A 116,403-nucleotide genomic window follows, 5' to 3' on the forward strand; every position below is an offset into this window, starting at 1 on the left:
CTGGTGTGGCTCAATGGATTGAGCACCAGCCTACAAACCAGAACGTCACTGGTTCATTTCCCAGTCAGGGTGCATGCCTGGGTTGCAGGCCAGGTTCCCAGTTTGGGGCATGTGAGAGGCAACAGATCAATGTTCAGTTCTCTTCCTCTCTTTCTCCCTTCTCTTCTGTCTTCCCAGTCAGGGAACATACCTAGGTTGCAGGTGCAATCCCCAGTCAGGGTGCATACAGGAAGCAACAAATCAATGTTTCTCTCTCACATCAATGTATCTCTCTCTCCAAAATCAATAAACATATCCTTGGGTGAGAATTAAACAAAAAGAACCCAACTCTGCCATTTCCTGACCATGTGACCTTGGGCAAATGTCTCTGAATCCAAAGCCTCATGGGAAAATGAGAGCAATGGTACATCTCTGGCTGGGGTGTTGTGAGGAGTAAGTGAGAGACTGCAGATGAGTCTCAGATTTGTTTTAGCACTAACTCAGCTCACTCCTCTTCCCAGTTCCCCTACACCCAGACAGACATTTTCCTGGAGTCTGGGGGTAGAGAAAGCATAAGCAGCCAAGCCTGAGGTGGGAGCCTGCGGCTGTTGACATAATTTCCTCTGAACCCCCAAGGAGAAGGCTGAGAGCAGAAGTGCCAGGGTAGATGTTCTTACCTCCAAAAGCCCCACGTCCCTGAAGCTCCTGGCCAGTTCCAATTCTGTCCCCTTGGGGCCCTAATCCAAGACCTGCTGCCTCCACTAGCCCTTCCCCACCCCCAGCCTCCTCAGACCCCTCTACTCCCTGCCCCCAGAGCCCAGGCGCAGAATCAAAAAACCACCCACACAAGCATCGTGAGGGTAGCATCGCTGTTATTATTACTACTGTTAATAAGATCCAGCAGAGGCATCATTTCCATTTCAAAACCCTTTTAATGGGACACAGCAGTTTCCATCATCCATGAAGTCTTTACATTGTTGGGGGAGATGCCACAATCCCTCCCCCACCAGATATTCACTTTGACTCTGCAGGGGAGGGGGTCTTGGGCTGGAATGGAGGGGACACGGTGGCAGCCCAGCTGTCTGGCTTTATCTTGACCCAGAATCCTCCAACCATTAGAAGAAAAAAAAGGCTCAGAACCACCTCCCCAAATCCCCCAGCCTTATTAAGGAATAGACAGCTACAGAATTCTATAAAAATATAAAACTTAATCTGCCTGCCTAGCTGACAAAACTAGGAATTTTATACAGTTTTTCTTAAAAAAAAAAAAAAAAAAAAGGTTGTTTTTACATACAAGCACCATCCCCTCTCCCCACCCAGGCAGGACAGAGAAAAAAGAATCTGATGTTACTACAGGTGTTTGGATCAAACCTCAGGGGGCTCAAACCAGGTGTTTGCTGTGAGGGGTGGTACCATTCCTGTCCACGTTAGGAAGCACGAGGTCGGAAACATGAGGTTGAAAAAAGCCTCCAGGTTCAATGCCTAGCGGTCTGGCACCCTCCCCCCACCCCAAGTCTCACCCTCACCCCTCTGGTCCCAGGTTCAGACAGTGGTGGCTGTGAGGGAGGGCTGTCAGCTGCTGTTGAGGTTTCAAGAATCCTGGGGTTTGAAGGTGCTGGGCATGTCCAGGGGAGTGTGTTTGGGGTGGGTGTTTGTGGGGGGCTGGCAGGGAACATGCTGGCTGAGCCTGTGGCACTGCCTTTTGGCACTAGGGTTTCGGAGAAGAGAATACTGCCCGTGATAGCACCAGAAAGGAGATTCTGGGCCATGCTGCCAGCCCCGCCACCTCTCCCCTTTTTCCTTTCCCACAGGGCCCTGTAAATACCTTTCAGGTACTTATTCATCACCCCAAAGGGGCCAACTCCTTATTCAGCAGCCTGGCTTCCTGACCCTACCAGTTCCACTGGGAGGTCAGTTCTGGATACCTGGCCCTGGCCCCCTCGATCTGGGAGGGTGGGGGTTGGGGGCAGGCAGCAGCCTGCTGTTTATACAGTTTAATCCCATTGCCTGCCCTCACGGGGCCAGTGACAGCAGTGCTGGTCAGCACCGCACTCCCTGCCCCCAAAGGGGGAGGCTGGAGTCCAGACCACTCAGGTCACTCCTGCTGAAGCCTGGGAAAAGAAAACCCAGAAGCACACCAGCCCACAGCTCTGATTTCAGCAGCCGAAGCTGCTTCTCCCAGCCTCAGTTGGCCCATTAACCAAAACAGCTTCATTATGCCGATTTCTAGCTTTCAATGTGCGGCTGATAGCTGTCAGCAGAAATAAGAGTTAATCTGGAATTACATTCACAGAGCTGCCTGGCTCAGAGGAAGCGATAAAGCTTTGACACAAGCCAAAGTAGATCCTATCTGCCCAGGCTTCCCCTGGAAGGGGGGCTTCTCCCCTCCTCCCAGGCTCCAGGGCAGGGGGTGGGGGACTGAAAGGTTGCAGCAGCCCTTGGGAAGAGGCACGTGGCTTCTCTCTCCCTCAGACATGGACACACACACACACACACACACACACACACACTCATGCACTAACACACACACTCATATACCCATTTATACACACTTATACACGCACACAGATCCATTTGGACACACATGTGCACCCATTCATGCACACACATCCACTCATACACACACATCCACACGCATCCATTCACCCACACACCCATACACCTCCAAACTTACAAGCTCACACACCTACATGCAGAGGCAGCTGGGACCCCTTCCCTCCCCACCACCCACACCCCACCTCCAGGAACCCCTCTCCAATGCCGTCTGGAAATGCCTAACTGTCCCTTGTGCTTTTACTCTGCACCGTGATTAACTTTTTATTTTGGAAAATTACTTTATTATATAGATATAGATATGTATGTATGTATATATAAAAAGGTTCCATTTCATTTGTAAAATCTTATTTTTTTCTTTTTCTCTTTTTTTTTTTTTTCCTACAGAAAATGATGACGAGGTTCAAGGAGAAAATAAGTTACATTGCAGTTTCCAAAATGGCTCTCGCTCTCCGCGAAGATGGGCCACCGTCAGGGCTGTGATGCACTCGCGGTCCCAGCTTGTGCTTTGCAAGAAGAGGGAATATAACTAGACTGGTGATTTTAGGTTAAAATAGCCAAGAGACAGACGCCTTCGCCTCAAAAATATTCTGAGACACATAAAAGTAGAAGGAAACAAGTCTCTTCAGTCACAAAATGTCGTACATCCCGCATATACTAGATTCAATTAATTTAATAAAATAGAATATACATAGAGATTCTGCACAAACGTATTGCTTTCTCCCAACAGCTCCTGGTGTCGGGAACCTCAGCTGCACTGGGCCTCTCTCCTTCCGCCGGGAGCCAGGGTGGTCGGGCCACGCTTCCAGCTCTCTGGGAATCCTGCTTTTGCCAGTGCCCAGTGCCACTGAGGCAGGGAGGAGCCCCTCCTCGGTCTCCACATGGGACTTTTGTCAGGAATATAGCCCAGGAGGAGGAGCTAGGATTTGGCACCCAGTGGAGAAAGGTGAGTGGGAGAGTGGGGCAGGACTCAGGGGTCCAGGTCTGCCGGGTCAGAGGGTAAACCGGAGACACCCAGCATGTCTTTCTTTGGGGAGGGCGAGGCAGCCATGCTGTCAGGGGGGCCAGAGGCCGAGAGATCCTTGGAGTCGCTGGACGGAGCCCGCCGCCGGAGGCAGATGCCAGGGCTGGGTGGGGGCCGAGCGCCCTGGCTCTCTGGGGGGTCTATAGAGATACTGGGCGGACTGAGTTTTTTCTTGGGCCGGCTCCCTGGCCCCCCAAGGCTAGAAGGGCTGGGGCCCAGGTGGGCTTGGGAGCCGCTGTCCAGGCAGCTGACAGCAATGGAGTGCCTCCTCTGTTCCTCCAGCCACGACGTGGGCCGGCGCCGGCAGCTCTGGGCCTCCACGCTGTAGCACTTCTTCAGGTCCCGCGAGGACGGGGGCTCCTCCTGGCTGCCGACCGCCAGGAGGTCTCCTGAAATCCAGCTCAGCTCCGTGTCCAGCTCTAAGCTGCTCCTGGCCTCTGGTGGGCTTTTGCCCCAGGTGGACTCTGGGCCCAGGCAGGGGACTGGTGGGTGCGTGTGCTTCGAGATCTTGCTCTGGCTGCGGGAATGCTGCTGCACCTGGGTGCTCAGCCGGCCCCAGAAGGAGGCGGTCCGGGCCAGAGGTGGGGACGGCCCGCTCGCCTCTGACAGCAGATCCTCCCTGCTGCCCAGGCCCTGAACATCCAGGGAATCAGTCCTTATTGCTGCCTGTATAGGGTGGGGGGAAGGCTCAGCTTGGGGGCTTCCTCTCCCCCATGAAGTGTCCCACCACTCAAGCCAGATAGCCCTCTCCTCCCCCTCCAGGGAGCTGCAGGACCACCCCAAACAGGGCTACCACGCCAAGCAGGACTACCAGTATTTGCTCTTATTAGGAGATGGGGGCCATGTGCATCCTGTCCTCAGCCTCCCCCCAGCCCCAAGCCTGCAATTCTCAGTCCTGGGGACACAAGAAAGCACCAGGCCAGCTCTGCTCCCCAGCTAGCTCCTTCAGGCCTCCCTGCCTCCGCCTAGGCTCTTGGGCCTTAAGCACCCCTCAACTTTATGGGCTCGGGTCCTGTGTGATGTAGTGCCTGGGAATCTCTACCCTCAAATGCATGGACCTCTTCCTCTTCTTTGTGCCCTGCCGCCCCAGGCACACGAACATCCCAGTGCCGTGACTTTAAAGATCTGAAGGGTGTATGTCTCTGCTATTAGACCCTGAGCTCTGGAGGGCAGGGCTGTCTCATTTGTCTGTGTTCCCAGGGCCTGGCACACGCAGGCTGCTCAGGGCACATTTGCAGGATGGATGAGGGTAGAGTTGAGCAGATCCCCATATGGCCATGTGCTCACGTAAAGGCACACACAGCGTGGGCTGTGGGCTTGTTGCTGGGGGACAGACAAGCCTCACCTGGCTCCAGGAGCCTCTGCTCTGTGCCCCTGGAGTGTGGGCTCTGGAACGAGGGCACCTACAGTGTGCCTCGGGCCTCTTAGCTACAGAGAATAGGGAGGCAGCTCTGAGTCGAGGAAAGGGAGTCAGAGGCCTGTATAGGGTGGCTCTATCCTATAGAGCTCTATCCTGGGCTCTGTCTCCAACTTCTCAAGTGTTCCTGGGCAAACTTAGCCCCCTCTGGCCTCCAGGCCTCCTCACTGAAACAAGAGAGGGGTGCAAACTCCAAGAGGGCACAGCCCACTTCTGCTTTGTTTGGCACTGTGTCCCTGGTACCTAGTGTGGCATGTCACTGGCTCATAGTAAATGTTTGCTGGGAGAATGAAAAGTGGCAACTAGGATTTGCAGCAGAGAAGCTAGCCCCCAGGCCCACGCCCACCTCTCCACAGCTGCTCACCTGGCGCCTAAGTGGCCTCTGAGCCAAAGGGGAGCGGCCCGGAGGGGGCAGCTTGGGGATGGTGCTCCAGGTGGGGGCGCTGTGGGGCTGGAGCAGATGGGGTGCATCTTTGGGAAGCTGCAGGATATAGTTGGTGTCTGCTGGTTGGGAGTGAACAGACAAGACAGAGCCTGTGGGGGGCGGGGGGCCAGGGAAGGAGGAAAGAGAAGAGCTGAAAGGTCAACCAATCTGGCTCCCACCTGAGTCCCCTCCCTTTTCCTCTCCCTCCCCCACTAGGGTCTCTACCCTTATCACAGAACCCTCACCCTGGTTTGAAAGCCCCCCCCCCCCTCAAGCTGGGTGCCTCCTTTCAGGTTGGGGGCTCCTCAGAAGTAAGAGACAACCTCTTTTGCTGCCTCATTTCCCCCCCAGGTCAAGGAAGGGGTCCCCAGTGTGAGCCCAGCTGACCTGCCCGCAGTTCCAGTACCTGACTGAGCTTTGGGGAGCCCCCAGCTCCTGTGTCCCAGGGACCCCTCAGCAGCACTTCCATCCCGGCACATGTAGCTGTCGTTGGGCAGAGAGTGCGTCCGGCTGACCCCAGACTTCCGCACAGTTAGCAGGTCTGGTCCCAGCGCGACTGGCACCTCCTCCGGGTGGGGCACCATCTGCAAAAGAAACAGGGGAGGGAGGTGGGAGGAAGAGGGGGCATCCAGATTGGGTAACTGAGGCAGAGCTGGACAACAAAATGCAACAGCCTCCCTCCACCATCGCCCCAGGCCCTGGCCCCATCCCCTTCTCGGACAAGGTGGTGAAGGGGTGAGTGCGGCGGGGCAGAAGGGGCAGACACAGGGAGGAGGCCTCCACACGGGGAGGAAGGACGTGGGAGGGGGCCCTGCCCCCAGAAAACCATCCACACTGCAAACCTTGGAGCCTCCCGGTGGGGATGGCGGAGGGGTGAGGAAGTGTCCAGGGGAGGGAGAGCAGCCCCCAGCCCCCAGCCCTGCAGGTGGTTCAAGAGCTCATTCTCAGGGGCCTGTGTAGAGGGCGGAAGAACCGCACTGGGGGATTGAAAGCTAACAGCATCCCCCTAACCCCCCCCCACCCCCCGAAGCCGGGGCTGTGGGGGAGGGGGGACTGGGGAGTGAGGGAGGTCCCTCCCAGTGAGCCCTAGACTTGGCAGCTGGGAACTGCCTGCAGAGAAGAGGCTATGTCACCATCCAGTTCTTTAAGGCAGCCTCAGCACACAGTCCCGGGCCTGGGCTGAGTTAACATGGGCTGAATGACAGGTGAACACCAGGGGATGTCACAGCGGGCTTCCTTCCCCACCTGTCTCCCCACTTCCCTTTTACTTACACAGTGGGGGAGGGCCGGCTAGTACAGGTGGGGGTGAGGTGGGGGACAAGGCCTGGGAACTGTGGACTCAGGCCCTCCCTTTGTGGACAGACTGGGGGCTAAGGATTTTTTTAAAAATCTATTTCAAAGAAAGGCAGTCATCAGCCTTTGACCCCAGCCCAAGGGAGACAACATTTGCTCCCATAAGATTTCTCCATCCCCCCATCTGTTCCTAGTTCTCAGGGAGGCTATAGGGTCCTCACATGGGCCCAGCCAATTGAGCACCCCACCAGGCCTGAGAATGGCTGTGTTGAGACAGTCTGGATCCTTTGCTTCCCGCCCCCCCCCCCAAAGCCCAGGTCCCATTTCTGCACCCACCCCAAGACCCCTAGGGACCCCAGCCCTGCTGTGAGGAAGGGGGCCCCAGTTTCCTCTTTAAGTCCCAAGAGAAGGGAGAAGGACGGGAGGAGGGGGCTGCTCACAGTCAGAAGGGACCAGGAGTCAGGCAAGGGTGGAGATGCTGTCAAAACACAGAAGCCCCCCAGGACGCAGGGACACACAGGGACAGTGACAGAGGAGACAGAGACAGGCCCCCAGGTGGAGACGGGCAAGGTGGTGGCAGCAGAGATGTGGCTCTCCCCCACTACAGGGTGGCGGGTGGCGGAGGGTGGGGGCGGTGGGAAGGAGGGGTGCAGGGAGGGGGAGGGCTGGCTTGCACAGGGCTCCAAACTCAAAGACTGATTCTGCAACTTGGCAGGCCCCTTGGTCCACTGCCTGATGCCACCTCTGTTTTGGGCTGGGCCACTCTGGGTGTCTGCGTTAACCCTTTCACACTGCTGTGGCTGGGCCCTTCTCGGGCAGGCCCCACTTTAATTTCATCTAATTTCTTTGTCCACAGTGGGGGACTTGAAAGACCTAAGAACGGCCGGAGCACCGGGTGCCTGCTGGGGTGCCTGCTGCTCGTGCCCCTGCGTGGGGGCCTGGGGGCAGAGTGAGGGGGGTGGGCCTGGAGCCCTGCAGCCAGCCCAGCCCCTGGGGAGGCCGGGGGGCAGTGAGGGGCTGTGCATGTACATTGCTCTCCGGGGCACTAAGTAAGAGTGTATGAGTGTCATCAGGCAAAGAGTCATCCGTCAGAGCTACAGAGCAGGACGGTTCAGACACAATCTCTGACGTCAGAGACAGAGCCTCCATCTCAGCTAGAGGGATCTAGACAGGGAGAGAGATGATCAGGCATAAGAAACCAGGACAGCGCGCACCCTCGCGTGTGCACGCACACACATGCAACACACACGCACACACGCTCGCACACAAAGCCCCTCTTTCCCCCCTTTCACAAAGCACAGGGAGAAAAGGCCTCCCTTCGCTCTCCCCCCACCCGTTTCCCAAGTAAACGGAGAGCTCCTCCCCTCCCCCCACTTCAAACCCACTCTGATCAGAGAGGCTGCGGCAGGCACCAAAGAGCCAGAGCAAACACTGACAAAGCGGGAGACGCAGAAACATATTCTAAAGATACCCCAGGAGCCTAACAGCCCCCTCCCACACCACCACCACCCAGGGCGGCGCGGGATGGGGGAGGGCTTTCGACTCATAAAGATACCAGGAAAAATAAAATAAAATAAAAGGAGAAAGGCCAGCAAAGCGCCTCTCTGCTCTCAGCACAGACAGAGTGGCGTAGGGGGTGCTGGGGACAACGCCGCCAATCTGACGACTGTTTTCTGCCTAGTCTCTCTGCTTCCAAAAGCCTGGCAGAACTTGGCCTGCCCCCAGATTCTGGCTTCTCCCCTCCTGGGCCCTCCTCCGCACAGCACCCACTCTCTCCAGCTTGGGTTCTGGGAGATGCTCTCCTCCAGCCAGCCTGAATTGGACACACCTGGGTGGGCCGCCACACCATCTGGCTGTCTCACCTGGGATCTGCAGAACTACAGGACCCTGGGGGACCTACAGGACCCTGGTGGGGAAGACTGGGGTCATCCTTTCCAGGTGAGCTGGCAGCTCTGACCATTTCTCACCACATCCTCTCCTCTCCCAGCACCTTTGTCCGTGAGCCTACTTCAGGATAGGAGGCCTCAGGAAGGACTTGCTCTCCCTCTTATCACTCTGGGTCAGGGGCATCAAACTCATTTTCACCGGAGGCCACGTCAGCCTCCTGGTTGCCTTCAAAGGGCGCAATGTAACCTTTAGGACTGTATAAATGTAACTACTCCTTAACAGTTAAGTGAGAGCTCGGCACTGCCGCTGGGGAGAAACAAGGTGCCGGGCCAGATAAAACACGGTGGAGGGCCGGACTCAGTCCACCGCCCTTGTGTTTGCCACCTGTGCTCTAGGTCATAGCCAGGTTCAGGTCCCTGTGGCCTGTCTGAGACTGAATCCTACCTAGAGTCAGGAATCCCGGAGGCAAGGCCCCTTCCCCTGTGAGGATCAGATGCCTGTCACCTGCCTGCCTGCCCCTTCACCCATCAGGGCCTGTGGAACTCTAGGCTTTTCTGTCTCCAGTTGGTGCCTGTTTCCTTGCCTACACTGGAGGCCTACCACAGCCTCCGACCTAGGAGAGGGATGGTGGGGTGCTCCAGCATGTGGAGGGGGTCAAGGGCAGCCAGACAGGTCGCAAGGAGAGAGGAGGAGGACCCCAGAAAGCAGAAGATCCATGTTTAGATGGGGCTGGGGGAGAAAGTCACATGGCATTGTGGGAAGGGGCCGGGCTTAGGGAGGAAGCCGAGTCTTATGTCACATCGGAGGCCCCAGGACCTGCTCCCAGCTGGGGCCTTCCGTTCCTTCTCAGGACCTGGCCAGATCCACTGGCTCTGACAGCACCCATCACACCCGTACAGAGGACTGGGCGTGGTTGCTGGTTTCGGAGAAGAAGCAGACTGTGGCCTAAGACATGTCCCTCAATGGGTCCCCTTGCCACCTGCACTGTCCCTAGAGGCCTTTCTCCCCTGGATCTGGCACCTCACTTCCTCCACTCCCTAAGGTCACAATGCCAACTGGTCTTCTGCTCCACCCTCCTCTTCTCTTTCAGGTTCTTCATAACCAGGGCTCTCTGCAAACCCGGACCCCATCCACCCTCTCACTGAGAAGTGTACTCTCAGCATCCCTATCTCCCAGCCACATGTCCCAGAGACCCATCTCAGGCTGAGCTACACCTGGGTGCCTCCTGCCAAGCCCAAAGCTCAACGGAGGCCCTGAGGCTGCTCTTTCTCCAGATACCCAGTGAGCAGGATACACCCCACCTCCCCAGAAGCAGGCACAGCATGGCACAGCTCGGCAGGGTCAGGGGAGGGGGCACAGCACGGGCACAGTAACCTGTGGGTCGGAGCCGCCCGCGCTGCTGGCTGGAGGGAAGGCAGAGGGCTGGCCCCATGGGCCTGCCAGCTCGTCCATCAGCTTCAGCTCCCCCTCCAGGGAGCCCTGGATCAGCAGGGATATGGTGTCAAACAGCTGTCTGTCCTGGGAAGGACCAGCCCGTAGGGGGAGCCGGAGAGTCAGGGAACAGGGGTCAGAGGGGCAGTGACGGGAAGTGTCGTGGCGGGGGATTGACCAGGGACACAGAGGGAGAAAGAGGACACACACACACACACATACACGTGCACACACAACAACAGAGACAGGAAAAAGGAGGGATGGGGATGGTGGGGAAGAAGGAGGGATGGGAGGAGGAAGGAGAGATGGGAGATGGAAGATAGAGCCCACGGAGAGAGGGCAAAGGGAAGAGATCAGGGAGAAGGATTGAGATGGAATCAGGCAGGTGGAGGGTGGAAAGGGAAGGGGTTTGGTAATTGGGCAAGGGTAAGAAAGAAACAGGAAGGAAACAGAAAACTTAGCCTTGAACCTAAGAGCCAGGAAGGGGAGGCCAGGTCTGGCTGGAGGCTCAGGATGGACAAGCCAGCATGTATGTGGCTCTGGGCAGTAGGTGTGGGCTGCCATCTCTGGGGATGGGCGGGGGACGGCAAGCCCCTCCATATCCAGGCACGTGCAGCAGGAAGACCCAGGAGACGCCCTTGGGTCTGTCGGGCTGCCCGCTCCCTATACACGCCACCCCCCACTGAGCCGCTGGCCATCCGTCCCACCTGTCTCCCTCCCCACACCCCTTACAGCAGGTGTGGGTATGTGCTCACCGTGGGGTGCTCCAGGGAGTAGCAAGAGGCTGCACCGGCGTGGGTCCCAGCATGCGGGGCCCCAGGCTTGGGGCTGTCAGGGCCCTCAACCCCTGGCCAGAGGAAGGGGCTGCCCAGTGGCGAGTGGGGCTGTGGGCTGAGCGTCTTCATCTCTAGCTCCAGCTCCGCCTCCAGCTCGGCCTCCTCCTTGGCCTCCTTGTTGCTCTCCTCCAGGTGCTTCATCAGCACGGCGATCACCACATTGACCAGCACAAACTGGGCCGTCAGCACGAAGGAGACGAAGTAGATGGGGGAGATGACGGTGTTGTAGCAGGTGGACTCCTGGTCGCAGTCCCGGAGGGTATCCTGGGGGAGGTGGGTGAGAGGGGTGAGGCTGGGGGGGACAGTGAACGGACCTGTCATGGGAAATCAGGCCACCACAGCATTGGAAGCTGCATGTCTTGGGGGAAGGGGGGCATTGGACACTGGCTTGGGAAGGGGGAGGCAGAGCACGTCCCGGGGAGAGGGAGGCCCGCAGTGCTCTGGCATATGGGGACTAGAAGGGCATGTGCTTTTATCCACCTCTTGCCAAGGAATCTTGGCTCAAGGAGTAGGGCTGTCTCCTTGGAGCCTGAGCCAGCCCTGGGGGTACCCCACTGCAGGGGGCTCTCACCTTCATAATGCCATTCCAGTTGTCACCTGTGGAGACTCGGAAGAGGGTCAGGAAGGCCATGCCGAAGTTGCGGAAGGTGGCATGCCGGCCCAGGCCCTCACAGGGGTGCGTCTCGTCGCACTCTGGAAGAGGGGAGGGGAGAGAGACCTGAGTTAGGCCGGGAGGCCCTAAGTCCCCAGCTGTGGCTCCTCCACCTTCCCCTCCTCGACTCACCCAGGTCTCCAAAGAGCTCCACGCCCAGAGCTGCAAAGATGAAAAACAATAACATGAAGAGGAGTCCCAGGTTCCCCACCTGGAAAAGAGGAAAGGAATGGAAACGGCGCCGCTGGGTCTCCTGGCCAGCTTCCCTGAGCCCCCACCCCTTTGGAGAGCACCCCCTCCCTGAGAGGACCCCTCCCGCCCCCACCTCCCAGCTACCTGGGGCAGGGCCTGCATCACTGTGTCCAGCAGCGCCCGCATGCCCACAGCCATCTTCAGCAGCTTTAGCACTGCAGAAAGGACAAAGTCGTGAGCTGGCCCCTCTGGGTCTCAGGTCACATAGCTGGTGGGGCCAGGGCCAGGGCCGGGGCAGGAGGATGGTCAGCCCTGGCCGGCAAGGCTTCCACGGCTCCACTGCCACCCTCAGCCCAGCCCCCAATATTCCCCTTTGGCAGAGGCTGAGAGAAAGACCCACAGAAACCCACAGCCGCCCAGTCCCTGACCAGCCACCAAACTGACCCCTGCTCTCTGACCCGGGGCTAGCCACCCCGGGAAGGCAAGTGTGGTGGGCAGGCAGCTAGGCACTGACCTCGGGCGATGCGCAGCACCCGCATGATGCGGATGATGGTGGGGTTGATGGGCAGGGAGGCGTTGACCTCGATCTCCTCCAGCGTGATGCCCATGATGGAGAGCAGTACAATGGCCAGGTCCAGTTGGTTCCACCTGCAAAGCCCAGGACACAGACCCCTGAGTGTGGGGTGGGGGCACTGAGGAGGAGGAAGTGGTTTAGGCTACAGAAAGGAAGGTGGAGGCTGGCCGGTCCAGCCGCCCCACCCCGCAGAGAAGGCTTGACGTGTCTCTGCCCACCTAGCCAGTCAGTGGCACAGGCAGAGCTACGACTTCAGCTTGAGGGCCTCTGCTTTTCACTGTTATTCATTTGCCTTTTCATTTAGCACTCATACGGTGTTTGCTATATGCCAAGCACTGTTTTAAGGGCTTACAAATAGGAGCTCTTTACAACTCCGGGATGTGCACTCTATTATCTCCCATTTTACAGATGAGGAAACTGAGGCACAGGGCCATTAAGTAACTTACCCAGGGTCACCAGTTTCTAAGTGGTGGAGGATTCAAGTCTGGTTCAGGTGGTCTGGCTCCAACCTCTTCACTTTTATGCCCCAGTCTAGGCCACACTGATTTCCAGCTGCCAGTGTCCCCAGGCCCTGTCTGGTCAAGTTCCCTTCCTTCTCTCCCATCTCCCAGGCCCTGGATGTCACACATCCCACCCCGCCATCACCCCTGGGTAGGTTCTAGAGTAGAGGTAAAACTCAGGAGTCAAGATAGGTCTTCAGGCATTAGATCCTTCCCTAGTCCCACACACGCCTCTTCTGTTACCTGTCCTGGAAGAACCGGCGGAAGCCAAAGGCCACGAGTTTGAAAACTGACTCCAAGACGAAGATCACGGTGAAGATGTAGTTGCAGATCTTCAGAGCCTCATCCAGGATCTGGCAGGGGTGGGGCATGTCGGGTAAGGCCAGGGACGACACCTGTCTCCTGCATCATACCTCCCAGATCTGGGAGACAGGGTGAGCCTAAGAGGACCTTTCCTCTCTGTTCTCACCCTGATGGCTGGTCACTAGTTACTGCTCTAGGAGAGAGCAGACCCTCACTCACACACACATTGCAAGCTTTGTGCTGAAGAGTCTCTGTCCTGGAGGGATGCTGACACCACAGGACAAATGTGCTGGCAGGCACAGAGCGCAAGAACTGGGAGGGGCCTGGTGCGGTACCAGGTCAACACCCCCATTTTACAGATGGGAAAACTGAGGTCTGGAGGGTGGCTGAGGGAGGCTGACCTGAGAAGTGGCAAGATCAGTGGTGTTTTGGAGCTGGACATTCATAAGAACCTATGCTCCGGAAGGGCTAGCCCCAGTCTGCCTTCTTTACCCTCGAAGGTCCAGAGCCCAACGCAGGGTAGGCACTCAATAAGAATATGCTGGGGGAAGAAATCAGGTACTCTACTTCCAAGCTATGTGACTTGGATCAAGTCATCTAACCTCTCTGAGGCTCTGTGTCCTCATCTGTGAAACCGAGACCTACCTCCAAGGGTAGTCAAAAGGGGTACAAGAGGAACCCACACAGAGCGCCCAGCTCACACGGGGCTGGCCTCACCCCTGAGGTCCCGCAGCTGTTAGGGTCCATGTGGCTCCTACCTGGGGCTGCTGGTAGTGCTCCATGGCCATGGTGACCACGTTCAGCCCAATGACACCCGTGATGAAGAGATCCAGGTAGTGGCTGGTACACAAGTGGTGGACAAGCAGCCGGAAGCGGGAGTAGTCTGAGTAGTAGGGTTTGCACTGGGCTTCTGGTGGGGTGGGGAGAAGAACAGCAGAGCCATCGGGCCCTGACCCCTGTGCCCCCTCCACCCACAGTCCCTCACAGCCACCAGCCTCTAACACTCAGCTGAAACATTCCAGTATCATTAGCACCCTCACCCCCCATTTACTTCCTTCTCAGGCGCCTAGGGGAGCTCTCTCGGCATTGCCCCTCCAAGCATCTGTTCTACTGGCTACAGTTGGGTGCAGAAGGGGTCAGGACATGCAGAGCTCCCCACCCACATTAGACACCAGGTGAGCCCCCACCCTGAGGCAGCCTCCAAAATCCATCAGCCCCTCATAACACCCTTGACTCGGTGTTCCGCAGCCAGGCCAGATCAATAAGATGAAAAACAACCGGTCTTATCAGGCTCAGAGGCAACTCCATTGACAGAGAGCGGAAGGCTCTTGCTCCTTTGCCAGGGGGAGCGGAGGAGATTACACAGAGCTGGGATTTGGAGATAAAACCGGAGATTGGAAATTGGACATCTTGGCAGCCTGCACTGATCCCTCTGAGGGCCTCTGGGAGGAGGGGTGGGGGGTGCAGAGCCTACTTCTCCTGCATCCTCAGGTGAGGCGGGGCAGAGGGGAGGCCACAGGGCTCTGCTCTGTCTCAGGCTCACCCGGGAGGGCCCCACCTGAAGGGCTCACCCAGTTTCTAATGAGGCGCTGCCCAGCCTGCTCCTGGGTGTCAGGACGCGGTAGACCGCAGGCTGGGCTGAAAGCACTGTCTGAGATCTGGCAAGGCATGGCGTTTCTCTTGCAATCACTGAGTCGCTTAGTTACAAAAACCGTGGTGCCAGAAAGTTGGCCTGCCAAGCAGGGAGAATACATCTGAGGGCAAGAGATTGCAGGGGGCCCCTCCTCCAAGTGCTGAGGAAAGGCCAGGCCAAGTTGGGGATACATGTCGTCCAGGGGTGGTTGACAGATTGGTCTCCCAGGCAGCCATAGAGAAAAAAAGAGGCCCCCCCACGGGAGACTTGGGCAGCCTCAGGTCCCAGACAGCCCTTCCCCCTCAGGAAGTCTAGGGCGAAAGCCAGCCGGCACACGCCGCAGCCTCTGAGGCCTGTGCCGGGGTGGCTGGCTCGGGCAGCAGGAAGCTATGGGCCCAGGCCAGCTCAAATGTAATTGTCCTTTCCCATGCAGAGGACTATGGACCAGAGAAGTAAACTGAGGCAGAGAGCGGCCTGGGTGGGCCCCCACCAAAGGCCGAAGGAAGAAGAGTACCCAAGAGCCACATGTTCAGCCTCGCCGATGCCACCCTCCAGCATCAGCCTTTGGGTGAGGACAACCAGGGGGCGACAGGTCCAGAACATTCTGGCACACCATAGGGTGTGTTAGTCCATCTATTCACTTTTAGACGTGAGCCAGACAACTGTAGCTCTGTTTGCTCAGGTGGCCCTCCTGACCCTCAGGAGGGTAGGAGGGCACAGGCTTGGAACAGGGGACAACATGAGGTCACGGGTCCTCCACAGTGCGATCATGGAGGGTGGACCAGGCGAGGGGGCCTCTTCCTTCCTTCCTTCAGTACCCACAAGAACCAGAGGGCGCTAGTCGCCTGTGTTGCCTTAGCAGCTGGAACTCTCTCTGCATTAATCTCCATAAGTGCCGAGAGCACCCGATCCCATTATGCTAAAATATGAATGGAGAATTAACTAAAATGTTTGAATACAATTAGGTTAGAAAAAGCAGCTCCTTATTATCCCCATTATCAGATGAGACAATGCAGAGGAGAGGTTGGGAGCGTGCCCCCTCTCCCCTCTTGCTCTAGTCTGACTGTACAGGCAGCCCCAGGCCCAAGCAGGCCTCTGCCACCACCTCTGGCTTCTGGCCAGGGACCCCTCCTCCAAGTGGCCCAGAGAGAAAGTGGGGGCAGGACGCCTGAGGCAGGGCATCTGCTCACAGGGACCGACCCAGTCCCAGGCCCCGAGGTCTGTACAAATGCCCTCCCAACCCGCCCCCTGCCCCCCCCCCCCGCCCCCGCCCCCCACCCAGCAGGTGCTCAGGCCGCTGGAAACCCCCTGTGAGGGCCCACATCCCGAGTGCACCAGGGCCAGTAGGATTCGCACCTCTTCGGCCAACCCTTCTCTTTTAAAACACCAAGGGCGAGAATAAGGCCAGCAAAAGGCGAGTTGTCCATACGCTGCAAGGCAGTGACAGAGCCAGGACCTAACTCCCAGCTCGAGCCCCTCACCAGCTGCCAGGTCGGTTCAGATACAGAGCCTTGGGGCTTTGGCCCAGAGGGTGCCCTTGAAGCATCTGCCCAAAGGCCCTTGCTGTTGGGCTCTGGAGGACGCTGGCCCCTTGACCTTGGTTTTATCAACAGCACCTGGGCTCACAGCAGAACTTGAGGTCACTGCCCACTCCACCCCCACCCCCACCCAGAGGGAGGAGCCTTGGGCAGACTGAACCAGTCGTCACTGGCATGTTGGCAGCCCTGACCCCATCTCCCTCCCTCCCAATGAACCACTTAAGGAAGAGAAAATCCCAGAGTCAGACAGTGGGGAGAAGGGCACCCCAGGACCGCCCAGTCCCCCACCAGGGGCAAGGACACAGGAGAGGTGCAGGCATGGTGTGAGGCTGTGAGTGAGGGCAGCAGGCACAGTGTGTTAGTAGAGGTCACTGGGAGCCCAAGGCACAGCCAGGGAGGGCAGAGGGGTTGCAAAGGAGAGTGCCTGGGTGCAGGCGGAAGGCAGGGACACAGGCCCGCACGGCAGAGGCTGCACCATCCACTGCTGTGGCCGAGCCTGATCACTGGATTCCAGTGGAAAAAGAGAGGGTGAGTGGAGGCAGGTGTCACACACAGGTGGCAGTGGGAGTGGAGCTGGTGCTGAAGGCCGAGAGGTCACTTGGGCTAACCTGACTGCTTGCGCTGGACCCAGGTGTCCAGACAGGCACATTCCCCTGATAACCAAAGCCTTTTCCCTTCCGCCTCTCCCTGGGGTCTGGCTAACTATCCCCCCAGCCCCCCAACACTGGGCACAGCACTGGGTAGGCATGGTCCTAGCAGGGAGGTTGTGGGCGTGTCTGATTCCTGTAGCCGCAGACTAGAGGGTGTGAATTCATCCCCATGACACAGCTGGACAGGCCAGTGCAGCAGCATCGCCAGCCCCTGGGGACCGATTGGAAATGCAGGTGCTCGCCTCCTGCCCCAGTGCACGCCAGGAGAATGTGTGGGTGGGGCTCAGCAATCTGTGTGAGAACACATCCCCTGGGTAATTCTCACGCACGCAGAGGTTTGAAAAACCCTGGCATAGACCACAAAGGACACCAGGTCCGGGAAAGAGGGATAGGGGACCATCTGAGCCCTTCTTTGGGGTCTCCACGGGCTCACTACCAGCTGGAAAGGGAATACACACAGTGTGTAAGCGGTGCACATGCCTGCATGTGCCAACGGGAGCACAGCAGAATGTCCCCCGAGAGGGGTACAGTGCAAGAGCGACAAGTGTGTTTAGCATCGAGTAGGTGTGTCAGGAGTTCTTAGGAGCCATGAAGCTTCCGAGGCCCAGCCCTGTGCTGGGTGGCATTTTGTGGTGAGTGTGGACGTGTGGATACTTCAGTCTACAGGCCAGGTGAACCCACAGGGAAAGAGCGGCAGGCCACTTCCTCCCACCTTCTCCTCACCCCCTAACACATCAGGAGTCTGCAGTACAAGCTGGTAGAGACGTGGGACCCAGGCAGTTCAGACACAAACTGGCTGGAGATGCCTGAGCCCCAGAGAGACAGTCTCTCGATGCAAAATGCCAGAGCTCTCCCCATGGGGACAGCAGACATTGATCTGTCTAGGGCCTCAGAGATGACCACCCAAATGGTGGCTCTGGGGATCCCCCTTGGGTGGGTCCCTGAGCCCCCATAGATCAGATAGCCCAATGTTCACAGGACTTCTGGCTTCTGGGGGAGGCAGAGTCTGGCTTCCGGGGGAGGTGGAATAGCGAAGGAAGGTATAGCCCAGTGGTCCCCAGCCTGAAGCCCCACGCCCCCGGCAGCTGAGAAGACAGCCACATGGGGGTTCTTACATTCTTTTCAATATTTCCAAAAGCTTAAAAGAAATTGTACATGTGCCTGTGTTAAGATCCCACAGACGAATTTAATGGTAATTTTTTTGTTGTTGTTATCATTCAGTGTGAAACCTTCTGCAGCTCAGAAGCTCTGATTAGCAATTACATGTGCCTTTGATTAGCAAAGACAGTGAAACAAAGTTATTATTGAAGTGCTCTTAACTTCAAAGACAGTCTTTTAAAACGTGGGGTTTGTTGGAGAGGATAAGGGGGGCCTTTGGGGATGAATAGGTTGGGAACCACAATGTGGAGACATCAGAGGTTGTGACAAGGTCCCCCAGCCCGGTCCCAGATTCTCATGATCTCAGAACCTCCGTCCGGGGGCCGTGTTGGGAGGAGCAGGGGCCTGAGGACCAAGGGAGGGCAGGACCAGGAAGGCCTTCCCAGAGACACGGCTCTCGAAGACAAGGACCCAACGCACTCCCAAATCTTTGGTCTTCAGGAGAAGCTTATGGCTAACTCAGGCCTTTGAGTCCCAGGTCCTGCTGTGCGTAGCGATGACGTGCCACGGCGGTTACTGGACTATTAATGAGTCTGTTCAATTATTCACTGTTACATTTTTAAAACAAATCCTTCCCCTCTCTGCTCCGCTCATCCTGCTCTCTTGATCAAAGTCTCCCCTTCAGACAAAAGGAGATGGGAGAGATCTGCAGCTCTAATATCAGACAGTGTGACCTGGGAGAAGGAGCAGGAGTGGGAAGAGGCAGCAGGGGGCTGGGGAGCTCAGGCTTGGAAGCCTTGGACGAGGAGAAGGTGGGTCCTTTAAGAGGTGTCTAAGGGAGGAGGGAGCTGAGACCCTCACCTCCCATCCAGCGCAGCACAGGTCTATGGGATGACACAGAGCCCGGCTCCCCAGGGGCCCTCACCCCCTTGGGAGAGGATAGAATCAATGAGCTGTGGAGAGGGAGCAAAGAGGACATCCCGCACGCAGGAGGCGGGTCTGGGGGCATGCAGGGCCTGACCACCCCAGGGCCACGCCCTGGGACCCACAACCCCAGACGCAGTACCTGGCGCCGCGCTGGCCGAGCTGCCGGAAGCAATTACATCGTCCAGCATTAGATCTAAAAGAACGAAACACGACATTGGTCACTGCGCAGGGCCCTCGCCCGGGCTCCGACCCTCACTCTGTCTATGAGTGGGGCGTGCTGAGCACAGGTGGCTGAGTGGGCAGCCCCAGGCTCGGAGCACAGAGCACTTGAGGAAGACGGTTTAGCCAACTCGTCAGGATCACAGGGACAGGGAATCAGAGGCACAGGGTGGGGCAGGCAGCCTGTCATCAGAACACATGTCCCCTCCCACCCGTGCCTTGGCCACAGTAGCACCTGAGAGGGCTACAGACCCCAGAAGGGGAGCCAGCTGGTCAGGCAGAGCCACAAGTGCCTCCTGCCGAAAGAATTCCATCCACAGACGCCCTGCGGAGACAGCAGACTGCGAGGAGGGGCGGGTGGATGGGATGGAGCGATGATGGGAGCATGGCTGCTACAGGTGAGGTGCCTGCTTGGCTTCAGGTATCCACAGGGAGAGCCAAGAGGGACCCCTACCCCCGGGCTGAGCAGGACGACTGGGGCGCAGGTATCGAGGATGTGGGACGTGGACAACCGCGCCACCTGCTGCTGCCTAGAGCGGTATCCCCTCAGCACCTGCCTGGAGCAGCCCCGGCCTCTCCCAGGGTGCACTGGCTCTGTCCCACCCTCCCCCTCGCCAGCATTCTCTCCCCTCACTCCAGGTGGCCTTCCCAGGCAGCAGGAGCTACAGCCAGGGGCAGAGGGGAGGGAGGGCACTGCAGCCCCTCACCCATTTGGTGGTACTCACATGTCAATAAACCAAAGAGAACTCAGGGCACTGCATACATCAGCGGCGTAAAGAAGACAGTTTGTGAAAAGGTGGAGAGAGGAAGGGAAACCCGCAGAGCAAACAGAGAGACACACAAAGGCTTAGAGAAACCCACACATAAAGACACTTAGAGAAACGTGGGCAGTGACAGAAAGAATCATGAAGATTGTTGAGTACCAGACAGACAGGCGGGAGCCCTGAAGACAGGGAGACAGGAGCAGACACACCTGGAGACACCAAGGAACAAAGGGGCTCCTACACCTGTCACATCTCCTCCAACCTTCCTGTAACCTGTGTGTCTTTTCGCTTGGTCTCAGCCCACCCATGGCCGAAGAGTGTGGGGAGGGATGAGGAGGGGGGCCTCCCCCAGCAAATGCCAAGAAATGTTGGGAATCACAGGTGAGGGTCCTGAGGGTTCTAAGGCCAGAGAGTCATGTGCTTAGAGTCCCCGTGACCTCAGACCTTCTCTGAGCCAAGGGGAGATTTTTTTTTTAATAGCTTGGCCAAAAAAATGACAGTCAGGAAGTGAGGGAGTTCTGCTGGAGACAGGGAGGGAGAGTGGATCTGGGGTCCTCTCGTGCTGCTGCACATTTGCAGCCTCTGCCGAGATCTTGCTCAGCAGCTACAGACACTAGGCAGGCTCAGGTTCAAGATGTGTCCTTGCCAGCCCGGGGCCGGGCAAGGCTGGCACCTGGGCCAGTCCCTGCGTCTCTGGACACTGGCCCCGGACAATGGAGCATGATTCTCATCCCATGAGGCTCTTCAGAGAGTCGAGCTGGGAGAGGCTATGCATAACTCCTCTGGGGAGTGTGATGCTGAGACCCAGGGAGCCCCGAGGGTGGGGGTAGCTCCCTCTCCACCACGGGGCTGAACTGGTCTGCTTCATGCAGTCTCTAAAGGCTGACATGCTCTTGGGAGGGAGGAGGTGAAGAGGGGGGTGGGAGCATCTTCTCCCTGCCCCCAGCTCCAGCCCCTGGCCCCCAACAGTCAGTCGCAAGGCCAAGGTCAAGCACGACTCAGAGAGATGTGGAAAGACTACCGACCAGCCATCTGCTTCTCCTTACTCCTTCTCTTTTTCTCCAGTCTCCGCAGACGTTTCTCCTCCCGCCGCCGGGCCTCCTCCTCCTCCTGGTGCTGCCGACACTTGTGGAAGTTCTCCACCACCACGCCCACAAACATGTTCAGGACAAAGAAGGCCACAATGAGCAGGAACGAGATGAAGTACAGCAGCATCCAGGGGTTGTGGTTCATGATGGGCTGGCAGGGGGCAGGAAGGACAGGAGGAGCCATCAGCACCATGGGTACTGTTCTCAGGTGCTGCCCCACAGCCATGTGGGTTTGGTGTTATACAGTAGGGAGGGGTGGGGACTATGGCAAAGTGGAGAGTGGCTCTATCTAAAAGGGGTAGCTGCTTCTTTGTTCCTGCTGACTCCTGCCCTGAGGGAAGGCAAGTCCAGTGTTCCCAGATTTTTAGATTTCTCCTGAGCAGGCAGGCCCAAGTCTGGGTTTTCATGGGACATTCATCAATTTTTAAATGTTCACCACTAATTCAAACAATTTAAACATTTTGCAAAGCAAATAAAACATGTCTGGATTTGGCCTTCCAACTACCACTTACAGCCCCTGCTGTAAGAGCTAATGCCTCTTAGATGGCATTTTCCCAACCTGCCTTGCCCTCTTTCTGCCTAGCGTCTGCACCTGTCGTGCCTGGAGTTGGTCCATGCTGACTTCAAAAGATGAGGAGCCCAAAGATGAGTCCTCCCCACCTCGGCCCTACCTGCTGGTCCACGCCCACGGCATCCAGCCCGTCGTACATGATGTCCACCCAGCCGTCCTTGGAGGCCAGCACGAACAGTGACATCAGGGCCTAGGGAGAGGCAGAGAGGGCGAGGAGACCATCTGAAATCCAGATGTGTGGCCAAGCCACTCCCCACCTGTCCTCAAAGCACCTCCAGGCGGCAGCTTGGGAGACCCCAGCCTTTCAGAGGGCAGGCTGGAGTCATACTCCAGACCCCTGAGGGCTCCATAGCTGGTATGAAACCAGAGGAGCTGGCGGAAAGGACCACACCCTCTGAAATTCAGGAACCCGCACCAGGGTGGGTCAGGGAGACACGCCAGCAAAACTGAGTGAAGTGTTTCCTTTTGTACACCTCCCTATCTCTGCAAGCGTGGAGTGAGAAAAGGGATGGTCTTGCCATCCGCCTGCACTCTGCACCACGCCAAGCACACACACGTGGTCTCACTGCATGCTCGCTGTGAGCCTCCAGGGAGACACCACGAGGACCCCTTTGCCAGCTGATGACACTGAAGCCCGGTCAAGCCAAATGCCCTGCAGGCATCATTAAGCACTGACCTGTATCCTCTCTAGACTCCCTGTACTACTTGCACCTCCAGCTCGGAGCCTGGGGCTCACCTGGCCGAGGTTGTCGAAGTTGTACTTGTGTCGGACCCACCGGTAACTGGCTTCGGCACAGTCAGACTTGTTGGTGATGTTCCTGGTGTCCTCACCCTGGCACACGAAGAACTTCCCTTTGAAGAGCTGGACACACATGGACCCGGAGATGGGGAGACGTGAGCTTTGACCACGGGAAGCCCAGGACTCCCTAGCCCCACCTCCCCGCAGCCAGCCTGGGGCCTAAGAGCTCCGTGCACATCCTGAGTGAGGGTGGGGGTGCTCAGCCCTGGGCTCAGTCAAGTTAGGGAACCTCCCCTGCAGGCACCCCTTCCTCTGGGTTCCTCGGAGCAGAGCTCCAGCGAGAGGAGGAGAGGTCACGGGGCAGGTACTGACAAAGGATGGACGGAAGGGAATGGTCATTCGTTCTCTACAAAGGGCTGGGCCACTGGTTCTCCAAGTGGGGTCCCGGGACCAGCATCAGCGTCATCTGGGAATGTGCTAGAAATACCATTAGGGGTCCCACCCTGGACCCACTGAATGAGACAGTCTGGGAGAGGGGCCAGGTAATGTGGTTGAATGGGGGGAGGGGGCTAAGTGGTTTCATCCCACTCTACAGATGAGGAAAAGCGAGGCTCAGAGAAGTAAATTCACTCACTGAGGCTGTGTAACTAGTAGAAAGCAGAAAGGGGCTGGACCTCAGGTCTGTCTGACTGGAAAGCTCACTTTCACTCCACCACAGACCAGGCCACGACTGTGACTGGGAAAGGGATTTGTGGAACCAAAGGACCAGGGGCCCTGGGCAGCAGCTCCAGACAGACCTAAACCCACTGGAAGAGCCCTGGACTGAGCTCGACATGGTTTCCTCTCCTCATCCAAGCAGGCAGGGAAGAGAAGGAAGGGAAGGGGCACTGGGCGTGCAGGGGAACACCACACAGCCTTGGCAACTGCACCCCAGCTGGGTCCCTGGAGCTAGAGAATTCCAGGAAAGCAGGGATAGCCCCCACCCCCTCCCCAGAGCAGAGAGGACATCCCAGGAAGTCAAAGGAAAGGAGGGGGACAGGGGTAGCCACCCAGGAGCTCCCCTGCTGCCCCAATAGCCAGCTGTCTGCCCTGCAGCTGGAACAGCTGGAGCCAGGGGCTCAGGAAGACAGGGTGGAGGGGCTCCCAGAAGCGCCTGCTGAATACTGCAGGCAACAGCTCCCACTCTTTTTCCTCCAAAGCCAAGTTCCCTCCCTGGGCCAGAGGCCAAATTTCCCCTGCAGCCCCCACTTCCTGCCTCGTCTGGGGTCTGCACCCGCCGGCCTGCCAGCACGCTGCTAACCTGGCCCAGCTGTCTGGGCCCTGGATCCCCAGGCCTGGCCTGCAGCCCACCCCACTCAAGCAGGGGAGGCAGGGAGGGGATCCCGGAGCAGACTGTGGGCTGGTGCCAGCGTCTGCGCTCCAGAGCTTGGTGCATCGAGGGGGTGGAACAGCAGCCTGCAGCTGTCACAGGTCAGAAGCCTCTCGGAGGCCCTCTTCCCCTTAGGGGCCCTCTTCCAGGCTTCCAGTTTTCTGAAAAGTGCCCAGGAAGCAAAGAGGCCGAGGCCCTAGGCCTCGAGGGAAGTGTCCCTGTTTATTCCTTTCTGGAATAAAGGTGGCAGCAGATCAGGCGTCACCGTCTGAAGACTAAAAGGAAAGCCACTCCTCAGGCTTTTGCTGACAGCTGGCCCCCAGACTCCTACAAACCTGCACCCCCAGGATGCCAAAAATGATGAAGAAGGCACAACAGATGACCACGATGTTGCCAATGGGCTTCAGCGAAGACATTAGCGTTTCTACCACCAGCTTCAGGCCCTGTGCCCGACTGATTACCCTGGGGAGGGAAACGGGAAAGAGGGGTTCCCCACCACTCAGACACTCCCCTGTCCCTTGCCCTGCCACTCCGCTTCCCAGTCTTGGCTCAGTGGTCCCCTGGGCTCTGGTTGAGGGAAGAGGCTGGGGTTCCGGGTACAGAGCAGATCTCTTTTTTCTGGGACCCCTGCTGTAAGGGTTCCTACCCATGGTCTCTCCAAACAGGAAGCACATCCCCCCCCAACCCCAGGATGTCAAAGGATTACCTGGTGGAGCTAGGGAGGGACTCAGCTCCAGAAAGGTGTTCCCCAGGACGCCGTGTGGTGTGAGGACAGGGACAGACACTTGTAGGGGGCATGTAGGGGGCAGGCAGGGCGGGAAAGGGGCGTGGATTGTCATAGCTAGGGAAGCACCACTAGAGTCCCCATCTGTGTCCCCCTCCTCTGGCAGTTCTGACTCAGGGAAGGGGATGGGAGGTGACTGCCTCACGGGGGAGTTATTTCCTGAGAGGGGGGATCCCCTTCTAGATCTGCAGGGTGGCCCCGGGGAGGGGAAAGAGGGGAAAGGAGTCTAGGAGTCTGTCACTTCACCAGGGAGGGCAGAGTGTCACCCCTGAGGGTGCCACCCCAGGCAGCGAGGCCCTGCCTGGGGCCCCTTGTACTGTGCCCTGCACAAGGCCAGGGCCGCAGTAGCCCTGAGCAGAATGTCACATGGGGAGTGTTACGGAGGGAGGGTGACCGAGGACAGAAACTCCTCAGCCCACAGTTGACGCCAAATGATGACAGGTTCGTTGTGGGGGTCACAAGCAGGAAGCAGGGGCGGGTGGTGCTTTTGCTCCACTGTCGGGGGGCTGGTTGCGGGGGACGTCCCTGAGGAGGACGCCTGGCAGGGGCTCACCTGAGTGGGCGCAGGGTCCGCAGCAGCCGCAGCACCCGCAGCATGCCAAGGATCTTGGTGCCGCTGTCGGAGACCATGGACACCAGGATGTCGATGATGGAGATGAGCACCAGCAGCCCATCCAGCACATTCCAGCTGCTGCGCAGGTATGCCTGCTCCCCGAAGCACCAGCCCAGCGCCACCACCTGGGGAGGCCCGCCATGTCACTGTTACCACTACCTCCCTGCAGTCCGCAGCCCTGCGCTCCACTCGTGGCCTATCCTCTCCACCCCGACCAGAAACCAGACAGCCCCAAACCAATGGGACTGCCCCCCATCACCTTCACGGTCATCTCCGCCAGGAAGACTGCGGTGAAGACGTAATTGGAGAGGGTCAGGAAGATGCGTTCCTGCAAGAGAGAGCAGGCAGGTGTTGCCCACCAGGGCCCCCCTCCTTGGGCCAGGTCTGCTCTGCATACAGAAGCCAGGGGCTGCTTTCAATGTTTGACTCAGAACAGCAACCCCTCCCCTCCCCAATAAGGCAGACAGTGTCCTCCCCCGACCCGACACACACACACATACACACACAGTCCCGGCCCGCGACTCACTAGCTCCCCAGCCCTGAACAGAGCTGCTCGCCTCCCCAGAGCGGCCTGGAGGGGGAATGATCCCACCACAGAGCTTCACCCGAGCCCCTTATCCCCGGGCCTATCTCGATTTCTTCTTTCTTAAAACTGGGGCACAGTTTAACTTGATCTCCGACGCCCCCTGTGTTCTACTCTCCTCCCTGCTCCGCAGACTTGCTTTCCTGCTGTGTGCCCCAGAAATGGAGCCACAGAGAAAGCTGGGGGCCTGAGGACAGGCTGTGCACCCGCAGGGGCAGCACTTATGCTGGGCACAGGCTGGGGCAGGAAGGGAGAGAAGGCGGCCCAGCCCCCTGACGTTTGTGGGCTGATTCCATTGCTGGGTGGCCCAGAGAGGGGTGTGGAGAGCTGGAGAGGCGCGGTGAGAACAGCATGTCAGAGAGTGAGCCAGGGAGAGCAGGCAGAGAGAAGCAGGCACATGACGGCTAGAGATGAAGCAGCTGAGTGGAGAAACCTGGTAACAGTGGCAGAGAGCTCTGCAGCAAGGCCTGGGCAGGAGGCACATGGGCCAGTAGGACCAGCTGCCCTTGTTCCCCCCCACATAGGCTCAGGGTGGGGGACCCCAATGCTGTGCTCCCTTATCCACCTCTTCCTGGGCTGGCCCCTCCACCCCTCAGGGCTCCCTCCACCCCTACCCTAGCCTGGCTAGAGCCCACCCTAATGGAAACCAGAAGCCCTAGCAGCATTGAAATCTGAACAATGGTGTGGAGGCAGTGAGGTGGGGGCACGAGGGGCCACCTCCAAACAAGTGGTACAAGATGCCACCAGAGGCAACAGAGCCACCCCCGCCACCCACGGCTACGCTTCTTGGACCAGAATCATCGCCAGGGGAGCGGCTATGATGCCAGGCTGGGGGAGACAACTCCCAGAGCAGCTGGGCCCATCCCAAAGAGGCTAGCCCCCTGGGACAGTGTCCAGCTATTCGGGCCTCTGGCCTCTGCTTCTGAGAAGGACTGACTGATTCACAGCCAAGCAGAAGTGACCGATGTCTCCCCTAACATCCCTGAAAACTACTGGTTTGGGACCTGGCAGGACCAGAGGAGCTGGGGCAACTTCTCTCTCCCGCTCTGCAACCCCCATCACCAGTGAACCTGAGATCCTTTGCCAGAGCAGGGAAAGCAAGACGGCTGCACACAGCCAGGGCCAGTCTCGCTGCTCGCACCATTCAACACTCACTGACTCACATAGGGACCTCACAATCACAGGGCTCTGGCTCATGAGAATACACCGTCCGCAAACAGCCGGGGTGTGATGGAGCTCACTTTTCACTCAGGTAAGGAGCAGAGCTCATTCCTCTGGTTGGGCTGGTGTATCACCGAAGGGAGACAGAGCCAGGAGAGGGACACAGGAGGTGTCTCGGGGTGTCAGTTCCAAGGGTGGGAATCAGGGGGACCTGTGGCAGAGCCCTGGCTCCCTCCTGCTGTGTTTTTCTGGGCCTCCTTGTCCACCCTGCTCACTAACCCAGGCCCCAGCAGGCACTCAATAGCCGCTGCGGGCTGTCCCAGGGACTCACAGCGCTGTGCGGGTCGATCTTGGGGCGCTCCATGGCGATGGTGATGCAGTTGAGGAAGATGATGACGAGGACCACGTGGTCGAACATCTTGTGTGTGATGATCCGGTGACACAGGAGACGGAACCTGCTCCAGGACAGAGGCCAAGGCTGAGCGGGAGGCAGGGCAGGGTAGCAGTGAGAGGCATTGCTCGAGGCCCCTACCCCTCCTGGGCCCTCCCAGCCTGAGGCCCCTCTGTCACACACTCCCACGTCTGGGGACACTTCTAGCATTGCCAGGGTGATGTCGCGGGATAATTTCCCATGAAGAGGAGAGGTCGGGGTGCAGGTCAGAGCCCCCTGCTTACCGTGACTGAGGAGGGAAGATGTAGGCAGACCAAGAGTCTCGCTCCCGGCAGCAGGCGGGCAGCCGGGCTCGGATCCACGCCCTCAGCCGTTCCCCTTTGCTCTGCAGGTGGATCACCAGGGTGGTGAGCCGGGCCGGGCCTCCAAGCCCCAGCCCCGCACTTTTTCACAGCAGCTCCACGGGCCCCAGTCCTGTCTACCTTCTCCCAGCCCTCTGCCTTTTCTGTGGTCCTAAAACCCTCTCCACATCCCCCTCAAAGCCTCCTCTTGTCCTTCATCTTCCCCCCTCTTCCCTTGCACTCTCTTCCTGCTCACCCAAGCTCTCCCCTCTTCCCATCTCAGTCTCTAGCCCAGCCCCCACCTGCCCTCCCTGCTGGGCTAAGAAGTGCATCAATTATGGAACATGGTAGCAGCACAGCTGTCTGTTGAAAGGCACACCTGGGATGAGGAGACACAGGCCCCTTCTCCTCATGTGCTAATCGCTAGCTGGGAGGTCCCGGATCCCTGTGACCTACCCCAGGGTTAAAGGTGGTGGCTGAGGGCTGGGGGTGGGGGAATGGGAAAGACGGGTGTGAAGTTGAGGCTGTGATGAGGTCCAGATGAGAGAGGGGGACAGGAAAGGGCATCAGTTTGGAGAGATGAGTGATGGGTCTTTCTGAGTCACAGGGGGAGGGCCATGAAAGATTCATACACATCTGTCCGAAACCATTCATATCCACCAAGGGCCTCGGAGCCACAGCCCCAGGCATGATGAGGATCTGGGACTCGGCAGGGCCAATAAAGGGAATAAAGGGGGTGCTTGAAGCTCAGCCTCCAGGGCCGGCACCCCTGATACCCTTTGGGTGTGATGGTGACTTCCTGAATGCCATTGAGCTCAGAGGGGCTGTCCACCCCTGTGCCAGGCGAGGCATAGCTCCCCTCACTCAAGGCTGGGGGCGAGGGGGCCACTGTGCCCACAGGGGCCTCACCAGGTTGCCCTCGTCATCGCCATCGTCTCCATCCAGTGGGGGCTCGTCGGGCAGCGGGACCCGGGCCAGGCGCCCCGAGGCTGACTTGCCATTGCAGCCCTGGTGCTCGGAGGCTGCGCTGCGGCCACTGGCTGTACGGTGCAGCCCAGGTACCTGCAGCGTGTCTGGCAGGTCGAAGGAGCTCTTAGCCTCCCGCTCCAGGGAGCCCCTGTGGCGACGGTCACTGCCAGCCGGGCTGGCCTGCTCTTCTTCAGAGCTCTCCTCCTCATCCTGGCTCTCCCGGCCCTCGCCTGACAGCAGGGACCTCCGCTCCCCGCTCGGGCTCCTCCGCTTCAGGCTGGGCGCACGGCCTAGGCTGTTGCGGCTGGAGCGCCTGCTGGTCCAGCTGCTTGCTGCACTCCAGGGGCTGTGCGGAGAGCTACGGACACTCGGCTGGGGGATGAACAGAGAGGGTGCTCTCAGCCAGGACCACACGCCCCCCTGCCTCCCCCACATGCACCCCATCTCCTGGAGCCTCCTCCGCATCACGCTAGGTGTAGAGACATGATAAGCAGGAGCCTGGTGCCAGGTGCCTGGATTCAGGTCCTGGCTTACGCTGACCTGCTGTGTGACCTTGGCCACGTTACTGAACCTCTCTGTACCTCAGTTCCTCATCTATAAAATAGATATGACGCTAGCACTGATTCCTCATTTACTTGGTGATAAGAGAGGTCTTATCACCAGCTGGTGGCAGTATAAAATAATGGCCAGAGCTGGGGCCCTGACGCCAGCCTCCTGAATGAAAATGCTGGCTCTGTCATTTGCTTGCTTTGGAGCTTCCCACAAGTCACTTGGGCGACCTGAGAGGCAGGTCCCAAAACGGGGATAGTAACAGTACCTATCTCCTAGGGTTGCTATGAGGATTAAATGCATCTAGAACACTTACAAGCAGTGTCTGGATGGTGTCTGGCCCAGAATCAGTGACTGGATGGGGTTTGCTATTATTATAATAAGGTATTAAGGAGGTAGGGACGACCCCCTGCCCCAACACTTTACAAGGAGGCTCAGAGGTTGAGCCTCCCTCCATTAGGGAACCGAGGCGGCAGGATTAGGACCCAGGCCACGGCTCCTCCACATGCCTGCATTAGCAGACCTGACTGACCTCCCAGGGCTTGTGCAGCCCATAGCTCTGCCCGCCCACCTCCATCCTCACTCCCCCCCCCCCCCCCCCCCCCCGACGTCCTCACATCTCCCGCCATTGGGCAGGGACCCACGGCATCCCTACCGGTGACTTCATCTCATGGGCTGCCCCTGGCTCTGCCGACCCGCTGCTGCTGGTGCGGCGGGAGGAAGGGCCCAGCGCCTCGGCCAGGCCAGTGCTGGAGCTCTTGGGCAGCGACATGGGCGTGGCAGCTGTGTGGATGATGAGAGGTGGCAACAGGCTTCTCTGAAGCTCCGGGTGCTCTCCCAGGGACACCACTGCAGGGGAGAGATGGGGAGACCCTGAGCCCACTGGCCCAAGGCCAGGGGCTGCTCCCCCAGAGTAGATACTCACAGGCCAAACGCTTCTTCCTGTTGCCATCGCCATCCAGGCTGGGCGAGAAGAAATCGGGTTCCGACTCGGACTTGGTGGCATCTCCCTAGGGTTGGGGAGCAGCGGGCTATTAGGGGCCTGGCTGGGCAGGGGTCAGTGGGCTAGACGAAGGTCTCCCTGTCTTCACACACACACACACACACACTACATAGAGGACACAAGAACCAGCAACCACGGCATGAGACATGCACTGGCGTAAACCAGACCACCCAGGCTTGGGGCCCAGGGCTCCCCAGGGCCCCCAACATCCCTGCCTCCCACCAACCACACCTCAGAGAAGGCCACTGTTAACCCCAGAGCCTGCAGCACAACCAGGCTGGCTAGGACTGGCTCCAAGAGTCAGTGAGGGGAGAGAGGATAGCTGGGTGGGTGGGTGGCATAGGCCGGAGGGAGCCGGGGACCTGAGGGAAGTGGTCACTAGAGTCTCAGTTCCAAAGGCCATGTGTGGCCTTTGCTTTTCCTCCATGGCTGCCCTCCCTGAGCCTCAGACCTAAGGACCCCAGAAGGAAATGGAAAGACCCCAGACAGAGCAGCTCAGCCCAAGGATGCCACTTCAGTCCCTCTGCTTCTCCCTCCATCCTACCCAAGCTCCCACCCCGTCCCCTGGCCCCATTTTTACCTCGCTCCCTGTCTCTGGGACAGTTTTTTCTTCCTTCTTAGCAGGTCAGTAGGTTCCCCAGTAATTACACACTTCTCCTTAAGAAGTTATTAAAAAATACTTGATTGCTACTTTTGATCAGGACATAAATATTGCATAATTGGCATCTCAGGGGATCATTTTCATTAACTCAGTTTACGTCCATAACGAGGCCTTTAATTATCAAGTGGGATCTCCAGGGGGCTGCTCGGGATGTGCAGCACCGTGGGGCCCTGTGGGAATCCCGACTTTGCCCTGAATTCTGGTGCCAGTGCAGGAAGTAGCAGGGCCCAGGCTCAGCGTAGGGGCCAGAGGAGGAGTGCCCCCAAACACCTGCCGGACTTTCCAGGTGGCCAAGGGGCCAGACACTGGGAAGGGGGTTGAAAATTCTGGCATATTCTGGCAAGAGCCATCCCTACCCCCACATCCTCCAAAGACTGGTCCTGAGCTGAGGCAGCTTGTGGGGTCTCCAACAGGGGCTCAGGGCAAGGGGAAAGGGAGAGAGATGGGGGAGCACGGTCTGGGCCATGGATCGAACTCCAGCTAGGCCTGGCAGCTGGGACCCCCGGGGGCCCTCTGCACAGGCACGCGCCACGGCGTACCACACACGTGCACACAGAGGATTCTAAGTCCCTTCCTTCTCCCTCCATCCACCGGTCTGTCGGGGACGGAATATGCCCTTGGCAGGTTGATGGGGGCAGAGGCAAGGAGGCTCCTCTCCTCGATGTCCTCAAGGGGGAAGGGACTTAAAATCGAAGCCAGCCTCACAACACCAATGACCACCACGGCGACCACAGGTTGCACAGGAGCTGAGCGTGAACACGAGCACAGAGACACGGAGGCAGAGTGGAGGGGGCTCGGGGCATGGGGTAGGGGCATGCCGACTCATGATCGCGTACCTACCCCCTGGGAGTCGACAGGCAGCTGAATACAGCTTAACTGTCCACTCGCATCTTCCCGTTTGCTGATTTCCTACAGGGAGAGGGGGAGGCAGGGGACGGGTGCTGGTCACAGGCTTTCAAAGAGCAGCAGTGTCCAAAGAGGATGAAGGGGAGAGATGCAAACCCGACAGCAGGGAAACAAGACATGGGGCGGGAGAGGGGAGGGAGAGAACGGCCTTCCAGGATTCAACCACAGGCTCTGGGGCCAGAATGAATCTGAAGGGTGAGGAAGGAGGCCACAGAGATGGGGACAAGGGCGGGAAAGGAGATCAAGCACCCACATAACCCTAATGACAGCCACCATTCCCTGGGGTGTGCGAGGCACCGCAGAACCGCTTCATTAACACTAGCTTGCTTCCTTGCAAGGTGGGAAGCAGGTACTGCCAGCACAATCTTAGAGGAGGCGCCTGAGGTTTGGAGAAGTTAAGAACACTATGCAAGTCACACAGAGAGTAAGAGGTGCATCGGGGCCTCCAACCTAAGGCTCCAGCTCCGCCTTCCTGGCTGGGAGGTGGCAGGCTTGTGGAATGGGCAGGGAGGCGGGGAGGAGGAGTAGATGGGAATCAGAGGCTGGGGAGGAGACCAGCTCAGGACGAAGAATAGGCCTCCTAACTCCCATCCACTCTGCCTGCATCGCTCCCAATCAGTAACGGGTCTGGCCACCCCCACTGGGATGGAAGTGACAGGTAACACTGGGATGACAGACAGCCTTGACGTTGTTTAATATCAATTAATGGCCTCACACAGGGCCTGCTGCCTGTTCATTTAATTAAGTGTGTGGATGATAAATATACAGGGATTCAGGGCGCTGCCCCCTACAAGTCAGGAAATCAACAGCCAGCCGGCTCCGTCCTCTGGGCCTCCTCCTATCTCTCGGCAGGGTGGCAAGGGGCCACTCTGGGGGCCTGCAGCTGATGACATCTAACAAAATGGAGGTAGCCACTTCCTCCACCGAGGTGGGTGGCCTCATGCCACTACAGCGGCAGGAACCAGTCTCCCCCCGCCAGTTCAAGGGGCTCCCTCAGAGCCAGAGGTGTGGTCCCCTGAAACTCGGTACAGGAGAGGGCAGGTGCCTCTGGAGGTACCCAGGTCACTGGCACTGATTGACCACGCCCGACCCAGGTGTTGGCTCACCACATGCAGGACTGGGAGCAGCTGGTCCAGCCCCTCCTCCGGCACTTCAGGGCCAGGCCGCTGCCACCCCCATGGAGGGGATGTGGATCCCAAAATCCTTCCTCCATCCCTCCCCAGATCGGAGGCATCGTGCCCGGAGTGAGACCCTCCCAGCAGTCACTTGCACTCTGAAGGCTGAGGGGGGTGTGGCCTCAGGTCCTGGCTGATCCCTTAGGCTGAGGTGGCCACAGGCCCCCAGCAGGGCCTGAGTGACCAGGCCAGGCCCTGGGGCCAGCTGCTCTCTTCCCACACATAGACATTGCTGCTGCCTAGCAACCAGGCCAGCTCAGTGGCACTCCACAAGGTGCTTGCTGAGAAAGGCAGCAGTGGGGAGGGGGTTACCTGTGTTGGGCACCTCCAAGGCCACCACCGTGGCCATCAACCAGTTGAGGAGAAGGGAATAGGCCCAGGGTGCTTTTCCTTTTCCTCCACAGGGTTCCACAGAAATTGTTTTGAGGGAATCTTAGCTCTCAGGAGCTATGGTTTGGGAGGGGCTGAAGGACCACATCCCTACCCTGTTCCTCCTCCCACAGGCCAGGAGCAGTGGCTGAGAGTGGGGGGTCTTCATAGAGCCCCTGGCTTTTGTGGGAGCACAGTGGCATCCCTTAACCCTTCAGGCCCCAGGGAACCACCAAATCAGTGTCCTGTTGTAGGGAGACACCAGGGTCCCTCCCCCTTACAAGAGGTCCAGCCATCACCCAGGCAGAGCTCCACCAGCTGCCCTCCCTGTCACCCAGCAGGAGGAAACGCGGTAATGGGTAACTATGGAATTACAGTGGAAGCTGGAGAAGGCCAGTGCCGGACAGATGTCCCCACACCCCACCAGCATGGCCCTCCGGGAACAGCCCTCCCTCCCAAGGCCGGGAAAGAGGCGGAAAATAGATTTTTGTTTTTCCACCGTGTGCCGAGTATTTATAGACCAGGCCGCAGCGGGAGTTTCCATCCGGGTCACCCGGAGAGAACTGGACCAAGAGCTTCTCCAGGTCCAACCTGGAGCGTTTCTAGGTTGGGCCAACCTACCCTGCGCAAGGCACTGGGCTGGGCCTGGGTGGGAAGAGGGACAGAGCCGAGGGAGGGGAGGAGGGTGCAGCCTTTCTGGCAGAGGCTGTGCCCTAGCACAGCAAGGTCGGGATCAATGTAAATCAATATTAATTGATGATGCTGCCTGTGACGAAGGTGATGGAGCCTGGGCTGGAAATAGGACGCTCATCTCTGCCATGCCTGCAGCTAATTGGGCTCATTTCTCACCCTGGGCAGCTCAGCCTTGCCCAGGAACTGGTGGCATCTTCATCATCTCAGCCAGAGCTCAGATGACTTGCACACAAGCTCCCCCCACCCCTCAGCTCAGATGGGCCCCCCCCAGATGTCCCCGAGAGTGCCTGTACTCAGGCATCCATCTGCACTGTGTGCCCACCCTTGTCCAGCTCTCTGCAGAAAAGGTCTAGCTGACTTTGAAAGGGAAGCCCACTCAGCAGCCGACCTGGGGACCCAAGGATCCCCACAATCACCCCATGCCCCCAAGTGCCAAGGGGCTTCCTGAAACCCAGAGTGTCCCACCCTTAGTCACCTACTCTGAAGGGCGCCTGAAGCAGGACCTGCCAGGCCACCAGAGCACAAGCTGGGCAGCCAATTCCTCCTGGAAGTGAACGGTTGCGGGCAGGGAATTACCTCCGCCTGGAAGCCCTCCACCAAAATGGCGACAAGCAGATTAAAGAGCACGTAGTTGCCGAAGGTCATGAGGGCGATGAAGTACAGGGCAGCCCAGGACGACGTGGAGGCCATGCCGTTGTAGAGCACCTTGTTCCAGTCCTCCTGGGTCAGGATCTGTGGGCAGAGGGTGCGAGTTAGGGCCTTTACCAGGCTCACCCCACTACCCCTCACCCCTGCCCGTCCTGTCCTAGGTCCCTCGCACCTGGAAGACGGTGACAATGGCCCAGAGCAAGGAGTCAAAATTCTTCCGGTCTGGTAGTGTGTCCCCGTCCCGCTCGGATGCAAACTTGCAGCCGAACAGATGCATGCCCAGGATGCTGAAGACACAGGAGTCACATGCCGGGCTCAGGCCCCAGTAACCCCGCCCCCCAGGCCCTTCCCCTGGCAGGAGGCCCCCCTCACCTGAAGATGAAGATGAAGAGCATGAGCAGCATGCAGAAGGTGGCCACGTTGTCCATGGTCTTCATGAGCACCACCAGCTGCCGCTGCAGCGCCGGCAGGAAGCGCACCAGCTTCAGCACCCGCATCAGGCGGAAGGTCCGCAGCACCGACAGGCCGCCCCCCTGCTGGCCCACGATCTCCCACACGCTGCAAGGGGGGCAGGAGATCTGAGCCTGCGGGATGCCCACCCCCACCTGCCCCCCCTTTACAAGAGGCCGGCAGCGCCTGGGCCCTGGACTGGTCAGCACAGCCTGCGAGAGTGGGGCCAGACCGGCCCTTGGGCCTCTGAGACGGCAGAGATCTGGGTGACAGCCCCAGCCCTCTCCACCCTCCCGGCCAGGCCAGGGAGCACACGTCCTGGCAGAGCACTGCCCTCTCCCTCAGTCGGCCAACGCAACAGCATTAAGTTATGGAATATTTGCTTTGTTCTCTTCTAATGAAATCTAGAGCCAATTCCAAAAAGCAATAAAGCAGTTCTCCTGGCCCTAGGCCTGGGGGGACAGAGAACTTTCCCAAGGTCTTAGAAAAGCAAGCTGCCGGCATCTGAGATCATTTCCAAGCACTGTGCAAGCAGGGATCACTGGCTGGGCCTCATACCCGCTCCAACTCCTCTCCAAAGCCAGCTCCCCAGTCCTCACCCACCCCAAACCTGCGTGGGGCTAAGGACAAGAAGTAGAAGTGGGGAAAGAAGACTGCAGAGGGGCTTGGCCAAAGGAGAAGTGAGGCCAAGTTCCTCCTGAGCAGGATAGGGCTGAGGGACAGGGTGGAGTGGAACATGGCGGGCACAGAGTCCCCACCTGGGGGAGGGGCAGGGCCTTGGGTCAGTGGGGCCTGACTCCAGACCCCTTGACCCCAGAGGAACAGGCCATTGGCTCCTTGCCCCGAGCTACCCTGTGGGCATTCTCTGGGTGAGCGGCAGTAGAGGGGCAGTCGCACCTGATGACAACGATGACTCCGTCAAAGATGTTGTAGGGGTTCTTGATGTAGCCAAAGGGGCCGTACACGAGCAGCTTCAGCAGCATCTCCAGGGCAAAGAGGCTGGTGAAGACGATGTTGCTGATTTCCAGGGCGTTGGTAAGCTCCTCGGGCTGGAGGGCAGGGCAGGGCAGGGCAGGCATGAAGCAGCCATGGCTTGTCCCTGAGCCCCTCATCCCCATCCTCCCAAACAAGGGGCCACAGGGAGAGAAGGAGCAGGAGCAGCAAGCAGGGGGAGGAGGCCAGGGTGGTTCTGGAGGCTCACGCTTATGCGGAGGACCCTCCCCCAAAGGGTTCATGAGGAATGCACTGAGGGGCAGATGTCACATGAAACCCTCCACTCCCAGCTCTGGTCTCAGCCCCTGGGGCCTGCCCTATGGGTCCCTCACCTCCTCCTGGGAGCTCTGAGACCCAGCCGGTCCTGTGCTGCCAGGTCAGCTCAACAGGCCAAGACCAGCAGCTCAGTGATGCCGGCCCATGTCACCAGATGGCCACCAAGGTACACATACCAGTCACACAGACACATGCAAAGCCACAGGTGCTCTACAACTACCTTCTCTTGGACAACTGTCGGCTACCCTGCTACCTTCCAGACACATGCACAGGCATGCATACACATGTGCACACAACCACACATGTACCCACACATGCATGGACACACAAACACTGTGATGCACAGAAGGGAAGCCCCGAGAAGGGTTGTCGCAGATAAGGAGGCTCCTGGAGCTGCGACCTGAGACTAGGACACCTGGGTTCATCCTCAGCTTGTCCTATCAACACATTGTGGGACCTTCAGGAAGATTCTCAACCTCTCTTGCCAAACATAAAACACTGGAGGTGGCCCTGGCTGGTGTGGCTCAGTGCAATGAGTGCTGGCCTGCAAACCGAAAGGTCACTGGTTCGATTCCCAGTCAGGGCACATGCCTGCGTTGCCAGCCAGGTCCCCAGCTGAGGGCATGCGAGAGGCAACCAATCAAGATACATCAATGTTTCTCTCCCTCTCTTTCTCCCTCTCTTCCTTTCTCTCTAAAAATAAATAAATAAACACTGGAGGTAATTACCTTTTTGCTCCAACCCAGGGTCTGGAATTAAAACCAAGGACACATCCTAAAGAGGTCATCAGAACTAATGACAAACGTTATCTCATCTGCTATTCCAGCTCACTAGTCACCTCCCTCCCTTCTTCTTCTTTTGAAAATGAAATGCTCACTGCCTGCCTAGAAACGCACCAGGTATTAAAGGGGCAGCAAAAACATGCCAGCCACGCTCTCTGCCTCCCAGGAGCTCAGCAGCTAGCTGGAAACAAGTTGTACACACACACACAACAGCTGAATAACCACAAGAGGCCTTAGATGCTTCAGTGACAAAATAAATTATCCAGACAGTAAATCCAGGAGTTCAGGGACAGAAGGTGAGGGAAGAACACACGGAAAAGCCTTAGTCAGCAGCCAGCACTTGAAAATGAACTCTGAAGGGTGAGTAGGGTCTCCCCAGGCAGAGGGCAGGGAAGGCATCACAGTTCGAGCACAAGGAATGAGCCCTTTGGGGAGAAAGGGAAGGGTCTGGTGGGCTGGAGATTCAGGATGGGGTTGACTGGTTCAGCGAAGCCCACTGCCCACCTGGTGGGGGGTTTGACCATTCAAAAGCCCAAAGTCCATGGTAGCTACTCAAGAATAACAAACAAATAACCAAATGAAGCCGTCAGTCCATCAGAAAACTCACTCTGTTTACCTGGCTGTCTCCTCTAGCCAGCTGCCCAGGTAGGTCACCCAAGCAACGGGCCAGGCCCAGAGGCCCCAGATGCCACCAAGTACATCTCAATGGCCCCAATAAGTGCGGGCAGCCTGGTGGGCAGGTAGGGAGGATGGGGAAGAAAGGCCCTCTGACTATCAGGTGAGGGCTGTTTGGGGGTCCTCAAACATGGCTGCTCAGAGCCCGCTGCCCAGAGAGTGCGTGGCTGTCATCGGGGCTGGCGCGGCAAGGAGCCCGTTGCTCCAGCAGATCTGGAGCGAGTCTTTGCTCCCCAGCCTGTGAGGTGGGGCAGGAGAGGGCACCACGACCTGACCTGGTGAATAGGGCCACAGAGAGACAGGGCCTTTGGTGAGCACAGTGCAGGCAGTGGGGAGGGGCTGTGGTCAGGACAGATAAAGCCCAGGACTCAGACCCCTCGTGATGGAGCGAGTCCCCCACTCAGTGCTCCTAAGCCCAGTCTACCAGGATCCCCGTCCCTCGGCCACCTATCCGGTTGTCCGCCTTTGGACTGGATAAAGATGAGGAGCACAGGAGATGTGATACTTTGAGGGTTCCCAGGCTCACCGTGTGTCTCACCTCAGGCCAGCCACACAACAGCCGTCACACGCTCGTTTTACAGATGAACAAAAGACGTCCGGAAGACGGTGAATGACTGGTTCAAAGTGACAGGGTGGGGAGAGCCAGGGAGGGGCCCCGGGCCCACCTCACTCTGACGCTGATAAATACCAGGCAGGACCCAAACCCAATGTGGTGACAGCAAGGGGTCTGTGATTCCAGACACGTGGAAGGACTGAGTTCATACTGTCTCTTCTGATGTACACAAAATTATTTTTCACAGGAACATGGATGTGTGAGTAAAGAACAAGCGATTTGAAAGCGTAACTGAGGTACACGATGCATGCTATGGCATACGCGTGACACCTCAAAAATGCAGATCAATCAAACGTTTTTCAAGTAGCTTTTGTTGTCTTGCATTTACTCAGCCAGTGAGCCCTGAAAGCACAAGCACCACCAGGCTTGTGGAGGGAGGGTGTCCTCATTTCCCACGGTTACCCCCGAGGCAGACACAGTCTGTACCTGAGGGCTCATGGACAAGCCCACACGCCCCCAGAAGGGAGGTGCAGGACTTCCCCAAGGCCTACGGCACCAGTGCTCCTCAAGGGGGTGGCAGAGAAGCCTGAAGCCTCCGCCTCACCCCTCCAGGCAGCTCTGAGACTGGAGAAGCAGGTGGGGAGGAGGGCCGGGCACGCTCCCCCTGCGTGCCCTGTCTCTCACCTCCACCCCCTCACTGGGCACACTGAGGGCAACGCCCTCCCAGGGCCTGGGATCCCCCATGATCCGTGGGAAAAGAGGCCTCCTCCCCCAGACATCCAGGTCTGTGCAAGTTACTAAATTGGAGGCTGGGAATGTTCTGCAAATGCAGGACAAGGGCGCAGAGACGCAATCTTAGCAACACGGTGGCCCCAGGGACCAGATCCCGGCTACTGCAGCTGCAAAAGGGCAGGGAGGTAGCACCCTCCACAGGTCCTGCATGGCCAATGCCCTCCCCTCAGAATGTCATTTCCTCCCTGCCTCCTAGACAGCACAGCCTGCTCTGGAAGACGTGGTCATTTAAAGGTCACACCCTTTGCTCACTTAGAAAGGTGCATCTGTGCTTTCTGCCGCATCTTTCCACGCTGCCACCACTCCCCCACCCCCCCACAGAGCCTGTGCAGATGCACACAGCCCATCAGGTGGGTACCAGCCTCCCCTCACTGACCCTCACCAGTTAGTTACCAGGAAGTCCCTTCTCAGGTCTAGGCTGTACCCTCCCTCTTATTCAGGGTGTCAAGGCCCAGTGGGGGGCTTCAGTGAGTTGAAGCCAGGCAACCTGAACATCTTCCACCCAGAGGCCTCAGGCTCTTCTCTGGGCTGACACTATCTGTAAACCTCCCATCTCCCAGGTCCCAAACCTTTCCCTCCCTCAGCCCGTCACCTTAGAGCAACTGTGGCTCCCGCACCAGGATACCCCTGAACCTGCAGCACCTCCAGCACCTCCGTCAACTAACCCTTGAGGTGCCCACGGTGTGCACAACACTGGTGCTAAAAACTGGGGCTGAACCTGAACACAGGAGGCCTGCCAGCTCTGAGAATTTCCACCTGTGTGACCTACGGCAAGTCCCTTAACCTCTCTGATCCCTAGTGGCCTCATCTGTTAAACAGAGCAATACCACCTCGTGCTGAGACTGCTCTGCAGAACACAGGAAATCAAGCCTGTGAACGCATCCAGCTGAGAGCCACGCTCAGGTGGCCCTGTGGGCACTGACCGTGGAAGCAGGCCTCACACACGGCAGGACAGAGTGCCTACAAGGCTGTAACTAAGCACCATGCAGGGAGGCAAACACCAGGAGTGCCCCGGGAGCTCCTACCCAGTGGAGGTCAGGGGGCCATCAGGGAGGAGGAGGCGAGGGGAGAGCCCCTATGGGGGATATCCCCAGTTGGGGGCAGTGTGAGCCCAGGTGTAGAGGAGAGAATGGGCAGGGCATACTGAGGACCAAAAATCAAGTGGTCTGCCCGGGTCAGAGGATGGAGGGGCCAGCGGGGGGTGGGAGGGGACAAGCCTGCAGGGTCAGCAGGGCCTGGCGGAATGACTCCACTCCACAACTCAGGCTGGGCTTCCTCTGCCCACATGCTGCCACTGAGGCTTCTGTGGGTGGGGGCGGGAGGGGGAGAGGAGGAGTGCAAAGCAGTGAGTTAAGGAGATTAATCTGGCTGCAGTGGTGGCAGCCTAGGGACAGCTTGGAGAGACGGAGAGGCAGAGACCAATTAGGGGATACTGCAGAGGTCCAGGCAGGAGGCCGGGAGGGAGCAGGCCTGACCGACAGTCAGGTGCCTATTGCAGGGAAGGCTCGAGGGGGTGGACAAGCCCGGCGAGAGCTGAGCGGGGGCTCGCATGAGTCACCCCAGTAGTGCCAAAGTGCTGTTCCCACCCCCAGCTCCCAGCCCCCTGCTCCACTGACCCCGAAATCTCTGCTCCCCAACTCCAACCCTTCAGTTCACTCTGCTTTTGACAGTCCCACCCGCTGCTCCTGCACAGCCAGGGGGGCTGTTCCAAGGCGGCCGGAGTGATGGGTAAGGGTCACTGGGTCAGTGGGATTCCCTCCTTCCTCTTCCTCTTCCTCCTCCTTTCAAGGAGGTACGGGAAGTCAGGGGACACTCGTGTGGCAGGAGGTTTCCAGGAAACGCCATAGGCTTCATCATATAGATCGTGGCCTTGCTGTTTGCCATCCCCCTGGATGCTCGCCAGCTTGGAACGTTGCCTGCTGGAATGTCATGGTGCCCCAGCACCTCCTAACGAAGGGGGGGGGAGGCTTTAGCCCTCCCCCACGGTCTCCCATGAGCTCCTCGAAGCCACCCCAAGTAAACACACAAGCTAAGTAGGCACAGAACACCTACAGTGTTCGCTCGGCTTGCAGACACCTAGCCCAAAGCCCCTCTGACTTAGAATTCTGGAGCTGTGGCCCGTGCCCCTCACCTGCCGGGACAACTTCACGGTCCAGAGCCCAGGGTGGACCGTTTAAAGGCTGTGCTCATACTGCAAACCTTGGAGGGCTTCTGTCCTGCCCAGTCCTAGCCCTGGTAAGTCCCCACCTCCTCTGCCTCTCCGCTGCAGCGGGCGAATTGCTGAGCATTGCTAGAGTCACAAACCTGCGCTGACTGGACAGGGTGATGCCCTGCTGGGGGCCCCACAGCTGCTGTGCACCTTTACTGACTGTGTTCTATTGCCGCATGCCCATCTCTCTCCCCCAGGAGCTGCCCCAAGCCTCTCCCTCTCCTCGGCCCCCATCCCCACTCCCAGCCTGGCTTCCACCTCCCTCTTTCCCCCATGCAGCTCTGGTCCTGCAGCCGACTCCTCTCTTCCCCTCCTGGAAGGGAGCCAGCCGCTCCTCCACCTGCACCTCCATCTCACTCCCATCCCCCGGGCTCCCCTGGGCCCCATTCTGTTCCATCATTTATCCCAGGTTCCTGCACTCCTCCGATCTCCTTTCCCCACCCAAAAGCAGAAACCATCATGTGAATCCAGGCCCATTCAGCACCGTACCCTGGGCCCTACCTCTGCAGCTCTCTCCATGGACCCTCTTCCCAGCCCTCCCCTTAGTGGATGCCTGAACAGCATCAAGCGGCATCAGAGCAGCTGCCAGCCCTCCTGCCTCATGGCTGGCCTGCTCTGACTTCCCTGACCCTGCGCTGGTGGCCACCTGCTGCTGTCCTGGGCTGCCCTTCTCTCAGGCCAACATTCCTGAGTTGAACCTGAGCCCACTCCCTCCCCTTGGCTCCCTGCTCCACCATCTCCCCCACTCCCACACCCCCAGCTGTCACTGGGTGTAGAGGACACTAACCAATCTCCCCCAAGGGCTTGGCTCCTCACCCCGAGAGCCAGTCTGCCTGAGAGCCTTCCCGGGGTGGCCCATGGCCAGCTCAAAGGCAGCACATCCAAAACAAACCGTCTCACCTCCTCTCCCAAACCTGTCCTTCCCTGACTTAGAGGCTCCCTCACTCTCCAGGATTCTGTCTTGGAACCTGGGAGTTATCTAGGATTCTGGCCTGCCCTCCATCACTCCAGCAGCAGGTGCCAGCTGCAGACCCTGCCAGTGGGACGGCAGTTCCCCCACCCCTCCCTCTCCCTGCCACCTCCAGACTTGGGGCCCTCATTGTCTCTGATCTGAACGACAGAAATAGCCTCTGGTCCCTCCCCCAACCCAGCCTGCACCTAATGGAATCTCAGGCTTCCTTCAACTCTGCTCAGACACCTCAGGGTGGGGGTGGGAGGCAGCATGACTATCCTTTCAAAGCATCCTATGACACCCTGTGCATTTCCAGGCTGGGCTTCCGGAATTGCTCTAACCCTTCCACCTGGATCTCTAGGCTCCTAGCCCTAGCTGCTGCCAATCCCACTTATCTTTCAAGGCCCATCTCAACAGCCACTTCCTTCATGAAGCCCTTCCAACCCCCCACCTGGGGGCCAGCACCACTCTCTGTCCCCAGAAGCCTCCCTTACAGCATTTGGCATAATCGTCCCTGAAGCAAAATGACTTTTCCACCAGAACCTAAGTTTTGGGGTACTTCTGGTTCTTCCCTCACCTCTGCCATTTGTTATTCTACTCTAGGGTGCTGTGCATAGGAGGTGCTCCCATGTTTGCTAAATTGGGGGAGCCTAGTGCCAGAGGATGCCTGAAGGAAAGTGAGCACCCCTTTAGTCAGCCACTCCAAACAGCACCCTTCACCTTCCCACCTATGGAGATCCTTTGAAAGCCTGGGGCCTGGGCAGCTGATCAGCCCCCCAAGTCCTACTTGGAACTCAGCCCCACCTCCTCAGCCAGGGCTCCTCTGTCTGGAGGCAAAGGTCTCCTGGGAGGCCCAAGGAGTAGGTTTGGAGTGGAAGGTGTCCATAAAAACCCTCGTTCTCTAAGGCCACCATTGGGGTGTCTCTGCATGTATGTGTTTTCTAGGGAGAGGGACCCCAGCTTTCAGCAGAACCCAAAAGGAGTCTGTGAATCCTCTCAGAAGTTAAGACCTACCACATCTGGACTCGCCCCCACCTCCACCCCCAGCTTCCTTCGCCTTAAACAGCCGACCTCACTCAATTATAAATAGAAACCCTCTCTGGACACGTATCCAGGGTGACAGGACGGGCCCAGAGTCGGAGCAACGAGCAGAGTCATCACCAGCCCTGTCCTCTCCTGTCCTGAAAGGCCACCACCTCTGGACCCTCCCTCTCTCTCCTCTGCGGCCAGGAGACTACTGAGCCACACGCCCTTCCCCTTCTCCTGCGTGAGCTTGTCTGTCTTCCACAACATGAGGTTAGCCCCTGCCCTCAGCAATCCAGAGCCAGGAAGGGGATGCTTAGGAAGCTCTTGTGTCCCCAAGACCTCCTTGGCACCCCCCAGCCTCCTGGAGCAGCCTTGCCCCAGTGTAGACCCCGGCAGAGACAGGTTCTGGGAGACACCTCTCTTCTGAGCTCCAGCCACCTCCTGGATAGGTACCGGGGTGTCCTGTGAGCATCTTGTACGCATCGTCCTCCAGCCCAAGTCTGCTTAATCCCCAGTGCACACACTCCAAGCAGAAATCTGTGTGCCATGCATGTTGCCTCCTCTCCCCAAGTACCCAACTGGTGCTGCTTCAGCCACCTGCCAGTCTCCCAGCCCTCTCCTCTCCATCCCCAGGGACAGAGACGGATGAACTGCCCAGACCACTGCAGCAGCCCTCTCATTGGCCTCCTGCCTCCTGTCCTCCCTCCCTCCCTTCTATTCCCCAAGTGACTTCCACAAACACAAACCTTCACGAACATTGACCTGCTTAAACCCTTTGTCGGAAACCCATCACCTTCAGGATAAAATCCAAACTCCATCTATGCCTCTCAGGACCTGGCCCTGAGTTTTGTCCAAACTCATCTCTTATCATTTGCCCATTCCGGCCCCTACCCAGTGCCTTGAACTCTCCATTTTGGTGCCTGGTGCCCCTGGCCCTCCCCAACACTGTGCCCTCCCCCCCCCCACCCCACTTCACCACTATGTCTCACTCTTCCTTCAAACTCAGCTCCAAGGTCATGTCCTACCCGGAGCCCTCCCTGAATCCTTTCCCCAGCCTGAGTCATGGGTGGCACCTCTGTGCATCCCTCTCCAAGCTCATACTAATCAAGCAAATGTGACTATTTACTTGTTGGTGACGTCTTTGAGAGGAAGGAGGAAGTGCCTCAGGCCCAGTAGTGTGCTGGAGCTGTCTTGCACCGGCTCAAGGGAACTAGTTGTGCACACCTCTTCCCAGATCCACACTCAGTGACATCACAGTGGTAGCTTAAAACTAGCCTAGGTGGGAGCATTTACACCATGGTAATTGGCAAATGCTATAAACACCACAAATCAGGATTTCTTTTTCTTTTTCTTTCTTAAGGGCTGGTTGTTAACCATTTATCAGTATGCCACTGCTTAGGTCCAACCCTGACATACAGGAAATGCGTGTGCGATGGATGGATGGATGGATGGGTGGGTGGATGGATGGATGGATGGATGGATGGATGGAAAATTCACAGAAGTTCCCTGCTCCACATACTGCCCCCTAGTGGATGGGGCACACATATGCTCACCTGCCATCAGATCACATTCTTGCTCCCTCCTCAGGGTCCTAAGTCCTTATCATCCTCACCAGTCCCCTCTGGACAAACCAGTCCTGCCAGTTCTCCATCAGCTGGTGGGTCCAGTGGTTGGAAAAGGAGAACAGTGTGGACAGCAAGGGGCCTCCCTTGGCGGGGATGGGTATGACGTGGCTGTTTCCTTGGCCAAGATGTTGGTAGAGAGGGGCAGGAGGGGCATCACCACCCCCAGCAGGAAAACTGAATGATGGGTAAGGTGGGTGACAGTGGAGAGGACAGGTGTGGGAGGGTAGGAGCACCTGGGAGGGAAGAGAGCTGGCTCCTCCCCCAGGGACACCCCAGTAACAGCTTCTCCAGTGCCCCCCCAGCCTGATCAATAGGAGGATCAATGGACACAATTGCCTTGTTAAGGGCTCTGCAGGGAAACCACGAGCCTCTATCAGCATCTGCTGCCGCTCTCCCTGCTGTCCCTCTCAGCCGTCTCCCTCAACGGGCTCCACCACCCTCCTGTAGTCTGCGGGCTCCATCTGAGCCTGCCTCCCTGTGCCTGCCCTGTCTGCCCTAGTCTGTCGTCGGTCTCTGGGCCTTGGTCTCTGTCTTCTGCTCCCTCTCTATCTCTGTCACAAGTCTCCGTGCCTCCCTCTGTTTCTGTCTCCTCCCCCTGAGTGTCTATCACCCCCTTATATCTCTGTCCCTCTTGTCTCTGTCTTCCTGGCGTTATATTTGCCTTTCCCCCCTGGGGCTCCAGCTTGCCCTCTGTGCCCCTGTCTCTGTCTCCCCCTTTCCCTCTCTCCTCTGCTGTGTTTTCCATCTAAATCTCTGTCTCTCTCCATGTCTCCATCTCCCCCTCTGTGTCTGTCTCTCAGCCCCCGTGTCTCCTCACTCCCCTACTTGCCCCCTCCGCCCCTCCCAGCAGCCTGCTCAGGCTCCCGGGCCCAGATGGCGGGACGTTCACACCGCAGTGCCTGCAAGCGCAGGACCATGGCTGCTTCTGGGACTTCTCACCACCCCCGCGGCCCCTGGGCCTGCTGGGCAGCAGTCAGTCATCTGCCTGGCCTGCCGGGGACTCCCACTCAACCCTGTGGGGCTCTCAGCAACCAGGTAGTGGAACAAACTCCTCCCTGGAGCAGACGCTGTGCCACCACCGAGTGGGGACTCCCTGCCACTGAGGGCTTGGGGGGCCATCCCCTGCTTTCCTCAGGAAGTTGGCCAAGGAGATGTTGAGGTACCCTTGACTGATCACTTCTACTTTCTCACCTAGAGGATGTCCTTCTTGACGTCTAGCTGAAAGCCCTCTTGCTGTGGCTTCATCTGCCCTCGGTTTCTGTGACTCAGCTTCTTTCTAGTGCAAAGCCTCCACCAAGAGCACCCGGCTGGGTAGAAATTGATGGGCATACTGGCCCCCATAAATGACACTGAGTGGGTGACCCCTGGGGGACGGGCACTGACCATAGCTAGATCTGGTGTGAGGAAGAGGAGGTTGAGGTTCAGTCTTGGGGAGCCAGGGTAAAAGAAGGTTAGGGGTTGCCACCCTCTGGGCTCCGGCAGCAGAAAACACTGCCCCCACCTGCCTGGAATAGCAAAGCACCTCTCCCTGGGAGGCTGGCTGAGCGGGCGAGTGCCTACACCCCCACGCCCCAGGCGCCCAGACGCAACACGCCCATCACAGCACCACACTCCCCACCTGCTGGCACTGCAGCTGGCATCCTTCCTGCCCACCTTCCTGCCTCTCACCTCCATAGGGAGGGAATCCGGCAGAAACGGCTGGTGGGTGGGGGGGGGTGGCAGTGGTGAGGCAAGAGAAAGGGGTGCCAGTGTGGTGTAATGGTGATGGGGAGGGGTAGGGGGTGGGGCACACCTGGCTGGACAGGGTAACTGGGGTAAGAGCTGAGTGCTCACAGCACTGTGGGCAGAGGGCAGTGGGGGGAGGGAGACAGCTTCTGATCCCCTGAGAAATGAACATCTCGTATCTACCCAGCCCCAGCTTAGACCTACGCTCCCAAGCCTCAACCCAGGCCCCCACTTCCTCCTTCCCCTCAGGCACCAGCAAACCAGTCTCAGACCCTGCCTCATAGTGGCCCTACCCCTTTCCACCATGGAGGTGCCCCGTCCACTCCTCTGGCCCTTCCATGCCTCTACCCACAATCAGGGGAGCTGGGCAAGCACACAGCCTTGGTGCTGCACGAGGAAAGGTCAGGCTCCCATGACCCAGTTCCCTCCCTGAGCCCCCGGAAGGTGAGAACACCTAAGAGAGAAGAGTACAGAAGGGCCTATGGACAGATGGCAGCACCTGCCTGCTGTCCCCCTCCCTTTCCAAGAATCAGTCAAGGGGGTGACCTGGAAGGCCCCCCGGGGGGGAAGGAACAAAATGGAGGAGGCGGTCAAACTTGGTTGTGGGGCCCCATGGCGCCTGCCCCCGCCCCCAGTCAGTGTGAGGGGTGGAGGTCAGTGGGTCCCCCAGGCCACCCTTTCTGTCTTTGCACAGCTCTGAGGGTGAGGGCAGCCTCCCCTCCTGAGCCCAGGTCCCAGTGCTGGCCACTATCACCCCACAAAATAAGCCTGCTCCCTCTTCCACATGAGAGCCCTTCAAATATTTGAAGACAGCGCGCCAGCCCCCACTGAGCCTCCTCTTCTTCCCACTAAACATCCCGGTTCTTAGAGCAATTCCTCAAACGCAGTGGCTTCAAGTCCCCTCGCATGCTAGGCACTCTCCCGCACCCAGCGCCCCACTCACAGCAAGGCTCCCCCACTCACACAAGGCTGGCAGCGTGCAGGCCAGGAGAGGAGAGCCTGGCTCGGCCCGGGCGCAGCCGCCAGCCCTCCGCTCTTCACCCCTGCCTGCACAGACCCCTTCTACCTCCAGTCAGTCGTGACCCTAATTATGGAGTCGGGAGAATGCTAAGGGATCCCCAACACCTCCCCTCCCCCCATATCGTCTCCAAAGACCCAGATCTCTTCCAGTGACTTGTCCCTCCAAAGAGGCCTTGCCCACATCTGATTCGTGTCACTCATTCACATCCTTCAAAGCCTGGCTCCTGCGGGAAGCCTTTCCCGGTGGAACGCGCCCAGCTCAGGCACTGCCGCTGCCTTGGACAGCTTCCACACTCAGAGACTGCATGACATTCCCTGGTTTTCACCCTCCGAAAGTGCTCACACGCTGCTGCATCTCCCTCCTGTCCTCTCTGCCATGCAGGCCAGCCACGTGGAGAGGAAGCTGAAGCCGGGGGGCAGGACGGGAGAAGGCAGAGGGCCCCGGCCCGGGACCGCCCTACCTGCTCGTGGTACTCGATGCCCATGCTGAGCGTGTTGACCAGGATGGCGATCATGATCCCCCGACCAAAGTACTTGCTGTCCACAATCTTCCGGAAGGTGTCGCAGACCAGCCTCCAGAAGGCCAGCACGGAGTTGGGCTCCACATCCAGCCCCAGACTCCGTCGCCGTCGACTGTGGGGGTCCCGGAGGTCGCCGTGCTGGGCATCCTGTGTGAACTCATAAACCGCCTCGCTGTCTGAGTCGGGCATCTCGTGGCCGGCGAGCTCCACCTCCCCTGCCCCAGCCCGGGCACAGTAGGGGCAGCTGTCCGGGCCACAGGCTCCACTGTCTGCCTTCAAGCAAGGGCTGGAGATCTTGCAAGAGCTTTGGCAGGCGCCTGGGACGGGAGGGCAGAGGTTAGAGGCTCCAGGGTTTCTTCGTTGGGGTGGCCCTTCCCTCCGAGCGTGGATGAAATAAGTGGGGGAACATAGGGTGGTTCCAAATGATGGGGGTGCTGGGCACCCAGTGGGGCGGGGGTGCTGAATGCCCTGGAACGTGGGCAGTTCTGAGCACCAGATTGCCCTCCGACACCAAGAGCACCCTACTGACAGCCATTGCCGGCCTGGGGTCAGGTGAGCGGCTTTGGCATCCTCTGAGGTCCTGGGCAGCTTTTATGTCCAGGAGCCTGCAGCAAGGAGCCTCGATCACCTCTCATCCCAGGGAAGCCCACCCTGCATGGACGCTGCTCTGAGTAGCATTTTTCAAAGAACCTTTAAGACACACACACATGTGCTCACACACACACACACCAGATGCACATACATGTACACAAGGCAGACACTTCATGTACATAAACACATGTACTATGTATTACACATATTATTTGTGTGCCATGCATTATGCACAACCAAACATATCTGTACACAGAGAATGCACGTGTACCAGGCACGGGTACACATGGCATGCATATACACCAGACAAGAGCATCGCTCCTGTGTGCGCATACACCCCGCACACACATCAAACACATGTGTATGCATACACACATGAACACCAGACTTGTGCAAGCACACACACACTGGACAGCTTCTGGCATGCATGCACACACACCAGGCAGCGCATGCGTGTGCACAAAGTGACCCATCCTAAGATGTCAACGTCCATTTAAATCCAGCTGTGGTCATAAAATTCAAGAGCTGAAAGGAACCTCAGGAAGCACCCAGGAAAAGCAGGTACAAAAAGGCACCCAGCCGAGGGGCTCGGCCGCTGGCATCCAACACTGCTTCCCTTTCCAACTGCACACAGGAGGGCGTCCACAAGAACCCACGGACAATGACGCTCCCAGCCCTGCCTTTTACACAGGGGGGAACTGAAACGTGCCAGTGTGTGTGTGTGCAACCGGCTCCAGTCACGTGGCGGGGTAGTGGAAAAGCTGGCACCAGAACACTTCACACTGTGTTCTGTGATAGCACCTTCCTGTCCCAGCCCACGTTCCCACGTAACGTCCCACAAATACACCTTCTCCCACGTGCCAAATCCTTCCTGAAATACAGGCCCTGGGCTGTGACGACAGTGAGTCTGTCTGTAGAAGCGGGCCTGCCACCCCTGCCTGCCTGGGGACACCCACAGGCAGCGAGCACCTCATTTCCTCTGACAGTGGGTGTTCTATTCATCAGACTACCAGCCCTCTGAGGGCTTGCTGCGCCGGGCCCGCGTCCCCGTGGGGAGGGAAGGAAACTCACGCTCACGAGAGTCTGCTTCGTGTGGGGCATGGAGCTGGCCACAGTCACATAGCATCTCCCCTCTGAGCCTTGCAGCAAGGGGGTCTCCACAGAGCATGGGTCTCAGAGCCCGATGGTCCTGGGTTCACCCTCGCCAATGGCACAACCTTGGACAAGTCATGCAAGCTCTCCAAACCTCCTTTTTCTCATCAGAAAAATGGGGTCAGTAAGAAGGCTTATCACTTCAATTGTTTGGAGGAGCCCAGAGGATTTTGCCTGCAAAGCATGTGGCAGGCACATAGCAACTGGTCAGCAACTGTTAGGTATTATTGCAAACAGCACGGAGCACAGCACGGAGCAGGTGCTAATTACATGATGGGTATCGTTATTATTACAATGTGGGAATTCTAATTCCCATTTTAACAGGTGAGACAATTACGGCTCAAAGAAGCCATGGGACTGACTGAAGGTCCCAAGGCTGTGAGTGGCAGAATGGGGATCCGAGCCCAGTCCTTCTGATTGCAGACCCCCGTCCTTTCTGGGGTAAGAGGCACCAACAGGCCCCCTCCCAGGTTCTCACCTGTACTCTGTGTCTCTAGCAGCTTGTGCATGGAGCTGTAGCGCTCAGGTGGGATGTTGAGGCTGGTGAGGGTGGGGGGTCCAGAGGTGGGGGCCACCTCCACAAGTGCCTTCTCCTTCAGCATCTCTGTTGGAGGGCTGGTGTGCACAGTGGGGTACACCTTTCCGCTGCTCACAGTCCTGCCCGATGCCTCAGATGGAGACCTGGGAGGGGGCGCCTGGCAGCGGACTGGCTCCAAGTGGCAGTCAGCGTGATAGAAGCTGTGCACAGCCTCTGCGCCCCCGGGAGAGCCCCCGGGGAGGGCAGGTGTCGAGGGTGGTGGCAGCATGAGCCGGCGGGACCCGTTGGCATCCCTATCCTGGATCTCTGGGCTGGCCCGGGGGCCCCGCAGCGTCCCATTGCCCAGGTGGTAGTGGTGGTGATGGTGGTGGTGGTGGTGCACCAGGTGATGGACAGATGGGCGGCGATGGGAGCGTGAACAGCTGCTGCTAGGCTGGGGCTCCTGGCCCCCAAGGGGTGCTGGACTGCTTAGCAGCCCAGCCCGCACGCCCACTGCCCGGGAGACCTGGGCCAGCCTGCGGGCTGCTTTACGAAGGACGTATACCAGGTACTTGAGCAGCTCTTCGTAGCAGCTGCCCGGCTCCGAGAAGCTGGCCAGGGTGCTGGCGTTGGATAGGAACCGTACGCGCTGCTCCCGCATCAGCTGGCTTTCCCGCTGCTTGGTCTCTGAGAACTGTGTGGCAATCACCACCAGGCACAGGTTGATCATGAAGAAGGAGCCCACCTGTTGGGGTGGGGACAGCAAGAGGAGACGTCCTGAAGAAAAGGGAACTACAGTGCCAGCCACCAAGCACTTCCTTCGTGCCAGCGGCTGGGCTCAGTAATTGTCCAAGCATTATCTTATTTCATTCTCATGACAATCACAAGAGGTGATACTTCTGTGATCTTCGTCTAACAGGTGAAGACATTTAGGCTCAGAGAGATTGAGGAACTTGCCCAAGTGCATTCAGCTAATGCACAGCAAAGGTAAGACTCGAACCAAGCCCGACAGCGTTCCAAGGCATTCATATTGATCCTGGTGCTACCCTGCCTGGGTTTCTCCAGACTCCCTGCTCCTAAACCCCCACACCCTGAATGCCCAGTAGCAGTAGAGAAGGCTGGGGAAATGAATGCAGTCTTGGGGACAAGAGGTTTTCACCTTGGATTGAGCCCTTTGAGATGCTGGCGAAAAGCCTTGTTCACCAGCCTCCTCCTTCCAGTCCCAGTTCTAACTGTGTGACCTTGAGTGAGAAACCTTTCACTGTGGAGCCTCAGTACCCTCGTCTGTATCCCTTTTCCCGATGCCTCTCCCCTCCCTAACCAGCTGATGGGCTGAACGCTGAGCCCTGCAGGCCAGCCACCGGCCACTCCGACTTGCCCACACCTCCCCATCCCCATCTCCGTGCCTCAGGTTCCTCAGGACTCTGGGATAGCTGTTGCTTGGACAATAATCCGGAATGAAGGAAATGAATATTTATGGTGACAAAGCAATTTTTTCTAGATTGTGTCCTAGTAATTATGATAATTAGCTTCGCTAGTGTGATTCCAGAGAGCTGTTTGGAAAGATTTTTCAGGGGGTGTGTGGGAAGGTGGAAACCAGGCCCCTTACCTCCCTGTCTGCTTCCTTCCCTCTCCCCCAAGCCCAGCAACATAGTGAAAAAAACAGGCTTCCTAGAAACACTGGCTTTGCCACCTCAGGTGCTGGTGGGGGTGGGAACAGGCCCCCAGCCTGGCCACTCTTCCACCAGGATACGCTCAGGAGCAGGACAGGGTGGCTGGCAGGACTTGTTCTTTCTCAGGGCCGACCTGCTATCTCTCTCTCACCCAGAGAGCTGCCTCATTCTGTCTCCCCCTCTCTCTGGAGCTTGTCCTAAATCCTGAGTAGATCTTAATCTCTTTCTCTCCAAATCTGTCTGTCTGTCTGGCCTCTTAATGACGTGGACAAAGGGCTGGGCTTGGAGCCAATAGCCTGGGGTTGAGTTCTCAGCTCGGAGGCTTAGTTAAGCCTGGTGACCAAGCCCTCTGAAGTCCCGAGGTGGAGTTCTCGTTTAGGAGCTGGGGCCCCAAGCCCTGCATGCCACCCCCAGGGGCTATGAAGATGCAGCAGGCAACAGCTGTTACTGCACACACCAGGAGCAATGCCCCACCCAGCAAGATGAACCACCGCCCACCACAGGAAAAATGAGGAAGCGCTGGTCTCCTGGTCTGTAAAGAGGAGAGGATAACAAGATCATGGTGAGGAGTAAACGTCCAGCACAGAAAAAACCCAGAAAAAACCCACTGGGAGCAGGGGCTGGCGCGTAGTAGGTGCTCAATACATATTAGCTATAAGTAGTAGCAATTAAATTGTTAAACTACGAATGGTAGTGATTTAAACTATTAAATATTGCTACTTCTGCCTCTGCCTCCTGCCCTCATTAAGTCTTGGAACTTCTGAGCTGACAGGAACAAGAGATCACGCAGTGTTTCCCAACACCGAATGATGGGAGCCTGGGGTGGAACGACGCCTTGCGGGGTGTTTCAGGGTGTTTCCCATCTCCCGCCTGCTCCCCAGCAAAGTGCCAATAGTGCTTTCCTAGTCCTGGTAAAAAACAAGACTACATTTTGTCACTTCTAGAGGTGGTATTACCCTGGGGTGAGAAGCACCCATTTTACTGATGAAGAAACAGAGGTCCAGGGTGGAGCTGGGGGCCTCACGGGAATGACTTGCCCAAGGTTGTAAGTGGTGGTAAGTGACAGAGCTGGGCCTTGACCTTGTATTTCCTCCTGACTGCCCTTGACAGTTGTTCTCTCTGTGTATGTCTTAATGGGACTCGTCCTGAGAGCTAGAACTTCACATTGGGCAAGCTTTCCCCTCTCTGGACTTCCCGGACCCATTTCCCCGGGATCCCCCATCCCCTCGAGGGCCTGAGGAATCACTCACGATGATGAGGAGGATGAAGTAGATGAAGTTGTAGAAGGAATGAGCATCCATCACAAAGTACATGATGTCGACCCAGCCCTCCAGCGTGATAACCTGGGGAGGTGGCAGAGGGGCAGGCTGACTCTGGGCCCCCTAAAGTCACCTGCAATCTCCTCCAGGGGTCCTGAGCCCACCCCACCCTGAGAACAACCACTCCAGCCTGTCCTGGGGAATCTCCCGGCACCCAGGCTGCCCCACCTGGAAGATGGCAATCCAGGCATAGCCGATGTTGTCGAAGTTGATGGCACCCTTGAAGGGGTTGTGCTCCCCCGCGGAGCAATTGGTGTAGTACTGGTTCCAGTTGACGCAGGTGGTGTTGCTGGAGCTGTTGTAGGACTCATAGTCCAGGCCACAGGGGGGGCCGCCGCCCCCTTCCCCACGCAGGGTGGGCACACTCCTGCAGGAGCGCATGCCATTCTCCCGAGGCTGGGAGCAGATGAAGGGGTTCTCATCCTCGTTCTCAGTCTGGTAATAGCGCTCCAGGTCCACGCTCAGGGGGCTGTGGAGGGGACAAGGATGAGGTGGGGGGCAGGTTCTCTGGGGGAAGGCCCGGGAAGGAAGGGCTGGAGCGGGAAGGGAACAGAGTTGGGGCAAGCTTCTGGCAGGCACGGGGGTTTGTGAATGTGGACAGGGAGTGTGAGGACTGAGTGGGAAACTCTAGAGTCAGGACGTTGGAAGGTTACATCCTAGAGTAGTGATTGTCCAACGGGGATGAACATCAGGCTCACTGAGGAGCTTATAAAGATCCCCAGGCCCAGGCTGACCCCCAGACCAATGAAATCAGAATCTGCTGGGGTGGGACCAGGGCCTCAAAAATCCTTCAGCTCCCCAAGTGACTTCAGTGTGTAAGTTTGAGAACCTGACATGTCATTCATATGAGAACAGATATGTCAATAGCAACAGGGACTGAGGGCGCTCCCAGCCCCAGGACCACTCCCAGGTTACCCCCAGCAACACTCACAGGCTGAAGTTCTCGGGCAGGAAGCACCGGTTCCGAAGCAGCCCTGCCCATAGCTGGACGCCCACAATGCCGAAGATGAAGAAGACGAAGAAGCAAAGCAGCAGGACGTTGCCCAGCATGGGCAGCGTGTCCAGCAGCAGCGTGACAAGGATGCGCATGCCTGTGGGGGGCAGAAGCCACGCTGGGGGCGCCCGGCTGGCCGGGCTAGGCTTGCTGCCACGGGCCTGGCAGAGCTCCCAGAAGGGGCCCACTGGAGAGGGCCTCTGAGGCTAAGACGACCTAGCTCACACTGGAGGGGAGACCAACAGACACCTCTAATGCCACAGGCAGCCCTTTGCAGCCACCGACCCTACCAGCAATTTCTCTTGGCTCCCCTACATGAATCAGCGTGCAGGACCACCAAGGGCGAGCCAGAGTAATTGCTGTTTCCAAAGCACCCTCCTGCACTGCACCCCGCCTGGCGTCATCACGGCACAGAGGGCACCCCCAGTGTACAGATGAGGACTGAGGCTCAGAGAACTGGCGTGACTTGTCCAGCATCACAGAGCAGCTACATGTAGGCTATCGGGCTTTCTGCTCCCAAATCCCACCTCACGCGCACACCGCCTCCTATTCCTGCTCTCACCAGACACAGTCAGCTGGCTTTTCTGAGTTATGGCCACCACAGTCACTGGGGAAACTGAGGCAGAGAACTCCAGGAGGGACTTAGCAGGCAGGAATCTCATTTGAGATCTGGGCCCCCAGTAAGGCCAAGATGTCCTATGCTCCACTATGGCTCTCAGCCCCTGCCCTGAGTCTGTCTACTCTCTGTGTGGTCCAGATTCCCACCCCAGGACCTGTGGGGACACAGGCTATCTTCTCAGGTGGCCATCAATGAGCAACACCACCCCGGGGAAAGCCACCCTCCACCAATTTGTCCTGTTAGAGAAGCTGCCCTCCCTTACCACTCCAGGTCTAGGACCAACCAGTCCACAGGTCTGAGCCAGCCCCCAGGCTACCAAGCCCTTGTCAGACTCACAGGCCTCTAATGGCTGGTTTTGACTCCCAAAGTGCTGCTCACCGCCCCCTGCCTCCTCCAGGGAAAAAGCTTCTAAGTGGCAGCTAATTGGTAGCTAATTGGCTTGGTGACTGCAACTGCCCTGTTCCTGCCCCTTGCAGCCCAGGCCTCTCAGGTCAGTCCCTCTCCACCTCCTCCAGCCCCATCCCCCTTCAGCTCCTCAGTGCTCCAGCTGAGATCAATTCCTCAGGGTTTGCATTAAGGGAATTAACACCGGTGGTTAGACAGAAGCCTATAAATCTGCCACCCATCACCTGGGGCTTGAGAGGAGGCAAAGGCATGCGTCCTCTGGAGCTCCTGTTAACACCAGCACACCCCACACCTGGAGGACACACTGAGCAGCTCTGCCCACCCAGAGGCAGCTGCATATCTCTCTCTCTCTCTCTCTCTCTCTCTCTCTCTCTCTCTCTCTCTCACACACACACACACACACACACACACAGAGAGCAAAGGGGGCTGCTGCTACATCAGGCACAGAGCCCCTGAACCTGCTCCCCCACCCCACCCCACTCCTGGGACTGCAGCAGAGACCAGGTGCAGTTGTGTAAGTTGGGGAGCTGCAAAGGGGGCCTGAGCAAGGGTGGGGGGCAGGATGTATGGGGAGCTAGAGCTGCCAAAGCTTCATTGGCTCAGGAAACCAATGCAGTTTAATTTAGATAATGGTCCCGGCAGTCAGTTGCTGCAATGGGTTGGAAGGGGGTGGAAATGAAGAAGGGGATATAGGTGGGAGGGTGAGGCATGGAGCGGCCTTGTCTTTGGAGAAGTCATGCTTAGCGTGGCCAGTGTGGTCTCCCCAATGAGAACCAGATTGCATGAGAGGCTGTTCTGGCTAGAAAAGGCCATGGCACCTTGCACCCACTCCTGGCCTGCCATCCCGTCTACCTCACTCTTCCCACCCCTATTCCAGGGAAGGAGGCGGCCATCTAGCTGAAGAAGGTCTCATCTGAGACATTTCTGAGACTCTTCCCCCAAATCAGGCTGAAATGAGGAGAGAGGGTCTTTCCAGGTAATTCTTACAGTGCCCTAGCCAGGGGTAGGGGCTCCATTGAGCTCCAGGGACCCCAGGTCCCCGCTGAGCCCTTCGCCAATGGGGCCAGCCTCGGAGTGAGTGCAGGCCCTGATGAGGCCTGTAAGTGGTCAGGAGGTAGGGGTGGGGTCTGAGATTTCCATATTTCCTCTTGGGACTCTGCGTCCAGGGGCTGAGGGCTGAGGGCTGAGGGGTCACTCACTGGGCACCCGGTTGATGGCCCTGAGCGGCCGCAGCACACGGACTGTCCTGACAGCGGAGAAGCTCACGTTTTGCAGGTCCAGCGAGTACTCCAGCATCCTGCAGGGAGGGGCCCAAAGGGAGGCCCTTTGAGTCTGAGGCCGCCGTGGGGGTCAAAAGAGGTCAATGAGGAATCCTGCTGCGGAGGGGCAGCACAGTCTCCGACTCCTCCCCCTCCTCCACCCAGGGACCCTGCAGAGGCAGTGAGTGGATGGACAGGCCATGGATTCAGAGAAGTACGGGCTGGAGCGCTGCAGGCAAGACAGCCTCGGACCCTTACTGGCCAGCCAGAAGGAAGCAGTGCTGTAGGTGGGCTGGGGGCAGGGCTCAGGCCTGGGACTCTGGCCCTGGGGAAGGGACTGATCTGATCCATTTCTTGCCCACACCCAGCCTAGGCTCTCACCCTGCAATAACGATGAAAAAGTCCAGTCGGTTCCAAGTGTCTCCCAGGTAACACTTTTTCCCGAAGATGCCCAAGGCTACCATCTTCACCACCATCTCCACGGCGAAGAAGGCAAAGATGAAGTCATCAAAGGCCTGATGTGGGGATGAGAGGCTGCTGAAACTGAGAAGGGGGTGGGGGAACATGCCCCACCCCCACCCCCACCTGTGGGGTCAGGGCCTCTTGCAGAGAAGGGGTCAGGGTTATTAAGATCAGGAGCCTCCTCCTTTCTCCCCACCACACACGCACTTACTTGCAGGATCCGGCAGCGCTGGGAGTCACAGGCGATGTCCTCACATGGCCGGAACATGCCCAGAGTCACACAGTTGAGAAGGATGACCAACATACTGATCCGCTCAAACCAGGTGAATGGTGGTCAAGGAAACAGCTGGCCGGGGCTGGAGCTGAGCCCTTACCCCCGCGCCCCCCCCCCCCCCCCCCCCCGCAGTGCCTACCACTTCTTGCCCTCCCAAACCCATCTGATAGGTGCAATGGGAAGGCCCTGCCCCTGCCCCACCTGGGTCATCTCACCCCTCTGGACCCAGCTTCCTCATCTGCAAAGTAAGAAAAGCCACAAATACCCTGACTATTTACACAAGCCATTTGGGGAATAAAATCGATCACACTTATGGAAATGCCAGACACTAAGCGTTTGCTGCTGAATATGTATCCTATTCTCCCTACCTCCCCGGGAAGACGTGAGAAGCAAAGGAGATAATGTATGTGAACGTGCGACACAAAACTGAAGTCAGAGTACGTCTGCCTTACAGTTTACCAAGCACTTTCACACCACACCACATTTGGTGCTCACCACAGCCCCGTGTGGGATCTGGGGTAGACCGTTTTTTTCCCCAGAACCCAAGGAAACTGAGGCTCAGAGAGCCAAAGTCATGTGCTGAAGGTCACAAGAGAAGCCGGAATGAAACAGATTCCCAAGCCTCTGATCTGGAATAGCCGCTTCTGTAGCTGCTCAGGCATGCGGGACAGGGGCGGTCACGGCCACACTGGCACCAGACAGACGGGCACAAGCAGACACGAGGGTCCATAGCTCCACCACAGCACCAGAGCCCACGGCTGCCTCTTCCACCACCAGCCCCCTCACCTCTCAAAGACCTCAGATGGCCTCAAGACACAGTCACATATTTAAACAATGAAAATCCACTCCACACCATGCCCTGTAGTTCCACACAAGCCCCCAGCCTGGGCAGGGTGGACAGTACCCCGCACGCACAGACCAGGCCACCCTCACACCTTCTGGTGGCTTCCCGTAAAGCCCCAGCCCAGACCAACTAAAACAGACTCTGTTCTGCAGCAATCCGCAGGGAGGGGGCTGAGCCTTTTCACACAGCAGACTTTCTTAAGGGGCTCACTTCCAGCCCATCAACAGGAGAATGTGCAAAATGGCCTCTGGACCTTAGAAGGTTCTGGGCACCAGACTCAGAGCTCAGTGACCAAGCAGCAGAGACTGGGGCCTGGGGAAAGAAGACCTCAGGGATGGGATGGAGGGAGGCGGGGGGTCATGGCAGCTCACAGGTGACCCGCCACACCAGACACAGTGGGGTGGAGAGGGCCCAGAGGAGAGGGGAGCTTCCTGTTGTCACTCCACTTCTGCAGTGAGAAGCCTTTGACCAAGGACCCAGCGCCTGCCTTTCTTCCCAGCTCTGCAGCCACACCCCATCTCTGTCCCGAACCTCAGACTGTACCCCCACCCCAGGAGCCCATGACTCTCTTAATCCGTCCACAGCCCTCCTACTCCTCCTCTGTCACCCAGGCCCTTTTCCCTCAGACTCACCTCACTTCACGCCATCGGGTACCCAACACCCCAAGGCAATTTCCCTAACCTCCACCTCCTCACAAAAATAAAAGTTAAAAAAAAAAGTTCTAGGTTTTGGGGGTAAGCAGATGGGAGTGGGAAATAAAGAGTGCTCTGTTTCCATGGAGCTGTTTTTCTGAGTGGAGCTGGAGCCCAGTGGATCTCTCCCCAGAGTGGGGGTCAGCCAGGGGTCATGCTGGAAAAAGGGGGACAGGGAGGGAGCTCCCCTGGGGCCATCATCTGGAAAAGGCAGGACACGACCACTCTCAAGAACTGGCCTGCTTTCCCCAAGCTAGCCCCTCCTCTCCTCCGAAGGGAAGGGACCCAATGTGAGCAGCTATCTCTAGATAGGGGAGGGTGGATAGTTCTCCTGGGAAGAGGGGCTCCTGGGACACCTGTTCGAACCCCTGCAATGGCAGCAATTCCTCCCTGTCGTTCTGCGCACCCATCTCATCTCCTTGGCCAAGGCAAGGAGGAAACTCCCTCCTACACCTCACATCCCCTACAAAGCTGAGAGTAGTGCCTGGCACATAGCAGATGACTATTACATGGGAAGAATTAATTAATTAATTAATTAGTCCACCAATTAATCAATCAATCTCCCTGCCTAGAAGCCAGATGTATCTCCCCATGTATGTTTTCCTGCCTTACTCACCTTAATATTGATAACCAAGGCAGGAGTAAGAGGGAGGAGGTGCAGGAGTGACACCATCGGGGAGCTGTCCCTCCTGTCCGCACATGCTCACACTGGGGCCTCTTATAGCCAGAGCCTACCTCCAGATAATCCCACCTCCACCTCTTAACCACAGAAGCCCCTTCTCAAGGGCCCCTTTGGCAATTCAGCTTACTCCCAGCTCCATCTGCCCTCTCTCTACCTCTCTCCTTTCCCCACAGGTAAACATAAATGGACATTGAAGACACCAAGGCACAGAAAAATTGGGGACAATCTGGATTGAGAAATAATTAATGGGGTGGGGGGTCTTTCACCCTTCTCAGGTTAGGACTTGTTTCCTTGGGAGCATAGCTGAATGTCACTGTGTGATGTTCCTCTGTTGCCATAACGACAGGAGGATGTGTCACCAGGTGGTGTGGATTTGTTGCCATGGTAATTAAAAGGACCCCTCACACATGAACTCCCCTTACTCAAGCTGCTGTCTAGTCCTCAAGCAGGGAAGGAGAAGCGGGGAGACCCACAGGTTATCAGGTTGGGGGGAACCATGTGACAAATCTCCATGGCAACCAAGGGAACGGGGGACACTGGTTGCCATAGTGACTATGAGAGACCTGTGCAGTCACATGTCTACTGTTGCTATGGTGACTGTCCGGGCTGGAGTGGATCCCAAAGGGGGAGGTGGGTAGGAGAGGGAGGATCTTTCTTTTCCACACAACCCACCATCAAAAGCAGAGAAAAAGGAAATGGCAGGGCAAGGGACCCCGCTTCCATTCCTCCTCCTCTTCCCCCTCCAGGAGAACTAGAGCATGTTATCTGTACAACTGTGTCCTCTCTGTGGGTCTTTATCTAGAGCCCTTGCCTACCCTGGCAGCTGGAGGGGAGAGGGAGGTGGGAGAGGAGGGAGGAGGGCTGGGGCTCCTCCAGAGGCACGGGGGCACTAAACAGGGCAAGACTGAGAAGAGAAACAGGCCCTCCAGCTGCCCTGTTCCCCACTAGGAATGTGCAAACTGAAATCGGGGAGCACTGAGGAAGAAACGGGCCTGGACCCAGGAATCCTGGCCTCCTAGTAGTTGGTAGGAAGTGGGGTGTTGTTCTCACTCTGTGGAGAGGCTGGTGTCTATGGGATCCAGCATTTCCCGGGGTTGGGGTGGGCTATAAGGGCTCAGCACTGAGGCTCCTGCTGGAAAGGCAGAAAGGGGGATTCCCTAGCCGAGCCCCCACTCCCACACGCCTGTTTCCCAGTGGTCCCTCTCCTGCCACCAGCTCCAGCGTGTGGGTGTGTGGGGAGAGAGGTTTCCAGCTGAACTGAAAACTGAAGCCTGAAGAAAGGCAGCCAGCCCCACCCAGAGACAGAGACGTGAGACAGAGACACAAGAGAGCCGGCCTGCTGGAATCTTTGGAGAGGAAATAGGCCAGAAATCTGATTCAAATGTCTGTGGCTGTGTGTGTGTGTATGTCTGCGCGTGTGAGCATTTGTGTCTGTCGCCATCCGGGCTGAGGCAGGCAGGGTGGGGTGAGAGCTGGGGCGGGAGCAGGCAAGGGGTGAGGGGTGTGTGGTGGGGGTGATCCCTGGAATGACTCCAACCGGCACTGTGGGTGATGGGGAGTCCCCCCAAAGTGCTGTGGAGTAGAGTGAGTATGCCTCCCAGACGGTGGGCCTGGGACAAAAAGAGTGCCAGGGGGTGCTCTGGCCGCCCCAGTCCTATTCAATTCCCCAGCCCCCAGCCCTTCTCCTCAGAACCCCCTTTGGGGAACCCTGGGTTCACAAATTGGTAGAAGGCATTGGGGAGGAGACAGAAAGCACACCCTCTCCTATTTCCTCTGAGGACCAAAATGGAGGTTTCTCCCTAGGTAAGAGAAACAGGCAAACTTGGGGCACTGGGACAGGGGCAAGGAAAGCTCCAGAAATTCCAGGTACCCCTCCCCTCCAGACACACACGCTCAGACACACACAGTGACGCAGTCACACACGCACACTCACTTCTGGAAGCCATTAGGGCTCCTGCCCGTTCAGGCCTTCCCCTTCTCCTCCCCCAACTCCTGGCAGGCTCCCCTCTCTCCCTCTGGCCCCCCCTCCCCCTCTCAGCATCCCAAATGCCAGCCTGTGATTTCCAAATGAGAAAAAGCTGTGCTGGGCCCTGAGCTTGGAGAAACTCCTACACAAACTTCCAGCTGTGACACAACAGCCGGAGAGGGAAGCTCAGGACCTCCTGGGGGGGCGGGGGGAATGCACCCTCTCACACTTGAAGAGACACAGACTGGCAAGCCCACCACCCTTCCCTGTAACCTGGTGGGTGGGGGGGCTTTCTGACTCTCAATTTACTGTCTGGAAGTCTCCCCAGTACCAAAATGTGAACTTCCCAGCCCCTCCTTTATTCGCTGCCCTCCTTCCCTCCCCAACACACACACACACACACACACACACACACACACACACACACACACACACACACCCTCCACCTAGGTCTAGATCTCCTGTCTAGGAAACCTGGTCTCTTAAAGAAGCTAAGAGAGGAAGAAACCTGAAAGGAATGCCAAGAAGAGTCTAACTAGCTTCAGCTAGTTGGGGGGAGGTGTCCTTAGGTCTCTCAGGCTCAGAGGTGCAGAGAGGAACCTTGTGGAATCAGGGAAGGTTTTCAGAAACCAAAAAGACAGCAAGGGGAGCACTGAGGCCCAGAGTCCATTCAGAGCCCCTCTGGCAGTAAAAATACAGGTTTCCCTTAACACTTGGGTACAGTGGAGTGGTGGGGGTCACCTAGGAAGCCGCCTTGCCCAGAAATGGTTCTCAGCCCACCCTCAGCCAGTCTAACCTAAGGGGCTTGTCCAGACCTAGTGATGCCATGGCCCACACCCCAACGCCCACCCCGGAGGAAAGCTTGCTCCCCCACCCCCAACGTGAGCACTGGGCTCCTACCTCTCTTCTCATTCCAGCCCTCTCCACTTGCCCCTCCAAGAATGCCTCCAGGAGGAAATCTGCCCAGATCATCCACTAGCACCTGGAGTTAGGGCAGGTGGGGAAACGCTAGCCAAGAGATCAGGTTTTTGTGGAGGGGGAGGGAAATGGGAGAGATCTCTCCACCTGCTCTGGACCCCTAAGGAGGGAAAGGGGCTGGTGCTTTTTCTCATTCATGGAGAAGGTGGGTAGTTAAGGGTGGAGAGGAAGAATGCCCAGGGCCCATCCTTCTCAGAGGCATCTGCTCCCCACCTCCATCTCTGCCACAGAGAAAGGGGCCTGGGGGCGGGGGTGGAGGTGGGGAAAGAGTCAGAGCCCATTCAGCAGGTCTAGACCTCTGAGGCCCCCGCCTCTCTTCCCGCAGCTCAGAGAGAAAGGAAGAAGGGGCAGGAGATAGAGAGAGGGTGTGATGAGGGGGCTTCCTGAAGACCCACGGGGTGTACAGGATGGGGGTTGGGGGACCCAAGCTCACATTCCTGCTTTGCGCACTGGCGGCAGCAGAGCTGCAGAGAGTGACAGCAGCACCAAGCTTCCCCCCACCCCCGACTTCCCCAAAGCAGAGTCCCGGTTGGGCTCTCAGGGGTTACAAGGGAGACCTGCAGTCTCCCGCCCCGGGTCTCAAAGAGCCCCTGAGCTGGGAGGAAGGAGCCAGGAGAAGCTGTCAAGACCTGGGATGGCAGTGCACCCTCACCCCTTTCCTTCCGGCAGTGGTGGGACCCGCCCGGGAGCAAGGGAGCAAGGAGCCTGGCATTAGTCAAGCGTCGCTTTGTGCTAGTGGCTTAGGAGGAGAGGCCATGGGGATGAGCGGGCTGGAGTCTCCCATACCACTCCAGACTGGGCAGAGGCTAGGTAGGGGGGCAGTGCTAAATCTAATCCCCTGGAATTCGGGGCTTGCCTTCCACAAACCCATCCAAGAAGCAGACACTGGGGTGGTGGACCCAAGTCCACCTTAGTGAACTGGCCTACTGTCTCAACGTTCCCCCACCCCCACCTCAGTACTTTCTTGAAGGGCTGTGGTCTCCCATACCTGCTCTGTGATCCAGCGGGAGTACTCTTTATTTGCAAAAGGGAATGGATAACTTAAACCAGCTTAGTCCCATCCCCCGCTTGCCAAAGCTCTAGCCACAGTCTTTCCCTCCACAAGAAAAAAATCTAGCACAAAACTCCCAACCCAACCTTAAGCAGCCCGCATTAAATGAATTGTGGAGAAGGGAGGCACTCTGGCACCAGACTCCAGCCGAAAGGGTCCCTACTCCGGTTCTGGGGGCAGACAGCTTCCCCCACCACATCTTGTTCTCATTCTGCGCCCCTGACATCAGCCGCCGCCGGAATCTCCTTGTTGTGCCTCCAACCCGCGGGGGGCGAAGGGGGGTTAGGACCTGGTCCCCGCGCCGCCCCCAACATTTCCTTCTGGGTCAGTAAAAAAACCCTCCCCCTCAACGACCAGGTGTGGGGGTTGGGGGGATCAGACCCTAGAATCCACAGCAAACTTTGGAGCAGGGGCAAAAGGGAAACCCAGGAGATTGCGGTCCCCCCTCCCCCGTCCCCGCAGCTTCCTCCCCACCCCACCCCCCAAACTCGGAAACCAAACCCAGCTCGCTAACCAGCGGCGGGCGGAGTAGAAATCCCAGGCTCCCGAAGCTTCCCACATCTGGAGGATGACGACCCTCCCCTGCCCACATCTGGAAAGCATCCAGCTGCAAACCAACGGGGCACGTCTCCTCTCTTTTCCTGGCCCGGATCCCAACCCCCCAAGGAGAACTGAGGTGTGTGGACCGAGGTGGGGTTCACCGGGGTATCTGCCAAACCTGCTCGCGTCTCTGCTCCCCCTCTGACACCCCCTCCCCTCCTTGGCAGCCCCCCTCTCATTTTACCACCTTCCAGGCTCACCATGCCGACTCACCTGGCTTTGGGTCCCCTCCGGCGGTGCGGCCCGCCCCCCTGCGGACCCCCCAGACTGGCCGTCGCGCCCCGAGGATATGGATTACAGACGGTGCGGAGACACCAGCTCCGCGGGCGGCTGTCCTGGCTCAAGTAGAAGAAGACCACCGGGGCCAGCGCCGGGTACGGCAGCCCCTCTGCCTCGGAGTCCGCGCTGCCCGGGTCCTTTTCCGCCGACCCCGGCCCCGGCCGGCCCCCAGCCCCCGACAGGTCGTTGAGCCGCAGGAAGCTCCGGGGCTGTCCTGACTCCTCGGCGCCCACTCCATCCTCCTCCTCGTCCATCCTCTGGCCAACAGGGGCCCCGGGCGGTCTCGAGAGGGGTGAGAGGCGCCCCTCAGAGAAGGTGTCCTCACGCAACCGGGGGGCTCCGGAGGGGGCGCATCTGGGGGGCTCTAGGGCGCAGGCTGAGGCCCCGGGAGGGCCAGTTCAGCCCAGCTCCCCCAGCCCGCAGGGGCATGCTGCCCGCGGGGCGCCGGGTCTCAGGCAAGCACCTCCCGGCTCGAGTCCCGCTTCCCCAGGGCCCCTGGGGCCCCCTGGGCCAGCCGGCCGGCTCCCCCTCACTTTGTTCCGGCTTCTTCGCTTAGCGCCTAGGCTCCGGTCGCCCGATTCGGCGCTACCTTCGGCGAAGCTGCCCCGGGAGGGGAAGAAAGAAGGGGGGCGGAGGGCGGGGGTCCGGGGAGGGACACCCCCTCTTCCCGCGCCGCAACTGGAGCAGGATCTAAGGGGTCAGCATCGTCCCGGCTCCGCGCCAAAGACGGCGGGGGGAGGGGAGGAGGGATCTCTTTGGGGGTGGGTTTGGAGAGGGTGGGGGCCGGCTCCTTCCTCCGCCCCGCGGCGGGCTCACGGTCCGGGAGGGGCGGGGAGACCGTGGGGGGCAGTCCCGGGCGGGGGTGGAGGCGGGGATGCAGCCACGGCGGTGGCTGCCGCTGCCTTAGCTTTCGCCGGCGCCACTGCCTCCTTCTCCGGCCGAGACGCGGAGCGAGCTAGCGAAAGCCGCGGCTTAGGAGCCCGGCGCACACCACAGCTGGATCCCTCACTCCAACTTCAAGCCTCGGCCCCGCCTCTCCCCAGCCAGCATCGCAGCCAATCGCCGCGAACCGTCGACCCCGAGCTGCGTGCCTATTGGCCGACCGCCGTGGCAGTGCGGGAGGGGGCGCCCCGAGAGAGAACCACAGCTGGAATCCCGTTCCCACCCCAAAGCCCAGGACCGCCCCCCTCCCCTCCCCTTGCCCCTGGGTCCTTCCCCGCAGGCCCGAGCCAATTAGACGGCTACTCAGACCGAACCCACTTTCCTATTGGCCGCTGGGGTCTCCGGGACTCCCCGGGAGGAAGCCCCGGGAAATCAGAGTGTTCGGCGCGGGGTCCTGGGATAGCGCAGACAGCCCCCCAGCATCCTTTGTCCAAGACCGTTGAATTGGACGATAGCCGGAAGGCGGGGCTCAGCTCTGGGCGGGCGTGGAGAAAAAGGGAGGCGGACAGCCTGGGATGTGGAGTGTGACCAAGGTCCCAGAGCGAAATCTAGGTGGCCACCTGATTAATCGACCACCCTGGAGTGGAGCCTGGGAGCGGGACTAAGGAAGGAGGAGAGCGGGGCAGGGGTCCAGGACGCAGGGCTTCAGGCTGGAGCTAGTCTTGGGGAAACAGGCGGAGCCAAGGCAGGGGTGGGCAAGGTCTGGGCGTGGTCTCCAGCAACCTCTTGGGCTTGTTGATCCCGCTTCCAGTCCACTCCAACTATTTGACTCTGGTCTCCTAACCCTAACCCGCTGACCCTGACCTCACACGGACACTCCTGAGTTCATTCCCTCTGCTCCCAGGGATCCCATGGAAGGCGCGAATCCCACGCTGGGACTTCGCTCTGGAACACGTGGCCCGGGGCAGGTTACGCGGGATCCTGAGCCCGGATCCTCAAGAGCAGCTGCAGAGCAGAGATAAGCTCCTGCGAATTGACCTGGGCTTGGGGGAGTTTCGAGTGCGTGGGAAGGGGTGGAAGCCCAGAGCTGGGCTTTGCCGACTCTTAACCTGCCAAGTTGCACCTACCCCCCACTCCGTGCTTCAATTTCTCCCTCCCAAGTTCCGGTATGGTTTATGGGGAGGCTGCTCGCAGGACAGGAATTTCTCGGGGCTGCTCTCCTCGCACACCTCCATCCTACCAAGGAGCGGGTCCACGCACGGCCAGACCCCGGCCCCCGCCCTGCCTCGCCTTCCCGAGTCCCGAGCTCGGTAAGTCACAGTTCCCGCTAACTGCCACCTCAAAAGGCTGTGGGTATCAGGCAGCAGAGCGCCGCGGGAGTGCTGGGCGCTGGATGAGGTGGGTAGGGGAGGGCATCGAGGATTAGAGGTCGGAAAGCACTTTCCGACGTGTGCGAAAGATAGGGCGGAACCAAGCAGGTTGTCCTCCCAAGACTTCGGGGCGCGCGCACCACTGCGGAGAGGCAGAGGTACAGACTAAATGACCTCCCGCACCCTCCTCTTCCCCCTCCTCCCCGGCGTTCTAGGATCCCTCAAGGCTGCGCCACTAGCGCAGCGCCCTACCCCACCCCACCCCCGCCCCGCGCCTTCCGCCGCTTGGGGTGGGTGTCTCAGTTCCCTCCCGGGCGGGTTGCGGGAAGTGCGATGGGGAGGGCAAAGCTGCTGCTGTGCCATCGCCTCCCTGGTAGTCCTTTCGCCGAATCCGGGCACCGGGTTGTGTAAATGAGGCCGGGCTCATTTGCATTTCATGCTAATGAGCAGATCCCTTAAGTGCTTCTTTCTCCTGGCGGGAGCCTCTGCTCTCATTCTGCGTGTGCAGAGCCAGAGTCTTGAAGTCGCAGCGGTCTTCTGGGATAGGGGCCTATTTATGGTTGGCTCCGTGTGTCTGACACCTTCTTCCCTCCCGCCGGTCCGCAGTCTGCCGGGTCGGCCTGCCCTCCCCGGGCCGTGTCATGAGGCCTAGAGAAGGTAGTGACTCTAATCACCCCCTTTTTGCAAGGGGAAAATGAGGCCAGAGAGGCTTGGTCACGTTTCCTGGTGGTCAGCAGGCGTAACACCTTCAACCACCATCCAGGCCACCCCGGACTTGGGGCTGAGCTCTGTTCTAGAACTTAAGCAGAAAGGGGAGCAGACACAGGCACCATCAGGACAAACTGAGACCCAGATTTACCTCCCTGGGCTACGGGTCTGAGGTGTCCTGCTACCTAAGGCATCCTGGTCTCTGTTCATGGCTCCAGGGGACTCTGATAATCTGCTTCTGGGGTGTTTAGCCAGAATGGGGGAGGGGAGACAGGAGACAGGACCCACACAAAAGGCAAAGGAATCCTTGACATCTTTAACTCCCGCCCTCCAAGCTTCATCTCTGACATCACCTCCTCAGAGCGGCCTTCTTTCAGCAATTTCACGGTGCCCAAGTGCCAAGGTGCTGAGGTGCGGAGGACACAGCACTGAGCCAGACAGGAGCCTGGAACCTCATAGCACTTTGCCTAGGCTGGGACTAGATGCTTACGTTTGTAGGCATCTAGTTTGATAATGAAATGATTATCCTTCTCTCGGTTCTATGTCCCCTGAGGGCAGGGGCTATGTCCATTTCACTCCTTGGGGCTTAATCCAGTGTTTGGCACATAGTAGGTGCTTAATAAATCTGCTATGTTAGATGAATGAATGAATAACCTCAGTCAGAGAGAGGGAATGAGAGGGACAAGAAATTCCTTTCTTTGGGCCCCAGTTTCCCCAATCAAGTAGTTAGGCCTAAGTGTTCTCTAAGATCTCTTCTGGGTTTGAGGGAGCGCCCCCATAGAGGCACTGCCAGCAGCCCCTCCAGCCCTCTCCCCTTTCCGCCTCCCTCACAGCCTGGCTGGCTTCCTCAGGAACCGAGATAATCTTCCCATCTGTGATGCTCTCTGCTCAGCGATGATACATTGTTCCATTTAGTCACCTCACAGCCTTGGGAGTTGGGTGGTGGTTGTCCCATTTTTTACATACAGAAACCGAGGCTCAGAGAGATGAAATTACTTAAGGGACTGCCCTAACCACAGGGCCCTGCCTCCAATGGCCCTGGCCCCCAGCTCCTCCATGACAGTGCTGCCGGGCAGAGCAAGGAGCATTAGCCAAGAGGGACCAGCATGAGGAAGACAAGCTACAGTCTTAAAATCCCACATATGAGCAAGACTTACGCTCAGACTTGCCCTCTTTAGAAAATGCTAGCACTCCCCAGAGAACTAACCCTTTCAGGCCCCACCTCCTTCCTCTGAATCCACTTACAGAATCCCAGTGTCAGGTGCCTGTCTGGTACCAGCGGAGGGGAAAGAGGAGACACAGAGCAGAAGGAACCCTGGAAGGAGGGACAGACGACACCAAATGCATCCTCCCTCACAGCTGTGCCCAGGCCTCCTGGGCGGGAGAGGAAGCCTGGGTGATCTTTACTGCACCCTGAAGGCCCCAGAAAGAACCGATGTGCTGAGCGGTCTCAGGCCAATTTCTCTGAGGCTTGAATATGTTTATCTGTATGAGGCCAAAGGTACCTGCCTTGTCACCTCATTCGTGAAAATCAATGGTACATCAGAGACAAGAGGACTTTGCAAACTGCCTAGACCTTCCCAAAGCCAAGGCTGGGACTGCCAAAAAGGCCACCTGCGCTTCACAACACCCCACCCTCCCTCCTCGCTGCCCCCAGACTAGGCTCCATGTGCCCAGCCCTCAGATTTCCTGGCAGCGCTGAGCAGACTCCAGCCAGAAAGGGGACAGCTGACCTTGTTGGCCGGAGCCCTAATCCCCTCCAGATGGGCCGGTGTCTTGCACCAAGGGCCCAGCTAAACCCTGGTCCCAGTGACCATGCGTGGCTGTGTGTGACTGTGCCTGGGGGATGGCCATGGTCCTCAGGAGACCTTGGAGTGACTCGGCCCAGCCTCCCAGCTCCTTTGCGCCCTATTCCTTCTCACCGCTGACATCCCTACAAGCAGAGCCCTCATTCAGGCGGTGTCCTGCAGCTTCTGGGTATCCGCACTACGTGGCTGCGGCTACAAGGGTGCCCAGGCTCGCAGACCCCTGAAGGTCTGGAGTGGGGAAACAGTGCCATCCCCTCCTCCCTGCCTGTCGGCCCCATCCCCCTACCTCTGCCCTTCCCAAGGCACGCCTCCCAGTCCCCTTCCCACAGTGGAAGCTCAATGGGGTTTCTGGGGCCTGTGAAGAGGTGGGTGCCAAGAATGAGACTTGTATCTTCCAACATGGAGGGGACAGGAAGAGGTCACAGCAAGGCACCAGCTTTCCTTACAGCAGGAAGAACTCAGATTTGGAGAGGGACTTCCAACTCAACAGATGTTCCAAATGAAGAAAACTCTTGCCCTGGCCCAGCTCATGTGCAAGCTGGGGATGGGCAACATGGCCTCCTGCAGGAAGGCTTCAGCTCCATCCTGGCGAGGCCGAGGGCTGGATGGACACCCCAAAAGAAACGCCCTTGGTCCTGATAACAGCAGCTCCCACAGTGTACTGGAGTGTGTGCAAATGTGGCCATGCCATGAAAAGTAAAGGCTCATAGAAAGCATCCTCCTGCCCCTTTCCCAGCTTTAAACAGAAGACAATAGAAAGGCGGGGCAGGCTCCTCGCTTAACCCCACCTGAGCGCAAGCCCTGGCCTTTCCCCTCCTGGGCAAGTCCACGTCCCCACCCCCACCTCCACCCCTGGAAGTCATTACCGGTCCCCTGACCTCAGTTACATCCACACCACAATGACAGTGGCCAGGGGGTGGGGTCATCCTGGTGACCTCTGAAAGCAAAGGAGGAATTCAAGAAGGCAGAGGGGTCAGCTAGGGGCTCCCAGAGGGAGGGGCCCTAGACTGCTGGGTCCCAGGCTGGAGCCCAAGGACCCTCTCTCGTGAGCAAGGCCCAGGCCCTGAGGTTCCCACGGCACGCTGTCAAGTTTATTTCAAGGTGAGTGGATGCCCATGGTGGGGAAAGAGGATGGGCAGGTCGCCTGGTGACAGGGTACCCATGGATGGCCACAGGCTCTGCAGGGCCCTGCAGGGCCCAGCCTCTGTTGGATGGGGGAGCTGTGCCCAGGGGGCCAGGCAATCACTGATGCAGCAGTTTTCTCAGTTCGCTGGGCTCGGTGATGGGCATGGAGCAGGCTTGATTCTCACACACGTAGGCGGTAGCCCGGTCTTCTAGCTTCCGCAGGGTATTCAGAAAGGGCAGCTGGCGGGACAGGAAGCTGGAGGGGTCCCCATCAGCCAGAATTAGCACCTGGGGTAGCGGCAGATGAGAAAGGGTCACCTGGGGCCTCTGGGGCACTGGCAGGACGCCCTGGAGGATCCCTCTCCCCAGGCCTTCTGGGGGGCTGATGGGAGAGGGTGGGGCGAGCTCACAGCGCGAACCTTGTTAGGGATGTAGATAGAGTGGACGCACTGCAGCAGAGCCTTGGTGTCCTGGGCCTGGGGGTCCCCACAGATGACAATCTGGCCACAACAGAAAGGCTGCTCAGGGACCCCCAACCGTAGGGGCCCCAGCCCCCTCTCACCGGGCACCCTCAAGTGTCAGGTGCAGGGGGGCTGGACCCAGATCTACCAGGGCTTCCCCATCGTTCCTCCACCCCCGTACATCCCTAAGAAGGAATGAGACTCAGCGCAACATCCCCCAGAACCTGAGGAGGCTGCCTCAGATTCACTGCTGGGCGGGTGGGAACACACACACACACACGTGCACACACGTGCATGTGCAAATGCACGAGGTGGTGGTGGTGTGCACAGAGGTAGAGATACAGTCATGGGGAGAAACAGTATGGGCAGAGACGCCTGCACACACACAGAGACATGGTGCAGTGATAGACACACCAACACAGAGCCCGTACACAGGGAGATGCAGAGTCATCACAGAAGCGCAGGTAGAGGCAGACACCACACACGGGAGGACGAACAATGGACATGCACAGGGCGAGATGCACAGGCAAGCACGCTAAGGTCAGCAGGCAAACCTTAACGCAGGGCACACTCACGCAGACAGGCAAACCACCCCTGGAAAAAACTCGCACCAGCACACACTCAGAAAAGCAGACACACAGTCACACACCTCCAGGCGTGCACGCACAGCAATAACACACATAGAAACATATGTGCAGATAAGTGTATTTCTGCAAACATACCAACAGACCCAACTTCCTAGTACACGGAGACATGAAGAGAAACATTTCACCAACCATGGGGACCCCCCAACCATAGGGGCCCCTGCTCTGAGAGCCCCAGCCATAGGAACCCACAGAGGCGCCTGCCTGCACCAGAGGCCTCTCAGACACACCCTCCCACAGACTCCTCCACCTGCTCAGAGCAGCCCTTACAGGTGTTCCCGCAGAGACACCCACACACACATACTCCTAGATAGCCACACACTCACAGACAGATGGATGCTCTGGGGGACGGCTCCCGAAGCCCCACCCCATGTCCCCAAACCCCCACTGTGGCTCTAGCTTCCCTCCCACCCAGGGTCCCCACCCAAGTGCCCTCAACACCCCACCTGCTTGAGGGTCTGCTGGTGAGCCGAGAGGGCTCGGACCATCTCAGGCAATGCGACAGGGACACGGCGCATGCGCTCGGAGAAGGCGGTCAGCAGGCACACACACTTGTCTATCCAGTCCTTGTGGCCCGTGAAACCGTGCAGCCGAAGTAGGTTGTGGGCCGACACGGAGTTGGCGCTGGGCTCTGCGCCGTCCTGGTCTGCAGGGTGCGGGGGGGGGGGGGGGGGGGGGGGGGCAGAATCATAAGGGAGGGGCCCTGGGTTGCAGGACCCAGCCCTAGGACTGTGGCCAGGGTGGCTAGGGAGATGGGATGGAGAAGAGTCCCTGCCCACCCACCGCGGCCCAGGTCTGAGTGGATGCCAGCACCAGCAGCTCTTGCTCCTCTGCTCTCCCACACACACACTCGACTCCCCTGCCCCTGGATGCACTGTTGGTTCCTGGCTCCCCCATCTCACTGCTGACAGCTCCATCCAACCACCCAGCTGCTCCAGCCAGAGTGGCATCCTCCTTGCCCCTCCCTTCCTTTATCTCACCTCCCACTTCTAATTCCTCTGAGATCGCTGAGTCTGCAGCCAGAATAGACCCAGATCCTCTGCCTCTCCCTTCTCACACGTTTCCCTTGTCCCAGCCTTTGCCAGCATTAATCTGGGCTGAATGTCATCAACAAACAGCCTCCTAACTGGGCTCCCTGTTTCCCCTGCCCCCATCCCTTCTCCACCATCAATCAGAGTGACATGCTTAGATCTAACCAGAGCAGGTCACAGTCCTCTTAAAACTCTTCAGAGCCTTCCACTCCTTGCCATGCCTACGAGACCTTGCAGGGCTCGGGGAGCCAGCCCCCCTCCTCCCCTGGGCACTCTCCCCTCACAGGCTGGCCTCTGCTTCCATCCTCCATGGTGCAGGCTGACCTTTCCAAGCCTCTCACAGGCTGTTCCCTCAGTCTGAAATCCCCCTGCAACTCCTCTGTGACCACAGGGCCCCATCTTGTCCTTTGACTCTTGGTTAAATGACACGTCACTGGTTTTATCTAGACTCCCTCCAGCTGAGTTAGGCCCCACTGTTGTTCTCTCTCATTGCCTTTCATTCATTCAACTAATGTTTATTGAGCACCTATTATGTGCCAGGCCTGTGCAAGACCCTGGGGATACAGCAGTGACAAAGTCCTGCTCTCAAGAGCTTACATTTGGGGACTTGTGCCTCCAGACCAGACACATCAGGGGATGGTAGGCACTACTGAGAAGGGAGACCTCCTGTAATACTTCACGGCACTCACAATTTTAACTATGCATTTGCATTTTTGCATTAAGTATTACTATTTATTAGTTGTCTCCTCTACTGCTCTTAAAGCTTCATGAGGGGAGGGGCCAAGTCAGCCTCATTCAGTACATGAACCCAGGCACATCAGTGACTGGGGAGAGCGTGCTCACAGAATAGTTAAACTAATCTTTACATCGACCCTGTAAAGGCAGTACCAATGTTAGCTCAATCTCGCGTATTAAGAAACGGAGGCTCTGAAATAGGAGACCAGCCCGAAGTCACTTGATTAATAATAGTAAGTGGTGAAGATGTGAACCCAGGAGGACCCGGCCCCTACCCACTCTGGCTCTTCACCACCACACTGAGCTTACACCTCCCGCTGGGAAAGTCAAGCCCCAGTTGGGTCCAGGAAAGCCGACCAGCTCTGCATGTGCTGACTGACCGTCCTTCAGACGCAGGGGCAGACCGGCCCCCAGCTCGGCCTCACTGCAGAAGTAGCCGCCACCACGAGAGTCCCAGAAGAGCCTGTCTTGCGTATCCTGCAGCCTCAGAGCCCACTCGAGCCACGCGCTCTCCAGCGAAGCCTCGTAGAGGTCCAGCAGGCCCCGCACTACAAAGGCATAGTCCTCCAGGAAGCCCCAGCAGGGTGGGTTGCTGAGGGGACAGGCATCAGGGGAGGGGAGAGAGAGGCTTTCAGAGAGGAAGCACTTTTCTTGCATTACTTCATCGAACACTAGAAATCTACCTCTCCGGTGGGTACCATGAGCCCGCTTCCCAGATGAGCCAGTGGGCCCAGGAAGGTCAAGAGCTCACGGCAGGCAGAGGGCAGAGCCAGCACTGGAGTCTACCCAGAGGGGAGGAGATGGGCAGAGACAGGCCTGGGCTGCCCAGGGAGACAAGCCTTCTCCGGACCCCCACCTGTGCTCCACGGTTCCCCCAGAGCCTGCGTAGCAGGTCCGCATCAGGCGGCTGCTGGCCACGTCAAACATGTGTCGCTTCAGGAACTTGGCACCATTGGTGGCGTAGTTGATTAGCCTCTCCATACCCAGGACAGCTCCCGTCACTGCGTAGCCAGACACCATCAGTCCTGGAGGGAGGAGACGCCAGTGGTTACAAGCAGCTGGCCAGTGCCCTCCGGGTAGGCCCCTCCCTGCCGCCCTAACTGCCCTGAAGCCCAGATGCCTCTTTGGAGCAATTCAGTGAGTGAGTAGGACTTGGGCTCCAGTACCAGGCAGGACTGGGCTACTAGCCCCTGGTTGTGACCTTGGGTGAGTTACTCAATTCTGAGCCTCCATTTGGAGATAATAAAACTGATAAGGGAAAAATCAATACATGGCAGCTGCCTGACACACACAAGGGGCCTTGTGAAGGGTCATTTTATAAGTGGATTAGGCTTCAGACACGACCACCGCACCATTCCAGGCGGCCAGCATCTTGCTGTCCAGGTGCGGCTTTGGCCGATGTTTGCGGGCCTGGAAGAGCTTCTCCAGCCCTGTGTCGAGCAAGGTCCGTACGGCCTCCACCTCCAGACCAAAGCGGGCGGCGGTCAGCTCCAGAGAATACCGGACGGTCAGCACGTTCTGGCCCTGCAGCTCCCCCTTGGGGTCCTGAGGAAAACAGCCCTTGTCTGAGAGTGTCCACTTGCCTGTCTGCCTGTCCAGCTTCAGGACCCTCCATGCCCCCAGGAGCCCTTACCTGACTGGGGCTGATGTTGCCGGCCTCTGTGAGCCCATAGTGCTTCATGAGGAGCTGGCCGGAGGTCAGCGGCTCGGTGGCGCCAGGCACGGGCTCTGGGAGCAGCTGCTGGACCTCTTTGACGGTCCATACGTAGAAGGCGCCCTCTTTGGGCCGCGTGCCCCGCTCCGGGGGCGAGTCTGCATCCTCTGCACTGTAGAAGCCCCCAGACTGTGGGGAGGGGAGAGTTGGCTGGCCCCAGCCTGCCGTGCGGTGAAGGCCCCCGAGCCCTCCCACTGCCAGGCCCGCCTGCCTCAGTGGACACACACCCGGTGGCTCAGGTTCCGAGTTACATACTGCAGGATGCCTTTGGCCACGTCGGAATAGAACTCGTCACCAGAGATCTGAGGGAGACGAAGGAGGCTGTCAACAGAGGCGCCTGGGGCAGCAGTCAGCCTCTCCCAGGAAGTGAGGAGGGAACCTGGGTACTGGGCTTATGGAAGGGGATAGGGGCTGAGGTCAAGGGGGAGCCACAGATCACCAGGAAGTCCTTGGGAGAGGCAGCCAGGGGTAGACAGACAGGCTGGGGTCGGGGTACCTGGAAGGCCTGTGAATAGGCCACCACGAGCTGCCCCTGGTCGTAGAGCATCTTCTCAAAGTGGGGGACGTGCCACTGGCGGTCCGTGGAGTAGCGGTGAAAACCCTGCGCCAGGCGGGACGTGGGTCTGGAGGCCGACCCCAGTCCCTGCCCCGACTCCACTGCCTCTTGCTGCCCCCTGCAGGGAGCGCCTAGCCCCACTCACCTGCCCTATGTGGTCTCGAATGCCCCCATTGGCCATCATTTTCAGGGTATGCAAGGCCATCTGCTGGGCCCGAGAGCCATCCTGGGTGAGCCGATGGCTGAGCCAGTAGGAGAACAGGAAGCTCAGGATCACTGCGGGCACCAAGAGCGGGTGAGAGGATGGGGGCACAGGGGGTGCAGAGCTGGCTGGTCAGCAGGCCTTGGGCCAGGCTGGGGTTAGGAGTTCACATAGCAGGCAGTCTCCCTGACAGGCTTGGGGCCAGGGGGTCAAAGGTGAACCCGTAGCACAGGAAGTCTATATCCAGGTCACTGTCAGGGTCACTGCTAGGGTCATAAGTCAGGTCTTGACCAGAGAGCTGCTGACAAGTGAGGGTAAGGACAGCAGGAGGTCAGCGGCCAGGCCATTGACCCGGACAGGCATCTGAACGTGGGGCTGGGCCGGGAGGGGCGGGGCGGGCAGAGGTGGGCTCTGACCCGGTGTGGGGAACTTGGGGGCCTCGGCGAAGCCGCCGTACTCCTCATCATAGCCCTCGTCCAGCTGTTGGAAGCAGCGGCTGTTCATGGTGGCAGCAGAGGGAGGCAGCTGGCGGTCACCAGTGCAGATCTCCGACCGGGCCAGCAGGGCTGTGGTGACGCGCTGGCTGTTTTCAAGCAAGGCACTCTTGTTCTGTTTCCACTGTGCAAGGCGGGGGCACACCTGGAGGTCAGCATGGGGTGGGGGCCCCTTGTTCCCTTGCCCTCGCCCCCCTCCCCCACGAACACCCACCTGCTCCCGTATTCTCAGCAACACGGTGCGGAAGCCAACTCGGGTTAAGCCATCCTCAGGGGGGAAGTAGGTGCCTCCCACAAAGGGCTGAAGGTTGGGAGTTAACCACACACTCATGGGCCAGCCCCCACCACTGCTGGTGGCCTGGTGGACAGAGGGTGAAGGTGAGGGGAACAGCCCCTGTGTCTGGACAATCCCCTCCATGGGAAGACCACTCACCTGCACGAAGGTCATGTACACCTTGTCCACATCTGGCCGCTCCTCCCGGTCCACCTTTACGCTGACAAAATCGTCATTGAGCAGGCGGCCAATCTCCTCGTTCTGGAAGGACTCTTCCTCCATCATGTGGCACCAGTGGCAGGTGGAGTACCCCACTGGAATGGGGCCGTGGGGCCACCGTGGAATGGGGGCCACAGTGACTGGTCAGAGGGGTGCCCAGCTGGACTGAAGAGGCCCTGACCTCTGGTTTCCTGGGAGTGCCCCAGACCTGGAAGACCCTTCCCCTACCCACCACCACTCCGCTCCCCATCCCAGGGAAAGCAGTTGCAGTACCTGAAAGGAAAATTGGCTTGTTTTCTTTCCTGGCCTTATCAAAGGCCTCCTGACCCCAGGGGTACCTAGGCCGGGCAGGGTGAGGCATCACTCACTAGCCTGGGGTGTAGCAGGGGTTGAAAGCCCCGCTGCCCCAGGAGGGGCATCAGGAAGGTACTCACCAGTCCACAGGGTTGTAGGCATGTTGGAGGAGGTGCGGCGACTTCTCGCTGATCAGGCGGTTGGAGACCTTCTGCGGTGTGGACTGGGAGCAGTTGGTGCGGCTTCCCTTCCCTCCAGCAGGCATGGACACTGAAGTGCTGACCGTCACACTTCGGTCCTTGTCCCGGGAGGAGCTACCCCTGGCACGATCAGGCGGGTCAGGCCAGGGGTCTCACCCCACCATCCCAGAGGCCTGCTGCACCCCATCCTGCCCTCTGGCACCCCCCCCAGAACCCCCTGCTCTCAGCCCAACCCACCTTTCTGAACCACGGGGGAGACTGTGGCCTTTGTGCTCCCCCTTGTGTTTTGGGGGTGGTGAAGAAAGGTGGCTCATTGGGGACTTCCTGCCAGGCTAGTCTCCCCCAACCTCTCAGACCTGGCGGTGGGGAGGATGACGCCTGTGAGGTCAGGGTGAGTCACAATGGGCAGAATGCTGGTTCAGGCTCCATTCTCTCCCCCTAACTGGGCCCCCTCCCCAGAGTGGTAGTGTTGGGGGTGTGTCTCTGGCACCCCTAGGTGTGTGATCTGGGCAGAAAAGTCTGCCTGCTGCTGGTGGCTGGACACGGCGAGAGTCGAGTCTGGGACTAGACCATGTTAGGGACAATGAGAGAAAATCAACAGAGAGGACTCCCTCACTCAACATCGACTGGCTGGATACTTCTGTGGGGCCAGGTCCTGTTCCAGACCCCCAGGACTGGGGAGGGGGGGCAGGGGGGATCAGAAACTGTCGTGGTCTCAAGGGGCTCAGCCTGGGAGGGTGGTGCTGCAGGGCGGCCTACATAATGACAGGCCCCTGCAGCAGTAAGGACTGTGACAGGAGAGCCCGGGGTGCTGTTACACCGGGACCTCTGGCCCCGCACTGAGGTTCAAGGAAGGCTTCCTGGAGCTGAGGTCAGAAGAGAGTCCCAGGAAAACCAGCCCTGCAGGCGGCAAGGGGGGTGGGGAGGGAAAGAGGGCAGGAGGGTGTTACTGCCAGGGCCAGGTCGTCCGAGCCGCCCAGGGGTCGTGAGGGGTCGGTGAGGGGTTGAGGCATGAACAGGCATTGAAGGCCCGCACCCGGGTGTCCGGCCCTGGAGCCCAGCAGGTGCAGGGCGCACTGCAGTGGCCCACTCGCCGGCATGTACCTGCGGCTGGGGGCGAGGCCGGGCCTGGCGCGGGGCTGCAGAAGGCCGCGGCACAGCCACATCTCCGTGGCTCAGCATGGCTGCTGCAGGTCGTGGGCCAGGGCATTGTGGACTGGGAGGGAGGGTGGGTGGGAGGCCTCGAGGGAAGAGCCTGGGCAGGGACCCTACCACAGGCAGGTCTTCACTGACCCTTTGGGCCGGTGGCTGGTCTCCGAGCGCCGCCCTGTGGTCGAACGTGGGATTACAGACAGAACAACATGGGACTGAGAGGACCGGGGTTTGGGCACAAAAGTGGGAGGACTTACCTGGGCTTACACCAGCTGCCTCAGGAGAAGAACGTGGAGGACTGCGAAGGATGCCAAGGCCGTGGAATGCCAGAGCCTTGGCTTATTTTGTCCAACCCTTGCTCATTTTACAAATGAGAAATGAGGCCGGAGCAGAAGGTAGGGTTTGTCGAGGCCCATCCAGCCAGTGAGCTTTGCCTATGTGCGCCTCTGCATGTCAAGATCCACCTACAATCCCACCCACTGCAGGAAGCCTTCCCTTGCTGATAATTGTGATAAATGTCCTATCACACACTTTACACACTTGTCTCATTTGCTACGCTCTGCCAACGTGAAGTGCCTACTGCCTGCCAGACACTCTTATCGGTACAACGGTGGGCGGAGGGAGGGCAAAGCCAATGCAACAGCCATACAAATGAATGCACAACCCCCACTGTGAGAAGTACAATGGCTAAGAACGATAAGGAAACTGATCTGGTGAGAGAGGCAAAGGGGGGAGACTTCCCTGAGGAAATCACATTTGTATAGCAGCCATCAAAGACAAAGAGGAAGGAGTACCCGGGAAGCAGGTGAGAGATGTGCAAAGGCTCTGGGGCCTAGCAGTGAGTCCGAGCTGAGGAACTGCCGGCCAGCCTGGCAGCAGGGGGAGCCAGGGGAAGACAGGCAGTAGATGAGATTAAGGTTGGGGCGGCCGGTGGGGGCCAAGCCCTGAGGAGTTTTGGTTATTGATAAGAGCAGAGTTAAGCTGTGAAGGGCTTTAGTCAGGGAAGTAACCCTGCACTTTGGAAAGCTCTCTCTGGCTTCCCAGTGGAAATGTACTAGAAAGGGGCAAGAGCAGCAGCAGGAGTGGTTAGGAGGCCATAAGAGGACTGGAGGAGCTGGTGGAGGTCCGCACCAGGTGGAGGGGGAGATAGAAGGGGATGTCTATAAAGGGGGAAAGATTGTCAGCACTGGCAGTGAGGGAGAAGGAGGTGTCAGGAGTGATTTGCAGGGTAGGGCTTGTGCTGTGTCCATTTGCTGATGAGGGGGTACAGGGAGAGGCTTAGGTGGGGGTTCCCGAGGTCAGTTTTGGACATGTTGGTTCGAGGTGCCCTTGAGATGTACATGTAGACATGATAAGGCTCTGGAATGTAGAAGACAAGCTGGTGGGTGAGAGGAATCGGGGTGGAGACAGTGTGGGCGTAGGAGAGGTCAGCCAGGAAGCCTGCAGCGAGAAAAGAGAAACAGGCTCAGACCTGGGCTTGGGAAACTCAGGAGTTCATCCAGGAAAGACAAGGGAGGAAATGGCCAGAGTGTCAGGGGAAAACCAGGAGAGGGTGGTACCCCAGAGGCAATGGGACAGATTTGCACGGAGGGAGGGTCAGTGTGGTCAGACTCCAGAGAAGCCAACTGGGATGGCACAGAAAAAGATCCACAGGCCTCAGCAACACAGACGTCAGTGGTGGGCTTGGCGGATGGTGTTCCAGTGAGGCGAGGCTGACAGCAGAGACTGATGGAGTGGGTTGGGGGGGTGGGGAGGGGAAAGGAAAGGGACATGGGCAGGATGGACACTTGATGTGAGGGGAAAGATACTTTCAAGATGGATGAGGCTAATTATGACAAATGCCAAGGGGAAGGATTTGGTTTGGAGGAGATGACTGAGGATGTGGAAAGAAATCGCTGAGAAGCTGGCATAACAAAAGGGTTGGCAGAGGAGGGTCTCGTGGATGTTCCCTGGGAGGAATGATGGTAAGATAAGAAAACAGGAAGCCTGCCTTGAATGTGGAGGAATCTGGAATGATGACACCTCCCTTGGAGTGTGACCGCGGATGAGGGTTGCTGAGACGTCATGGGGCGGCAAGGTCACCTTCTTGACAATAGACACAAGGGATTGAGCAAGGTCTGGGTAAGGAGCAGGCTGTGAGCCACCACTGAAGCACGGCAAGAATGAGGTGGAACACAGCCCCAGGTGGGGAGGAGGCAGGATGGCCCAGTGGCTCCAACCTTCAAGGAGGGAGGGGTCTTGCGGGAGGAAGACGGTCTGGAAGCAGCTATGGGGAGCAAGGGTACCAACCTCTTCTTTGTGGGAATCAAAACAGCACCCCTTGTTGTGGGGGTGGGGTGGTCAGAGAGGCAGTGTCCGCCTGACAGCCAGTTTAGAAGGGGAAAGCCCAAGTAGGGGAGGGGCGAAGGGTGGTCAGCAACTAAGGATGGAGACAGACGGGGGCTGGACTCTGGACACTGCCTGGCAAACCAGCAATGAGGAGCTATGGCAGGTTCATTCCTCCTGATTAGTCTCTGAAGAGGGTGAACCCTGGGCCAAGTGCACAGTGGCCTGGGAGGAGCCACATAGCAACCTCATAAAGAAGGAACTCTTGTTCCCATTTGACAAGGAAACGGAGGCAGAGTCATAGAGAGGTTAAGTAATTTACTCAAGGCCAGGGAGCATAACCACTTATTACTAAGTGATCATCATCATTATTATTATGTGCAAATCTTGGAGCAGTTTTGAACTCTGTCGGTCTGACGCCTAAGTAGGTGCTCTTGTCCACCCTGCCTTCAACAGCCAAAGTAGGACTCCCTCCAAAATAACAAAACATCCGCTTTCCCCACCCCAGTCTTAGGAAGGGGAATAGCATTGTGTGTCTCCCCCAGCTTTGGTGTTTCTGGCCTATGGAAGGCCATTTTCTCCTAGCACCTCAAAGTGGGTGCAGCTGGCAGCAGGGCCAGACCCTGAGCACGGAGGACACATTCAGTGACCTGAGAGCATTGAGTAGAAAAGGAAGAGAGGGTGATGATGGTGCCCCACCTGGATGAAGTATCAAGCCCTCCTCCTCTCCCTTGCTTTCTCAGATCCCACAGAAGCCTTGAGGCTCCCTCTGCAATGGTTGAGGTTGAGTTTATTGCCAGTCCTGAGGAAGGAGAGGAGGGCAGAGCCAGATTTAAGGTGATGCAGAAAACCGAGGAGCATGGGGGCTCCTATGCCTGGCTTACCTGCCCAGCGGAGTTCCGTGGGCTTAGCAATTCTCTGTTCCTCCGCAGGCAAGTTCAGCATTTTGTTCTCAGCAGCCAGTCAACATTTGCGAATTAAACCTGCTGTGAGGCCAGTGAAGCCAAACTGACGCTGAATCCCAGTCCCACCCCATGCTAGCTTTGTGACTTTAACCTCCCTGAGCCTGTTTCCTCACCTGTAAAATGGGTTTTGCACTTGGTTTTGCACTTGTCCCCATTTTTAAATTCTTAACCCAATTTTTAACAAGGGGCCTCGCATGGCCATTCTGCACTGGGCCCCACACATTACGTAGTCAGTCCTGAATGTGAATAATGCTATCTACCTCAGCGGGTTGTTGCAAGGATTAAATGAAGTAATCTGTCTAAAGTGCTTAGCACATTAGTGCTCAATAAATGAGTTCCTTGCTACTAGATCAATCTAGCGCCTATGTGTGATAAATGACTGAAAATGATCAAATGAACGAGAGCCTAGGGAGCGTCTGGAAGCGAAGGTGCCAGCCTGAGGGGGCTGTGCAGGAAGTGGGAGCATTTTTGTGCCCCCACGTTGCGGAGCAGTTATTTCCATGGCAGCCGGTGATTTGCGCAGTGATCCAGACCTGGCCACCACGTCCCGCAAAAAGTCCGTTTGGTGAGTGCTGAGACCATGGGTTCCAGTCTTTATTACGGGGGCGCGGTCTCAGCCCGGAGCAGCCTTCACTCTTTAGCTCCAGGAGCTGCATAGGGTCTGCGGTGGCCTGGACCAGGGTCCGCAGTGGCCTCGGGGCGGAGTCTCAGCAGGTCTCGGCTTCCGGGGGCGGGTCCTGGGTGGTAGCCCCGCCTCTCCCCAAGGCCAGGGGAACTGGACCGAAGGCCGTTGGAGCTGGGGGGCGGTCCTCGCGCGCACAGGTGGGCGGCAGGGCAGGACGATGCTCAGAGGAAGGGGTTGGTGCTGGCTTGGGGGTTGGGATGCAGAGGCCCAGTTGAGTCCGATGTGGGCAGCAGCGGTGGCGGCAGGCTGGAGGGCGGCGGCGTGAAGGCGCCAGCCCGCGGGAAGACGCTGACTGAGGCGGGGAGGCTCACGCCCGCAGGCACGCTGCTGAGTGGGAGAGGCAGGGAGGTGCTGTAGGTCATGGAGCTCAACGGCGTCCCTATCGGCCGGCCGGCAGCCAGGCCCAGTGCCGGTGACCCGGTTCGCATCTGGTTCAGGGTCGGCCTGCCCAGTTCGACCCCGCCGAACGGATTGGTGGGGGATGGAGCGCTGAAATCTACAGAACGAGAGTAGGTAGGGGGTTTACAGTGGGCCAGGGACATAGCCCCAAATTGGAGGGGGACAATATCTGGGGTTTTAGAAATAGAGAAGAAGAATAAGATTCTAGGGCAAGGTTAGGCTCTGAAAGGAAGGATGGGGGATAGGGCTGAGATCTGCCAGGGAACAGGGGGGTTCTACCTGTCAGGAAGGGGTTCCGGGTCTTCGCAGCCTGGGGTGCCTTGACTAAGGAGTCAAGGTTGACCAAGGAAGAGGCTGAGGGGCCCAGGAAGGACTCAGGAGTTCGAGCTCGGGCTTCTTTGCTGGGCTGGGTTAGGGCTTCTCCCACTACACTCAGGTCAAAGGCATCTGGCTCCTTGGTACCATTTTGCTTGGAACTGGGGATAGGGTCTCCAAACAGGTCCAGCTCTGGAATACAAATGGGGATGGAGAGGGATTGGTCACTATGCAGGAGGAAGAGGACAGAGGCCTGCCCTGGCTGGGCCCCTCGTTCCCCAGAGCTGCATCATCCTCTGCCTCCTGCTTACCCACAGGACTGCTGGGTTTCCCAGAGGGCAGGGCCTGGGCCCCCTCCAGCCCCTCCTTGGTCTCTGTGGATACTGGAAGTTTGGCAAATAGGTCAAAGGTTGAGGTGCCACCTAGAGCTAGCCAAGGAAGATGAGATGGGTTGGCAAAAAGAGCAGGCGCTGGACTGACCTTTTTCCAAGCAAGCAACCCTCCTAGCAACTTCACCCCCAGAGGGAGGGGGACCCAGAAGTCCTTCAGCCCCTCACCCATACCCACACCCTCTGCCCTTCACTTACCCGGTGTGTTGGAGGTTTCCACTAAGGCCCCCCAAGGGTCAGCCCCAGTGCTGGGGAGTTGGTGGTGGGAGGAGTTCTGTGCCCAGGGATCTGTAGTGGGGGTTCCAGCAGGCAGCACTGGGGTCCGGCCCCAGGGCTCAGAGGAGGACAGCGTGGGGGGCAGGTCCCATGGCTGGCTTCGGGACAGGATGCTTCCTGAGGGGACCGGAGACCAGGGGTCTGCAGAAGGCCAGGAGGAGCCACTGGGCTCTATGTTGGGCTTGAGACCTGAAAAGGTACAGCACAGACATGACCCCAGTCTGACCCTTACCCCCAGTCCAGGGCCTTCCCGGTTACCCAGACCAAGTTGCAAGGCTAAGGGATCCATTTCACAGATTCTGGATGCTAACTCGGTACCACCCAGCAAGCAGGAGCCCATAGCTAGCAAGTTATCCCAGGAGCCTGGACTCCTGGGCAGGGGCAGCTCAGGCCACCTTCCCAGTCAGGGGCTGGCTGTGGTAGGAAAGCCAGGGTGATGGGCAACAGGAGCACTTTCCTGAGATCATTTCCCATGATCTGGGCTCTTCAGATATGCTCCCCCTTCCTTACTGTGACACCATGTCACAGAGGAAGCTGAGGCTCAGAGACATAGGTGACTTGTCCAGGGGCCTGCAGCTGTGGGCAAGGGGGTGCCAGCAAGTGGCCAGGAAGGAAGAGTCTCTCTAGGGCTAGCCACGGGGGGGCTCTTGCAGCCCTGTGTGCCCACCTGGGATGTCCCATGGGTCAGCAGAGCAGTGTGTGGAGGGCGGGGCCGGGGCAGGTGCGAAGATGTCCACCAAGTCCAGGATGGAGGACTGCAGAGAGGAGAGGCAGTCATGGCTCAGGGGAGGGCAGGCCCTGACCTGTCCATCGGACTCCGGCTCCTCCTCTCCTTCATCCATTCCATAACCACCTAGTAATCATCCCTCACCTCTGCACGGCGACTTTCATTTATAAAATGTTTCCTCATGCGTTTAGGACCTGGTATTCCTGGTAACCCTGGGCAGCAGGTAGGGAAGGTGGTGGTGAGCCCACTTTACAGATGAGTCCCAGATAGGGGAAACAATTTGCCTGAAGTCACAGAGCCAGGAAGAGGCTGAGCTGGGCTAGAACCCAGGCCTGCCCTCAACTGTCTTGCTCTTCAGCCCATCAGTGATAAGGCAGGTTATATGACAAGCCTACCTCCCTAAGCAGTGTCCAAGAGAAACTGGTCACAGTGAACAACACACAGAGCCAGCAGAAAGGGACAGAGAACCCCAGGGGTAGCATGGACAGCTTTGGAGGGCGGCCTTGTTCCCAGCAGCTGCCTACTCCCTACTCTTGAAAAATATGCACAGCTCAGGATGTTTTTAATACCATATCCTGAGTCCACCCGCAGTCTTCACCTATACAGCATGTCATCCTAGCATGTCAGAGGTGGAACTGGCCAACTAGCCCACTGTACAGAGGAGGAAAGTGAGGCCGAGACGACATGCTCCAACCCTAAAGTGGCCGTGAATCCAGAACCCAATTTGAAGGGTCTCAGATCAGGATCTTTACATCCTACTTTGCTGTCGGCTTTGTCACCAGCCTATGCAGTACAGGACCCAACCAGAAGCTGCTACACCCCCTCCACCCCATTTTCATTGAATAAACACATAGGTAGTGCTTGCTATATACCAAGCACTATTCCACACTCTTTACAAATATGAACTCAGTTCATCTCCCAGCCTCTGCCAGCTCACACAGCCCAGCACCCTCCCTACCTGGCTGGTTTTCAGCTTGTTCTCCTCCTTTCTCTCTTCTCTCTTGGGCTTTCTGTCCTGCTGACGGTGAGCTGCGGCCCCAGCACCATTGGCTATGGGGGAGTCATCTCCCTGCCAGGACCTCACCTCCTGCAGAAGGCACAAAAGGAGTGAGGAGAGCATTGGACTTGAGGGGACCTGAGCTGAGTTGAGAAAAATGCAAGGTGGGAGGCGGCTGAGAGGTTAGGCGCAGCAGGACCACCAGGTGAAGCAGGAGGAGCCTGGTTAATGCCCGGTTAGCACCTCCACCAGCACCAGCACCAGCACCAGCACAGGAGCCTCAGCCCACTACCTTCTGGTGCTCCTGCCGGCTCAGGTGCAGAGCCAGCTGCAGCTGTAGGTCCTCATCCCTGTGGGAGGCTGGGGGGACCGGCTGTGAGGGAGGAAGAGAGGGATGAACTGGGCCCGGCACTCCCATTCCCGGGCCAAAAGGGAATGTGGGACTGAGAGAGAAGTGCCCACCCCAGGCAGCAATGTGGGCATGGTTTTCTCCCTGTCCAAGTCTGAGATGCAGTTTAAAAATCAAGAAGTTCAATCCTTTTCTTCTGGGTCCCCCGAGTCTCCCCAAGCCCTGCTTCCTGCCTGGTCTGCCTGGATCCACAGAGGTGATGGCAGAGAGGATGGGAGCATAGGGGCTGTCTCTGCCCTACAAAAGGGTAGCTGATGATGGGGTCAGGGTGGTGGTAGCATGTCTCTGCGTCTCCTACGAATGTGCCTGTCAGCATACGTACCCCCTTCCCCTCCGTGAGGCAGCAGCAGGCCCCTACCACACCCATCCACCCTCAGCCCACTACACACGCACTGTCCCTTCCAGGCCCAGCCAGAGGGGAATGGAAGCGGGCAGGTGATCCCTGCTGGGACAGTCCCAGGGACACAGACAGGCTCTGCGCTGTCCTCGGGAGCAGGACTATGGTTTGGGGGCCCAGTGTAGGGGAGCCTGAGAGTCAGGGTGTGTCAAATCCAGGTACCTCTCTCACCTCTGCCAGTGCCCTCCCCATGCCAACCCCAGCCCAGCGGCAGGGCCTCCTGAGTTTCCCCGGTGGGGGGTGGGGGGGGGCAGGCCTCACCTTCTCAGCCTCCTCCCGGCTCATGGCCAAGGCCAGCTGCAGCTGCAGCTCCTCTTCTCCTGACGTCTGTGGCCGGGCCTGCTCCAGGTCTGAGGCATAGCGGGGGGACGAGGAGGAAGCTGCAATGACCAGTGTGGCTTCTGTGACCCCGCGGGTACTCAGGGGCTCCCACACCCCATCCCCTCCAGGAGGCCAAGGCTCAGAGAGAGAGATCGAGGGGAAGAGAAGAACGGGCAGCGCAGGGCCCCGGGACACCAGGCCACCTGCTTTGCACTTTCTGTAATGTTTCCCACTCCACCCCATGAAGATTCCCTTCTCTCCTTTACAGACCGGCAAACAGCTCTAAGGGTGCGTGGTCAGGGTCCTGCAGCAAGACTTGAACCCAGGTTCCCTGACCCTTCTAGCTGGGCCCCAAGCAGCCTGAGGTCAAGTGGGGTGGGAGGATGAGAGGCTCCAGCCAAGGTCACGGCTCTCCCAGCCCACAGCACACTGTCAAAGGCTTTTTGAAAGGAGGGCCATGCTGAATTAATCTCAGATCTGGGAAGCCCCCACCAGGATGGAAAGGAGAATCAGAAACTGCTCAACAGCTACCCCCATTTCCAAGGACAGTGCCCTTGAGTCAGGGTGGTTATGGGAAATGCCACTGATGGAGTGCCGTGTGCCCTGTGTCTGGGTGCAGGGCTGAGGGCAGTCCTGGGCCTGGTCTCATTAATGCTCGCATCAAACAATTGCAGGTGAGATTATCTCTGCTTTGTGGGAGAGGAAGCTGGGGTTCAGAGAGGGGGTTGTCCAAATCACATGGCCTGGAAGGGGGCAGGGTAAGGAATGCTACTAGACCCCAGAGCCCATGTGTCTGGAGTACCACCCCGTCCTACCAGACAGTGACTCAACAATAATAACAACAAATGTATACTAATATTATTGTTTACGCTAACTTGTTGAGGACCTACTATGTGCTGGGCATTTTGCCTCACGCTTCTTTATCTCACTGAATCAGCATGACATTCCTCTGAGGTTGTAGAGCTAGAATTGGAACCCAGGCCACTTCTCTGTCCCCAGCCATGCATCCAGGGCTCACTCACAATTGTAGGAGGACGGGGAACCCCGAGAACGGCCATAGTCCTCGCCGTGGCGGCGGCTGAAGCCCAGCTGCCCGCTGCCCATGGCCATGCCCTCCAGCGCCATGCGCTCCTTGGTCTTGAGAGCGTGGGTCCGCTCCTGCCGGAGGCGCTCCTCGTCTTTGAGCAGGGCCATCACCTGCTTGACTTTCTCGCGCACGTTGACGCCCTGGTCTTTGCCATCACGGTCGATGTACTGGAAGTCCTTGAGTGTCTGGATGGTGAAGAGGTTCTCCCGGCACTGGTGGGCCACCCGCTCGGAGCCTGTCTTCAGCAGGTAGTCCAGCAGGGTCAGCGCCTTGTACACGTGCCTCCAGTTCTTGCCGCTGTCGTTCAGCCGCCGCCACAGCATGCCCATGACCTCAGCAAAAGCCACCGTGTTGAAGGTCAGGTCAGCAATCTCCGACATGAGCGAGCTGGGCGGGCCCCAGGGGTCATTGCTGGTGGCCTCGCGCACCTTGATCTCCGCCTCTGAGTAGTTGTGCACGATGTTCTTTACCTGGCGCCGCAGCGCTGAGGTCGTCATGGCTGGGGACTTGGAGGTGGGCGCCCCCCGCCCCAGCCGGAGGTGGAGGGCCGAGGGCCACCGTCGTGAGGTCACGGTTTCCAAGGATGGGCCGCCGTGCTCTCAGCAGGGCGGCTTCGTCCTTGGGTTCCACATGGGTCTGAGGAAGAGAGGGTTTGCAACTCAGGGGTCATGGCCGCCCTAGCTGATCACCCAGTCACCAACTTAAGGCCTGTCCAGGGGGCCCCTGCTGCCAGGAATAGCCTTCAACAGGCGCTTTTTACTTGTCTTATTTTACTTATTATTCAGCAGGCGCTTCTAGCTTTGCACATTCATTTATCTTCACTATCACACTACACAGATCCTATTATTATTATCGCCATTCACAGAGAGGGGAAATGAGGCTTAGAGAAGGATCGACTTGTCCCAGGTCACAGAGCCCGTAAGTGGGGATTTGGGACAGACCTAGGCAGACACACACCACAGTCCGTGCCTTCACTGAGGGACACAATGAGGACCCCCAGGAACACCAACCAGCCGAGCTTCTGCTGGGCTGCCTCTCCCCTTTCTGCCAGGATCTAGCTTAAGACCTATCCTTTCCACCTTCTCAGTCCTCACTTTCCTCTCTTCTCGTATTAATTGTATAGCTTGATTCATTCAATACCTATTTCCTGGGGCCTTCTCTGAACCGGGCACAGGGCACAAGTCCCGGTGCACCCAGTCTGGTTGAGAGGGCAGGTACAGGCAATCACAGCCCAGCGGGAAAGTGCAGAGGAGCACAGGAGCACCCAAGCTAGGAAAATCTGTGGAGATGCCCCAGAGTCAGGGAGGGTTGAGCTGAATCCAGAGATCTGAAGGCAATGGAGAGGAGGAGTGAGCCAGCAAGGTGGGAGTGGGGGAGCAGCAGCTCAGAGGGAATACTGCATGTGAGCTGGGCCAGGTGAGAGAGGAAGGAGCACTGGGAGAGGCTGCCTCTCAAAGAGATCCAGCCACATGCAAGAGCACTGAGGCCAGAGAGGGGCCGTGGCCTGCCCCCAGTCACATGGCAAGTAGGTGTCAGATCTGGGACCAAGGTCCCCAGAAGACTAATCCAATACTTATTGTCAGCGTCACCAGTTTTGTAATTCATTCATCTGATTGCTTTACTGTCTCAGCCTCACCTTTACAGCCAGAAGGTAAGCTCCCTGCGGGCAAGGCCAGTCTGGGCTCCCCAAACCCCCCAAGGCCTGGGGCACGTGGCAGAACTCTGATACCCCAGCTACAGGGGGATTAGGGCCAGCCAGATGTCTTCCCCCCGGCCATAGGACCAGGCCATCTGCTGAAAGTCAGCGCAGGCCCAAGTCAGAGAAATGTCCTCCCAGACCCCTACCAGAAACCCACACCGGAGTCCTCTGCACCCACCACTACTCTGGTGTGGGCACTCAAACACACCCACACACACGCGCGTGCGCGCACACACACGTGCGGCTGGACCCGCAGAGCCCCCACTCTGCCAATGAACCCCCACCGATGCCAGCACCCACATATACAGCACCTCCTAACTCTACCTTGGGACTCAGCAGGAGTCAAAAGGAGTTTGTTCTACCCCCTCACCCCTCCACCTAGTTCTGCCAGCACAGGGCTCCTCTCAAAGGGGTCCTTGGGCCTCATAGTTTTCTTCAGGGCCCAGGTGCCTGGGAGAGCTTCACCCAGATGCCGGGGTCCCTTGGGAGACCCGGAGGGATGGAGAGTGCTGGCTGAAAGCACTGCCTACCTTCTGTCCGCTGCCTTTCTGTCCAGCCGGCCTTCTGAGGGGATGCCGCTGGCCCACACTCGTTTAGCTCCTGCCCTCCCCCTCACTAGTGACTCAGACCTGTCTTTACTTCTCTGAGCGGTGGGCTGGCGGGTGGCAGGAGAGAAGATGAGAAATGATTGTGTCCCAAAGCCCGCCCCGAGTGCACGCCGCCCGCTCCTGAGCTGGCCACTGAAACCAGCAGAACCAGTCAGGCATCGTGACTCCAGCAGGAGCTCTACCTGGCCCTCCTGCCCGCCCCGGCAGTGGGAGGGGCCCTCGGTGTGGGCGCTGCAGCCCTGCCTGAACTTTTCTCCTGGGAGGTGGGCATGGCCGAGCCTTCTCTGCACACCTCTGCCCGAACTACGGGTAGGGAGGGATCAGAAACACCTGAAGTCTAAAGGGAACAAGGTAGAGAAGAAGAGAGGGCAGGGCGAGGCTCAGGGAGTGCGGAAGGGAGGGAGGAGGAGAGGAAGGAACGCGGGAGGGAGCGGCTGGGAGCTCTGCCAGCGGTGTTACAAGCAAAGGGTTTTATCGAACACAATATGCCCAGAAATAAAAGGGAGTGAAACAGAAACCCAGCGGCCGATAAGGCGGCAGTGGCAGTGGCAGCGGCAGCGGCGGCCTGGGCAGCCGGGTATGGAATTACTGCAGTGACCTTGAGCCAGACCCTGTCAGGTGGAGGGAAGGACACTGAGAAGGCAGGGCCTAAGAGGCCAGTTCAGAGATGGGGGGAGAGGGCAGGAGAGGCAGGAGGGCAGGGAAGGAGGAGGGAGGAATCCGCTATGGTGGGGGGTTGTAGAATGGGAGAAGGGCCAACAGGGGGTGGGACCAGCTGGGGGTACTGGTATCAGCTGTCTCCTATAACAGCGTCCAGAGAAGAACTTTACAGCGGGGAGGGGGCTGCTCTTCCCAGAGCCCAGAGAACTGGGGGACCTGTCAGGACTGAGGAAGCAGATGGCTTCTCCAGAGTGGGGGTTCAAGGAGATGAAAGAACCCAGGTGTCAAGTCACATGGGTGAGTTTGTCCAAAGTCTGGGCGTGCCCCACCGGCCAGCACCCCTTCCCATCCTCTGCTACAGCAGATGCCAGCCTCTGTCCTCCATCGGATCCAGCAGGAACAGTGGGGGGAGTGGCAGTGCCCTACCTCTTTCTGCCGGAGGGACAGGGCAGTGCCCTCCGGCTGTACACTAAGTCAGCTCTGTGCTGGGAGCCCTGGAGTGGGGTGAGTGCTGCCCGAGATGAAGATGCATCAGGGGCTGAGGAGGAGGGGCTGGTAGAGAGATGCAGGAGTCTGTGAGGAATGCTTCCAAAGAGCAGGGTTCCAGGATGGGGAGCAAGCCCCCAGTCCTCCTTCCTGGGGGCAGCAGGGAGGGAGGGTCTGCAAGGCAGCAGGGCCACTTGAGACAATAAGCTCACTCCACCACCCTGTTCTCCTTAACCCTCTCCCTGGAACCTGGGAGGGAGACTAAGCCCCAAACCTCCCACTGGGGCACCACTGCTGGCAGGGAGGGTCCAGCTTACCTCTGGTGCAGGCTCCCTTGGCCCCAGCCACAGGACCGTGAGCAGCCTCTGCAGCGACCCTCCAACCTGCACGGCAGGGGGGTGGCACAGCTTCGGGAGCGTCCCCAGAGCCATCCACCGCAGACTCTCGTCCTGGAGACCCACCCTCGCCAAGGAGGCATAGACCCCTTGGAAGGGCGTGGCAGGGTCCCCAAAACGGGCTGCAGCTCTGCCTCTTGTCCGCTGGTCTCCTGGATGCCCAGCAGGCAGGCAGCACTCAGGAGGAAAGTTGCTCAGCTGGCCGGGCAGGTCTGCCTCAGCAGTAACAGGACACAGGAGGAAGCGCTGGGTGTGTTAACCCCTTCCTGCTGGCCAGGCAGGCGGCACCTTCAGAGGTGGGAGGCTTGCCTGCCGGCAGCCCCCAGGAGGTGCAGATCTGGAGCCTGAGAGCACGTGCTGGTGGCCCAGTCCCCCTGCAGTGTATTAACCCTTCCTGCCCCTCAGCAGGAAACAGGGCCAGGGGCCTCCAACACCCACCCTACCCTTCCCCTCCTCCTCTGGGCCAGGAGGGCCTTTCCCAGGGGCTGGCCCTTCTGTAGAGTTTCTGCTTCCTGTGAGCTCCCAGCTGGCCCCCTCGGCCACCCTGACAGGGGCATCAGCCCTGACAGAACTCCAGGCCTAGACCCTTCCCTGCAACTCCAGCACAAAGTGCTCTGCTCTCTCTAAACCTCCTCCCATCTCAACCTCTCAACCGAAGGATGCTTGAGGCCCATGAGGTCACTGGAAGCCCCGAATACAAAACCAAGCGGATGGGAAACTGTGGCTGCTCCCTCAGCATCGCACTCACACCTCTGTGCCATCAGCACTGCAAGCAATGAGCCAGCCATTGGCAAAGTTGCCCTTCAAACTCTGGGAGCCTGGAACCCACTCCACACAGGAAGTCTAGCCGGAAAACAGTTACGGTGCTGAGTCTGAGCTAACAGAGCCTCTCTCTCCAAGAGCCATCGCTTACCCACTTCACATTTCTCTGAGCAAGAGGGGGAGTATCAAGTCCAGAGGCTGGTGTTAAGGCAGAAAAGTAGCTCAAGGAGGCCAGAGGGTCTGACGTGAGGAGAGGGATGACACAGTGGGATCCCGAATAATAACCTCTGGCTGAGGACAAAGGGATCCAGTGCTGAGGGGTTCACAGCGTGGTGAGCACGACCCCCCCACACTGAGACGGGGCCCTGGGACCCAGCTGAAGTGGGAGGATCTCAGGGAGCCAGGTCCCACGGGTTCTAGGTTTCCTTGTCTCATACTTTGTCATACTCGGTGATGACACTTGCAGAAGACCTGGCTCCAGGAAGCATGTCCCCAGAAGTGTGGGGCGAGGAAAGCCAGAGGCGGGAACCATGCGGGGTGATGCTGTCTGTCCTATCACCTGACTCATTCCTTGTCCTGCTGTCAACTTGCTCTTGGGCTCATCACCCCACACGTGCCCTCCCTGGGTGTGTTTCTCTTGCCGCCTGTGGATGACTGTGGGAACTGGGACAGGGTGGGGTGCAGGAGACCCGAGGGCAGGCAGGCATGGGACCTGGGCCATAAGCTGATTTCATCAAGAGGCAGCATTCAAGACACGAGGCATGATGGAAATGGTAGGAACTTAAAGGTTCTTTATTGATTTGTTTGTTAACCAGATGCCCCCAAGGCTGCCTGGGCACACGAGTCAAGTGCAAAGACGAAAAGGCTCCTCAATATTCTTTACGGGGCTGAGCTCGTCAGCCAGAGCCATCAGGCTGGTCACCAGGGTGTCCAGCAGCCCATGGACCTGGAAGAATGAGACGAATGTCAGGCAAAGGTTTGCTCTGTGGAAAAATACCTAAGCAAGAGAGCACCGCCGTGCTATAAACGTGGACATGCTCACTCCACACTGAGACAGCTAGAGAGGGGGTAAAACCCAAGTGGTGAGAAGTTCTGTAGAACTTTTGTTTTTGCAAATAGTTTTATTTTTCAAACCAGTCTGGGGAGGTAATCCCACACTAGCGCCTAGGAGGTATGGGGACACTGGAGCCTAGGGTAGTTAAAGGGGCAATTCCAGGGAGGTCAGGGAGCAGTGCCCGCTTAGTCCCCTGGGGTGGCCCAATCCTACCCTGGCCCCACAGACGCCAGCTTTCGTTCCTGTAAGATCTCAGATCCTCATACTAAAATGTCTCCAAGACCATACCCTTAGTGGGGCTGTGCCACACGAGCCTCAGCAAGTTTGTTCTTAATTTCAGAACCACGGGAGAGTCCACCCCGTAGATCAACCTATGAGAACTTTCTAGACTCTGTTGACCTTCAGAAATCTCAGTGATGTCACCTGCAGCAAATTGGAGCTTCTGATCAAATGAGACCCAAGTGGTACCACACGACGCAATCCCAGCTCCCCAGCTGTCCGCCCCAGAGGAAGACAAAGCCCGGCCATTAGGCGGACCTCCCCTCCAAAGCAAAGAGCCACGGCGACTAAGAACCCAACACAACACCAGGATGAGTTTCTAAGGACCTACTGCTTAAGAATGCACCATTACAAAGTCTCTCCGGTGCTTCGAAACCCTTACACTTGCTGGAAATCCACTCTGCATGGTGTTGCCCCAAGGAGCACACCTGCCAAGACACCCTCTAACACAGAGGAAGGGGGGTGACAGGAAGGGAGAGGTTTCTGTTCAGTTCCCCCTAGTCTGTTGTGCAAACGGCAGCCAGAGTGACTGATCTTCTAAAAGCATAAGTCAGACTGTGTCACTATTTAAAACCCTGATTTTTCATTTTGCTCAGAATATCCCTGAGTCCCTATGTGGCCTACAAAGCCCCACCTGACCTGCTCCCTTTCGGTGGCCTGTCTGCCCTCTGACCTCCTGGCTACTCCCTCCCCTTCCATGAGTTGCTTTTCCTCCCTAGGGCGCTCCTCCTCATGGGTCCACATGGCCACCCTTCACCTCCCTTTACATCTCTGTTCAATGTCACCTTCTCAGTAAGGCCCACCCACCCTACCTGGGCCCTCCCCACCCCCTGGCTCTGGTCTATTTCTCTCTCTTCCTGGGTGCTCATCATCTGATGTACCAGACGTGTTACTTATTCTCGAAGTCTCTCACACACGAGGATGCCCTTCACAAGGGCAGCTCTGCTTCCATCATGGATGCAGTGGGCACTTATCATTTGCAGAATAAACGGGATGAGGGAGGGAGTGGAGGGAAGTGCACAGGGCAGGGGTGAGCGAGGGGAGAGCTGAGCGCTGGACTCTGCCCTCACCTCAGTGTACAGCCTCTGGGTGTATTTCTCCATGACCAGGGGATCTATGGGTTCCTGAGAAGGGGTGGCGCTGTCAGGGGCAGGGTCTTCCAAGAAAAGCCTGTCCCCACTTGAAGGTTTCGTAGATTTCTTGTCATCCTTTGCCTTGTGCTTCTTGCTGTTTAAACGGTCCTGCTTGGAGAGATGAGACACGCATAGCCTCCAGTAGCTCCTGAGGGCCTAGGACTTTCTCAAGAGCAGCTCACTGGGAGAGCTGGGGCATCACGCAACAACGACCTTCTGCAGCCCCTCAGCGTCCTCCCCAGCCCCGCCCTGCCCGGGCCAGACCACGTCCTAGAGCATGCCTCTTTCCCGGGAGGCATCTTAGCTCCTTTTTTATCTTCTTTGATTCCCAACTGCTTCTTTTCCTGGGCTGCCCCTCTCCGGTCCTCCTTCCCAATTTTCGCAGAAGACGGCTTCACTTCCGTGACAAAAGGTAATTTTCGATCTGAGGAAGGTGAGTGGGAGACAGTGTGGCCTGTGACCTAGCGGACCCCACAGGCAGGAGTCAGGGAAAAGCAAAGTGCTCTCGGCAGCTTTGAGAGAATTCCCGCAGCCTAGGAGCCCCTGGCTCAGGTGTGCGACCTTTCAGAACGGGACTGTGGGGCAGGTACAAGAGGCCTGGTTCCTGTCCCTGCTCCGCCACTCCCCCATGTATGTATGGCACAGGCAAACCTTCAACTCTTCTGGGACTCCACCTGTACACTGAGGGAACTGAACTAAGGTGATACTAAGGCCACTTTTGGGCTCTAGACCTTGGCAACAGAGGAAAGGGTAGCAGGGACCTACTCCATGGATCACCAGAGGGGTGTGAAAGGCTGAGGCAGGGGATGGTGAAGACCACGTGCAGACGAGGCTGCACAGTGTCTGACCTAGCTCTTCTGGCACGTCCAAATAGGTGGTCTCCTTCTCAGGCAGGCCCAGCAGCACCCTCAGCCACAGCGAATGGCTCACCAGGCTGTCAATCACATCCCGCCACAGCTGCATACTAGAAGGCAAGACACACTGGAGAAAAGCCATCACCCTTCCTTTGCCCTAAAGCCTGCAGAGGTTTGGACGCTTCCCTTTCAAGACAGTGGTGCCGAGCACTGCCTTGGGTGTGCCGAGCCCTGTCCCACCAGCGCCCTCGCCAGCAACTGTGCAGGCGCTCTCAGACAGAAATCCGGCTTCAGCTGGGAAACTGAGTCGCCTGGGGCTAGGGTGAGGTCAGTCAACTCCAGCTTGAAACCCTGGCGGGACCTTGCCTGAGAATTCCAGCATGAGGCCCATGGGGATGTGTTGTAAGGGCCTCGCAGAAACCTAGCCCCCATTTCCCCGACTGGTGTGGCCCAGTGGGTTGGGCGCCGTCCAGCAAACCGAAAGGTCACTGGTTTGATCCCCAGTCAGGGCAAATACCCGGGTTGTGGGGCAGGTTCCCTATCGATGTTTCTCTAGCACATCAACATTTCTTTACCCCTCTTTCTCCTTCCCTTCCCCTCTCTCTAAAAATAAGTAAATAAAATCTTAAAACAAAAACAAAAACAAGAAACCTATCCCCACAAGCCTATCCAAGCAAGTTCCAAGGTGGTGACAGGAAGGCTGACGATTGAGAAGTGAGGCTTTTCATGGGATAGGCCCCTCTTCTCACCACCTTCTGGTTTCTCCTCTGCTCATTCCTCTGCTCCTTGAGAAGGAACGAGGAATAAGAAATAAAGGCCTAGGTGCTTACTGTGCTGTGACCGCTCCGCAGGGAGCAGTGGGCGGCTGCAGGGGCTGCTGTAGCAGGTGCCAAGCATGGAGTGTTTGTAGCATCTTTTCAAAATCTGAGCTCAAAGGGAGCTCAGCCCCCTTGAGTCTTGGAACTGCCTGCTCAGAATCCATGGCCCGATGCCACAAACGGGGGGAGACGGGGTCAGCCCTCCTGGTGGGGCACCTACCACATCTGGTACAGGAAGTCGGACTGCAACGGCCGCTGCTCTTGGCACAGCTCCAGGGCTTCTTTGTTGAGCCCGATTAGGGTGTCTTCTCTCTGGTTCTCCTCAGGGAGCATCATTGCTGCCTGGTGGGGTTACAGGTACTGTGAGCAACCCTTCTGCCCGGGACACCAAGCATCCCTGTGTCCGCTAGTGACGGGCGTGCTGTGAGAACAGGTGTGCAGCAGGGGACACAACCACGGAGAGTCTGCCTGGGGCGCCTTCTGAGAGAGCTGGGGGCCTCCCTCAGAAATGTGTACCCTCGCACCCCTTTCCCAAAGTTTGCCAGGGTCAGAGAGGGCACCCTTCCAGTGCCATAGTGGCCTAGACAACTGAGACAAGAAGAGATGACCCCAGAGCCTGCTTTCTCCAGGCCCTCAGAAGGTCTTACTTCTCTGTCCATGGGGGCGAGAGGCGCTGCTGGGGCCCTCCCTCACCTCGCTGTGCCAGAGCTGTTCTCCCGCCCTTTCCCCTTCGGGGTCAGGGAAGCACCTTTCTGAAGTCCTCCAGACAGAGGTTCCACTCAGGCGGGGAGAGGCCCTCCAGCTCCCAGGGGCTCTCCTCCACCAGCCTCTCCTCCATGGTGCTCTTCTGCTGAAAACTCCTGGCCCCCAGGCCGGCCTTCTGGGACCTGAAAGGATCTTGGGTGTCCCTGAGGGCCATATTCTCCTGCCGGGGCAGTTGGGATTCTGAGACTGGGGCTCTAAAGTCGATATTCACTGGGGCCTTCTCCAAATGCGCTGTCTGGGTCATGGCCGCCCGGGCCCTGAGGCCGCGGCGCTCGTCTTCGCCCGGCCTGGCCTCCTCGGCTTTGGAGGGCAGGACCATGCACTGGTGCCACAGTCGGTGCAGGTTTTGCACCACTTGGTGCTGGTAATGCAGCTGCAGCAGAGGCAAGGGAAGACACATGATGGGGAGGCTGGGTGCGGGGGGGCCCCCAGGGCCCGTGAGCCTGCTCCGGTTTCCCCATCCCCTCAAGAGCACTGGTGGAGGAGGCCGGGAGGGAGCCGGCAGTAGTGGCGGTGGCCAGAGGGCATCCCCTCTTCCCCTTCCACCTGAGCCTCTCCAACCTCAAGCACTTTTTTTTTTTTTTGTATGTGAGCTTCCCAGGAATGGGGTTTAAATGAAGGAGCTTGTGAAACTGTTCTCACCAAGTGTCCACTTAGGAGCTAAGTTATCTTGGGCAAATTATTTAACCTCCCTGGGCCACAGTTCCCTCCAAGTACAGTGAGGATATAAATAGCGCCCATCTCACAGGGCTGCGGGGAGGAGAAAGCAGTGAGTTACTACTCATGGAAGATGCACAGAACAAGTCCTGGCATATCGGGGGCTTTGCTATTCCTTCCACCCAGGGCATGCACGAGGGGCAGGAGCCAGTGCCGGGCCTGTACCCCAGGATTCCTGTGATGGAACAAGTCCTCCTCCGTGAGATAGACGTCCATGGGGGTCGGCGCACGCTCCTGGGTCAGGATGCCCTCCAGCAGCTCCCGCAGCACGCTCTGCACGATGGTGGCTGCCTCGTGGGAAGCCAGATCTTTCTGGGGAAGAAAAGGTGGCACAAGACTGGCTCAGGCTTTCAAAACCCGTGTGGCATCCCAGAGGGGAGCCAGATCCCTGGGAACTTTGTGCCTTCCTGCATTATCTGTCTCTCTCTCTTATTCTCTCTCTCTCACACACACATATAACTATTCCCAGACTCAAAACCCCCTGGGTCTTCCCAAACATCCTTGTTCCCTAAGAGACTGAAAGGATCCTCAGGAGGGGCCAGTTCCAGGGAAGCTGCTCCCCTGTGGGTCTAGGAGGCCGCAGTCAGCATTTCCCTTAGATTAGGAAGAAGGGCCCGGGCCAGGGCCGCACGGTTTGGGCCTTGCTGAGAATGTCACTTGGCTATCCATCAGTATGACAGAAACAGGAGCATCTCGAGAGGGACATCAGTCCTATGCTAGCAAGTAAAGCAGACGTTGCATTTGTCAAAATGGCCTCTGATCTACAGGTTGAGCCCCAGCTGGAGGAGCTGGCTCGTGAAGTGGCTGGGGACCACTGAATAAGAAAGCAAGGCCTTCCACAGAACCCCACCAAGCACTGCGCTAGATGGCCAGGCTGCGGACCCGAGGGGGGCCCAGCAGATTCCCAGCTCCTATCTCGCACTCACTCCTGGGAGCTGGTCCCACTGTTTTAATTGTTCTCTGTGGTTCTGCCTGGTTTTGAAGTCTTGCCAGTTAAGTGCAACCTCACCCTCACCAGAGGGTCCCAGACAGCAGCGAAGACACACGGTACCCGCGCGCAGGGCCGCTCCTTGTGCTTGTGCTCAAGAACTTCCCACAGTCTGCATCTTAAGGCCCGGTTTCCTTTTTCTCTCTGGCCATGGTAGCCACGCTCTGTGGAGCTCAAAGCTGCCCCTCCTCTGGGCTCCCCACCCATCTTTTACTTCACAAAGCCCTGAGTAGTGTTTGTTGAGCAAGAATAACTGGGCGAAACCAGGCCCCTGCAGGCAGTGCTAGGAAGCACACCAGCGTAACCTATCTGATGTCCAGGTGGGCCAAGATCCCGGGTCCCTTACCTCCAGTAACTTCCTCTCATCCCGATAAACGTCCTGGGCCAGGGCGACTGCATGGAGATTGACCTGCAGGATAGCACCTCCCAACAGGGTGGGGTGAGTTCCAAACTCCCAGCATTCCCTGAAGATCCCAGCATTCAAAGACTTGAAGAAGAAGGTAAAGATTTTCGTTTCTCCAGGGAGAAGCACACCTGAGAGGGACGGAGACAGAGGTTTTCACCAAGGAGAAGCTCACGGAGGCCCACGCCTGCATGTCTGAAGCTAACTGAGCCTTCAGCCTAAGCAGATACTTGTAACTGAGCTCCAGTCAGGGTGACCAGCCGACCTGCTTTGCCCAGGACTGAGAGGTTTCTGCGAGGTGGGACTTTCAGTGCTAAAAGGGGGAGAGTCCCTGGCAAATGGGCCAACGTCGGTCGCCCTAGCCTCAGGCCTGTGCATATAGGTAGCTGAACCTCTAGCATGCTTGCTGCTCCCTGGTGGCTCACCACCCCGCCCCCTTCCCCCACAAACAGGACCAGTTAGGAGATGACACACGTCACAGAAGACACGGAAGGGCGGAGGCAGGGGAGGGGGGCTTCAACTTGAAGAGCTGGGCGCTAGCTAGGCTTCAGCTTCTCACGAATCGAGCTGAGCAGGGCCGCCCCTCCCAGGTACCTTCCCGATTATTGAAGTAGAAGTGCTGCATCCTGCTTTTCTTCAGGTCTGGGAAACAGTCCGGCTGGGACTGTCGCCGCCAGTCGTACCAAATGGCCACCGTGCCGTTGTTGACCACTGTCAGTTCCGAGGGTACTTTCTGCCCTTCCAGAGTTTCGAAGGTCAGGCTGACGGCAATTCCAACATGCCTCTGGGGAAGGAGGAGGAATGAGGAATGTCCCTGAGGGAGGGCCCGGCCTGGGGTGACGGGCTCATCCCAGTGTTCCAGGGACTTTCCTGGGTTTGGCACTGAAGTCCCTCCAGGGCCTGGCCGCTCTCAGAGTGGCGTCATACCCTGCTAGAGGCTGTCCCTGAGGTGCCAGCAACAGTAAGAAGAGAAGACAATACAGATTTTATATCTGATGAACATGTCTGCTCCTTAGCATCAGAATATTTTAGAACATTCTTAAAGCCACACCAGTCAGAGCAGTTTTGCTTGTTTACGTGCTTGGGGGCTAGGGACAAGCTGGGTGGCTTGTGACACTCTTTTCTGCCTTGTGATTTTATTCTGGCTCAAGGTTGCTGTTCCCGTTTTCAGACATGCCGAATGCATGACCAGATAAAAATGCAAGTAGGAGCCTGCAGGCTCTTTGTGACTGCCAGTCACCTTGAGCCTGCACCCAAGGGAGGCCCATCCAGCAGACGGGTGAGGGTGCAGGCAGGCTTACCTTGCCCTGTGTGTTACTGCCTCTGATCCAGCAGGCTGGCTTCCCACAGAACAGCAGAGAAGGGCCGAGAACAGGCATGGGGACCATATCAGGGTAATGGGTCAATACATCTCTGCAAGAAAAACCAATGACGTATTTTCCCTGAAGCTGCCATAGTCTTATCACACGGAGCCCATGGAAATGGTTGCCAGGAAGTCTGGAGAGATGCCCCGCCCTGGCCTCCAGTGGAATGTCAACAGCCCCACTGGACCTCAGCCTTGTCCTGCTCCATTCCCATAAGTGGGAGCTTCTTGGAAACACAGAGACCCTTCTCGCTGAGGCACTCAGTGTTCACAGCCCTGGGAAAGTCTGGAGCAGACCCACCTACCAGACAAAGAATGTCTGGGAAATCCCTCTTAGGAGTTGGTTGCTGGGAGGGAACAGATGGCCACAGGAGGGGAGGCAGGCACTTGGAAAGGCTGGGATGGAGGCACCCTGATTTCAGGGAGGGAAGCCCGTCCTCTAACACTGCTGGCGCCAGGGCCCACGCCCGACTCACAAGTTCACTGTGTCTTCAGAAGAACTATTCGGGCTCCTTTCAAACACTATAAAGTCTTCTGCTGTAACTGCTGAGAAAGGCTGCCCTCTGCCCACCACCTCCAGGCCATCAATATCCTCAGAGAGACCAAGAAAGGAAAGATCAGCTGACTGAAGACAGGTGCCACCCTAGGGGGCTCAGGACCGGGCACGGAGGCATTACCAACCTGCTGGCTGAAGTCCAGCTCTGCCATGATGCTCTGCAGCTCCTGGCGCCGGTGGGTCAGAAACAGACTCCGATCCCAGGTGTGGCGGTACGGAGCATCCTTCCGGGCCAGCAGTCCTACCGCAGGGCCCAAGGACCCTCAGTGTAGGCTGCTGCCATGCCCCTTTCCCCTCCCTCTAGAGGGGCTCTGAACACCCCCACCCCAGCACCACTTCTAGAAAAGGGGAAAAGACAGCTTCCGGGTGCTGCCAGGCTCCAGCCCTCCTGCCCCATACCTTCTGCCTCAGCGATCGCACACAGCACTGCTGTGAAATTAACTTTCCAACCTTCAAAGTTTTATAATAAAAACAACAATAGTGGCTGCCTTTCATTGAGGGCTCAACAATGGGCCAGAACCTCTTCATACACATCATGCCTCATTCAGCTTTCTCACAGCCCCTTCAGTACTTTACAGACGTCGACACTGAGGACCAGAGAGGTCAAATAACTTGCTCTGAACCTGGGTGGCCTGGCAGCCTTTAAAGCAGTGCCACCCGATAGAAATGGCATGCACCCCACAAATGTGAGGCACATCATGTAAAGTTGTCTAGGTGGTCTAAAAGGGTAAAAAGAAATGGTGGGACTCTGGCTGGTGTGGCTCAGTGGATTGAGTGCTGGCCTGCGAACCAAAGGATCGCTGGTTCAATTCCCAGTCAGGGCACATGCCTGGGTTGCTGGCCAGGTCCCCAGCTGGGGGCGTGCGAGAGGCAACTGATCCAGGTTTCTCTCGCACACTGATGTTTCTCTCCCTCTCTTTTTCCCTCCCTTTCCCCCTCTCTAAAAGTAAATAAATAAAATCTTAAAGAAAAAAAGAAATGGCTGGAATTAATTTTTAGTAATAGTTTAACTCAATGGATCAAAAATATTATCATTTCACCACGTAAACAATGTAAAAATTATCGGTAAGATACATTTTGCATACGAACCAGCGTGTAGCTTACACTTACAGCACATCTCCATTCAGACACATTCCAGGTGCTCACCCGCCACAGTGGATCACGGCTGCCGCACTGGGCAGCGCAGCCCGAGGGCCTCCGCTCCCACTCGCTTCGGCCGCCTGTTCTATCTATCACTGTCTTCCTGGAGAGGGAACTGGATCTCCATAGGGTGATGGGACTTGATCCCTGGTTGGTCTCAGACCAGGGCCTCGCTGTCCCCCCTCCTAGGCCAGTCACCTGCTGCCCTGCTCCTCACCCATCTCCTTCTGGATGGAGTGCGGCTTCCTGACGCGAGTGACTGGCTCCAGGAGACCACGCTGAGATTTCGTCTTCGTCATTAGCAGACCGGTTACTTCGTCTCCCAAGTATTCCAGTCGACTCCAGAACCCACTGGTCTCCTCAGAGCACTGGCAAGGCAGGGCAGATAAGTCAGACCACCGGGACCCCTGGGAGAGAGGCTGGTGTGGGGGCCTGGGAGACGAGAGCGCAGCGGACTACAGAGGCTCACTCTGGGGGTTCGCTGCAGCAGGGCAGGCAGGAGAGATGAGCGCGCTGCCTTGTTCTCAGGAGGCCCTCTCGCAGCCTTTACCTGGCCCCAGACAGTGTGGGCGGCACTGACATACCAGACACAACAGGCCCCGGATGTCCAAAAGCTGGAGCTTCAGCTTTTAAGAGAGAACATTACGACTATTCTAATAACTCAGTACCTATGCTATCTTTCTCCTCAGTTCTCCACCAGCGACCACTGCAGGATGAATTACTTAACTGGCCAGTCCCTGAACGCCCAATAATAGGACCAATAATATGACTGAGTAGAGGCCTTTGAGGTGGGAGCAGATAGATTTGTTCTGTCCCCAGCTGTGCAAACTGAGGCAGCCGTGCCTGGGCCTGGACCTGCTCCTCACAGCGCCCTTGGGGCGCTGTCCTTACCTTCCCATCGTGCTGCGTTGGCAGTACGCGGTCAAGGAGCTCCCGTTCCTCCTGGATCCGCCTGTAGGTCTCCCCTATGTGCATCAGCAGCTCGCCGACAGGCTTCTTCAGGTGTTCTAGAGCGAGAGCCAAGAATGCGGCCCCTCCACCAAATCAGAACCACTGGGCCCGGCACTCAGCACTGGTCAATCCCATCACCGGGCTGATTCAGGACCCACTAGGTGAGGAACACTGGGAGTGAGTGAATGGCCTGAAGCCATCTCTGGACAGGTGGAGGGACGGAACGCGCAGCAGCGGGGCCTGGTGCCAGGCGAGGCCAGGTGGGAGCCCGTCCGCACTGCTTACCACTGAGGGCTTCCTGTTGCCTCTTCCACAGGGCTAGGTTGCGCTGCCAGTTTTTCATAAAGTTATGCTGAGGAGCTGGGGCCCAGAGAGGTGCCTTTGCTTCTTTGGGGGCTTTCTGCTTTGGCTCTTCTGTAGCTGAGATGAGGGTCATCGGGGAGGGCGGGGTGTGTATCAGCTCAGCCAGCTGAAAGTACATCAGTGTGTGGGGGGGGGCAGTGGTGAGAGGCGCTAATCTGGGGTTGGGATTCTCTCGGCCAAAATCCCTACTGTCCCCCCACTCTGCCGAGGGTCCCTCTTCTTCAAGACCCTCAGATTGTGAGTGATAAAACAAATCACAGAACCAAGGGGCTTGGAAACCGCTGTCAGTCCCCTCTCCCCCAGAATAGGGACCTCAGTTCTAAGATGGTGCTCCAAATCTTTCCCTGTGTTTGTTTTACAATTGATGTTAACTGACACCTTCACCTGCAGGGTGACTGAGCCATTTTTATATGACCCCAGGCCTCTTAGCTCCTGAGCGATGAGATTTTTTGCCTGGAACCAAGGAAGGGAAGGAACTGAGACACAGAAAGACCAGCAATGCATGATGGGAGAGTCAGAGAGACAGGCTGACTCTTCACGAGGCCCAGGGAGCTCCCGGCTTCCTCCAGCACGTGGACTGAGGAGGAGAGCAGCCAGTCTTTGCGGAAGAGAAAAGAAGGCCATTAGGGAGCATGGGCCTGGAGCCCTGACGCCTTTCCGGGTTCAGTCTAACTGAGCCAGACACACTATTGCCTTTGAGGTCACCTCAGTGTTCCTTCAGGCACCTCCGTATCTGTGAAGCGACTTCTAGACTTCAACTGAAACTAGCTTAAGTTGGCTTCACTATTTCAGGGGGGCGGGTCACATATCACTTCAGACTCCAGGGCCCAGAGACTGGGCTGTCTTTTTAACCCCAGGCCTGCTCAACACCACCAGGGGTGAGATGGCAATGACTTCAGTGACATGTCTCGCCCAGGCAGCCCTGCACACACAAACCTGGGTGTTCCCTTGGGCAACTGCAATTCTCCGAAAGTCCTGGAGGCTCCCCAAGATGTGGTGGGGCAGGATCTGGTCACTGCTGTAGAAATTGTCACCGGGGCCTGGAGGGTGAGGAACAGGAGAGGAAAGACAAGCGGTAGCTAGCAGATGTAAACGATTCAAGGCGGCTACTCTCTGAAGGAGAGAGACCCCGCTTGCCTTCCAGGCTGACCCACGGATTCAGACGCCAGCGGTGCCAGGGCTGAGGCTGGGCATACCAGAGTAGTCCACGGGCTTCGTGGCTGCATCTGTGGTAGCAGGATGTGCTACTAAGTGGCAGACCTTCCTCCTAGGATCCTTGGGTTTGAATTTACGGATGATAAATTTCTGGGGAATGACAGATTTATCTCCTGTTTCAATAAAGCGAGGAATGTGTTGCTAAAAAGAAACAAAACAGAGGAGAATTCCACTTGAGATCTGGAGGAGGGAAAACACCACCCATCTACTCTGTCCTAGTTCTTTGTGGAATTCCTGAAGGCTGACAAATCTGTTTCTCCAGCTCTGTCCGTATGTTCTGTCGAGGAAATGCCTATGCAACAGACATGAGACTTCATAGTGTCCTGGGGGGGAGGGGGAGTTACATTTTATGCCTTCAGACAGGTCAGGTGAGAAGTGGCTGACTCTCCCAGGTAAAGCCTGGGGTTAGGGATTAGTAGCTTTATCCACACCTGTAACTTTGCTTCTTAAACTCATTTTCCCTTCTACGAAAGGGGACTGATGGCTCTTGCCTCTCTGGGGAGCAAGATGCCCGATCATCTCTTTCCCCTGCAGGGAAGCAGCAGTGATGGTGGGCGTGGTCGATGTTCTAGACCACACAGGCTGCCTGGAAAAGGTTCCTGCAGGAAGGGATCGCTGGACTCCATCCTTACCTTCTTCAAGTCATCCTCCTTAATGGCTAAGGCAAGAATGTCATCTCCTTGCAGGATATTGCTGACAGGCTCAGGTTCTTCCTGAATGGGGGGTGTGATCTGTTCAGGTACCTTTGCCCGCTTCTTTTCTGAAGAGAAGCAGAAAGTGACAAATGCTTAGAAACAGACATAGATTAGACTCCACGGTTGGGGGAGCAGAACTGGACAGCTGGATGGACAGCAGGGGCTGCCAAGGTGACCTGGGCAGCACTTCGCTGGGGCAATGGGAGTTCTTTCCTCAAGGCCCCCCCCTACCTATTGCCCTTGGCCTGCCACAGAGGCTGAGGCTTCCGTAGCCAAAATTGAGATTGAACGATGTTCCATTCCGGGCTATGCTACTTATAAGCTGGATACATCACTTAACCTCTCTTGGCCTCAGTCTTCCCTTTCGTAAAAAGAGGAAGCTGGACTAAATCAGTGGTTCCCAAATATCAGTCAAATGTCTGCCTCAGCATCTTCTGAGGAGTTTCACAAATTCAGCTTCCTAGCTCCTGCCTGGAGCCAGGGCCTGGGGAGCTGTATCTCTTTAAAACCCCCCGAGGTGGTTCTGATGCACAGGGGTTTGGGACAACTGGGGTAGATGCTTTCTCAGCCTCCTCCACTGCTGATACTGATCCATTCTTCTGGGTGGAGGCATCAGGTTAAGACACTGGTTAAAATATCGATGCTCTGGGGACAAACAGAACATTCACGGCTGACCATTTATTTCATGCTCTTTCATTTAATAAATACTGTTTAAGTATTTTCTATGTGCCAGGCATTGAGCTAGGCTCTGGGGAATATAAGGCAGAGATTCAGGCTTCAAAGAGCCCATATCCACTGGAGACAAGGATGTCAGGCTGGACTGTGGGAGCAGCCAGGGGTCCCAGCCCAATTTTGGGGAGTGAGTCAGGGAGGGCCTCCTAAGGAGGTGATGTTTAAACTGAGAGCTGAAGGATGAAGAGAACATAGACAAGGGGAAGGATTTGGGGGACAGGCATTCTAAAGGGACTAGCATAAAGAGGCTTAGAGAGAGAGAGAAAAAAAAAGAGGCCTAGAGGCAAGAGAGAATAGAACACACTCCTGGAACTCAAAGCATGCGTTTCTAAAATAGCTGGAGTGTAGCGAGGCGGAGGTAGGAGGCCGTGCCTGGAGAGGGAAGTAGGAACCATATCACCAAGAGTTAGTGAGCCACGGAAAGGGCTTCAGTCTTCAGGAAGGGACTGGGGGGTACAAGTCCTGAGGGACTGAGGCCGAGAATACCGAGGAGTCTACCGCAGTAATGACGCGCGCGATGACGACAGCGCCCACGGGGTGGGAGGAAAGCGGAGAGATCTGAGCCCATCTCTCTCGTGCGCCACGCTGGGGCCAGCAATGAGAGTTCATGCGGCAGAAGCGAGTTATTCTCCAATGAGGACACGCTCCCTGCCTTCCTTCCACAGAGCTGGGTTAACAGTTTCAAATGCATCCCGTTTCTTTGGCTGCTATCCTCTTGTCTGCTGCCCTCTGGCTTAGAATGGTTTGATGTAAGGCGCTACAGAAAATAATCAAAAGAAAACCTGAGTCCTGGCTCCTGGACTTTGAAACAGAACTTGGTTTTGTCCACTGCTTCTGACAGGACTCTACTTTTTCAAAGGCAATATGACTAAAACATCAAAGCCGGCGTTTGGGTTATGAAAGTCAAACTCTTTTTTTCGGATTGCCCACATAATTGGCGGCCAAAAAAAAAAAACCCAAAAAACCAAACAAACCCAAAACAAGAAAAACAAAACAAAATAAAACAAACCCCAAGCCAGAGTCATTCCAAACATCACTCTAAATTCTGCCTATGGGCCAGCGTTCAGCTCCTCCGCAATGGGGTCAGCGGAAACTCAGGAGCACCGTCCACTAAACCGCATGGCTCTGGCCCCGTCCACCGCCACGTGTGGACATGCAGCCTTAGGGACTTTTGATTTCTACTTCCCCTCTCCCTTCTACAGAGTCACCAAAGCTGGTAGCAGCCCAAGAGAGGATTGGTACCGATTGAAGGTCTACTTTTATACGTATTTTTGTGTTATTTCTATTTTCCAGGACGTCTGCTTCCTCTGTCCATCCCTTTGGTTGGTTCTGCATCTTCCCAAGGGATTAAGCGTCCCCAGCTCTGTGCTTCGGACTGCTGGGTGTACCATTATCACGTTCGAATTGGCAAAACTTCACTGTTCAGAGATTTCTGAAATAGTCAATGAAACTCCGGTCTGAGGTTTTTCTGAGAAGGTTATCTTAATATGCAGTTAGGGAATGGGGTGTTCACAACATCATACATACACTTTAAACTCCAATCACCCTGGAGAATATTTACCAAGCACCTTTTAGATGCTATAAGCCACAGAGAAGATGGTATAAAAAGGTTAAAATATGGCTCCTTCTGCCGAGGAACCGAAAAAGCACCAGGCACCACACACACCACTCATAACACAAGGGCCTAAAATTAGCGGCACAGATGATAGGTTTGGTGACATGTCAAAGCAGGAACAGATGGATGTGGACCATACAGCTCAGGCCTCTAACCAGAGGTTCAGAAGAGCAGCCGCAGGACTTGGGGGAAGCCTCGTGGGCTAAGACAGGTCCTAAAGGGCAGGCAGGCTTTGCACAGGGGGAGCAGCAGACAGAGGTGTTTCAGCTGGGGTCACAGTTGGAGCAAAGGTGGAGGTGGGGCTGAGTATGGCGTTTGTGAGGCATGGTGACCCAGGAGGCTCACTGGGGAGGTGGGGGTGATATTGGGGACGAGAGGAACACCAGGGCACGATGGCTTTCTAAAGCAGAGCTGAAGCCTCTGCTCCTCCTCTGAAGGCAGGAGGGAGCTTTGATCCAGGAGAATGAAATGAAAGCAGCATCTCAGAGTGATTCATCTAGTGAGGGTGAGCCAGGTGGACTAGACGGGCAGAGGCAAGTTGAGGAGACCAGGGAGGAAGGGCAGCCCCACAGAGGTCACTTTAGGACCTGCAGGAAGACTCTGAAGGGTCAACATGTGTCTCACCACTGAAAGTGTAAGAGGCCTAGCTAGTTCCTTCTCTCTGGTCTGGAAGCCCAGGCTGAGTGGGGCCCCTGGTGAGTCACCCAGCTGGCATTTCTTCCTTGATCCCGACACCAGCCCCCTTGGGTGGGGCAGTCAGGTGGCACTTCTGCTGGAGTTAGACCAGGCGCTGGTAGCAAGCTGTTCAGCTTGGGAGGGAGCAGGTGGGGGAGAGGGGATAGTTACAGAGGGAGAAGACACCTGGACTCTCTTTTTCTCCTTCTTGTTTTTATCTAAATGTTACTCTTTTTGTGTTGATTAGAGTCTTCAGAAAATTCTGACCTCAGCATTGTGCTGGGGGAACCCAGGGAGGGGCTGTCCTTACCAGGGCTGAGCTTTACTTGATGCGGGTGGGGGACCTGGGACTGCTGGGAGACTGCCCTGTTTCTTAGCAACAAGACCTGAGATTCAAGAGGGCTGGAACCTCTAAACAGATTTACAGTCATAACATTTGCTTGCCTTTTTGCTTATAACTCAGAGACCTTGGAGAAATATCACTCAAAATTACGAGATTACATTCATTGATTAGCTGTATTATGGGGGGGTGGGAAGAGGGGAGTATTAGAGGCTTCCCCTGAGATATTTTGGGGAACTAAACACTTGGGTTTTTTTCTTCCTCACCCTGGTGCATGTTATTCACTCAAGGGCTATTTAATAAACTCAATTTCCCCTTATTAAAAATAAATATACAGCCCTGGCTGGCGTAGCTCAGTGGATTGAGCATGGGCCTGCAAACCAAAGGATTGCCGGTTTGATTCCCAGTCTAGGGCACATGCCTGGGTTGCAAGAGAGGTCCCCAGTAGGCAACCACACATTGACATTTCTCTCCCTGTCTTTGTCCTTCCTTTCCCCTCTCTCTAAAAATAAATAAATAAAACCTTTAAAAATAAATAAGTAAGTAAGTAAGTAGGTAAATATGCAGCCCTGGCCAGGTAGCTCAGTTGGTTAGAGCTTCTACTCGATATGCACATACAAGAATCAACCAATGAATGCATAAATAAGTGGAACCTCAAATCAGTGTTCCTTTCTCTCTGTCATTCTCTCAAGTAAATTAAAGAAATTAAAAATAAATATTCAGCAGCAAATCTTTCCTTGAATTCGTTCAAACCTGATAAGATCTGCAGAAACGAGGTCGGCAGTAGCTGGGAAAGTCCTTGACTGCCCTTGCGAAAGGAGACCAGCCATTCTTCCTTCTTTCCCTCCTGTTAAAAAATGTACCCTGCAGCCTAAGTCGGACTTTCCCGCCTCGGAGAAGCATTAAAGGAAGCCACACTGAAAAGCGGCTAAGCTCCTGTTAGCCGCACTCCAGGCCTGCTTCTCTCCTCACACAGGGCTTTCACAGAGACTCAGGCCGGGTCTCCCCAGGGCCTGCCAGGGCACAGGCAGTCCTTTCATGGGCTGACCCCTGACCACGACGCAGGCCCCTCTGGCTGCCTTCTGTCTCCTCCACACTCACTACCTCTGCCCTGGCCCAAGGTCACACGCGTTCACAGTTCCATGCCCCAGCTCAGGCTGCTCCCTAGACCTGGAGAAGTAAAGTGCTCCTTTTGCTGTTGTTGTTGTTGACCACAGATGACATTTTCAGAAAACCTTCCCTCCTAAAGCTACCATCCAAGGCCTAGGTCAGGTGCCCCGAGCCCCCTTAATGCCTACAGGTGCCTGTATCACAGCATTTACATTGTCCGGTCACTCCTCCGGGAGTGCGCCAGACTGAATTTCTTGAGGGCTCTGGGGTTAATACCAATGCGTTTGTTGCCCAGCAGAGCGCCCCCCACACATCAGGCCCTCAATAAACAGAAACAGCAAAAAAGGATGGGAGGGAGGGTGAGCTGCAAATGGGAACGCATCCATGGGGGTCAGCCTGCTGTCAGGCACTCTGGGGCTCTCCCACCTGCAACCAGAGGGTAGCTGCAGAGGCCAAGAAGCTGTCATGTCTAGTAGACTGCCACCAGGTTAAACAAGCAAGACAGGTGTCACCCAGCTGGAAAGGGCATGTAGTGGGAAAAGGTAGACACAGAACTAGCCAAGTTAGCATTTCTTGGGTTTTTCCAGAAGGACTCTTAGGTGACACCCCCAAAGAGTCCCACCAAGGCTGCTGGTTTCACCACCTTAGGATGTTTCTTGTATCCCTTCCTGAACTTCCTTCCCCAAGGACCCCCTGTCCTCCTGGTCCTTCTCTTCTTGAACTCTTTCCTCACTCGTCCGCCCCGCCTCCCACCCCCAACGGGGATCCACCCTTTTGCGTTCTACCTAAGATGTGGTTCAAGGTAGGGGTCTCCTATCCCTTCCTGCCCAAGGCCATCTCCCCAACCATTGATCCCTGAGGCCTCAGTCTGTCCCCCACTTCCTATGCCCCCATCCTCAAGGGCCCAGTGCCCTGTGCCCCTCCCTTATCGGATTCTCCTCCTCGTTCATCATCTCTTAGGGTATGGAGAACGCCTTGCCCCTACCTCATGTGACATTTACCTCCCTCCTGGTGTCACCCCCATCTTTCAGGCCTCCTGTCGTGACTCCCATCCAAGACCCCTACCCCTGCTGGGTTCTCCTGCGGCTCCCAAGGCAGCCAGAGCCAACCTTTGATGTTTTCTGCGGCCTCCAAGAATCTGCTTGTAAGTATTCTGAGGCGGGATTCCCTCTTTAGAGGCTTCATAGTGTTGCCGGATCTTAAACGTGGCCACACTCCGCGGGAACCCGAGAAAACGTGGCCTTGCGGCACCCACCCCCGCGACCCCGCGACCCCGTGACCCCGCGCGCGCCAGGCAGCGGCAGCCGCTGCGTCCATAGCAACCAGCGCCCCGCGCGGGGGCGTGCACCCACCGAACAACCTGGGCGGAGACTGCTTGGAAGTAACCTTTTTCATCGGGTCGCTCTCTCGCGCCCGCAAGGGGCGGCTTCTTCCTAGCGCGGACCCTGAGAACTCCTCGGGGCCGATCGTGACGTCACAGGCAGCGCAGGCCAGCGCCGTGACATCACCAGCCAGGTGGGCCCGAGTGGGGCAAGGCCCCCGGGAGCTGGGAGAGGTGGGGTTAGGGGCGGTGTGACCCTCCTCCCCCATCTAGGCACCAAGCGTGGGGGTGTCGTGGCTGCCTGTCCCGTTCCGGACTGCCTGACGCCCGCCTTTCCTCAGCCCTTCCGCACAACCGCCGTGGGATCTTTCGTTTCACCGGTGCTGGAAACCCGTGGAGGGCTTCCCTTGGATTTCGGTTTTTGCGGCCCCTGCCTGTACCCTAGCTCCCCTGCCCACTCTGGCTGCAGCCACTTGGGCCTTCCATCACTTCCCAACGCAGCCAAATTCCCCTCACCTCCCTCCGGGGGAGGGGCCTTCCTTCTCACACTGATGGTTTCAGCCCTGATCCCCAATTTAAAGCAGCCCCTCTGTTATCTCAACTTTATAATTGCACCCAGTTCATTTTTTTCCCAGAGCCTTAACGCATTCTGGAATTACTGTGTTTATGCGACACCCTGCCATCAAGCTTGCCGTGAGCATGTAAACTCTATAGGAGCAGGGAAGCCTGTCCCACGTCCCCACCCCAACCCAAAGTTTGACCCCTAGTAGTCACCCTGGCTGTAGAACCAGACAGAATTGGGCTCCAGTCCCAGCTCTGCCTGCTTGCTAGCTGTGTGTTCTTGGGCCAGTCCCTTGACCTCTCTGAGCCACAGTTTTCTCACTTATAAAATGGAGGTCATAGTGGCCTTCTGCTCAGGGCCACTGTAAGGATTAACAGAGAGTTTGTGTTTAAACCCCACAAACACTCATGAAACGCTAACCTGTTTGCTCAGCGTTGGGGGGGCCTTTTACCTTTGGGAAGTTACACAGCTTCTGGGGAGCCTGGCTGGGGCAGAACAGAGACCTGGGGGCTGTTTGGGAGGATTTGGTACTCCAGTGCTTTTCATGGCTGAATAATATGTTCTTGGCATACCACATCTTGTTTATCCATTCATCTGCGCACTTGATTTTGCACATGATTTTGCATTCAATTCCAGGGATTCTCTGAAGTTCAGTCGTGTGTTCCGGGGTGGGGTGGGCTGAGGTGTGCTTAAGACACAGAGCTGGGCTGTCTGGGTTTTCAACTCTGATGTGTGTGCTCAGAGGCTCGTGATTCGTCACAACTTGGAAAAGGCAGAATGGATACTAGGGGAGCCTTCTCAGAGAAGGAGCATTTGAGCAGACAGCTAAAGACAAGAGTTCAACAGTCAGGTCAGGGAGCAGGCACTCCACATGAGGACACAGCAGGAACCCAGGCTAGAGAGGTGAAGAATAAAACACAAGTTCAAGTTTGGGGAACAGCCTCCTTTAGCTGCCATAGCTTTTGTTGCCTCCTCCCAGCTCAGCAACAATGAGCAACCTCCTCAAGCCCGGGGAGGAGGAGGAGGTGGCAGGGTAGGCAGAGGACACGGCATCAATTATTGCTTCGTGTCTCTGTTTATTTCCACCCAGCCAGGTGCCAAACGTGTCCTGGGCTCCTCTTTGCAGAGGCTAATACAGCCTCCTTAAATAGAAAGTGTGTTGCCTGCACAGGCTGCATTGTATCTTTCCAGGGACAGGCACCCTCCAAAGCCTGAGGCTGGGGTAGTCTGTTCTCAAGCCCCTCACAGCTAGCTCAGCCCCTTCATATCTGGCTCCCTCCTCCAGTTCATCCTGTCACTTCTCTCTCACCTCCACTGGCACACCTGGCCCTCTCCCCTACCGTGTGCATTCCACCCCCACATCTGACCCCCCACACACACACCTGGCTCACTTTCACAACTGGTTCATTCCCCTCAATCTAGACACTGTGTCTCTTAAACAACCCATCACACCGCTACCCTCCTTACTAGACCCTTGCTCAGCTAACGTGGAACAGGAATCTTCCACTCTTCTTGGCCTGGGAGTCAGGCCGCTGCTGGACACAGTTCCCAGATGGCCTGCCTTCAGCCTCAGGGAGAATCACAGACTCTGAGTGCCTGCCCAGGCTCAGGCTGCTCTTACTCCCTTCTGGAGGCCACACAGAGCACGGGTTAGAAGCCAGGGGGACTTTGGTGCAAAATGTGGGTTTGCATCTCAGTACTGCCCCTCCCTAGGCCATCGGCATCCTCTTAGAGTGGGGACAGTGCACCAAAGTCCCCACTCACAGAGTTGCCATCACCCTCTGTCTGTCCCATCCAGTTTTGCCATGCCCAGAACCCTTACTCCCTATTTCTGTATGATCTGTCTGTCTTCCTCCACTAAAGCATAAGGTCCGGGAGAGCAGGAGCCTTGCCCGTCAGCCTCACGGCTACATCCCAGTCCTGGAATAGTGTCAGGCACATGTAGACCATCGATAATGGATGGGATGGAGGGAAGCCTGGAGGAGTGTCAGTGGACTCAAGCAGCTGCCTTCCCATATCTGGGGTGCAGGGAGAGAGCCTGGCTCCTTTTGTGCAGCACCCAAGGGGAAAACTGTGAACTCCCTGGGAGGTTTGCTACAAGACTTTCCCGAGAATCAAAGTACCTTCCTCTTACAGGAGTTCCAGCACAGGCCCCGGGACCATCTGCCTGGGCTGCCGTTGAGATCACAGCAAGATGGATGGACACCAAGTTCAGGGGCTCTGTGCTGAGACTCTCCACTGAAAGGAAGGCTCTCTGTCCTTCCCTCCTTGCTCTGGTCGGGAGAAGGCTGCTTGCTGAGGGCAGAATCAGTGCTGAGGGAGCTAGTTCACCTTGGAGGCTTCTTCCTCTACCAGGAAGAACACATGGCCTAGAACTAGGGGTGGCGGGGATGAGGTGGGAAGATGCTGAATGAAAAGCCCTGGGCCTCAGTCTTAATGTCTCCACCTGACCCAGGCACTGTGCCCCCTCCTACCTCCCACCCCACATGCCTTCCATTCTCATCTACTTACCTTAACAGAACGGCCTCAATACCACCGCCTTCACTGACTTCCCAGGATCAATGCAAGAAGTAAAAAGGTTGTGTAGTACTCTGAAAACTGTACAGATGAAAGCGATTATAGTTAAAGCCCAGAACACTCAAAGCCACTAGATAATTTCTCCCTTAGTGTGGGAGGTAGAATAATGGCTCTCTAAAGGTATTCACATCCTCATCGCTGGAAGCCAGGAGGTTACCTTACAGAAGGGAAAAAAGGACTTTGAGGACATGACTAAGGATTCTGAGATGGGGAGATTATCCTGGATTATCCAGATGGGCCCCACGTAATCACACAAGGGTCCTTAAAAGCGGGAGGCAGGAGGATCAGAGTCAGAGAAGAGCAGGAGATGATGGAAGCCGAGGTCAGAGCGATATGGCCAGGAGCCAAGGAATGCCACCGCCTTTAGAAGCTGAAAAAGGCAAGGAATGGATTCTTTCCTAGGGCCCGAAGGAGGAATGCAACTCTGCTGACGTCTTGATACCAGCCACTTCAGACTTCCTGCCTCCAGGACTGTAAGATATTAAATTCGTGTTGTTTTAAGCCACTAAGATTGTGTGAATGTGTTATGGTAGCGATAGGAAATTAATACAGATGGGCATTTAACACTAGTTCAGATCTGATTCTCCATCTCTCTTTTCCAGTATTCCTTCTCGGGTGATGAAATCTTTTGTCCTTAGCAGGTTAGCTCGGGACTCCCATGGTGTCACGAAGTAGATCACTGCTTATCAGCCTTGAGTCTGATTTTAGCAGAGCACGCCAAACTCGACACACCCAAGTTCAAATCCCATCTCAATAATTTTCTAGCTGGGTGACCTTAGACTAAGTCACATAACCTCTCTGCGTCAGTCTGTTCAATGGGAAAAATAGGGAGTTGTGAGAATTAAATATGATGCCACTCAAAAACTCCTTTCACAGAAATGCAGGATGGTGTCTAGGGTTGCCAGATAAAATAGAGAATGACCAGTTAAATTTGAATTTCAGATAAAACAAATAATTTATTTTTAGGTCAGGTATATCTCATGTGAAATTTGGGACTTATTCATAGTTTTTTCTGAAGTTCAAATGTACCTGGGAATCTATATTTTTATTTGCTAAATCGAGCAACCTCAGTCTTGTTCCAGGTCAAATAGCTTGTAAGCAAAAAAAAAAAAGCTAAGCGTCAATCTCAGATCTTTAAACCCCAAGGTCAGTGAGCCTCCTGCTCCATCACAAGCATGACCTTGAGGAAATTAGCTGAGTCACAGGGCAGCCCTGGGCTCACAACCCAACTGAAGCTTCGAAAGCAAATGCAATTTGAGCTTCAAAAACCCACTTCATACCTTACAAGGATCTAAAGTGATCATGAAAATAAAATGTAAAAACAACATACAAACGAATGCTTATATGTCACATATGTATACACACATGTGTATGAAGCCTCTAAAATTAAAACTGAGTATGAAATGAAAAAACTACATGCAAAGAAATACTTGAACATATATTAAATATGTGAATTCAATCTCTAAAAGCACCGTGCTTTTATTTACTTTCATTTTTACTGATTTTTAGAGAGAAAGAGAAAGAGAGAAAACATTGATATGTTGTTCCATTTAGTTATGCACTCATTGGTCGGTTCTCGGATGGGCCCTGACTGGAGGTCAAACCCACAACCTTGGCACATCGGGACGACACTCCAGCCAACTGAGGTACTGGCCAGGGCCAGCAATGTGCCTTTAAATTTTGTTTTCTTCTGCCTGATCTGGACCAACACACAAGTCCGGTGGCGTTTAAACTAAGCGGCAACTAACTTTACCGAGTGCTTGTCATTGACCCGGTAGCCCTCTAAGCACTTTAGTGTGCTGACTTTTTAAAAACTGGGATATAACTCATGTAACATAAAATGTGCCACTTAAGTGTACAATTCAGTGGGTTTTGTTTTTCTTTTTACTATATTCACAAGGTTGCACTACCATCGCCACTACCTACTTCCAGAACATTCCCAT

The 116,403-nt window shown here is 57.2% G+C and overlaps 4 protein-coding genes across 18 annotated transcripts; all 4 read right to left on the reverse strand.

Annotated features, from left to right (window-relative positions):
• Positions 1-3,241: 3,241 nt before the first annotated feature.
• Positions 3,242-65,159, reverse strand: CACNA1G (calcium voltage-gated channel subunit alpha1 G). 9 transcript variants are annotated; one of them, XM_053911614.2, is made up of 38 exons: positions 64,476-65,159; positions 57,309-57,420; positions 57,017-57,150; positions 56,576-56,673; positions 54,290-54,449; positions 53,527-53,827; positions 53,290-53,382; positions 50,328-51,111; positions 48,047-48,423; positions 35,855-36,006; positions 34,880-35,065; positions 34,680-34,794; positions 34,436-34,591; positions 31,557-31,625; positions 29,978-30,062; positions 29,708-29,901; positions 28,444-28,875; positions 27,478-27,578; positions 27,134-27,257; positions 25,318-25,386; positions 24,999-25,183; positions 23,997-24,123; positions 22,290-22,415; positions 21,654-21,743; positions 20,941-21,133; positions 19,051-19,104; positions 13,824-13,975; positions 13,006-13,115; positions 12,203-12,336; positions 11,833-11,903; positions 11,629-11,707; positions 11,416-11,537; positions 10,764-11,108; positions 9,952-10,095; positions 7,720-7,854; positions 5,804-5,981; positions 5,338-5,507; positions 3,242-4,222 (listed from the first exon to the last, which is right to left on the reverse strand). In XM_053911614.2, the coding sequence occupies exons 1-38, from the start codon at positions 64,715-64,717 to the stop codon at positions 3,503-3,505; spliced, it is 7,119 nt and encodes a 2,372-aa protein (XP_053767589.1). In that variant the 5' UTR covers positions 64,718-65,159; the 3' UTR covers positions 3,242-3,502. The 9 variants fall into 9 exon arrangements, with proteins under 9 accessions (XP_053767589.1, XP_053767588.1, XP_053767580.1 ...); XM_053911613.2 differs by having other exon boundaries at positions 20,920-21,133; XM_053911605.2 differs by lacking the exon at positions 31,557-31,625.
• A 5,299-nt stretch (positions 65,160-70,458) lies between these two features.
• On the reverse strand, positions 70,459-77,260 carry SPATA20 (spermatogenesis associated 20). The gene is made up of 15 exons (XM_024573238.3): positions 77,121-77,260; positions 76,960-77,024; positions 76,627-76,781; positions 76,408-76,551; positions 76,116-76,317; positions 75,643-75,773; positions 75,438-75,542; positions 75,169-75,243; positions 74,861-75,070; positions 74,580-74,772; positions 74,084-74,252; positions 73,608-73,819; positions 71,908-72,107; positions 70,776-70,856; positions 70,459-70,644 (listed from the first exon to the last, which is right to left on the reverse strand). The coding sequence occupies exons 1-15, from the start codon at positions 77,243-77,245 to the stop codon at positions 70,474-70,476; spliced, it is 2,238 nt and encodes a 745-aa protein (XP_024429006.2). The 5' UTR covers positions 77,246-77,260; the 3' UTR covers positions 70,459-70,473.
• Positions 77,261-80,958: 3,698 nt separating this feature from the next.
• Positions 80,959-91,687, reverse strand: EPN3 (epsin 3). 6 transcript variants are annotated; one of them, XM_024573368.3, is made up of 10 exons: positions 91,395-91,687; positions 87,560-88,260; positions 86,478-86,566; positions 85,703-85,783; positions 85,372-85,500; positions 84,354-84,441; positions 83,609-83,875; positions 83,333-83,449; positions 82,986-83,213; positions 80,959-82,803 (listed from the first exon to the last, which is right to left on the reverse strand). In XM_024573368.3, exons 2-10 carry the CDS (start codon positions 88,119-88,121, stop codon positions 82,469-82,471), a joined length of 1,896 nt encoding a protein of 631 aa, XP_024429136.2. In that variant the 5' UTR covers positions 88,122-88,260; positions 91,395-91,687; the 3' UTR covers positions 80,959-82,468. The 6 variants fall into 6 exon arrangements, with proteins under 6 accessions (XP_024429136.2, XP_024429135.2, XP_045038185.2 ...); XM_024573367.3 differs by having other exon boundaries at positions 86,478-86,596; positions 91,395-91,686; XM_045182250.3 differs by lacking the exon at positions 91,395-91,687 and adding an exon at positions 89,854-90,065 and having other exon boundaries at positions 86,478-86,596.
• A 1,327-nt stretch (positions 91,688-93,014) lies between these two features.
• On the reverse strand, positions 93,015-111,236 carry MYCBPAP (MYCBP associated protein). Of its 2 annotated transcripts, XM_024573365.4 has the most exons (19): positions 111,110-111,235; positions 105,466-105,593; positions 104,815-104,974; positions 104,555-104,658; positions 103,541-103,724; positions 103,196-103,311; positions 102,522-102,672; positions 101,290-101,405; positions 101,085-101,200; positions 100,547-100,658; positions 99,840-100,029; positions 99,189-99,376; positions 98,020-98,166; positions 97,121-97,510; positions 96,593-96,714; positions 95,549-95,664; positions 94,982-95,124; positions 94,638-94,808; positions 93,015-93,180 (listed from the first exon to the last, which is right to left on the reverse strand). In XM_024573365.4, the coding sequence occupies exons 1-19, from the start codon at positions 111,183-111,185 to the stop codon at positions 93,079-93,081; spliced, it is 2,832 nt and encodes a 943-aa protein (XP_024429133.3). In that variant the 5' UTR covers positions 111,186-111,235; the 3' UTR covers positions 93,015-93,078. The 2 variants fall into 2 exon arrangements, with proteins under 2 accessions (XP_024429133.3, XP_045038183.2); XM_045182248.3 differs by lacking the exon at positions 93,015-93,180 and having other exon boundaries at positions 94,403-94,808; positions 111,110-111,236.
• Positions 111,237-116,403: the final 5,167 nt, after the last annotated feature.

The sequence above is a fragment of the Desmodus rotundus genome, chromosome 9 (assembly GCF_022682495.2).
Source record: "Desmodus rotundus isolate HL8 chromosome 9, HLdesRot8A.1, whole genome shotgun sequence".
Classification (NCBI taxonomy): domain Eukaryota; kingdom Metazoa; phylum Chordata; class Mammalia; order Chiroptera; family Phyllostomidae; genus Desmodus; species Desmodus rotundus.

Excerpts from the sequence above, each read along its gene's own strand:
- CACNA1G (XM_053911613.2), bottom strand. The coding sequence starts at position 64,717 with ATGGACGAGGAGGAGGATGGAGTGGGCGCCGAGGAGTCAGGACAGCCC. Across the intron at positions 53,383-53,526 it reads CCTGGATTGCCATCTTCCAG|GTTATCACGCTGGAGGGCTG; the intron begins GTGGGGCAGCCT and ends CCACCTCCCCAG. Across the intron at positions 13,116-13,823 it reads AGCACTACCAGCAGCCCCAG|ATCCTGGATGAGGCTCTGAA; the intron begins GTAGGAGCCACA and ends CACCCCTGCCAG.
- SPATA20 (XM_024573238.3), bottom strand. The coding sequence starts at position 77,245 with ATGCCTGCTGGAGGGAAGGGAAGCCGCACCAACTGCTCCCAGTCCACA. Across the intron at positions 76,552-76,626 it reads TGTACATGACCTTCGTGCAG|GCCACCAGCAGTGGTGGGGG; the intron begins GTGAGTGGTCTT and ends TCTGTCCACCAG. Across the intron at positions 73,820-74,083 it reads GGGGGAACCGTGGAGCACAG|CAACCCACCCTGCTGGGGCT; the intron begins GTGGGGGTCCGG and ends CTGTCCCCTCAG.
- EPN3 (XM_024573367.3), bottom strand. The coding sequence starts at position 88,121 with ATGACGACCTCAGCGCTGCGGCGCCAGGTAAAGAACATCGTGCACAAC. Across the intron at positions 85,784-86,477 it reads GCCGGGAGGAGGCTGAGAAG|CCGGTCCCCCCAGCCTCCCA; the intron begins GTGAGGCCTGCC and ends CCTCCCTCACAG. Across the intron at positions 84,442-85,371 it reads ACAAGCTGAAAACCAGCCAG|TCCTCCATCCTGGACTTGGT; the intron begins GTAGGGAGGGTG and ends TCCTCTCTGCAG.
- MYCBPAP (XM_045182248.3), bottom strand. The coding sequence starts at position 111,185 with ATGAAGCCTCTAAAGAGGGAATCCCGCCTCAGAATACTTACAAGCAGA. Across the intron at positions 101,201-101,289 it reads AGCTGGACTTCAGCCAGCAG|GATATTGATGGCCTGGAGGT; the intron begins GTTGGTAATGCC and ends GGTCTCTCTGAG. Across the intron at positions 94,809-94,981 it reads AGATGCCTCCCGGGAAAGAG|GACCGTTTAAACAGCAAGAA; the intron begins GCATGCTCTAGG and ends CTCTCCAAGCAG.